At 53.9% G+C, this 132,693-nt stretch overlaps 8 protein-coding genes and 5 non-coding genes across 19 annotated transcripts; 9 read left to right on the top strand and 4 right to left on the bottom strand.

Annotated features, from left to right (window-relative positions):
• Nucleotides 1–1,773: 1,773 nt before the first annotated feature.
• On the bottom strand, nucleotides 1,774–1,845 carry TRNAC-GCA (transfer RNA cysteine (anticodon GCA)). Its single transcript has one exon. It is a non-coding gene; the product is annotated as a tRNA-Cys (tRNA).
• Nucleotides 1,846–6,421: 4,576 nt separating this feature from the next.
• Nucleotides 6,422–6,493, top strand: TRNAC-GCA (transfer RNA cysteine (anticodon GCA)). Its single transcript has one exon. It is a non-coding gene; the product is annotated as a tRNA-Cys (tRNA).
• Nucleotides 6,494–13,381: 6,888 nt separating this feature from the next.
• On the top strand, nucleotides 13,382–18,269 carry RPL23 (ribosomal protein L23). The gene is made up of 5 exons (XM_056128045.1): nucleotides 13,382–13,442; nucleotides 13,888–13,971; nucleotides 14,223–14,351; nucleotides 17,862–17,975; nucleotides 18,068–18,269. The coding sequence occupies exons 1-5, from the start codon at nucleotides 13,430–13,432 to the stop codon at nucleotides 18,148–18,150; spliced, it is 423 nt and encodes a 140-aa protein (XP_055984020.1). The 5' UTR covers nucleotides 13,382–13,429; the 3' UTR covers nucleotides 18,151–18,269.
• Nucleotides 14,003–14,138, top strand: LOC130036344 (small nucleolar RNA SNORA21). The gene has a single exon (XR_008794380.1). It is a non-coding gene; the product is annotated as a small nucleolar RNA SNORA21 (small nucleolar RNA).
• A 2,319-nt stretch (nucleotides 18,270–20,588) lies between the features above and the next one.
• SPMAP1 (sperm microtubule associated protein 1) lies at nucleotides 20,589–23,489 on the top strand. Its single transcript, XM_056128044.1, has 3 exons — nucleotides 20,589–20,795; nucleotides 21,929–22,028; nucleotides 23,332–23,489. The coding sequence occupies exons 1-3, from the start codon at nucleotides 20,589–20,591 to the stop codon at nucleotides 23,487–23,489; spliced, it is 465 nt and encodes a 154-aa protein (XP_055984019.1).
• Nucleotides 23,490–24,977: 1,488 nt separating this feature from the next.
• Nucleotides 24,978–25,049, top strand: TRNAC-GCA (transfer RNA cysteine (anticodon GCA)). The gene has a single exon. It is a non-coding gene; the product is annotated as a tRNA-Cys (tRNA).
• Nucleotides 25,050–28,743: 3,694 nt separating this feature from the next.
• On the bottom strand, nucleotides 28,744–89,948 carry PSMB3 (proteasome 20S subunit beta 3). Of its 2 annotated transcripts, XM_056128042.1 has the most exons (7): nucleotides 89,809–89,948; nucleotides 89,340–89,524; nucleotides 85,958–86,065; nucleotides 84,968–85,145; nucleotides 83,863–83,957; nucleotides 82,536–82,603; nucleotides 28,744–28,754 (listed from the first exon to the last, which is right to left on the bottom strand). In XM_056128042.1, the coding sequence occupies exons 1-6, from the start codon at nucleotides 89,809–89,811 to the stop codon at nucleotides 82,555–82,557; spliced, it is 618 nt and encodes a 205-aa protein (XP_055984017.1). In that variant the 5' UTR covers nucleotides 89,812–89,948; the 3' UTR covers nucleotides 28,744–28,754; nucleotides 82,536–82,554. The 2 variants fall into 2 exon arrangements, with proteins under 2 accessions (XP_055984017.1, XP_055984016.1); XM_056128041.1 differs by lacking the exon at nucleotides 28,744–28,754 and having other exon boundaries at nucleotides 82,491–82,603.
• On the top strand, nucleotides 31,504–47,118 carry CWC25 (CWC25 spliceosome associated protein homolog). The gene is made up of 10 exons (XM_056128035.1): nucleotides 31,504–31,676; nucleotides 34,216–34,388; nucleotides 35,752–35,988; nucleotides 37,342–37,411; nucleotides 39,156–39,283; nucleotides 39,990–40,053; nucleotides 40,629–40,828; nucleotides 41,705–41,803; nucleotides 45,240–45,401; nucleotides 45,844–47,118. Exons 1-10 carry the CDS (start codon nucleotides 31,659–31,661, stop codon nucleotides 45,956–45,958), a joined length of 1,266 nt encoding a protein of 421 aa, XP_055984010.1. The 5' UTR covers nucleotides 31,504–31,658; the 3' UTR covers nucleotides 45,959–47,118.
• PIP4K2B (phosphatidylinositol-5-phosphate 4-kinase type 2 beta) lies at nucleotides 48,882–77,576 on the top strand. The gene is made up of 10 exons (XM_056128036.1): nucleotides 48,882–49,422; nucleotides 63,618–63,715; nucleotides 66,513–66,609; nucleotides 68,537–68,689; nucleotides 69,256–69,402; nucleotides 69,978–70,016; nucleotides 70,356–70,469; nucleotides 74,304–74,562; nucleotides 74,985–75,088; nucleotides 75,591–77,576. The coding sequence occupies exons 1-10, from the start codon at nucleotides 49,264–49,266 to the stop codon at nucleotides 75,669–75,671; spliced, it is 1,251 nt and encodes a 416-aa protein (XP_055984011.1). The 5' UTR covers nucleotides 48,882–49,263; the 3' UTR covers nucleotides 75,672–77,576.
• Nucleotides 89,949–90,682: 734 nt separating the features above from the next.
• Nucleotides 90,683–90,756, top strand: TRNAN-GUU (transfer RNA asparagine (anticodon GUU)). Its single transcript has one exon. It is a non-coding gene; the product is annotated as a tRNA-Asn (tRNA).
• A 4,358-nt stretch (nucleotides 90,757–95,114) lies between these two features.
• PCGF2 (polycomb group ring finger 2) lies at nucleotides 95,115–103,660 on the top strand. Its single transcript, XM_056127152.1, has 10 exons — nucleotides 95,115–95,378; nucleotides 99,144–99,295; nucleotides 99,685–99,781; nucleotides 100,036–100,091; nucleotides 100,169–100,219; nucleotides 100,375–100,483; nucleotides 100,665–100,719; nucleotides 100,806–100,901; nucleotides 102,519–102,599; nucleotides 103,100–103,660. The coding sequence occupies exons 1-10, from the start codon at nucleotides 95,197–95,199 to the stop codon at nucleotides 103,475–103,477; spliced, it is 1,257 nt and encodes a 418-aa protein (XP_055983127.1). The 5' UTR covers nucleotides 95,115–95,196; the 3' UTR covers nucleotides 103,478–103,660.
• Nucleotides 103,661–104,765: 1,105 nt separating this feature from the next.
• On the bottom strand, nucleotides 104,766–107,725 carry CISD3 (CDGSH iron sulfur domain 3). Its single transcript, XM_056127824.1, has 4 exons — nucleotides 107,599–107,725; nucleotides 107,374–107,409; nucleotides 106,830–106,949; nucleotides 104,766–105,096 (listed from the first exon to the last, which is right to left on the bottom strand). The coding sequence occupies exons 1-4, from the start codon at nucleotides 107,635–107,637 to the stop codon at nucleotides 104,875–104,877; spliced, it is 417 nt and encodes a 138-aa protein (XP_055983799.1). The 5' UTR covers nucleotides 107,638–107,725; the 3' UTR covers nucleotides 104,766–104,874.
• A 2,888-nt stretch (nucleotides 107,726–110,613) lies between these two features.
• On the bottom strand, nucleotides 110,614–132,097 carry MLLT6 (MLLT6, PHD finger containing). 6 transcript variants are annotated; one of them, XM_056126796.1, is made up of 20 exons: nucleotides 131,580–132,096; nucleotides 130,248–130,327; nucleotides 129,775–129,829; nucleotides 129,458–129,567; nucleotides 128,186–128,289; nucleotides 127,858–127,951; nucleotides 125,539–125,685; nucleotides 124,590–124,688; nucleotides 120,801–121,035; nucleotides 119,582–120,196; nucleotides 118,735–118,916; nucleotides 118,415–118,523; nucleotides 116,354–116,420; nucleotides 116,016–116,161; nucleotides 115,074–115,271; nucleotides 114,895–114,983; nucleotides 113,368–113,696; nucleotides 112,933–113,020; nucleotides 112,018–112,377; nucleotides 110,615–111,378 (listed from the first exon to the last, which is right to left on the bottom strand). In XM_056126796.1, the coding sequence occupies exons 1-20, from the start codon at nucleotides 131,686–131,688 to the stop codon at nucleotides 111,337–111,339; spliced, it is 3,258 nt and encodes a 1,085-aa protein (XP_055982771.1). In that variant the 5' UTR covers nucleotides 131,689–132,096; the 3' UTR covers nucleotides 110,615–111,336. The 6 variants fall into 6 exon arrangements, with proteins under 6 accessions (XP_055982773.1, XP_055982771.1, XP_055982772.1 ...); XM_056126797.1 differs by having other exon boundaries at nucleotides 125,539–125,682; XM_056126801.1 differs by lacking the exon at nucleotides 113,368–113,696.
• Between the last annotated feature and the right edge of the window lie 596 nt (nucleotides 132,098–132,693).

Raw genomic sequence — 132,693 nt, 5'->3', positions numbered from 1 at the left:
GTGGCTTTTCTAATTTTCAGCAAAGAAAAATGCCACATTTCTTGGCTCTACGTTTTATACTTTCATAATTTTGTATCAATTTTATATCTTTTATAAATTTTATACATTTACAATCTTGGATTTTAAATTTATATAAGAAAGGAAAAAAAGGGTTTTGTAATCTTTTTCTCAATTCTCTTTACCCTAAGCAGAAAACTTCCAGGTTTGCTTTACACCTTGCAGAAGGAGGAGATGGGTACATTCACAATTAGCTACAAAGAACATGCGCAGCACTGACGGAGGGGAAATTTCTCTCGGGCCTGAGTTGTCAGACAAGCCCAGGCGCCAGGTGCTGGGGACAAGAAGACTACCCCCCCACACAGAAGTTAACAATGCATTTCTGCTGAGGTTGGGGCGGGAGAGGAGGTAATGCACAGACTAGTGCATTAGACTACTCCAAATTCAGTGTTCCTAATTAACAATGACCCCACCTGATTGTGTTCACCCTTCACATTGCCCGTAACACCGGCAGAGTGGGTGAATTTGAGAAACTTAAAATGGCCCACTGCTTACCCATAAGCTCATTTCAATTTACAAAAATAGAGTTACATCCTGATGCAAACTGACAAACGAACTCAGCAGTTCCCAAACTTGGGCATGAGTCAGAATTAGACTTCAAAGGCTTGTTAAAGCACCTGAAGGCCTGGAGTGGGACGCTCAGGGAGAACGCGCGTGCTTTGCTCTTTGTTCTGGGGACACACTGCGGTGGGCCTGGGAGGACACTCTGAGCAAGGTCATGCAGTTTCTCACCCAAAGGTGGGGACTGAGACGCTGCCTGGGTGACCCGCTTCCTGCCGGGTCAGAGCAAAAACACATACGGAAGGAGTAAGTGCGTCCCCTTCTTCTAGGTTTTGCCCAAAAAAAGGAAAAATGAGGGAGAAAGAGCAAAGCATGCTGCCTGGGTCAGAGGGCAGTTGCGATATTTTAAATCCGGAATCTGGCTGTGTCATCCTTGAACCCCCGGGAATACTGCGGCGCATTTTTCCCCACGGTTCACATTACAGTGAAAAACGCCTTGAAGCTGGGCATGGAGATGGAACAGAACTGCTGCCTGGTGCCGAACCCAGAGCCAAGAAACATCCCGTCCCCACTGCCCTCCCCCCTACGCCTCCTATTCCTGGACATCAGTGCAGAGATATAGAAGCTAGAGGTTATCAGGGTTGAGCACAGGAGTGAATAGACCCTCTTTTCACCTTCTAGCTCCTGTCAGTGCTGTGTCCTGTAAAAGTCTGCAATTAAATAAATCCTCAAACTTGGTTTCATTCTAGTAATCTTTCTGGTCAGAAGAAACTAGGGGGAAATAGCATCCTGCTTTTACACCGATGCTTTACACAAAGAGTAAACTACAATCACCATTAGACCTACTGGATCTGGAGCAGATTTAGGGGTGGAAATAATTTGGCATCTTCTACCTAAAGAGAGCACAGGAGTTTTGTTCTGAAGCTGTAAAGCTGAGGAGATCCTGGCCAGGCCAAGGATTTGGGTTTTAATCTTCTCCTAGAGTCCCTGGTGAAATGCTTTGATTTTCTCCCTCCACTCAAAAATAAAAAAAAAAAGAAAGAAATAGAGAGGATTACTTGGCACTGATGAGGGGGAAATACTAGGATCACTTTTCTGGAGCTGACTCTGCAGGTACAGGGAATACGTAAACAGGAAAATAGGATCAAGGACACAATTCAGCCGTTAAATTCAAGAATTTGATATTTGAGCGTCCAGTATAAAACAAGTTCCAGAAGGGGGCACCCGGATTTGAACCGGGGACCTCTTGATCTGCAGTCAAATGCTCTACCACTGAGCTATACCCCCTCTGCTGGTGAGGAGGAGGTAAATTTGTTCAACTTCAACCCCAGGTTTTTTCCCCGTGAAAGTTGCTTGTTAAGAGTGAAATGTTTTTTCTATCCCCAAATGTAACCAAACTCTTAATAAAGAAGTACAAAGTTAAAAGGCCAACTAAGCATCTGATACTTTAGGAATCTGTGAACTTTTGTGCAGGGAGCTACAAAGATAATAGCGCCAGTAGGGCACTAGTCTTACATGGTTCCATCCCCTGTATCTGATACAGTTCCCTGAGCCTGCCAGGAGCGATCCCTGAGCACAGAGCCAGGAGTAAGCCCTGAGCACCGCTGGGTGTGGTCCCAAAGCAAAAAGAACCTGTGAATTCCAGTACCAATCTATCTTTGCCAGTCTCAGCTCTGTAGCCCCAGTGCCAGCCACCTCTTACTCCCACAAGGCACTCACAAGACTGGATAGAGAATCTCTTGCCTTCCCCTTCCCCCTCCACCCCCACCCCCACCCCCACGCCCCCTGCCCCAGATTTCCAAACCCAGGATCTGTTAAAAGAATAGACAAACATAGAGCTATGGGGGAAGCCTTCCCTGGTCATGATGTCAATTTGGCCTCTCAAAGGCTCTCAGTAGAAAGTTACAGAGATTCTCACGCTAAGTTTCAAACGCAGAGGGGACACTCTGGAAACAAAGGCACAAATGTATAAAGAAATGCCCCGAAGTGGCAAGTCAATTAATAAAGGGGAAAAAAATTAAATGGGCCAGGGTTGTACCGGGCAGTTCTTGCAGGTCTGAGAGTCAAGAAAGACCTTTCTGGGCAGTGGACTTAGAGCTAAGACCTGAATAACAGGAAGGAGATGACCATCTAGCCACATGCTGGGGCCCAGGCATTCCAGGCAGAGGAAATGACTAGGGCACTGACCCAAAGGCCAGTGACTGAGAAGGCAGTGGCGGGGAAAGGGTGTGCAGGGCCTGTTAGCCAAGAGCAAGAGGGTGAATTTGATCCCATATACATGGAAAGTGAGTCACTGAAAACAATTTGAAGCAGAGATTTGGAATTATCTTGATTCCTGTGCGGGATAGAGGGAGTTGAGAAAGGACACAGAGAATGTGTGCAGTAGTATATTCAATTCTTAAAGAACAAGAGGGAAGGGGTGTGTGGGAGAGGCCTGTGGGACACTGGTGGATGGAGACAGGCACTCTGGTGATAGGCTGGTGTTGGAATGATGTGTATGAAATGTATGATTAGCAAGCAGTGCTAAAAAATGTTGGGAAAAAGGAAATTGTGCACTATGCAATATGGGTGAACTTTGAGGATGTTACGGCAAGGGAAATGAATGAGGCTAACAGGGAACTGTTGATCAACAAGTGTAAAGTTTCACTGACACAACATGACTAAGTTTGAGAGATTTTTCTGTACAACGTTGTAACTCCAGTTAATATTGTACAGCTAAATCTGGGGGCTGGAGCAATAGCACATCAGGTAGGGCGTTTGCCTTGCACACGGCCAACCCAGTTTCAATTCCCAGCATCCCATATGGTCCCCTGAGCACCGCCAGGGGTGATTCCTGAGTGCAGAGCCAGGAGTAACCTCTGCATCGCCGGGTATGACCCAAAAAGAAAAAAAAAACACAAAAAAAAATAAAAATAAATAAAAGATAAGTCTGGGGGCCAGAGCAATAGTATAGCAGGTAGCTTGTCTTGCATGCGGCCAACCCAGGTTTGATCCCCAGCATTCCATATGGTCCCCCAAGCCCAGCCAGGAATGATTCCTTAGTGCAGAGCCAGGTATAAATCCTGAACAGAACCCCTGAGGGTGCGCCCCCAAAAAAAGAAAAAAAAATAAAATCTACCCCAAATCTGTAAAAGGAGCCAGAGAGACAGTATATGGTTTAATGCATATGCCTTGCATGCATCTGACCCTGGTTCAATCCCATGACCACATGGTTCCGCACCACCACATGGAACCACCATGAATCCCCTGGGAAGGTGTCTCCTGAGAACAACTTGGAGAATTTAAAAAAAAAAAAAGTCTGTTAAGAAGGTACATGGGGGGTTAGAGGGGGGTTGAGGGAGGAGGGTAAAATTCTATCTCCAGCATCTCATGATGCTGCCAAACACAGCCCCAAAGTCAAAATAGATAGATCTCATATTTTATGCTCTTATGAAAAGTCTAAAGAAAGGGAGGGAAGAAGGGCTTGGAGGGGGAGAGAAGCAGAGTGGACAGAGAGAGAGAGACACAGAGAGACACAGAGACAGAGAGACGGAGACAGAGAGGGAAGGGATAAGGTTCAGCAGTACAGAGACGGTGGTGATATCTCACACTACAATGGTGCATTAGTTTTCTGTTGCTGCTGTAAGAAATTACAACTTGGGACCAGAGATAAAGTGCAGTGGGTAGGACACTTGCCTTTCAAACAGCTGAGCTGTGTTTGGTTCCCATCACTACATTTGGAAGAGGAGGAGGAGGAAGAGGAGGAGGAAGAGGAGGAGGAGGAGGAGGAGGAGGAGGAGGAGGAGGAGGAGGAGGAAATAGGGTGTTTGCCTTGTACCTGGGCACTTGGCCAACACAGGTTCGATTCCAAGTACCCCATGTGGTCCCTGAGAACCACCAGGAATAATTTCTGAATGCAAAGCCAAGAGTACCCCCTAAGCACTTTTGGGTGTGGTCCCCAAACCAACAAACAAAAACAACAAAAACCATACAAATGTAAAGGTAAAAGGTAAAGGCCCTCCCGTTGTTGATCGTCGATTTGCTCGAGCGGGCCCAGTAACGTCTCCATTGGAGACTTTGTTGTTACTGTGTTTGGCATATCGAATACTCTCGGTAGCTTGCCGGGCTCTCCGAGAGGGGTGAAGGAATCGAACTTGGGTCGGCCATGTTGGCCGCTTGTAAGGCAAACGCCCTACCCGCTGTGCTATATACAAATGTATATAGATCTAAAAATCACATTCAGTAAGTTCCAGAGTTTTGGCCTCCCTGCAATTCTACTGGAGGATTTAGAGAAGAATTTGTTTCCTTGACTTTGTTTTTGCAGTGCCAGGAATCAATACGCAACCTGTGCTCTACCATTGGGTCACATTCCCAGCTCCAGGTTTCCTTGGCACTGCAGCTTTTAGAGGCCACCTACATTCCTTGGCTCATGGCCACATTCATCCTCAAGGCCCCCACACCCCCACCTTTCAACCCCATCTCTGCTACCATCCACACAGCTTCCCTGTGTGATCAGAGCTTTCTCATCATCCAGGATAATCCCTCCATCTTGTTTTGGTTTTGGGGGCTGTTTTGGTTTGGTTTGGTTTTGGGGTCACCAATGCTCAGGGGTTACTCCTGGCTCTGCACTCAGGAATTACTCATGGTGGTGCTCAATGGACCATATGAAATTCAGGAGGTCGAACTCAGGTTGACCACATGCAAGAAACCTGCTGTACTATCGCTCTGGCCCCTAATCCCCCATCCCCCCATCTTAATATCTTTAACCCCTTACTTTTTTTTTTTTTAATCAAATAGTCACATAGTAATGAGGGGTCTGGGACATGGATACAGTTGGAGGCCTATGAGTGAGTAGTGAGATCATGCTGTATGCTTAAAATGTATACAGTGTTGTATGTCAATTATTTCTTTTTTGTTTGGTTGCTTTTGATTTGGGGGCCACAACCCACAGTGCTCAGGGCTTCCACTTGCCTCTGTGCTCAAGGATCACTGCTAATGGGGCTCAAGGGACTATATGGTGCTAGAGTGCAATCCAAGTTAGGTGTATGTAAGGCAAGTGCCTTACATATCTCTCTAGCTCTACCAATTATTTCTTTTTTTTTCTTTTTGGGTCACACCCGGCGATGCACAGGGGTCGTCACTCCTGGTTCTGCACTCAGGAATTACTCCTGGCGATGCTCAGGGGACCATATGGGATGTTGGGAATTGAACCTGGGTCGGCTGGGAGGAAGGCAAACACCCTACCCGCTGTGCTATCGCTCCAGACCCTCTACCAATTATTTCTTAATAAACTGAGAAGGGAAGAGGGAGAAAATGATAGTGAGAAAAAAGAAACAAACAGGCAGTCACAGCTATACAAGGATTTTTCAACCTGGCAGAAACCTCTTGATGTTTGAAGTAGGCAAGGGAGAGTAAGTGAATGAAGATGCCACAGAGAATGGACTGGGGCAAGCCTGGCTCGGCAGCAGAGACAGGCTTGGGAAAAACACAGGAAGCACTTCCTTTTCTAGGCACAGCCCTGGGTTGAGAGGGTGGGTCTTGACCTTGAATTTCCAGATACATGGAGATAGAAAAGTCTGTGGCTAGGCTAATGAAAGTGAAATCTCCCACCACACACCCGCTTAGGGCCTTCAAGACCTCAGGTCATACAAATACAAATACACGCCCTCAGGACTTTCTGCCCTAGATCAGAATAGACTTCTTTCCCTCCTTCTTCGTGGGCCAGGATGGCTTCTGCCCAACTTCTGGTTTTGTAGAATTCCACCAGGAAGCAGGGAGCAGGAAGCAGTTGAATATAAACACCAAACTGTCACCAAGAGGCAGTATCTGGGCTATAAACACGACAGTCACTACAGTGAAGTTGTACCTCCCATCTACCAGCAGAGGGGGTATAGCTCAGGGGTAGAGCATTTGACTGCAGATCAAGAGGTCCCCGGTTCAAATCCGGGTGCCCCCTTGCTAGTTCACTTTTAAGCCATCGTGTCCAGCTTGTTAAATTCTCTACAAACAATTGTAGGTCACACTATCTCAAGTCTTCCAGACTACTCAGACTGAGAAGACAGACTCTTACACATAAAGATGAAGCACCTACACATTTCCCAAGCTCTCTGTAATTTCAAAGTGATCTCAGACACAATAGGGGTACACCTGAGACCCTTCACAGAGGGAAATTTCCCCACACCCTCTATGATTCCAAAGTGACCTCAGACATCTGAGGCCCTTCATAGAGGACAATTTCTATACTAAGATAATTTCCATTTCAGTCCTATTCCTTTATGTATCACTAGTAGAGCCTTTCAGAGGCTACATGCCTTTCCCACTATCTTCTGTGGAGATGAGAACACAGCACTTATCAAGCCAGATACTACAGAAGGGAGTTTCCAGAATCAATATAGAACAAAGTCACTCTTATTATTTCTATATTTATTTATTTATTTATTTTGAGTCATACCTGGCAGTGTTTTGGGCTTAATTTTGTTTCTGTGCTCCAAAACCACTCCTGGCATGGCTTGAGCAAACATTTAAGCCAGGGATCAAATCCAGCTCTGCTGCATATGCAGATCAGGCAAGGTGAGCTACCCTCTGTACTAACTCTCCAACCCCTCTTATTATTTTTATTAGGAAATTCCTTGGGGACCTCTAGCCCCCAGGTTCCCGCCCCTGAGAGCTGACAGACAATATGAAGTAGAAACAGCGATGGCCTTAAAAACCATCTACTATATTGGGGCTGGAGGGATAGTACAGCTGATCCCTGGCATCCCATATGGTCCCCTAAGCACTGCTAGGAATAATTTATAAGTTCATAGCCAGGAATAAATAACCCCTGAGCATCCCTAGGGGACCCAAAAACAAAACAAAACAAAAACCAACTACTACCAAAAAAGAAAAAAAAATGCCAACAAAACCAAAACAAGACATTTTGGGAAGACATAGCGATATGTATGTATGATATAAACAATGAAATGTTTGCCATGCATATATATGAGGCCCTGGATTATTTTTGTGTTTTTTTTTTCTTTTTGGGTCACACCCAGCAATGCACAGGGGTTACTCCTGGCTCCGCACTCAGGAATTACCCCTGGCAGTGCTCAGGGGACCATATGGGATGATGGGAATCAAACCCGGGTTGACCGCGTGCAAGGCAAACACCCTACCCGCTGTGCTATTGCTCCAGCCCCAAGGCCCTGAATTTGATCCATGGTATAACAGCATAGCCTCCCCCCGCCCCCCCAAAAAAACCCCAAAACTTAACTTGGAAAGGTATCATTCCTCAGTCTTTTTAAGACTACAGACCCCAAGATGGTTGAGAAATAGGATAATATTTTAGTATTTTATTTATTTTCTTTTTTTGCTTTTTGGGTTACACCTGGCGATGCTCAGGGGTTACTCCTGGCTTTGCACTCAGGAATCACTCCTGGCAGTGCTCAGGAGACCATATGGGATTCTGGGAATCGAACCCCAGTCGGCCACGTTCAAGGCAAACGCCCTACCCGCTGTACTATCACTCCAGCCCCAGTATTTTATTTTAGTATTTTATTCATTAAATACTTTCATTTCATCATCCTGTTATTCGTCGATTGCCTCGAGCAGGCCCCAGTAACGTCTCTTTCATCCTAGCCCTGAGATTATATTCAAGGCTCTTTAGGAGAATGAGACCCATCATTGTGACTGGTATTTGGCATATTTGGTACGCCACGGGGAGTTTGCCAGACTCTGCCCTGTGGGCAGGCTACATTTGATAGCCTGCAAGTTTGTCCAAAGTAGGAATGAGATAATAAGATGTCATAAAAAAGATGTCATAGTAAGATGTCGCGCGGCCGCATTTGCGGCCATGTGGTTCCAGGAGCTGGATTTTATAGTCTCTTGAGTATAGAGTATAGAGTAGGCTTGGAGATCTCGGCCCCGGAACCCGTGTGGATTTGTCCCTCTGCCAGTACCTTCATGTGTGCGGAGAGTGGTCTCAGCATGGTGGTGAGAATTAATTAGTTTGTGGTTTGCTCTTCAAGCCTGTGTTCTCCCTTGGACACTTATCTCTCTTGCTTGTCTCTATGTTTTTTTTTTTATATAGTGAAACTCCATGTGGTACAGTTGTTGACCTTACAAATTTCTGTGCTTGGGTTTCAACTTGTCTCTATGTTTCTTTTCTTGCTTCTTTCCACTCTAGAGAAACCTCTCTCTCCTCTCGTCTGTCTGTCCGTCTGTCTGTCTGTCTGTCTGTCTGTCTCTCTCTCTCTCTCTCTCTCTCTCTCTCGATGAGTTTGGGTCACACCAAGACATGCTCAGGGATTACTGCTCAGGGATTACTCCTTGTTCTGCACTCAGGAATCACTGCTGGCTGTGCTCAGGGGACCATATGAGATGTAGAGATTGAACCCAGATAGGCAGTGTGCAAGACAAATGCCCTACCTACTGTACTATCGCTTTGCACCCGACCCCAACTCCGCCTATTCTCTCCTGAACACACACTTTTTTCTTTCTCTCTCCTCACATCTTTCTAAATAAGTCTCAGTAAAAATTTTCGTGGGGCTGGAGTGATAGCACAGCAGGTAAGGCGTTTGCCTTGCGTGTGGCCGACCTGGGTTCGATTCCCAGCATCTCATATGGTCCCCCGAGCACTGCCAGGAGTAATTCCTGAGCCCATGAGCCAGGAGTAACCCCTGGCCATCGCTGGGTGTGACCCCAAAAAATCAAAAATAAATAAATAAATAAGTTGTTTAAAAAATTTTTTTTCGTGCTTCACATTCATGTGTGTATGTGCGCGCGCACACACACACACACATTTCGTTTGTAACCAGTCACTAAGATGTAGCAGCCACAGATGAGGAGAGGAGGATTTAGGGGGATCTGCCAGGAAATTTCTCACTGACTGAAACTGTTTTGAGGACTACAGTTTGAAGAACAGGGGGTCCGTGCATATGCTTTGCAACCCAGTGGTTCGGGTTTAATTCCTGGCACCATGCATCTCCCAAGAACCACCAGAACCAGGCCAGAAAAATTCCAGGGAGTGGCCCCTGAGTGTACCAGGTATGATGCCCCACCCTCCAAAAAAGGGGAACTCTTGGGGTTCTCAATAATTTAAGAATGTAAAGGTGGGGTTGGAACGATAATACAGTAGATAGGGCATTTGCCTTGTGTGCGGCATAACATGTGTAAGGATCGTTCAATCCCCTTCATCGTTGAAAAACAAAAATCTACAAATTGCAATCAGTCCTGCCTCCCTTAAGTCTTTTAATACTTGCTTGCATAGTACCGAACATCATCTGATACAATATAATTATTATTCTACCTATATTTTTTGGTGCCTAACATCCACCTTCAGCACCATTCCGATAGGTCCTAAGCCTCATAAGGGCAAGACTTGATGTCTTTGTTCTCTGATATAGTCTAATGTATGCCCAGGGCATACATCACATAAAGCAGGCTCTCAAATAATAATGCATCGACAGAAGAAACAGGGTGAAAACTGGAGAGGCCGAGCCTGTGTAGAGGTCGGAAGACGTGAATTGACCCTAACCCTAACCCAGGTTCAATCCCTGGAGTCTCATATGGTCCTCTGAGCACTTCCAGGGGTAATTCTTGAGTCAAGAGCCAGGAGTATCCCTGAGTATCACCAGTATGGTTCCCCACCCCACACCCTCCAAAATAATTTAAGAATGTAAAGATGGGAGTGTAGCTCAGCAATTTAACACTTGCCTTGTATATCTGAGGCCCTGGGTTCAAGACCCTCCATCAGGAACAACAAAATCAAAGTGTGCCCAGGCATGTGGTTCAGCACTAAGCGGCTGCCTATTTCGAATGCCTGACATGTGGGAGACCTGGGTTTGTTCTGGCACTGCAGAAAAAAAAAAGAACAGAAAACATTCCATTGAGAATATTTGAGAAGCACTACTCTGAGCAAAAAGGTGGCTGGGGAAGAGAATGCTGGGGTTCTGAGATGGCACACGGGAGACAGGACATGAAGCAGAGTTTGGAAGAATATGAGGTGAGTACAGAGCTAGGAGGAATTTGGGCATCGCCAAGTATGGCCCCTACTCCCCCTCCCAAAAAAGAATAATACATTGTCAGGCCCAGGGAACTATACCCAGGCCAGTCGCATACAAGGTAAACTGCCTACCCACTGTACTGTAGCTCTGGCTCCTCATCCCTGAACTCAGAGCCAGAAGTAAGTCCTGAGCACCACTGGGTGTGGCCCAGAAAACAAAACAAGCATACCTATATGTCCCCCAAACACAAAAAGTGTAAATAATGACCTTATGCAGAGAACTTTATATCATCTTCAAAAATCTAGGTTCAGGGCCAGAGCTATAGTACAGTGGGTAGAGCATTTGCCATACACGTGGCCGACCTGGCTTCGATCCCCGGCATCCTATATGGTCCCCCAAGCACCACCAGGAGTAATTCCTGAGTGCAGAGCCAGGAGTAACCCCTGAGCATCGCTGAGGTGACCCAAAAAGAAAAAAAAATCTGGGTTCATATGCCCAAGTCATCCTAACCCGGTTCACATGAAGAGACCTGGCTTTGACCCCCTGCATCGCACACACACACACACACACACACACACACACACACACACAAAGTGGCATTCTTCCCATCAAAATCTTTTTCTAGCATAGATTTGTCATTTGTCAATGGCAATGCTGTTTTGCCTGTGTGTGTGTGTGTGTGTGTGTGTGCTAAATGTGTTTGTTTTTTTTCTTCTCATGCGAGGGATCAATCCCAGGGAATCATACATGCAAAGTAAGCAATCTACCACTGAGTTAGTTACATCTCTCCCCACTTTTTTTGTGGGGGGGGCAGCATCTAGTGCTGCTCTGGGCTTACTGCTGGCTCTGAGCTCAGGGATCACTCCTAATGAGCTCAGGGAACCCTATGGGGTGGAGGTGGGGGTGGGTCAAACCTGAGTCAGTAGTGTGCAAGGCAAATGCCCTGTACACTATTCTATATTTCCAGCCCCCATCCTGACCCTCTTGCCAATTCTCCTCACGATCACGATCACGACCATCCTGTTATTCGTCGATTGCCTCAAGCAGGCCCCAGTAACGTCTCCTTCGTCCTATCCCTGAGATTTTTTTAAAAAGTGCCATATTTAAGGTTTTTTCAGAGTTAGGAGAATGAGACCCATCACTGTTACTGGTATTTGGCATATTGGGTACGCCACGGGGAGTTTGCCAGACTCTGCCATGTGGGCAGATTACATTCAGTAGCCTGCCAGTTTGTCCAAAGTAGGAATGAAATAATAAGATGTCGTGCGGCCGCCAATGCGGGAGCTAGGTTTTATAGTCTCTGGGTCTTGGCCATTGATGGGATTACACCGCACCAAGGGGCCAGCTGGTGGGTGTGACCCTTGCCTACTGGAATTTGGAGGATCTGTGTGGAAGATGCTCAGCCCCGATCCGAGCAGGCTTGGAGATCTCAGCCCTGGGACCCGCATGCCTTTGTTCCTCTGCTGGTACCTTCATGCGTGTGGAGAGTGGTCTCAGCATGGTGGTGGCTGGTTCTGGATGTCTTCGGCTGCCAGAGCCCTGGTCCAGGTGGGGAGGGAAACTCAACCCGCTCCCCTCCAAGGGGCCCTGGCAAGTACAGCCAGGCGCGGGGGCAGGAGACTTTGCGCTATTCTCTTCCAGGACCCAGAGACTATAAAACCCAGCTCTCCTCACATTCAATTTTTTTGTGTGTGTAGGAGTACTGCTATTTATTCAGCCACTGATTAGCTGATTAAATTGGGCATGAACTCCACACATTCAACTTTTTTTTTTGAAGTAAAACATTTTATTTGGAGGTTTTGAAGGGAAGGAGGAATAGAAAGTGGAGAGTAACATGCTCAATAGAAACCCTGGGCTTCTCCAACGGCAAAGAGAGCCCCTACACACATCCCAGCATCAGACATGAAAGCATGAAAGTACACATCTCAAGAGGGGAGATGCAGGCAACGCATGTGTTCAGGCACCTGTGCTCGGCCACGTGGGTGCAAGCAGCACAAGGGCTTGGGCGGCATACGCGCCACACTCAACTCTTTGCTCTAAGGTCAACTTCATCTCCAGGTCCACACAGTATGGTGCTAGGGATGTGACTCAGTAGTACAGAACTTGCCTTACGTGTGTAAGGATCGTTCGATCCCTTTCATCGCTAAAAAACAAAAATCTACAAATTGCAATCAGTCCTGCCTCCCACTTGTTTTTTTATATTTGCTTGCATAGTACCGAACATCATTTGATACAATATAATTATTATTCTACCTATATTTTTTGGTGCCTAACATCCACCTTCAGCACCATTCCGACAGGTCCTAAGCCTCATAAGGGCAAGACTTGATGTCTTTGTTCTCTGATATAGTCTAATGTATGCCCAGGGCATACATCACATAAAGCAGGCTCTCAAATAATAATGCATCGACCGAAGAAACAGGGTGAAAAAGAGAGAGGCTGAGCCTGTGTAGAGGTCGAAGACGTGATCCGTAGCGCTAACAATGAGGCTTCTCACTTCTAACACATTCCAGTGGAAATTTAGAGTTCGCGCCCTACGCCTGCTCGGGGCCCTGGAAGGATGAGGTGTCTACAACATCTCTAGATTTCCAGTGCTCGGAGCAGTCCCTGGCCCATGCCGAGTGCTCACCAAAGGGCACTGGAGTAAATCGACAAACCACCATTTCCCTGTGCCCAATGCCTTTCAAGCTCGTATAGCGTTTCAACTAGCCCCCGCAGGCTTCAAAAGCCTCCATTGCTCAGCGGTACCACTTCGGCTCCACGTCCTCGGCTTAATACGTCATAAGGGCGCGCCCAGGGCAAGGGGAGTCGGCAAGCCCTAGTCACGTGGCTCCAGGGGCGTGGCCTCCGCATCCATATCCCGGCGTCCTCTGTGTCTACTTCCTTTCTGTCCCTTTCCGGCCTTCAAGATGTCGAAGCGAGGTGAGACTTTCTTTCTGTAGGATCTTTCTCCATCTGTCGCATGGCGGTGGCTAGTCCCGCCGGCTGCGGCCGGCTTCGGCAGCTCGGGCTCTGTGCTGCCCTTCAGGTGGAAGATGGAGCGGAGGGGCGCTGCGAGAGCTCCGGGAGGGTCCCGCGATGGGCGGCAGGGTTGCGGGTGGCTGAGAGCTCGCTGGCCGGCAGGATCCGGACACGCTTCTAGCCTGAACCTCGCGCCTGCCGGTGTAGCGATGGGGTTAAAGGCGTCCGTGGCGTCTCGTGCAGCCTCTCGCCTTGCGGGAGAGACGAGAGCGAGCACGGAGGGAGGGAGGCGTCCGTGGAGTCCGAGCGGCGTAAGGCCTCCAGACGGGCCGCTGAATGCTTTGCTCGGGAGTGTGGCGTGGCCGCGGAGCCCCTAAATCGTGGCTGCTTTCCTCCCTGTGCACAGGACGCGGTGGGTCCTCCGGGGCCAAGTTCCGGATCTCCTTGGGTCTGCCGGTCGGGGCCGTGATCAACTGTGCGGACAACACAGGTGAGGTCTTGGGCAGCCCCTGCCCCATTAAGCCCCTTTAAAAGCACTCACTGGGCCTCTCGCTAGTGACCCACTGAGCCGTCGACAAAGGGCAAAGTAAAAGCATCGTCTTTGGGTGAAGCGGCAGCGTGTCGTGTTGCTCGGCTTCAATCGGCGATGTTACAAGGCTTCCGGGCGTGGGGGGAGTGCCCAGGAGACCCCCGCTCTGGACGTGTGGGGCACACTAAAAACTTGGGTTTCTGCCCTCATAGGAGCTAAAAATCTGTACATCATCTCTGTGAAGGGGATCAAGGGACGGCTGAACAGACTGCCCGCCGCTGGTGTGGGTGACATGGTGATGGCCACGGTCAAGAAAGGCAAACCTGAGCTCAGGAAGAAGGGTGAGTGGCCAGATGCTCCCGTGGGCGGTGGACAGTTCAAGAGCATCTCCCTTCGTTGGGAAATGGAAGGCTTGTATGTTTGGGGTTTGGGCGCTGACTGTGTCCACGGGGGTCGAGAGTTCCCGGTTACTCCTGGGGCAGCTTGGGGTACCAAATGCAGACAAGTGCTTTATCTCCTGTACTAAATTCCTAGTCCTATAATTTTATATTTTAAAAGCCTCTTTCGATTTTTGTAATGGACGTTTTTTCTTGGCGTTTCTCTTGAGGGTATTTTGGGCCAAACCCAGCGATCCTCGGGGGTTCCTCCTGGTTCTGCACTCAAGAATTAATTACCCCTGGCGGTTCTCGGGGGACCATATGGGATGCCAGGGATCCAGGCAGGAAAGGCTCTCTGTGTAGATGATTCAGACCCTGGGTCCTTTTTTCCCACCCTAAAGAGTCTTTGTTCTTTTTTTGTTATTAAATGTATTTATCTTTGCCATCTTTATTCCCTAAATGAATTTGCATCCCTAAAGGAATGTAACCAGCACCTACAAAGCTAATGTATGTATTACAAGTTGGCGTGCATTTTCACCTGCCCCTCCACCTCTGCGCAGGGTCATGGATCGCCTCAGATACCTATAAAAACAAAAGCCCTACTATCTCTATAGTGGAATTTGCAGCCCACCTTCAAGGTGTCCTCCCCAAATTTTCTTTCCAACTTAGGTTCATTTTCTGTATTTTAGAATTTTTATTTTGGTCTTTTGGGGCCACACTTGGTGTTGTTAGGGGATCACTCCTAAGACGTGGGGAAACGTAGGGTGCTGGGGATTGAATTCCTGTCGGCTGAGTGCAAGGCAGAATGCCCTACCCATTGTACTGTCACCAGGCCCCAGATCACAGCTTATTTAACGTTGCCAGGCAAGTTTCCTTTTGTGGAGTCATGGTAGAGATGCTGGGTTTCAGGTGTTGAGTGTTAGCATTTCCCAAACTGGACTCTAACCTCCATCTGGAAAACAGGCAATAAGCCAACCTCTTCATTGTTGGTTATTAAGCACTTTGGAACTAGGTGAGAGATGGTAAACTCCAAGTTCTGTGTGATCCAAGTTTCCTGACAAGTAAAAACAACCATTTGTTGCCATTCCCTTGCAGAGGTATGAGTTAAAGGGGGTGATTTAAATTTGGCTGTAGGACTGCCTGTCTGAATTTGAAGACATGAGTGTCAGCTTTCTGGCCCTGTGCCTGTGTCATGCCCTGGGATATCTTACTCTTTTTGTAAAGTCAGAACCATCCCTCATCTTCCATACAAAAGTAATGGCTTGGGCTGGAGTGATAGCACAGCGGGTAGGGCATTTGCCTTGCACGCGGTCAACCCAGGTTCGATTCCCAGCATCCCATATGGTCCACTGAGCATCGCCGGGTGTGACCCAGAAGGCAAAAAAAAAAAATAATGGCTCATGTTTTGTATCGGTTATGATTTTTGTAGCCTGTGCCTCAGAATGGGAAAAACTTTTAACTTTTCAAAGGCCACTTGAGCAGACCAGAGAGATGGTGCAGAGGGTTGAGTGAGTGCCTGCTGAGGGCCTGGATTCCATCTCATACCAGCCAGTGGGACTCAGCCACCCACCCCCAGTAAGGCCCCTAAACTAAAATAATTAAATGCCACTTCAGGACTCTGGTAAGGACAAAGGGGCATCGGCGTTAAATAGTGACTAAACATGCACAGGTTGGGACCAGCCAGCACTGGCACTGACAGCTTCCCTTCCAGAACACTTGCTGGGTCTGCGTGTGGCCCGGGAAGCTGTCAGGGAGGGGTAGAGCAAACTCCCCTCACTGTGGGGAGGATTGCCACAGGCTGTGGCACCCCCACACTGCAGGGAACATCACTTTATCCACTAGGTTAGACACTTGATCTGAGACCCAGATTCGATCCCCAGTACCACATGCCCCACTGAGCAGTGCTGAGAGTAGCATCCAAGCTCCCTAGGAGTGACCCCTAAATTAATACTAGTAGTTGAAACTTATCGGGCCAGTGAGATAGGATAGTGGGTAAGGAGCTTTTTTTGCTGCTGACCTAGGTTCAGTTCCCAGTACCCCATATGGTCCCCTGAGCACTGCCGGGTATGGCCCCCAAACACACTTGTCAGGTACTTCCCTCCGCGGTAGTCAGTATCCCTGTTGAAAACCAGCTGTGCAGCTCGAGTCTGGTTTTGAATGTAAAATGTTAACTGAGTCCTGTTTGGCATGAGGAAAATTTAAGCTCCCAGTGTCAAGTAACTTAGGGGCTGGAACAGTAGTATATGGGTATGGTGCTTGTGTTGCACACAGCTGACTTGTGTGATCCCTGGCACCCATGTGGGGTCCTATCCAAGATTGAAAAGTTGAAATACCTTCCTTAAGGCTCTCCAAGCTAGTCTTGATCAAGAGCTAAAAGTTAAAGTGCAGTACTTCATGGTGGTGTGTGTTGGCGGGGGGTCGGGTCTGGAGAAATGATCACTTAATTCCTTGAAGGCGGTTGTTGAGCCACCAGTAAGAAGGGTCTGAGAGATTAGGTAGAATACATGGTTGTATCCTGGACATTCTCTGTGTCTTGGGTCACACTCAGTGGTGCTCAGGAGTTGCTCCTGTCTGTCAGCTGAGGGGTCACTCCTGGCAGGGCTCAGTGGACCAAATGAGATGCTGAGGTTCATCCCAACGTCCATGTGCAAGGCAGATGCCTTTCCCTGTGTAGCATTGCTCCAGCCCTAGTAGTTACTGTGAAAACCTATTCATGTTAGATAGTATTATTTGAGCACAATCTGCTGTGGTGGCCGTCTGTGCACATTATTGATTTTAGGGACCACACCCAAGGGTGTTTCACGGGCCTACAGTGCTAGATACCAAACTCAGGTTGACATACTGCACGTGTGATTGCTATTCAGTTTTTTTCTCAGCCCTAAAGTAGCCCTTCCTCCCACCCCATCAATGGACTATATTGACTAGTACATTGGTTATATGTTGAGCAGAATGCAAGAGTATTCCAACCCACCTGTACTCTCCACCACACCTTCCATAGAAGCAGTAAGTTGTTTTTGGTTTTGGGCCAAACTTACTTGGTGTTTAGGGCTTATTCCTAGTTCTATTAGAGAAACTTTCCAGGTGGGACTAGGGATACCATATAGAGTACTAAGAATTGAACCTGGTTCTGCAACTTCCAAGGCAAGTCCAGCTATAGTACATGTCTCCAGCTCTCAAAGGCAGTAATTTTAAAATGAAATAAACAGTTTTCCTTCTGGTATGTTGCTAATAGTCCTCTCCCTCCTACCTACATTCCTTCCTGTCAAGTTTATTATCTTGCTGGCCCCCAAATAGGAAAGGGAAGGTAGGGTCTTGAGTGTTGTTGAGAATTTAAACTTCTAAACAGGATTTTAGTTTAAATAACAAGATGATGAGTTTAGCGCATTCTGTCTAGGTTGACGTGGGGGGCGGGGACGGGACGACAAAGGTGCAGTAGGAGTTGGCAGGTTAACTGTTCCCTTTTTTCCTTCTTAGTACATCCAGCAGTGGTAATACGACAACGAAAGTCATATCGGAGAAAAGATGGCGTCTTTCTTTATTTTGAAGACAATGCGGGGGTCATAGTAAATAATAAAGGCGAAATGAAAGGTAAGAGAAGTCAGGACTTTTGGGATTGGCCTCTTGGGTTCAGGAATATAAGCAAAGGGCCTCTGATGTTATCCTCATTTTTGTATCTGCAGGTTCTGCCATCACCGGACCAGTTGCAAAGGAATGTGCAGATTTGTGGCCCAGGATTGCTTCCAATGCTGGCAGCATTGCATGATTTTTTAGTGTATTTGTTAAAAAGAACCCATTAAAAGTACTTGCTTCCAGGATGGGGGTAAGGGATTGTGACTCAATAGATTCCATCTGTTATAAAAATAAAAAATTGCTCCCAAAGTTTGTGTTTCTTTTCTATGCATCATTTTAACAGTCTATCTCTATAAAGCATAATTCAGTGTGGGAGCTGGAGAGGTAGTACATCTGGTAGAGACGATGTTTGCCTTGCACGTGGGCAACCCGGGTTCAGTCCTTGGCACCCCATATAGTCCTGAGCAACATCCTGTTCTACCCATCCCCCACTGTTGCCAGATACAGCCCTGGTGATCCCTGGTGCTACAGGGCTTAAGCAGCACTGCATCTTGACCAGAAGATTATTGGCCAAGTTTTGCTGAAATATCTAAAACTAAAGCCGATGCTTTTATCTGTCTGACTGAGCTTGTGCTTGGTGCCAGGGATGAAAGCCAAGGCCCAGGTACAGTGCAAAAGGTGAGTGCCACTGAACTATGCCCCTACCCAGCCTGAGGCAGCCTTGGGTTTAGAAGAATTAAGTGCAGACATACCTAAAACAAGACCTGTCTCCTGCCCAACAGAACCTTCAGCCCTGTGATAACAAGGTTCCCACCCCCATCACTTTAAATGAAGTTTATTGGACTGGGGAAATGGTATAAAGGCATGCACAGGGCCCCAGGTTCAATTCCCAGCACCCATATAGCCTCCCTGGCACTGGAGGGTATAACCCTGGTAACCAAAACAAAAATAATCTGGGGCTGGATTGAAAGTATAGTGCAGTGGGTAGGGTGTTGAAATATTTGCCTTGCATGTTGTCGACCTGGGTTCTGTAACCAACATCCCATATGATGCCCCTGTATCCCGCCAGGAGTAACCCCTAAGCATCACCAGGTGTGATGCAAAAAGTTTGGGTATTTGGTTTGGGGCCGCACCCAGTGTTAGGGATCACTCCTGGCAGTCTTGAGGGACCAAATACAATGTAGGGGATTGAACCTGGATTGGTCATGTCAAGGCAAAGGCCCTACCCACTGTACTGTAGCTCCAGCTCCTGGGGAAATAAAGAGCTAAATTTGCATACTTTAGTTTTTATTTTTGGGGGGAGGGGTGGCCTTTGGGCTTACAGCTCCTCTGCTCAGGGATCACTCGTAGCTGTGTTTAAGAGACCATCTGTGGGGTGAGGGAGCAAAACAGAGTTAATTGCATGCCATGGCAAAGCACCTGTACTATCTGCAACCCCAAGAGTGCATACTTTGGCTATGGAAGACCCAGTTTTGATTTCTGGGCATCACATGGTTTCCTCAGCACCACAGAGTGCAGCCCCAACCCCACTCCTACCCCAACCTTGCACCTTGAGCTGAGCACTGCTGGGTATAACAAAAAGACTCCAATTGTGTGATCAGCTGCTCAATTTGCTGTATCAGAAAATAGGTGTGAGGGCTGTACCCATTATCCTGCCCACTCCCATGTCTCATGATAATGCTTCTTCCAGATGGAAAGCCTTAAATATGAACTCAAAACGAGAGCCGTATCAATGGTAGAAGGGTTAAAGAGCTTGCCTTGCACATGGCTGACCTCAGCATCCCTAGCACCACATATGGTCCTCTGAGCTGAACATTGCCAGGAATGACTCTTAAGTGATGCCCCCACCGCCCCCCAAAAAATTGTGGGGCCAGAGTACAGCAAGTTGGGCACTTGCACATGACCTACACACTGAGATTCAATTTCCTGTATCCCATATGGTCCCCAAAGCCTCCTGAGTGCAGAGCCTGAGTGCATACCTCCCCCCAAAAAATATTTGGGGTGAGAGAGGAGAGCCATGCTTTAAATTATTGGAAATCAGGGACTTGAGTCCTGGATCTGACTCTGCCACTAAATGAATGATTTTAGGGAATATTCATAAAATGAGAGGTTGCCCAAATTGAATAGTCTTTGATCTATTCAAGGCGCAGGATTTTCAAAGGAACAAGTTGGGGGAGGTGGAAGCCCATCCTGGTGAGTATGAATGAGAGTGAATGAGTGTAAGTGGCTGAGAGTGAGTGAATAAGTGAGGCAGAGAGAGATTCATTTAGTAGTCATCTGGTAGTGCTCAGATGTGGGAGGTGGGGGGAGGAGAGAGAGAGAGAGAAATTCAGTTCATCTGGTAGTACCCAGATGGACCCAGGTCCCCACATGCAGTGAGTATGCCCCAGCGCTGAGCGCTTCATCCAGGGACCCCCTTTGCCCATAACAATTCCATCTGCTTGCCCCTCATCTCAGGGCCTCACAAGTCGCTGCCTCCTACCGTCCTCCAGGTCTACCTGGTCACTTCCGGCTGGATTAGGTCAACGTGGGCCTGTGTCGCGGGCGAGGCCACGTAACAATGAGTCTGGGCGCCCCTATCCGTGTCCCCGCCCCCGCCCCCCAGAAGGCTCGGCAGCTGGGGGCTCGGCGATGGCGTATCTGTACGAGTGTCCTTTGCGGCTGGAGAAGGGCTTCATCCTGGACGGGGTGGCCCTGAGCAGCATGGCCAGCGCCTACGAGCACCTGCGGCCCAAGCTGTGGTCGGCGATCCCACCCTACAACGCGCAGCAGGACTTCCATGCCCGCGGCTACTTCCGCAGCCGAGTGATCCCGCCCGTGCTACGCAAGACGCGCCAGGTGGGGCCGCTCCGACCCCTTTTCTCCCACAGCCCCTTTTCGCGGAGGGGAGGGTAGGCCATGGACATCCCTGGGGAGTCTGTGGTCTGGTGTGATGTGTGCACTGCAGCTACCCACCTGCCTCAGGGTGAAGTTGTACTTGCTGTCTGTTCAGGAGTGAAGAGGGTGGGCCAGCAGAGGAAAATGGAAATTCTCAGGACATGGGAGTTTTTTTTTAATTTGTTTTTGTTTTTTAGCCTCACCCTCTGTTGCTTAGGCTTACTCCTGGCTCTGCACTCAGGAATTATTCCTGGTGGTGTTTGGGTGTCATAGGGATGCCCAGGATCAGGAAGGGGGTCAAACCCAGGTTGGCCATGTGCAAAGCAAACGCCCTGCCCGCTGTTCTATCGCTCAGACTTTTTGTTTTGTTTTGTTTTATTTTTGTTTTTGAGTCACACTTGGGTGCTCGGAGTTGTTTTTGAGTCACACTTGGTGATGCTCAGAACTCACTCTTGACACTGTGCTCAGAGATTAGTCTTGGCAGGGCTTGGGACAACATGTGGTACTGGAAATTGAATCCCAGTGGCCGCTGCAAAGCAAGTGCCTTCCCTGCTGAACTCTCCAGCCTGCAGAAACTTTTGTTTGTTGGTTTGGTTTGGTTTGGGGGCCACATCTGGCAGTGCTCAGGACTTACTCTTGGCTCTGTGCTCAGAGATCACTTCTAGTGGGCTCCTGGGGGATCATATGGGGTGCTTGGGCTGGCCGAGTGCAAGGCTGACGATGCCCTGCCAGCTGTACTATCTATGGTCTGTGTTAGAAGGATTTGGCTCCACCACCTCTTCCGGCAGGCGGAGTTTTCCTTTAAGAAAAATTAAAGGAGCTTTTGCTGTGTCAGGCCCTTCCTTGAAACTACCTTGGAATCCTACCTGCTACACTGTTTCAGTCTCCTTCCTGACAGGGAGAAGCAGGTACCAGGATGCTGACCTGACCCCAAGGTCTTGCTCAGCTGGTGCTTGGCAGAGTGTCTTGATTTGGAGCCGGAGCTTGGAACTGAGTCACTATGTCAAGTCCATCTGTGTTCCCTTGACAGTCACTGTGTCTCCTCCCGGGGCACTGTGGGGCTGACAGTTTCCTGTGTTCTCTTCTTCACTCAGGACCATGGAGGGACAGGCAGGGACGGCTGGATTGTGGATTATTACCACATCTTCGGGCAAGAGCAGAGATACCTCAACAGGAGGAACTGGGCAGGCGCAGGCAAGTGCCCCTGACCTGCAGCCACTGCAATGACCCTATAGGAAGAGCAGTACATGGTGTGTGGTGTGTGGTGTGTGAAGTGTGCATCCCATTCAGAGAAACTGAGAGGCCCGGAAGGGAAAGAATCCCAGCATGAAGCGAATCCTTTTCCTCCTGTGTAAGCAGCTGGCAGCACAGTGCTACCTGTATTTAGTTACTGAGTACCCACTGACTTTCCCAGTGCTGAAAAGAATACCGGGGCCATAGTGACTCAATGCTTGGAGTAGCTCCTGGTGGTGGATGGGGCACCATCTGGTGGTGGGGGTTGAAACTAGATCTCCTGCTTGCAAAGGAGATTGTGCTATTTCTCCCATTGTGCTATTTCTCCAGCCCTGCCCAAGTACTTTCAACCTTCCCACCATGCTACCCTCAGTTCCAGCCAAAAAAATTGAGGTTTAGAAAATGCTTTGCTAAGGAGGACTGAGATGGGATGGAAAGTCTGTTCTTTCAGTTGGAGACGAGAGATAATATAAGAGGAAAGGCCCCTGACTAGCAAGCAGCTGACCCTGGTTCAAATCCCTGGCAAATTTGTTTTCCCAGTATGGTCAGGGGTTGTTGCTGAGCACAGAGCCAGGAATTGCTCCCGAGCACCTCTGGGCATGGCTCCCCACCCTCTTGCAAAATTCCTCTTTGCAACTCCGAAGACCGCATCCTATACTGCCCCCCTGAGCCGTCTGTATCCCATGCATGGTGCAGCCCAGGGTAACAGCAACAAGAAAGAGAGAGGTGAAGGGTATTTTCCAGGCAGGTAAAATCATTTTCCCATCTCCGACAATGTTGTAGTCACATTGCCCTTTGAGCCATTCAGCCAAATGGAGCTCAGTTGTTTTCTTCAGCGAGGTGGAAGAAGACGATAAATTTTCTTGGTTCTCCTGAGTTCGATTCCTCCGCCCTTTTCAGAGAGCCCAGCAAGCTACCGAAAGTATCTCGCGGGCATGGCAAAGCCTGGCAAGCTATCCATGGTGTATTTGATATGCTAAAAACAGTAATAACAAGTCTCACAATTTGTTGTGAGACGTTAGTGCTGTCCGCTCGAGCAAATCAATGAACAATGGAAGGACAGTGCTACAGTGCTATAATGCTCCTGGGAGGGAGGCAAGTTCAGCGACATCCAGAAATTTCTGGTACAGGTCCCATGCAGCAGCTTCTCCCAGCCTTGGGGCAGCCCTCTTTGTCCCTGACCACACCAAGCTTTAGTGCCTCAAGAGGATACAGAACAGGGCCTGGGGGCAGAGAGAGTGATGGGGCCCTCTCTGCCCCCCAGGGCACTCTCTCCAGCAGGTGACCGGCCATGACTCCTACAATACCAACCTGAAAAAGGTCTATGGGCTCAACGGGCCCTTTGGCTACCGTCGCAATACACCTGCTCTCCGCCGGCACCCTTCCGAGTTTGGCGAGGTCACCCCATTCCCTCTGTACTAGCAGTGTGTCTACCTTTTATAGCATTCAGCCTGGACCTTGAAGACAGCTGTCAATGAACTCAATAAAATTATATTTATATATAGATTTAAAAAAATCCATGCCTCCAAGTGCACTGTTTCTTGGGGGTTTTTTGTTTGTTTTTTGGCCACAGGGGTGCTCGGATTACTCCTGGCTCTGCACTCAGAAATTACTCCTGAAAAAAAAAGAAAGAAATTATTCCTAGCGGTGCTCAGGGGACCATATGGGATGCTGGAAATCAAACCTGGGTGGGCTGCGTGCAAGGCAAACGCCCTACCCGCTGTGCTATCACTCCTGCCCCTGCGCTGTTTCTTTTGCGCTGAAGTTGGAAAGAGGGAGAGGCTGATGTCCCCTTTGGGGAGGTGGCGAAAGGACACAGAACAACTTAGATCTGTGGCCTTAACACACCACCAACCTGTGCCAAGAAGTGGCCCCTGCTCCTGTGATGAGGAGGAACCAAGCCAACTAGCCCTCACCATGTGCTTCTCAGGCCCAATGCTCCAGACTGGCTGTTTCCATCAGGAGGTAAGATGCTTGCCTGGCATGCAGCAGACTCTGGTTTGACTTTGTTGTTGTTGGGGGAGTCAAAGTCAGTGGTGTGCAAGCTTTACTCCTGTCTCTGCACTCAGAAATCACTCCTGGTGGCCTTGGGGGACCATATGGAATGCCAGGAATCGGATTTGTTTCGCAAGCACCTTACCCTCGGTACTCTAACCCTCTGACTTTTTGTTTTGTTTTGTTTTGTTTTAAGGGGGAGGTGGCCTCACCCTGTAGTGCTTGGTCCTTTACTCCTGGCTCTGTGCTCAGGGATCATCGCTCCTGGTGGTGCTCAGGGAATCATACGCAGTACCAGGGGTCAAAGGCAGGTCAGCAGAATGCCAGGCAAGTGCCTTATCCTCCTGTACTATTTCTCCAGCTACCGATCCTAGTTTGAATTCCTAGTACCATATACCCCAAGCACTGCCAGAGATCACACCTGTGCACAGAGCCAGGAATAGCCCCTGAATACTACCAGATGTGACCCATACCCTTTCCTCTGCCGCCCTTCAAAGAGAAAAAATCAGTGTAATCACAGGAACTGCTGACATTGACCCTGAAAAGACTTTCCCAATCTCAATCTGGTGCCCAAACTAACATTTTCCTTTTTTCCACCCAATTAATTGAGAGGCAGAAAGTGAACAAAATGCTCTCTGGACGAACTGTTTAGTCCAAGGTTTTCTGATACTGTAATTCTGAGCTTGCAACACTTTATTAATGCCATGTCAGTGTCCGTTTCCTTTTCAACAGTTTCCAGGATGTCATTTTTCAGCGCCCCCACCCAGTTTACTGGTGGTCAGGAGAAAAGCCAAAGCAGGGATACAAAAGAAGGTGGAGCTTCAGAACACAGAGTCTGTTGGAATCTGGTGTGGGTGGAACCTGATTGTTCTGAGTCACCATAAGTGGACAAGGAAGAGAGGCCCAATAGGGTGTGGGGGTATAGCTCAGGGGTAGAGCATTTGACTGCAGATCAAGAGGTCCCCGGTTCAAATCCGGGTGCCCCCTTCCTCCTTTCTTTTCTCCTTTGATTTAATGGAAGTAAATACCTCCTTACTCCCAGGCACACTCTATAGGATACTCTCAGTTGTCCTGAAATACTAGTAATTCCCACATTCCAACTATCCACCTAACAGAGAACTCCAAGGCTGGAGAGAGAGAATCCAGGGTTATGATGAGATCCCTGGAGAACTCCAGTGACGTCTAGGAGAAAATCTCTAAGGAAATGCTAGAATCTGGATTAGGTCTGAGAGCTGTGGAAAGTTTACTCATGCAGGACAGAGAAAAGATGAAAGCATTCATGCAATATGGTTTTTTGTTTTTGGAGTGTTGGGGATAGCACCCGGGTCCTCATGCATGCATGGCAAGTGCTCTACCACTAATCTACCTCCCCATCTACATACAATATGGGTTTGTTTTTGTTTTCTAATTTTTGGGCTGCACCCAGCAATGCTCAGAGGTTGCTCAAGCTCTGCACTTAGGGATCTGGAGGTGCTCAGGGGACCATATGGGATGCTGAGGATCAAACCTGAGTTGTCCTCTGCAAGGCAAGCACCACACCCACAGTATTATCACTCAGACCCAGTAGATAAGATTTGTTAACAGAAGCTTTTCTACAAATTGAGAGGCTGTTTCTGACTGATCTGAAGAACAGTATAACCTGCTGTTTATGGCTCTGTGAAATCCTTCCTCAGCCCTTCTCAGGTTGATTCAGTATCAGTCACATGGAACAAATACCGGTTTGCCTGTGTGAAGCAAAAAAAGCAAAATTTGGGCTGGAGAGATACTACAGCAGGTAAAGCACTTATACGGATCAGAGGCAGAAATATGCCCTGAGCACTGCTGGGTGTGGTTCTAAAACCAAAGAGATAAAAAAAGAATTAGGTTTTCCAAGTTGGGATGCTGGAGATTTCAGAGTGGAATGCAATAAAAACTTGAGCTAGGATTCAAGGGCAGAGAGAGAGATAGACTCACACTCACACACATACAGAGAGAAAGAAAAAGAGAGAGAGAGACAGAGTGAGCAAAAGAGAGAGCTCAATGGGCTGAGCAATGTTTCATGTAAAGGAGGTCGGAGGTTAGGGTTTGATCCTTGGCACCTCACTGTTTCTCAAGCACTGAGTCAGGAGAGACCCCCAGAACACTGGCTGGTATGACCCAAATAATGGAAAGAAAAAACTGTCTATTACCTGTTTGATAATTTCTTCTCATTTCAGGACTTTTTCTCTCCTACTGTTAGTCATTTGTCTTTTTGTTGTAATTCTACATTTCCTTTTTAGTATTTTTCAATGTTTTAGTTGGCTTTTTAATGTGAATCTCTGATATTTCAAATATTCCTTTGTTACCTCATCCCATTTCTATTTTGTGAATGTTTTTATTCCCTTGTTTTTCTTCTTATTTCTTTTCCTTCTCATTTGTTTCTTAGAATTTCAGTTATTATGTTTTGTTTGTTTTGGGCAACACTTGGCAGTGCTCAGGGGTTGCTCCTGACTCTGCACTCAGGAAATCACTCCTGGAAGTGTTCTGGAGACCATAAGGATACTAGGGATTGAACCCATGCTGGCCACTGAAAGTCAAATGCCCTGTCCACTGTACTATATTTCTGGCCCCTGAGTTACAGTTACCTTTTGTTTTCATTTTGTTTTTGGGTCACACCCGACAGTGCTCAAGTTCCCTGGCTTTGCACTCAATCATAGATCATTCCTGGTGGTGCTCCGGGACCATACGGTGCTGGGATTGATACCAGGTTGGCTGTGTACAAAACTAGTGCCCTATCCCCTATACTTCTCTGTACGGCCCTGAACAGATTTTTTTTTGGGGTCACACTCGGCGATGCACAGGGGTTACTCCTTGTTTTCATGCACTCAGTGCACTCAGGTATTACTCCTGGCAGTGCTCGGGGGACCGTATGCGATGCTGGGAATCGAACCTGGGTTGGTCACGTGCAAGACAAACGCCCTACCCACTGTGCTATCACTCCAGCCCACGAACAGATATTTTCTTAAAAAGGAGATACAGATGGGGGCTTAGGATATGGTTGGAAGGGATCCCTTATGCACTGCTGGGTGTGTGCCCTCTCCCAAATAACTTACTTTTTTTCACTTTTTTAAAAAATGAAGACACAGGCTGGGGAGATAGTACAGTAGGCCTTGCATGTGGCTGACCTGGATTCATTCCTGGAACCCCAATAGCATTCTAAGCTCTGTCAGAAATGATCCCTGAGTGTAGAGACAGGAGTCAGCCCTGAGCACAGCCTGATATGGGCCGAAAACCAATATAAAGAAATAAATAATAAAAAAGATAAAAGGAAGATGCATAAATGCCAATTAGCCCAGGAAAAAAATTCAGCAGCCTGAGTCATGAGCCAAATGTAAGCAGAGTCCTGCTCTGCCTGTGTGCGTCAGATGATAAAAATGAAAGATTGACAACATCAGACACCGACTCTCAATCAAGTTGGTGGGAATGTGAAAGAGTTGACTATTTTGGGAAAAGATCTGGCAGTCTGTTTGAAATATATTCAATGCCCAGCAATTCTATTCCTAGGATTTTACTCAAGATAAATGGAAACATATGCGCACTAAAAAGCCTCTATAGGGATGTTCATCGCAACTTTATTATTTATAATAACCCAAACTAAAAACAGACTGACCACCCACTGTGAGGAGGAAAATGGTTCTAAAAAGTTAGTGTCCAGTTTCCAGTCAGAGGGACAATGCTCAAAGGGATGGAGCACAGGCCTGCCATTGCAGATCCTGGATTCCATCCCCAGCACCATATGGTCCCTCCAGGGAGCATCAAACCCAGAATAATTGAGCAGTGGTGTATGGCCCTCAAACCAAAAGCAAATTTTTTTTTAATGTTGAGGACTTGGGGGCCAGAGCTATAGTACAGCGGTTAGGGCATTTGCCTTGCATGCAGCCGGTCCAGGTTCAATTCCTGGCATCCCATATGGTCCGTCAAGCATCGCCAGGAGTAATTCCTGAGTGCAGAGCCAGAGGTAACCCCTGAGCATCACCAGAGAAGTCAACTGGGAGGGGTAAGTCACTACTAGGGGAGAATGTGTGTGTATGTGTGTGTGTGTGCATGTGTGTGTGCCACACATGATAGTGCTCAGGTCTTACTCCTGGCTCTGTGCTCAGGGAATCATTCCTGGCAGTGTCTGGGAACCATAGGGGATGAGACTGATCAGCTGCATGTAAACAAGAGCCTTATCCCCTATTCTATATTGCTATTCCCCTAAATATCACAAGCTGTACCCAGCCTCAAAATATTCTTATCCAAATGAGTTCTGTTAGAGTGCCTGCCAGCAGCTCCACCGGAAATGCCTCAAGACTAGTTTAGAGTCCTAAGCTGAAAGAGGGATATGATTGGAGATGATAAATTGGAATATATGCTATGTCATCAGCATTTAGTTGGTACTGGGCTGGAGTGATAGCACAGCGGGTAGGGCGTTCGCCTTACAAGCGGCCAACATGGCCGACCCAAGTTCGAATCCTCCGCCCCTCTCGGAGAGCCCGGCAAGCTACCGAGAGTATTCGATATGCCAGACACAGTAACAACAAAGTCTCCAATGGAGACGTTACTGGGCCCGCTCGAGCTCGAGCAATCGATGTCCTGTGACCATATCTGAAGAGACCATATAAGTGGGGTTTTCCCTCCCATCGATCCTAAGGAAGAAGGAAATAAACAAGTTCCGCGGGGAGGGGAAGGAGTCAGCAAAGGTTTTTCCATAAAGGAGAGAGATGTTCCATTCTGGAGGCGCAGCTGGCCCAGATGAAGTGTCACTGGTTGAACTAAGGGTCAAGTGGCGATAGTGCTGCTAGGAGAGCAAGGGGAGAGGCAAGAGATGGTAGGTCTTAGGTTTGATTCCTGGCAACATCGATATGAAGAAAGAGCAGGCTGCTGAGACAGTGAAGCAGGGGATTGCCTTGTATGCTGCTGCCTTGGTTGTAACTCTGGATTGCATCTCCTTGCCTTCGTTGTAACTCTGGTTTGCATCTCTACCACCACTCAGCATCCTCTGAGCACTGTGGCGGTCACTCCTGGGCATTAAGCCAGAAATAGCTTCTGAGCACTGCTGGGTGTGCACCCTGCTCCCTCACACCCCATAAAAGAGCAACACAGAAACTGGGAGAAATGTTTAATTGGGTGAGGGGGGGAACCAAACCTGGTGATGCTCAGGAATTACTCCTGGCTCTGTACTCAGGAACCTTATGGGATCTCAGGGACTGAACCCAGATTGATGGGTGTACCATCTCTCCCATCCCCAAACTTTTCAAAAAAAATTTTTCCCAGCTAGTGCTCAAGGCTACTCTTGGTTTATTGCTAGAATAGGCAAAATTCCCTCTGTATCAGGTGACAGTGCTGCACAGGGGATGGAAAAGGGCCTCCCTCTGGCAAAGCACACATTTCAGACTAGAGCTCTGCCTCTTGGCTCTCCATCTATCCACCTGCTCTTTTTTTGGGGGGGGGGGTCACACCCGGTGATACTCAGGTGTTGCTCTGTGCTCAGGAATTACTTCAGACGGTGCTTGGTGCTCCGGGGACCATACAGGATGCCAGGGATTGAACCCGGGTTGGCTGCATGCAAGGCAAATGCCCTACGCACTATGCTATCGCTCTGACCCCCCCCCCACCTGCTTTTAAAAAATGATCTAAATGCTGATGACAGGCACAGGAGAGATAATATGATGGGTAGGTTTCTTACCATGCATGATGCTGACACTGATTCAATCTCTGGCATTTCATATGTCCCCTGAGCACCACCAGGAGTAATTCCTGAGTGCAGAACCAGGAGTAACCCCTGAGCATCTCCAGGTGTGCCCCCCACACCCCCCCAAATATGCTGATGATAGTACTGAGGGAGAGGACGGACGGTGGAACGGTGGAACTGAGTAATGCCAGATGTGAAGGAAAGACTCCAGAACAGATGACGCTGGCTCGGTTAGTGGGGGATGCCCCTTTCCATAGTAAGCAATAGAAGAGGAACCGAGGGAATCAGCGAAACTGGCAGATGCTGAAGGCTGGTGCGGAAGGGCCAACAGTATTTTGGGTAGACCGTTTCTCTTTATCTCGGTAAGATTCTGGAGTCGGGCGACCGGCCGTGAGCAACGGTTTAAAGGAGGATGCCGGTTTGCAGAGCCAGGCGCAAAAGCCTGGTTCGATATCGCTGCGGCTGCCTAGGCGGCTAGACACCGGGTAGAGCTTCGCTGGGGCGCGCGTTGCCATGGCAACAAGACAGCCGGTCCGGTCCCAGTGTTAAAATGGTGGTGAACAGTAGCTGCATTGAAACATTCGAAGCAGGAAGGGTGACGGCGGGTCTCTGTGTTCGTCCCTGGTTCTCATGAATAATAATGATGCCAAAACGCTAGGGTTGGAAAATAGAACGCTTACTGAAAAGTTGGAGAGGCTGGAGTGATAGTACAGCAAGTAAGGCGTTTGTCTTGCACACAGACTCCCTGTGTTGGAGCCCCGGCATCCCAAATGATCCCTTATGCACATTCCCAGAAGTATTTTCTCGGTGTAGAGTCAGAAGTAACCCTTGAACATCATCTGGTGTGGCCCAAAAAGAAAAAAACAAAACGAGAGAGAAAGAAATTCCCCGACTGGGGACGAGAATGTTAGTATAGTTTGTTTTGTGTTTTTTTTAAAAGAATTATTTGATTTTATGTTTTTTTGGGGCCACACCCGGCAATGCTCAGGGCTTACTCCTGGCTCTGCACTCAGGAATCACTCCTCGCGGCCCTCCGGGGACCATGTGGGATGCCGAGGATCGGCAAGGCATGCTCTACTATCGCTCTGGCACCCTCATTTTGTGTTTTTTGTTTTAAATTTATTTATTTATTTATTTTGTCACACCAGGTGATGCTTCGGGGTTACTCCTGGCTTTGCATTTATGAATTACTCCTGGTGGTGCTTAAGGGACCTTATGGGTGCAGGATTGAACCCAGGACAGTAGCACGCAAGACAAGCTCCCTACCCGCTGTACTATCCCCTGGCTCTGTTTATTTTCGTGTTTTGTTTCTGTATAAGAGGAAACCTGGGGCGCGGTGTTACTTGAGAAGTAACAAGAGTGTTACAGGGAATGTAAGGATGATACAGGGTGGTCTGGTTAGATATTGATGAGCCTAAGGCCGGGGCAGAATCTATGATCTTGGGGGGGATTGTTAACTTCCCATAATCAGAAAGAGCCCAGGTATTCGCAAGAATGTCAAATTGAAAACAAAAAAAAAAGTAGGACGGGCGCAGTCGGAAACGGGTTTTCTCACTGCTGCTGGCAAGGGGAAACTGAGGCTTCTTCTTTACTAGTCGGGAGAGGCGCGGTTTCTTTCAGGCGCAAAGAAAACACAGACGCCAATTCAGCGGGCCCGCCCACCGCGAAGTACACGTCACGTCTCCGCGCCAGCGAGTCTCTAGCGTCATCACCGCGCGACGCTGACGCGCGACGGGACGTCCGCCCGGAAGTGAGCTGCTCTGCTGGCTGCAAAAGTGGCCGCGGCTTGACCGCCGAACCTGTCCGGGGAGACAACGTCTGAACTGTCAGACTCGGTTTCTTCTTCGTCCCTCCCGAGTGTGGAGTGTTGCAGGTCCGCGTAGGGGAGAACCTTCTCCGCCGCCATGGGGGGCGGAGACCTGGTAAGTGCGGGAGGCCGGGGCGGGGGCGGCCCGAGCCGGAGACCGAGTGGGGCCCAGGACTGACACTGGCCGCGGTGGGAAAGGTTCACGCTAGTCTGGGTTATGGGGAAAGGAAACATTCACCCTAGGAAGGTGACGGATCACGCAGGCCACTGAGGGACCGATCAGAGACTTGGGAGATGTGCGAAATGTGTGGCCGGCGGCGTGGTTGGGGTTTGTGGCTTTGTGCCCCGACGATCCCTGCGGCTGGAAACGACCAGAGAGGGGGGAGTTGGAGCACTGCTGGCAGAAGAAGGCGGGTTTGGGGACTGTTCCGTAGGCTTTGTTTTATATCACCGGTTTTAAAACACGTCTCAGTTCAATGAGAAGTTCAGAGCCTTGTCCTGAACTTTGGGCAGGGTGGTTTGTGCCCGTTCTCCTTGCCCTGAGCGGTGTTCTGAAGTCAACTTTAAACCCCAGGGGGTGTTTTTCACGCCCACCTTTGTGCTTTTTGTTTTGTTTTTGATCCGTGATCACTGTGCTCAGGGTTTACTCGTAGCTCAGAGCTCAGGGATCACTCTTGGTGGGCACTAGCTGGGTTTGGGTTGAGCCTCCTGGGGTGCGGGGGTTCAAACCCACGTGCAAGGAAGGCATTACCTTACCCACTGTACCATCTCTATGGCTCCATATTCACCTCTGACTTCTGCTCCTAGGGTGCTGCGTTTTTGACTGCAGTGCTTTTGCTGGATGTCAGTTGCTTGACAGTTTCTTTTAAACTGGAGTTCATTTCCAGAGGACTGAGATTTCAAATAGAGCAAGTGTACCATTAGAGTAAGGTGAAAAATACCAGACTCTTGAAAGTGTAGCTAATAGAATAGTAAATAAATCAGTTCAACCATCTGTCAATAGAGGTATTAAAGTGTGTCAGATATTGTCAAGTAGAATGAGTTCCAAGTTTCCATTCAGGCTGATCTAATTGAGTATTAATTTATTAGGTACCCACATTCAGGGACAAGAGGCCTCGAATCCAGGGTTTCTCAGTCTTTATCCTCTTAAGATTTGGGGCTGTTTAGTTCTATTGTGTGGAGTGAGAATGCGGTGGAGGCATTGTAGGATGTTTAGCAGCTTCCTTGGCCTTGTTCACTAGCTGCTAGTTGTAAGCCCCCCCCCCCCCCCACCTTGCGACAACCAAATATGTCTCCAGACATTGTTAAATATTCCTTGGTGGGGCATCATCATCCATGTGGAAACGAAGAGGACGAGAATAAGGATGGAGGAAGGAAGGAAGGAAGGAAGGATAGATTAGACACTTGACCTGAGGAGGAAAAAGGACAGGGAGGGAGGAAAAAAAGCCTTCATTGATGGACACTTTATACATGCAGTAATTTGGTGGCACTTCTCAGTTAGGAAACTTTCTTTGTGTTAGGGCCACACCTGGCAGTGCTCAGGGCTTACTCCCGATTCTGCACTCAGCAGTCAATCTTGTCAGTGCTTGGGGGTTCCGTGTGGGGTGTCAGGGATCAAACTTGGGCCAGCTGTGTGCAAGGCAAATGTCCTCCCCACTGTACTGTGGCTCCACTCCGGCCCCTGCACGTCAGTCTTGGCCCTTACCAACCTTGACTTGTTCAGCCCATTCTTCACGTAAGCTCCTCCTGCCTCTCACCTGCCAGAGACTGCTTTGCTACCGCTGGCAGCAGAATCAACTCTAGCCCTTTAGCGTGGTTTGTGGGCTCCTTAAACTCTTCCTTAATTGGCTTTATCTTGAGCCACTTGTTCATCAGCTTGCACAGCATCTCAGTCCCCTGTGGAATGATTTGTACTTTCTTGCCACTGGACCTGCAATTAATTATGTGGGCTGTGTTGTGTTTTGAAATCTGCCCCCTTTCCCCAACCTACACCACCGGCTAATTTTTTAATTGTTCTTAGCTATTCCTTCAGGAATGCTGCCCTGATTGGGAAGCTCAACCAAGGCAGTGATTCATGGGGAGGCAGGAGAAGGGGAGATCAGAACCAAGAGGGAGATTCCTTGGAGGGAAAGTTGGGAGAGGTACTCGGCGGGGTTTGTAAGTCAGGCTGGTGCAAGGCAAGTTCAGGTGAAATGATTCTAGGAAAAGCCAGCTGTGCTCAGACAGTGAATGTGCTCTGCCGAAGGCACTTGCTTTTCAGAGTCAGCACCATGCCCCGGACCTCTTGTGTAGTCCTTGCCAACCCTCCCTTTGGCCTCTGCCAGGGGATGTCAGACTCTGGGATGGGCCTTTGCCCTATCCTGAAGCTTTGTAAACTTGAACACAGATGTGTGGACTCTCCCGAATGTCACTAGCTTTGCCATTGTTACAGATATGTTGCCTGGTACGTGCCTGCTCTGGCAGGAATAGGCAAGTCAGGGCCTGTTATCTTTACCAGTCAACCCAGCCCCTGAGTTGTTTCTCTTCGTTGTTTGTTTTGGGGCTATCCCCAGCAGTGCTGGAGGTAGTCCTGAATACAAAGCATGGGGTTCAACCCTTTGAGCCATCTCCCTGGCCCCCCTGACTTGTTTGTTTCCTCCTCTCCTGTGCTGCAGAACCTGAAGAAGAGCTGGCACCCACAGACCCTCCGCAATGTGGAGAAAGTGTGGAAGGCCGAGCAGAAGCATGAGGCTGAGCGGAAGAAGATCGAGGAGCTTCAGCGGGAGCTGCGGGAGGAGCGGGCCCGGGAGGAGATGCAGCGCTATGCTGAGGACGTTGGTGCTGTCAAGTAAGCAGGAGCAGAGGGTGCAGCTGAGAGGGAAGGCTGCAGGTGTCCTGGTACGCTGGTGCCTCAGCAGTCTTGTAACAAATGTGAGATTGACGTGGGGCAGGGACTGGCTTTGTAGGCCTAGGCTCACCATGGGACGGAGGGCAAGTTTGGAAGCCGTGACTGTCTCCATAGAGCCAGGGGAGTGAGAATGCCTAATTCCGGAAGGGTTATTGAGGCTCAAATGAAGTAACGTGTTCTCAGCTGCCGCTGTTATCCATGCTGAGGGGAGAGGTCTGCTGAGGTTGCCACAGCTCTGCCTCTCAGTGGCAAGACCATGACTAGGCCTTGTTTTTATGCTTTTGTTTGTTTTAGGTTACATCTGGCGGTGTGCAGGGCTTACTCCTGTCTCTTCACTCAGGGATCACTCTTGGCAGGGCTTGGGGGACCAAATGGGGTACTGGGGATCAAACTCGAGTCAACTGCATGCAAAGCAAGCGCCCGGCCCGCTGTACTATCACTCTGGCTCCAGCCCAATTTTTCTTTAAAAATTAAAATTACACTGGGGCTGGAGCGATAGCACAGCGGGTAGGGCATTTGCCTTGCATGCGGCCAACCCGGGTTCGATCCTCAGCATCCCATATAGTCTCCCAAGCACCGCCAGGAGTAATTCCTGAGTGCAGAGCCAGGAGTGACCCCAGAGCATTGCTGGGTGTGACCCAAAAAAAGGCAAAAAAATAAAATTACACCAAAAAGTCATACAAAGAAACACTTAGTGTAATGTTATAGAGAAGAGTGTTTTCTGGACTGTTCCATTCTTACAGTATGAGTATAGAAATGGGGCTTCCACACCTGCTCTTGGGAGTCTAGCCTACTGTAATTATGTGTGTCAGTGTTTAGTTTTCTAACTGCTATTCTCTCTGAATCGCAAGGGGATATTTGCTTGGCATAATAATGGGACATAATTTGGTCCCTCTCTTTTGGCTCAAAAGCAAAATTAACTTCCTGAACTATCCTCCTGACTTTTCCTCATTATCCCCTCAAATATAGTAGTATTTTCAGTGCTAGTATGACAGTAAGCACCCAAATATAAAAAAAAACAAAGCTCCATGAGTTATTAGTTGCTTCTGAGTCACCTCTACATGAAAATATAAAATAAAGACTTTGTAAAGAACTATCAAGAATTCCTGGGCAAAGACCCATAGCTCAGATTAAGGGGTATCTTTTTCCCCCAGAAATTGTGTGTATGGAAGCTGCCCTGCAGGGTGCCGAGTCTGGCCCCTGCTCCGTGGCTGTGCTCATCTTTACTGTGTGTTCAGGGCTTGTGTGTAGGCTGCAGGAATCTGGAGTTTCTTTGACTCTGTGCTCTCTATCCTTGAACTAGGAAAAAAGAAGAAAAATTGGACTGGATGTATCAGGGCCCAGGGGGGATGGTGAACCGTGATGAATACTTGCTGGGACGCCCCATCGACAAGTACGTGTTTGAGAAGACAGAGGAGAAGGAGGCGGGCTGCTCCTCCGAGACAGGCCTTCTCCCTGGCTCCATCTTTGCCCCGTCGGGTGCCAATTCTCTTCTTGACATGGCCAGCAAAATCCGGGAGGACCCGCTGTTCATCATTAGGTACGGAGAGGAGCACTGGGGAAGGAGCATTTGTTCCAGGGATGTTACCCAGCCTCTGTGAAGACCCTTGATGCCCTCACCTCCGTGTTTGTTTCCCCTTGGATTTCTGTCCTATGAAAAGATGGGGCTCCTTTTGGGCTTCCTGAGACTTGATTAAAGGACCGGATCTAGGCCATAGGAGAAGAGATTAGCGGAATGTCTAGGCCAGACCCAGTTTATGCACTTAGCATACCTGAGAAGGTAGGAGGTGGAAGGAAGCTGATAAATATGGTAACTTTTTCTTTGTTTCTTTGCTTTTGGGCCACACTAAGCGGCGCTCAGGGCTGACTGCTGGCTCTTAGCTCAGAGATCATTCAGGGTACCGTATGGGGTGCCAGAGATTGAACCCGGGTCAGCCATGTGTAAGACAAGTGCCCTACCCGCTATACTATCACTCCAGCCCCAGAAGTGTTCTTGAGAGGGAACACTGCTGTCTTTCATAGGTGCTTGCTCTGTTGAGTGGGCTGAATGTTGCAGTCCAGGCTGACACTGTTTCCTGGATGGTTGGGAAGCTCTAAGCATGAGGCCTAATGAGAAACAGATCACACTCACTTTCCTGCATAACCAGGAGCCAGTGTTAACCTAACCTTCAGTTCTGTATGAAGGGCTGAGGAAGAATTCTGGCTTTTTTTTTTTTTTTTTGCTACACCTTTATCTTTGGGTGACACCTGGCAGTGGTCAGGGCTCTGTGCTCGAGCTGATCCTTAGCAGCACCTGGGGACCGTCAGTGGTGCTGGGTTTTAATGCATACAAGGCAAGCACCTTACCTCCTGTACTATCTCTCTCGGCCCTCAAACATGGTCTTATTGTATTATGTTTTTGTTTTAGGGCCACACCTGACAGTGCTCAGAGCTTACTAGCTAGGGATTGAACTTGAGTCATCTGCAAGCAAGACAGACATCTTAATTTTTTTTTTTTTCATTTTGGTTTTGGGGGCCCCCTGGCAGTGCTCAGAGCTTACTCCTGGCTCTGTGCTTAGGGATTACTCCTGTCAGGGCTCAGGGGACCATGTAGGATGCTGTTAATTGAACCTGGGCTGGTCGCATATAAGGCAAGCTCCCTGCCCACTGTACTATCATTCCAATCCAGTTATGATTTATTGTTTTTATTTTTGGAAGGGGGCCAGACCCTGCAATGCTCAGGCGTTTGTCCTGGCTCTGTATTCAGAAATTACTCCTGTCAGTGCTTGAGGGATCATGTGGAATGCTGGGGAGTGAACACATGTCAGCGTGTGCAAGTCAAGTGCCCGACCCACTGTACTATCTCTAGCCCCCCAATTATGGTTAGAAAAATTTTTTTTTCCTCTCTCCCTAGAAAGAAAGAGGAAGAGAAAAAAAGAGAGGTATTAAATAATCCTGTGAAAATGAAGAAAATCAAAGAATTGGTAAGTAATGCATCAAATACATACCAGTAATATCTTTTAGCTACTTACCATGAGAACATCTCTCATTCTTTTGTTTGTTTTTCTGGGCCACACCCAGTGATAACTCAGAGCTTACTCCTGGCTCTGTACTCAGGGATCACTCCTCAGGGGCATGGGGGGACAGTATGGGGTGCTGGGGATTGAACCTGGATCTGCCGCATGCAAGGCCAGCACCCTACCTGCGGTATTATCACTCCAGCCCCCTCATTCTTTTTGGTTTTGTTTTGGTATTCTTGCTATTCTTAGAGCCTGTTACTGGCTCTGTTCTCAGGCATCACTGCTGGTGTGCTAAGGGAACTGTATGGGATAGCAGGGATTGAACCTGGGTTGGCTGTGTGCAAGGGAAGCCCCTCCCCATGGTGCTGATGCTCCGGCCTCATTTGTATGAGAGAAATTGGAGGGAGAGTCTTTTAGAGCACTTCTCTGGGGCTTTATACCATCTTTATTCCTCATGCTCAGCTTGATTTCATCTTTCATGTATATTGGTTAGAAAATTGCCATGTGATGTCATTTTTTTCCCAGAAAATGAGGTGTCAGGGGGTCTGATTGTGGAAAGCATGATCAGCCTTTTTTCGTTTGTTTTGGGGTCATACCTGGCCATCCTCAGGGCTTACTCCTGGCTCTATGCTTAGGAATTATTCCTGGTAGTGCTTGGAGTGCTGGGGGTTGAACCCAGCTTGGCCGCATGTGAGGCAAGCACCCTCCCCAGTGTGCTGTCTCTCCTACCCCTCGCATGATCAGTTTCACAGGGTGTATTTAGGCACTAAGGGGTGGGGTCAAGCCTTGAAAGCCCCCTAGTCTTCATGTCACATTAGGTGACTGTTTTCGGATCCATTCAAAGGAGAACTTGAATATGGGTCTCACAGCCTGGAGAGAGTGCAGGGGTGGAGACATTTGCCTAACATGAGACCGACCCTGTTTGGTTTCCACTACTGCATATGGTCCCCTAAATATCCCCAGGGATCATTCCTCAGCACAAAGCCAGGAGTGGCAAGGACAGAAAGATTGATTTTGCAGTCCTATGGAAGTGGAGTTCCTTACAGTGGTGCTGTCTTGTGGCGCTCAGGGCACTGTGTGTCCTAGGGATCAAAAAAGGGTCAGTAGCATACAGAAAAGTGCCTTAATCCTTGTATTCTCTCTATGGGCTAAAACTGGGGTTCTTTTGACATGGGAAGGAAACTCCCAGGGATTTATTATTTTTTTTTCCTAGTTTTTGGACTACACCCCTCAGTGCTCAGGGATTACTCCAGCGGGTGCTCGGGACCGTATAGGATGCCAGGGATTGAATCCGGGTTGACTGCAGGACAGTTGCCCTATCAGCTGTATTGTTGCTCTGGCCTCTCCCAGGGGTATTTAAAGCCACAGATTTCTGGGGCCAGAGAGATAGATGGTCTCTGAGTACCACCAAGGGTCACTACTGAGCACAGCCAGGAGTAGTTCCAGAGCACCACTGTGTGTGGTCCCAGAGCAAACGAAATGCCATAGGGAACTCCCCGGCCTCCAGATTCCTGCCCTCAGATTCTGTTCAGTGGTCTCAGTGCATTTGAGTCCAGCCACAGCCAGCAGTCTCTGAGAACCTGTGAGCATGTCTGGAACCCCCGGAAACTCTGAGGCCTGGGATCAAGTGTGTGACGCCATGGTCCCCTTCTGGAGACTGACGGGGGTCTCACTTGCCTGGTGTGGTCGTTTTCTGGGCATTTTCCAGTTGCAAATGAGTCTGGAAAAGAAAGAGAAGAAGAAGAAGAAGGAGAAGAAGAAGAAGCACAAGAAGCACAAGCACAGAAGCTCCAGCAGCGAGCGCGACAGCAGTGAGGACGAGCGGAGCCGGCGGAGGTGAGGGCGCAGCAGCAGGGCTGCCCTGGCACAGTTACTCTCTCCTTCACCCCCTAGGTCTGTCCCCTGTGTCTGCTCTCTGCCAGGCCTGCCCGCTGTTGAGGGGTCCGTGGGGAAGCTTGGCCACAGGCCCTCTGCCCATAGGCTTGCCAAGGGAAGCCAGCCCTAGAGTTAATTCCTTGGCGAGCTTAGCATGACCCGCGACAGAACTGACCGTGACCTGTGGCAGGGTGTTCAGCCCAGCCCCCTGCGTGCAGCCCTCTGACCTCAGCTGCTTGCTCCAGGGGAGGGGCTTCTAGGCAGGTATTTCTGTTCCCGGAGGCAAGGGCTCCTGTGTGCCCGTCCCAGGCGCCGTCTCTGTGGGAGCAGCCAGTCTTGTTACTGCTGACTCACTCTTAGTCCCAGGAATAAAAGCTCCAGGTGACAGGAGAGTGTGTTTGGTGCTGGGCTCCAAAACCTGGCCCACGGCTTTTCACAGGAAAAATATGACCGGACTGCTGCATCCCCCAGCAGAGACCCTCCCCATAGAGAACCAGGCTCCTAGATCAGAGCGGCAGGAGCGTGAGGGCACGGGGGGGGGGGGGGGGGGGGGGGGGGGGGGAGGGGGAGGAGGCGGGGGGAAGCAGGAGGAGCGCTGAGGCCGCAGAGACTTGCCTTAGACGTGTAGGCATTTTCTTCTTCGGTGAGCATCTGTTTTCATCCTTAGATCTCAAAAGAAGACTGCAAACTCCTTTCCCGTTTTGTCCAAAGTCCCGGGATATGGCTTACAGGTAAGGCTGTGGGTGAGACCAGGGCACGGGTACATGTTGGATGCAGAGCATGGTTTCATTTTAGGGGCTTCTCACTCCATGTGATACTCATTCTGGTGATGTCGGTTTGATGGTGCTGTGTTCAGGGGCCACGGGAGGCCATACTCAGCGGCGTCTGGGAGCCCTGCCACACCGGGGATCTCATTTGGGTTTCATACATGCCAGGCCTGTGCTCTACCCTTGGAGCCATATTCCTGGCCCACGGATAATAACTTCTTTTTGTTTGTTTGTTTTTGACTTATTCCTGGCTTTGTGCTCAGGGATCACTCCTGGAGAGGTACACGGGATCCTGGGGATTGAACCCAGTTTGGCTGTTTTCACGGCCAGGCGCCCTGCCCGCTGTACCATCTCTCTGGCCCCTGTGGGTGCAGCCTTGTAGGCATTCTGAAGACAGCTTTCCTAGGTGGTTTTGTGATGCCCCCGAGGGAGCTCGTCAGCCCCCATGCTCCTCTGTCCATGCAGGTCCTTCCCTGCATTGCTCTGGGGCTGCCGGAGCCCTCTGTGAAGAGCTTGCTTTCCTTTTCTTGGTGCTGTAGCTCAGAGACTCTGACCACAGCCAAGGACTTCGGGGGCCTCTGATGGCTGAGCCGAAGGGAGCACACAGAGGCAAGAGTCACTCCAGGTCCCGAAGTTCCTCGCACTCACCTCCTAGACATGCCAGCAAGAGGAGCACCAGGGAAGCACGGAGATCGAGGTCCCCAGGCCGAAGGTCAAGATCCCCACGGCCAAGCAAACAGTGAGTCTGGGGCTTCGCTGCCAAGTGACAGTTAATGGGGGGGCTGGTTCCCAGCGGGTATTTGCTTTTGGTGCTGTGTGTCCCCCACCTTCTCCAAGAGTTTTTTTGCTTTGTGATTGCCTTTTGTTTGTTTGTTTTCTGGGACACACCCAGTATTGCTCAGGCTCTGTACTCAGGGATCACCCTTGGCAGGCTTGAGGGATCTTGGGGAATGTTGGGGATCAAACTCATCTTGGTTGTGTGCAGGGCAAGTGTCCTACGCTCTGTACTGTGGCTCTGGCCTGCTTTGTTGTTACTCTTTTTTTTTTTGGTGGGGGAGGGGGCCACACCCAACAATGCTCAGGAATTACTCCTGGCAGTGCTGGGGGCCTATGTGGGATGGCAGGGATCGAACCCAGGTCGGTCATATACAAAGCAAATGCCCTACCCACTGTACTATCACTCCATCCCCTGTTGCTGCTTTTATCTAATTATTTTCCCACTTCAGTATCAGACTCAAGCCCTTTAACCTACACGTTTATTATTATGTATGTGTAGAATCTCAAGTAAATTTAATATGTCTTCAGGTCTTTGATTTTTGTTTGTTTGTTTTTGGGTCATATCCAGTTGTGCTCAGGGCTTACGCCTGACTCTGTACTCAGGACTTATTTCTGGAGCACTCAGGGACCATGTGGGGTGCCAGGCTTGAACCCTGGCCAGCCATGTGCAAGGCAAGTTCCCTGACTATTGTAGTACTATTGCACAGGCCCCAGATTCTGGTATTTTTTCTCTTTCTCTTTCAGCTAAATTATAATCTAAGTATTGTAAGACTATTAACTCCTCTATTGCTGAGGGACAAGCTGAACAACCCTGTATTGAAGCCTTCTCTGTTAACAGGCACAACTCCAAGGCAAACAGGAGAGAGAGAGGCCGAACTAAGAGCCCATCTCCTAAAAAAGAGATCTACCAAAGGCGACATGCTCCCGGGTACACCAGGTGAGTCTGGGGCTAGGTGGGTCGCTTCCAGCTGTGCAAACCCCAGGCTTAAGTGGATCACACCGGACTGGAAGATGGACTGTCGAGCCTTCTCACCAAAGCAACTTTCATTTATTTATATGTTTATATTTTGGCTTTGGGGCTGTATGTGGTACTCGGGGGCTGCTCCCAGCTTTGTGCTTGTAGTAGGATAAACCTTTGAGGTTGTTCCTGGTGTAGCCGGTTCAGTCCATCCCGTACTTACTATTTGTCGACTGATTTAGTGGTGCCAGGGACAGAGCCTTGTACCACACACTCTCAAGGCATGAGCTTTGCCACTGCCACTGAGCCATATGTCCTGGCTCTCATTTGGTCAAGAGCTTCCATGGAACACAGGTGGAAAGACAAAGCAAGTAGATATGACTTTATGGACAGATTGGCTCTTCGGTATCTCTCACAGTCTTCAAGCTGGTTAATTCTTAGCATTTCATGAAGCAGCATTTCTGTCAGAGTTTTCTGTTCTTGTTTGGTTTTTGGGCTATAACTGGTGGTGCTCAGGGCTTACTCTGTGCTCAGGGATCACTCCTCTCCTGGCGGTTCTGGCAGGGTCCATTTGTGGTGCTGAGGATTGAATCTGGGTCAGCTACATTCAAGGCAAGTGATTTCCTCTTTCCTACCTCCCTGACCCAAAGTGCAATGCTCTTGAAGTATCAGTTGAAAGGGAAGCAGGGTGGTCTCCTTGGGTGAGACGGCAGTGGACCATGCGTTGGTGTGTGGTGTCAGAGTCCAGTACTGCAGTCCAGGACCAGGGACCTTTTCTGTGCCTCTGAGAAGTGGATTCTAGGGGTGTTGGCTGCTCTAGGTCAGGGTTCAGATGCGGGCGACACCTTTCACGAACCTTTTACTGCTCAGTTTGGCTGCATGCTAGTGTCACGTGTTCATTCCCAGCCCAATTAGCTCAATCTCGGGGGGGGGGGGGGGGGGCTCTGACTTCCATGCTTACACTTATTTAGCTACTACTCATTTTATTTTTTAAAGGGCTGGAGCAATAGCACAGTGGGTAGGTCACTTGCCTTACACTTACTGGTACTGCATATGGTCCCCCAAGTCCCTCTGGGAGTGATCCCTGAGCACAGAGCTAGGAATAAGCCCTGAGCACCACTGGGTGTGGCCCCCAAACAAAACAAAACACACACAAAAAAATACCTCCTATTCTTGGAATCTGAAGCTAGCTCAGTGGGGTGGAATATATGCTTTGCATGCAGAAGGCCTGGGTCCAGTCCCCAGCACTGAGTCAAGAGTAGTCCCTGAGGGACTGGAGCGAAAGCACAGTGGGTAGGGCGTTTGCCTTGCTTGCGGCCGACCCGGGTTTGATTCCCAGCATCCCATATGGTCCCCTGAGCATCGCCAGGAGTAACCCCTGTGATGGCCAGGTGTGACCCAAAAAAAAGAGTAGTAGTCCCTGAGCATCATCAGGTGTGGCCTCCCCAATACAAAAAATATATATGTATACACATATGTAATAATAAAATAAAGCCCTTCTGTTCTCTTTTCTCTGATACAATATCTTTATTGAGTTTTTTTTTTTTTTCCCCTTCTGCTTTTGGGCCACCTCTGTGCTTGGAGATCACACTCCTGGCAATACTCAGGGAAACTATGCAGTGTTAGGGATTGAACTGGGATTGGCTGTGAGCATGGCAACCCAGTACTATCTCTCTGGCCTCATCTCTGTTATTTTTAATTGTAAAAGTTATTTTTTAAATTAATTTTTCGGAGCTGGAGTGATAGCACAGCGGGTGGGGCGTTTGCCTTCCATGCGGCCGACCCGGGTTCGATTCCCAGCATCCCATATGGTCCCCTGAGCACCGCCAGGAGTAATTCCTGAGTGCAGAGCCAGGAGTAACCCCTGTGCATCGCCAGGTATGACCCAAAAAGCAAAAAAAAAAAAATTTAATTTTTCCCCGCAGTGCACAGGGAACTGCAGTAGTACTCAAATTTGAATGGAGTTGACTGTTCAGGGCAAACACCTAAACCATTGTCTCTCTGGCCCTGAATTGTCAAAATGTTTAAGCTTCATGATTTGTCCTCTATTCTCCAACTGCTTTTCCATTTGCTTTGGCATCTATCTTTTCACATTGGATATATTTTCTGAAATGTTTGGGGATACTTCATGGGCTACTCATATTTATGAGTAAGGTACTAAGAAGCTGAAATCACTGTATTGTTTGAATAGCAATTATCTACTGATAAGAGACTGGATTTAAACTGTGGTTTTTATTTTTTTTTTTTAAAGCAAGATAGTTTTTATTGAATGAAACTTATTTAGAAAGATCTGAAGGGATAGAAGGAGAGGAAGTATGTGTTCAGGAGAGTACACAGGCTTCTCTAGAGTGGAAAAAGCAAGCAAAGATACATAGACAGGCAAGCGAGATACTTGTATAAGGGAGAATGCAGGCTTAAGAGCGAAACTAAACTGAATTTGTGTGTGTGTGTGTGTGTGTGTGTGTATGTGTGTGTTTTGCAGTGCTTGGGTTCAAACCCAGGGCTTCATATGTGCAAGATAGGCAGACACTTTACCACCACACTTTACCACATCCTTGTCCCTTTGAACTGTTTTTTTAGTTGGAAATATTCCTATGTCTCTATTGTCTGAGTGGTAGTGCAGCGGGTAAGGCGCTTGTCTTGCATGCGGTTGACCTGGGTTTGGTGCTCGTACCTCATAGTTCTGTGAAGGAGTTCCACCAGGAGTAAGACTTGAACACTGCCTCTTCTCTTTTGCGGGGGTGGGGGGTGGGGTGTGTGATATGGGGACTCACACCCAGTGGTGCTCAGGGAAGGTTACTTCTAGCTCTGTAATCAGGAATTACGCCTAGCATGCTTGGGGGACCATATGGGATGCCAGGGATTCAGCCCTGGTTAGCTGTATGCAAGGCCAGTGCCCTACCTGCTATACTGTCACTCTGGTCCCTGGAGATGGCTTCTTTAGTCAGGACTATTAGATTTCTCCAGATAAACATTCTCTGGTTTTCTGATCAATTATTATCTGTAAGCCCTGAGCACTGGTGGGTGTGTTGCAAATACTGTTGCCAGAAATACACAAATATTGTTGCCAAACAATTGGAATGTATTTATTATAGATTTAGATTCATGACAAGGTCTCTGCTTTTATATATAATGTTGCAAGAATCATCATTTCTAGGATTATTGAGTAACAATATAGAATCCATCACTAAAGACTTCCAACTTTGTAGCGAACCACTTGACCAAGATGTGGGGAGGAAGGAAAAGTCTGCAGGGTATGACTACTGTATGAGCTGGGCATACCTGTGGAGAGCTGGGCTTTGGAGAGCTGGGCTGGGGGCCCAGAGCCCACCCTCCATATTTTCTCCATGGAGTGTTTCTGATTTTTGGCTAGGAGGGAAGTAGGCCCACTAAGAATATTTTTGGTGTTCAACAGAAAACTCTCCTCAGAAGAACTAGAGCGAAAACGACAAGAGATGATGGAAAATGCCAAGTGGCGGGAGGAAGAGAGGCTGAACACCCTCAAGAAGCACGCAAGGGAGGAGGAGCGGGAGCAGAAACTCGAGAAGCTGGACACCCGGGATGGGAAGTTCATCCAGTGAGTGCGCCTTTCCTCTTGCCTAACAGCATCTCCCAGAGGGGTTAAAGGAGGCCGTGTGCAGCCTTCATTCCAGATGCTCCTGGGTGGGTCTGTCTTCAGAGCTATGGGGCTCAGTCTTCATACCACCTTCGTTACCACTCCCAGCTTCTGGACAGCTGGATTCACAAGGAGAAGTGAATCGTATCTTAGTCTCCGGGTTTTTTTATTTGAGGAACTAGTGCTCAGGGCTTGCTCTTGGCATGCTTGGAATATAGAACCGGAGTTGGCTGCATGCACATTGGGCGCCTTAAACACCCCCTCCCCCCATGCTTCCTCTCTGGCCTCAAAGAGCTTGTGTTTCGATAGCTGCTTTATGGTTCACAATCTGTTTCTTCTCTAATTCCCTAATAGTTGACCTACTGACAAACGTTACTGACTCTGGCCTGTCTTCTCTTCCTAGCCGCATGAAGCTAGAGAGCACATCCACCTCCTCCCTGGAGGACCGAGTAAAACGGAATATCTACTCTCTACAGAGAACCTCAGTTGCACTGGAGAAGAACTTTATGAAAAGATGAAAATCATCCTTTGCCAGTTTTCCTGAATTTTCCAGGAAGGCTGTTGATGCCTTAGAAATTCTCTTTATAAGAGTTTGAACACCTTTTTTCACAGATGTCAAAACACCACTGTTTAAAGTGACTCTCCTCCATCACTTCTGGAAACAGTGCTACATCATTTGAGAAAACAGTGTGGCTTGCTTTATGGACTGTCTGAGATCACTGGTACCTTTTGCTGTGGGGAGAGAGCGTTTGAACTGTTTTGCTAAGGTTGGGCACTGGACCATCTAGGGGTGATCACTCATCCTGCTGCGAGCTGATTTTTGGTGGCACCAGGATGGAACCCAGAGCCTCACTTTCCTAAGGCAAGTGCTCTTCCACTGAGCTGCATCCCCGGCCCTCATCTTTCTCTGGAAGCTGCTGCATGTCATCCTTGTACCTGTGTGAACAGCTTATTCCATTGCCTCCTTGTAGACAGAACATTTCCCACGCTTCTCTTTCCAGTCACTCAGATTGTGATTACCTGGGATAAATGAACATTGGCTTGTATCAGAGGATATGTACAGAAAGATGTCAGGTCAGAGTAGCTCCAGAGGGCTGACAACTGGAAAAGAATACAGAAAACCCCTACCTGAACCATCTGAACTATCTATTGAACTGCAATAATGTAGTGTGTATGTGTACAAATGTATACTTTTTTCATGCTTTTTAAAAAAAAAAGTTAGCTTTGTGAAAATATTTTATCAGTGACTTTTACTATATAATAGAGCCATATTGAATCTTATGATACAGTAAGGCAGGACAGCTCTTCTTTTTTATTCTTCTGTAAATCTGACTAGGGGTGCCTGGATTTGATAGGTGAAGGGGAATCTATCCTTTGATGTGGTTTAGATCTTCCTATGGTGGTGAAGTGGGAAAATGAGTTTAGAAGTCAGGACCAAATTGTCAGTATATTCCCTAGCTCTTGGGAGAAAACATAATGGAAGCTATTTATGTCACACTACGTGATAGAAGGATGACTTTTATCATGTAGTATCTCATAATTCTACATTTTTGGGAGTTGTTTACTAATGTTTTTAAGTATTAAAAATCATGGGGAGACCAGAGATAGTACAGCAGGTAGGGTGCATCTCTTACATGTATCCCACCCCAGCACCTCATATGGTTCCCCAATCTCTAACAGGAGTGATCCCTGAGCAGGAGTAGGCCCAGAGCAGAGCTGGGTATGTGCCCCCACCTCCCCCGGGCCAAAAAAAAAAAAAAAACCACAGTAACTCTTGGCTTTAATCTTCTGTGGTTTTTCTTTTTTTAAAAAATTTTTTATTAATCACCATGAGGTACAGTTGTAGACTTACAAACTTTTGTGCTTGCGTTTCAGTTATGCAATGATTGAGTACCCATCCCTCCACCAGTGCCCATTCTCCACCACCAATGATCCCAGTATCCCTCCCCTCAACCCCATCCCCTGCCCCCACCCCCACCCCGCCTCTGGCAGGGCACTCCCTTTTGTTTTCTCTCTCCTTTTGGGTGTTGTGGTTTGCAATAGAGGTATTTAGTGGCCTCGTGTTTGGTCTATAGTTTACTTTAGCACACATCTCCCATCCCGAGGGTCCTCCAAACATCTTTTACTTGGTGTTTGTTCCCTTCTCTATCTGAGCTGCCTTTTCCCCCAGCATGTGCGTCTAGTTTCCAAGCCATGGAACAAACCTCCTGGTACTTATCTCAACTATTCTTGAGTTTCTGTGGTTTTTCTAATCTGTTCACCAGAAGACCTTATTTGACCCACAAACTTCTAGGTTTTTGCGCTTGTGTGCGTGTGTATGTGTGTGTGTGTGTGCGCGTGTGTTTGGCCACATCGAACAATATTCCTGGCTCTGCACTCCTGGCAGTGCTCAGGGAACTATATGAGATGCCAGGGATTAAACCCAGGTCTGGCACCTACAAGGCAAATGCCCTACCTGCTGTACTATCACTCTGACCCTGCTACAGATCTAGACCAGCTAATATGTGGATCATATTAACAGGTCTAGGTCTGTGTTCTGCTGACTTCTAATTCTGATGCTGCTTAAACTGAATCTGAATTTTTATTTTTGAGCATTTATGATTCCGGGCATTGTAATGCACGTCCCTCTTCAGAGAAAAAGTAATATGCAATTGTTATTCATTTGATCATCTTATTCTGTTTCCCTATGATATAACTTTTATTATTTTTTTTGTGTATGTGACACTAGGCTATTGTGTTTACTGCTTGGGCCTGGCTGTGATCAGGGGAATAAGCCGTGAACCTGAACCTCCTCTAGGCAGAGCATGTGCCCTCGCCATACTGTCTTTTCCCTAGCCCAATGTCTTTTCTTATTTTATTACTTGGTAATAAAGTTTACATTTATTTTTGTAACCGTTTAAAGAGCGACCACGTGCAAAGCACCAGATTTACGAGTTCCCATATCCAGAAGGATAGTGACCCCATAATTTGTGCGGAATATACACAGAGACGTCATCCAAAGAGGAGTCAGTGCATCAAAGTGTAAGCAGTTTGTTCAGATTCCCTGAAGTCAAGAAAAAGACTACCGCGACCCTCTGCGGTAGGAGAGGTGTGTTCAGTGGCCGGCGGGATCTCCAGGCGACCCTCAGGCCGGAGCCAGCCGGGCGCAGGTGAGTGGGTGCAGGGCCCATTCATAAAACCCAGGGCTCCCGGCCGGCTCCGCTCATTGGCCCGGAGGGAAGGGGGCGTGCCCCGCGGGAGGCGCGCGCCGAGGACCCGGGGGAGTGGGCCGATCCACGGCGGGTGGAGCGAGGGGGCGTTCCGCCGTCTCGCCGGCAGGACTTCCTTTTCCCGCGGCCGAGTTCCTCCGCGGCCCCCCGGGGCGGGGATGGTACGCGCCAGCCCCCTCGCCTTCGCGCCCCGCCCGCCCTCCGGAGCCGTGGGGCCGCCGCCATCTTGGCGCGTCGGGCGGCGGGAGCGAGCCCGGCCCTGGCGCGGCGGGGCCCGCGCGGGAGGCGCTCCCGCGAGAGACGGCGAGAGCTGCCGGGCGCTGCCTGCTCCCCGCCCCGGCACGCGGCTCGGCGCGCGCGGACGCCGGCGGGGCGCTGTCAGGCCCGGGGAGGAGGGGCGGGAGGGTGGCCGCTGCCTCCCCGGGACGGGCCGTACCACCCGGGCGGGGAGGAGCGGGCCGGGGGCGGGGCGGGGCGGGAGGTAGCGGGCCGGGCGCGACCATGGCGTGCTGAGGCGGCGGGGGTGGGCTCGGTCCGGGGGAGGCCTGGGGCCGCGGGCTTGTGCGCCGTCTCGGCCACCCCCTGTCGCCGCCGCCGCCGCCGCCGCCCCGGGCATGTCGTCCAACTGCACCAGCACCACGGCGGTGGCGGTGGCGCCGCTCAGCGCCAGCAAGACCAAGACCAAGAAGAAGCATTTCGTGTGCCAGAAAGTGAAGCTATTCCGGGCCAGCGAGCCGATCCTCAGCGTCCTGATGTGGGGGGTGAACCACACGGTAACCAGCTCCCCCGCGCGCGCCCCCACGCCCCCCGGGCGGGCCCCCTCCCCCCGGCCTCCTGCGTGTGCTCGGCTCGCGGCGGGCTGCCCCGGGGGCGCGGGCCAGGCCTGGGGGCGGCGGGCTCGCGCCCCCCGGCCTCGCTCCGCGCCCACCCGGCTGCTACCTGGGTCCCGCCGTGGCCTCGCTCGCCGGCCGCCCTCCCCTGACCAGGCGATCGCACCGATCCGCCTCGGTAGTCCCCGATTTCTGTGGTCTGGTGACTGGAGTCGGGCCCCCCCCCGCACGCCCCCACCCGACCTCGTTCCCAGGGGAAGCCCTGCCCGGGTTTGCTTTTTCATTTCTTCTGGAGCAAGATGTATCCACTGGCACGGGCTTCCCTGAATCACACGCGCGCGCGACCTGGGGCTCCCTGGGTGCGGGAGAAGAGAGGATGTGGCCATCGGAGAGGCCCGATGATCAGGACTGTGAAGGGTAGAAATCAGGTGTGTCTCTCTGTCGTCTCCTGAAGTGCTCTGTCAAAGGCCTGGCCCCCTTAGTCCAGAGCTGTGGGTTGTGTGGGGTGGGACTGAACCGGAGTGGGTTGGATGGGGAGAAGGATGAGCCAGAGTGGACTCCTGGGGCCTGGGACTGCTTGGAGATTGGCCTGCAGCCCCTCTTAGGAAATCAGAGCCCAGCGCTGTGTTTGTGCTGGAAAATTTTACATATGACTTGTTTCGGGGCTTCTTCCTCTTCCAGCCACTGATTCTCTGACTTCTTAACCATTTTGTTGGCAATCTTGGTACCAGGAATGAGCAGAGCCTCAGAAACACTAGAAAAACTAACCACCAATAGAATGAGGACGGTGAAGCTAATAGATAGGGCTTCCTGTTGATTTCAGTTATTGTTATTATTATTATTATTTTGGTTTTGGGCCACACCCAGCAGCGCTCAGGGTTTACTCCTGACTCTGCATTCAGGGATCACTCCTGGCAGGCTCAGGGGAATATATGGAATGTGGGAATTGAACCCAGATCAGCCACATGAGAAGCAAGCACCTCGCACACTATTATCTCTCAGGACCCTGGGTTTCAGTTCTTTCGGCTTTGTGACTTTTCTGAGAAGTTTCCTCAAAGACCAAAAAACTGGGCCAAGCACCAGTAAGACTGCTTTGCTTTGATAGAGTCTTTGGCGATTGATGAACTACAGTCTGCGACCCTAGTTTTAGATCTTTACATTGAGACAGAAAAGTAACATGTGTATGTTGAGGTCTTTGTTGATTGATTGGCCTTTAGATCTTTACATTGAGATAGAAAAGTAACATGTGTATGTTGAGGTCTTTGTTGATTGATTGGCCTCCGGAGAGCGTTTCCAGGCCCTTCCTGGAGGTGGGGATTCTGGCTCTGCTTTGGAACATCACCGGTTTCATGACCAGCAGAGTTTGTTCTTCCTGCTTTCTGCTGCCTCAGGGGCTATCTCACAAAGTTACAAGGAACAGTGGGTCATCAAAATGTGAACCCCATATTCCTGCATGGATGGCAGCCTCTTAATTTTGTTCTTCAGCCTGCTTCCTAAAGGAAAGTTCCCTGTCTGATGAGGTGTTGGCATCAGGACTCTTAGCGCTAGCTTGGAGGGACCTGGGTCCCGATTTCCTACTTAAAGCAGAGGAGGTTTAGCTTACCTCTGGGCATAGCAAAAGATGCCACTCAACTGTGAGCACTGAACACTGTGTGCCTGAAGTCAAGAACGGTTGACTCATCCCTGGGCCCCTTCTGTGTTCATGTTATGGACTTAAGTGGAAGGTGTTACTCCTTTTGCTTCTTGTTCCTTGTCGTAGCTCTCCTTCCAGTGCCAGGATCGCCTAGCAGTCAGTTCTTGCTTGAGACTCTGAATGCACACTCGGGGATGTGGGCCTGCGCGTGCCAGTTTTTGGGGGTATGATTGGGCCTCGGCTTCAGCATCTTTCAGCTGTGAGCCTCCAGGGGAAGCTTCTGAATGACAGATGGAGAAGTGTCTGTGACTCCCACTCACTTGGACTAGCAGTCACCTCTTTCTTTGCTAATGTTAAGAACGTTTGTTTGAAGGGTCAGAGTGTTAATACAGTGGGTAAGGCATGTGCCCCTGCACCACATATGGCCCCCCAAGCACCACCAAGAATGACCCCTGAACATAGATGATGATGTGGTCCAAAACCGCTCCCTGCCCAAGTTTGAGGGCTCACTGGCAAGGCACTGGCTTTAAGCCCTGTGCCTCTGATTGTAAGGGGTGGGCGCCTGGGAAAATACAGTGGGTGTGGGTGCTCCTGCCAGGGTCAGGCTGAGCTGTGGAGGCCAGTCAAATCTAGCTGCTTCATCTTGACCTGCAGTAAATTCTCCTACTTAAAAGTCCTCATGTGAGATCTGAAAGCATCTTCCCAAATGAGTATAAAATCCTGTTACTCTCAGGGGTCTTGAGTTTCCTAGAGATCTCCACACTGTCTCAGAGGGTACTTGGCAGAAACCCACGGTCACTGTGTGTTGTAATCTAAGGTTCCAGATTCCCATGCAGCTTCCTTGCTGATGTGAAGCCTTCCCCTTCGCGGCACTTGTTGGTAATTATGTGTATTTGGGAAACTATCAGCCTAGTTTTCAGAGAATCTGTACCGTTTAATGTTTCCACGAGCAATGTATGGGAATGTTAGTTTTACCACTCCTTACAAACTTGTTATCTCTTGTGTGTGTGTGTGTGTGTGTGTGTGTGTGTGTGTGTGTGTGCGCGTGCAGGGGGTGTAGTAAGGGACTACTCCCAACTCAGTGCTCTGGGAGTTCCTTCTAGTGATACTGGTGTGTGTTTGGGGGTGTGGGGGGGCACGCTGTTTGGTGCCTGGGATCAAATCTGGACCTGCTGTGTGCAAAGCCTGCGTTCAGTTCTTCATATTATTGTTCTGGCCCCGTTGTTTTGACTTTTTCTTTAGTTTTATTTTGAGGGGACATACCTGTCAGTGCTGAGATTGGGGGTGCTGCTCCCAGCTCTGTCATTTTGTTCTTTATATTCAACCTATTAAGTGCAAAGTGGTATTTCATTATAATTTTGAGGGGCCAGAGTGACAGTTCAGTGGATAGGGCTGACCCAAATTCAATCTCCGGCACCACAAGTGGTTCCCTGAGCCTGCCAGGAGTGATTCCTGAATGCAGAGCCAGGAGTAAGCCCTAAGCACCGCCAGGTGTGTCCCCAAAACAAAAGCATAATTTTGATTTGCTTTTCTGCTGCCGCTTATGATATTAATAATAAACATCTTTTCACATGGGTATTGGCCATTTGTGTGTATATTTTTGCTTCTCTCCCCCCCCCTTTGTTCTTATTGCTACGATGCTGGGACTTGCACATTTGGTCTTTGAGCTCACACGTGGTTGCAGTAGCTGGTGCTTATGCACGTTTTGGTGTCGCTGAATTGAACTCAGCATGTTGGGTAGCATGAAGAATCAAACTTGGGTCTTTGTGACAGCAAGACATCCACCACTGCCACTGGGCTTGTTAGGAAATTATCTCTTGTCCCCATTTGTATAATTTTATTGGATAAGTATCTTTTAAGATCCTTTGCACATTTTAAAAAGGTTTTCTCTGGGGCCAGAGAGATAGTGATCTAACCTAAGTAGGTTAGATCCCTGGCTTCACATATGGTCCCTAAGCACTACCAGGTGTGGAGCCCAGGGCCTCACACATAGAATGTGCATATTTTACCTCAGAGCTCCATCCCCAGCCCGCCTTACTACTTTAAACATAGCTTGAGTGATAGGAGTGATAGTTCAGGGGGCAGGGCATTTGCCTTGCATGTGGCCAATCCAGGTTCAATCCCTGGTATCTGATACGGTCCCCTGAGCACTGCCAGGAGTGATTCCTGAGTGCAGAGCCAGGAGTAACCCCTGAGCATCGCTGGGTGTGATCCAAAATGCCGAAATAAATAAATAAAATATATATGCAGAGGGCAGAGAGATTGCTTCAGTGACTGCATGCACTTTGTAGGATGAAGACCTGGGTTCAGTCCCTGGCACCATTTGGCACCATTTGGTCTCTGAGCATCACCAGAAGTGACTCCAGAGCAAGGAGCCAGTAGCCTCTGAACTTCACTGGGTGTGGCCCCCAAACAAACAAAAAAACCCAACAGTGATAAACTATAGTCCAGATACACAATAGAATCTGACTCAGCTGTGAGGAAAAGATAAAATCATGCAGTTTGCTGCTGTACGGATAGAACTAGAGGGGATCATGTTGAGTAAAGTCAGCCAGGAGAGGGACAAACAGAATGCTCCCTCAGATGTGGACTATGAAGAAACACAGTAAAGAAATAACAAATGGCCCAAAGCAACAGAGTCTACACTGGTCTTCAGAGCTGAGCTTACCATGGGGGGAGATGGTGTTTGGAGAGGGACCCCGAGACCATGGTGGAGGGAAATACTCTCCTGGGGGGATATGGTATGACAATGTTGTATGCATGAAGCCCTGTTGCAGACAGCGCTGTAAACCACCATGAGTTAAATAAAATTTAAATGTAAATCACGACGAGTTCAATTCAATTGAAAAAAATACAAAAAAGCAACAAAACAAACCCCAAAACTGGTGTATAGGGGGTTGGATGATAGCACAGCAGGTAGGGTGTTTGTCTTGCACACAGCTGACCTAGGTTTGATTCCCAGCATCCCATATGGTCCCCCAAGCACCGCCAGGAGTAATTCCTGAGTGCAGAGCCAGGAGTAACCCCTTAGCATCGCTGGGTGTGACCCAAAAAGCAAAAAAAAAAACAAAACCCTAAACTAAACAACTCATAGGGCAGGTTAGTTTGTGTACTTCACTTGCCCGAGTCCCTGGGTTCAGTTCCTGCCACCCCCACAACTAAAGCCACAAATCCCCAGGAAGTAGTCTCCAAGTGGCACCTTTGAATGAGTTTGTCCTTCACCTATTCACTGAGAACCCTGGAAGAAGGAAAAGCAAATGGTCAAAAGAAAGAACCCAGCCTAACTGGGTTTTGGCGCCTGTGACTCCCTGAGCCTTTTTCCTCTTGGGAGTTTTTCATGGCGCTTGAACCTCTTCAGTCATGGAAACACATTTCCCCAAGCATGTGTTCTGACAGTAGCAGGTAATGTGTGAGTGGTGGCCAGTCCACTGCTGACCGCCCATGGAATCCTGTAGGAAGCCTGCACGCCCGGGAAGGCCTCCTGGAGCACAGTTCCCCTGAGGGTCACATGGGGAAATAGATACTTCTAGATTCTGATGTTCATCATACTAGAACCCGCAGTTGAAGGCTCGTTTCTGGTAGGATCAGCGTAGCATGAACTCTGCTCCTAAGCCTTTCTCACTCAGCCTGTTTAACCTTATTATTTATGCTGATGGCTCAGGGAGTTAATCGTTTGGATAATCCAAAAACCACTTAAATGATGCGAAATGCAGCTAATCCAACATGTTACATTTTACTTGAGAACAAATGAACTTGTGTTCCACAAGTGCACGTCTGTTGACCCAGAAACATGCTAGTTTGTAAAGGAAAGGTACACCTTCTAGAAACATTGCTGTCACCCCACCTTTCAGGCTTTAGAGCTTTCTGTTTTTTGGGGGGGGGGGGTGGGAGTTGTTTTATTTGTGTTTGAACCATACCCAGAGATGCTCACAGCTTACTCCTGGGTCTGTGTTATTCAGGGATCACTGCTGGCAGGGATCAGGAGAACATTGAGGGTGCCAGGAATTGAGCCCAGGTCAGCTGCATGCAAGGCAAGCTCCCTACCCAGGTTTTAGTATTTTCATTTGCTCTCCTTTCTCTCCCTGATAGTTTTTTCCCTAGCATTTCATACTCCGACAGTCTGGTCACAGCCTCATTTCTCATTGTTATCTTGTCAGTCTCCAGACCGTGAACCTCTTAAGCATGGTCACACCAGCTTGCTGTGTGTTATGGCATTAGCCGTTCCTCTTTCTAGCCCCCCTCCCCCCATCCCTCTATCCAGCATTTACTATATCTCCTGGGTATGAGGGATTGTGCCAGGAATACAACACATGGGTAACAGTCTCTTTTCTCCAGGGGACTCACCCCAGAGAAATAACAGATGTAAACTCGTAATTACACAAGTGATTGTGATATTAAGTTAGGTTCTTGAGATGCACAGAATCAGTGCATAATTAATTGAGCCTGGGGAAGAGAGGGCCACACAGAGAGGAAGTATGTAGCCCCACTTTATGTTTCCTATTTTTGTGTATGGGTTGAGGGATTTGGGTCCACACTCGACGCAAGTCAGGGTTTATTCCTGGTGCTGCTTGGCGACCATTTCCAGTGCCAGAGATGGAATTCGTGCAAAAGTGCAAGGCAACCTTGCTGTTGTGATCTATCACTTGTGGAGTTCAGGTCAGACTGTAAATGACTTTGTGGTGCTGTGGGCTTGCTCCTGGCTCTGTGCTCAGGAATCACACCTGATGATGTTTGGGAGATCATATGGGGTCCTGGGGATCAAACCTGGGTTGACCACATTGCAAGGCAAGAGCCTTACCTCCTCCTGTACTATCTCTCCAGCTGCCATAATTACCCTTATCGCCCATCACAGCGGGTAGGGCGTTCGCCTTACAAGCGGCCAACATGGCCGACCCGAGTTCGATTCCTCCGCCCCTCTCGGAGAGCCCGGCAAGCTACCGAGAGTATTCGATATGCCAGGCACAGTAACAACAAAGTCTCCAATGGAGACGTTACTGGGCCCGCTCGAGCAAATCGACGATCAACGGGAGGGCCTTTACCTTACCTTACCTTACCCATCTGATCCTGTGAATTCCAAGGCTTTATTGCCTGCAAAGTGAAGTCCAAATTTATCATATAATATACAGCTCTAAATTGAGATTCACTTGTTTTATTTGTTTTGGAGCCACACCCGACGGTGCTCAGGACTTACTCTGTGCTGAGGGATCACTCCTAGCGGAGCTAGAGGATGAAACTGGGGTCAGGTCAGCTCAGCTGTTGCCCTGTCTGCTGTACTATTTCCCTGGCCCCTCAAATTCAGACTTTTTTTTTTGCCTTTTGGTTCACAGCCAGCGATGCATAGGGGTTACTCCTGGTTCTGCACTCAGGAATTACTCCTGGCAGTGCTCAGGGAACCACATGGGATGCTGAGAATCGAACCCAGGTTGGCCGCGTGCAAGGCAAATGCCCTACCCAATGTGCTATTTCTTCAGCTCCTCAAATTCACACTTTGCTCCTTATTAATAGTATGGTTTTGGACTAGTAATTTTTTTCTAAGCTTTTAAATTTTTATTTTCTGTAAAATAATCATAATACTTACCTTGCAGATTATTGTAGCACTGTCCTCCCGTTGTTCATCGATTTGCTCGAGCGGGCCCAGTAATGTCTCCATTGTGAGACTTTGTTGTTACTGTGTTTGGCATATCGAATACGTCACGGGGAGCTTGCCAGGCTTTGCCGTGTGGGCAAGATAATCTCGGTAGCTTGCCGAGCTCTCGGAGAGGAGCGGAGGAATCGAACTTGGGTCGGCCAGGCCAGCCGCCTGCAAGGCAAATGCCCTACCGCTGTGCTATCGCTCCAGCCCCTGCAAATTATTATGATAGATTAAATAAGTAGAAATTGGATAAATTAGGTAAAAGTAAATAAGAAGTACTCCCTTACTCAGGTATTTATCCAGGACTGGGGAAGATGGCTTAGTGGGCTGGAGCACATACTTGCATAGGAGCCTAGGGTTTAGACTACATGGTCTCCTAAGCACCCATGGGCATATTCCCTGAGTGTGGTGCAAAATACAGAAGAAAGAGATTAAGTTGAGGCTAGAAGGATTGTGCAGGTGTATAGAGCGTTACATACTGCTGACCCAGGTTCATTCTGCATCCTGGGCACCGGTAGAGGTGATCCCAGAACACAGAGCCAGGAGTAAGCCCTGAGTACAGCTGGGCGTGGGCCAGAAATCAAGAGAGAGAGAGAGAGAGAAGAAAACAAAATCCATAATTTGTATACTGCACAGTATAAAGAGCCCAAGTTTGGTCCAAGAAGTGGCTCAATGGGAGTGCGTTTGTCTTATACTCAATGTGAGGCCCTGAGTTTGACCTCCCACCACTCAAAATTAGAAAAACAAAAAATGAACAAACGCCCCAGGTTCTGGCACTATGCAGACGAGATAAATTTTGTTGTTGCAGTGGGGTTAAGCCACACCTGGTGATGCTCAGGGGGTGCTCAGGGGGCCATATGGGATGCCGGGGATCAAACCTGTGTTGACTGCGTGCAAGGCAAGTGCCCTCCCCGCTGTACTGTTTTCTCCAGCCCATCCTGGGACAATAATTTTGTAGGTTTTTTTTTTTTCTTTGAGGTAGGGGTTTAGTCCATGCTCTGAGGTGCTCAGGGACCCACCTGGCATGTGCTCAGAAATCTCTCTGGTAATGCCCAAGATTGATTATATGGTTCAGAGGGTTGAACTGGCTTTGGCTGCTCGCAGGGCATGCACTTACGCACTTTACATTCTGGGTGTGGTGGGTAGGGAGGGGTTGGGCCTCACCCAGAAGTGCCCTCTGGGACTATTCCTGGGTATGTGCTCAGTACTCTTAGGCTTGGGGGACCTGTGTCGTTCTAGTGATCCAACTTGGGATGGTGGCATGCAAAACTAGTCCTTTACAGTACAGGCACTTTAAACCCTGTACTATCTCTCCAGCCTAATATCTAAATTCTGAAATTTTTTTTGGTTTTGGTTTCTGGGCCACACCCCACAATGCTCAGGGGTTACTCTTGGCTCTGAACTCAGGAATCACTCCTAGTGATGCTCAGGGGACCATATGGGTTGCTGGGGATCGAACCCGGGTCGGTTGTTAGCAATGCAAGTGCCATCCCTGCTGTACTATTCTCCCCAACCCCTTAACTCTGAATACTGTCAGTTTACACTGAGCTGGGTACTCTTAACTACTTTTCTTGGCGCAGTGAGATTAATAATGCTTTATGTGAGGCTGGAGAGATAGCACAGCGTAGGGCATTTGCCTTGCACACGGCCAACCCGGGTTCAATTCCCAGCATCCCATATGGTCCCCTGAGCACCGCCAGGAGTAATTCCTGAGTGCAGAGCCAGGAGTAACCCCTGTGCATCGCCAGGTGTGACCCCCACCCACAAAAAAAAGCAAGCAATAATTAAATAAATAAATAAATAATGCTTTATGTGACTTTTCAATATTAGAAGAAAATAGGTGTGGTATAAAAAATACTGGCTGCTGATAGGCAGTCAGTAAATATATGCACCTGTTCATCTTTGTGGGGGGAGGTACACCCAGATGTGTGCTCTTCTGGGGCAGCACGTAGTAGTGTCCGGGATCAAACCTGGGTTGGCTGCGTGTAAGACTTTACACTCTACTCTTTTCAGCCCCAGCATTTGTTAGTTATTAATATTGTTTGACCTGGGCCCCTGTCTTTTCTGTTTTGCCCCTCTGTTCCTTCCAAAAGTAGTCTCGCCTGCTACAATCCAGAATTCCCCCCCACCCCTTGCTGATCCTGCAGCGCTAAGGAGCACAGAGCCAGGAGTAAGCCCTGAATATAGCTGGGTGTAGCCCAGAAACAAACAAAAGCACTGCTCACATTGCTGGGTGTTGCCCAGAAAACAAAACCAACTTCCTGAGCTTGGTAGGAGCCCTGGAAGATTTTTTGTTTAGTTTTGTCTGTTGGTTTTAGGACCACATCCTGTGGTCTCTCTCAGGAAACACGTGGTCCCAGGGACTGAACTGGCCTCCTGCATGCAAGGTGAGGCTGCTCCCAGCCCTCTCTTGAGGCCCTATGGAAGCATTTTTGTTTGTGTGTGTTTTGGATTTTGTTTCTGGGCCTTACCCAGCATTACTCAGGGCTTGTGGTTCTGTGCTCAGGGATCATTCCTGGTGGTTTCTGGGGACCATATGTGTTACCAGGGATTGAACCTGGCTCGGCTACATGCAAGGCAAGTGTCCTACTTTCCATATACTACTGCACCGGCCCACCATAGGGTGTTTTTTTTTTTGCTTTTTGGAATTACACATGCAGAGGGGTTACTCCTGACTCTGCACTCAGGAATTACCCCTGGCAGTGCTCAGGGAACTATATGGGATGCTGGGAATCGAACCCAGGTTGGCCGTGTGCAAGGCAGATGCCCTACCTGCTGTGCTGTTGCTCCAGCCCCATCCACCACTGTTTTTTTTTTTTTTTTTTTTTTTTTTTGCTTTTTGGGTCACACCCGGCGATGCTCAGGAGTTACTCCTGGCTCTGCACTCAGGAATTACTCCTGGCGGCGCTCAGGGGACCATATGGGATGCTGGGAATCGAACTCAGGTCGGCCACATGCAAGGCAAACGCCCTACCCGCTGTTCTATTGCTCCAGCCCCACTGTATTTTTTTTTTAAGGTGGATGTATATGGTCCTGTAAAGGCTCCCAGTGTGATGCTTTTATCAGGATTAGCCAAAGGTCTGATGGATTAGGTCAGAAGTCTGATTCACTAACCATAATGATCTTTTTTTTTTTTAATTTAAGTTTTTGGGGCTCAGGAGATAACTCTATGTTCTGCAGCACATGCTTTGCATGCAAGAGATCCAGATTTAAAAAAAAAATTTTTTTTCTTTTGTTTTTGGGCCACAGCCAGCGATGCTCAGGGGTTACTCCTGGGTCTCTTAGGGAATCACTCCTGGTGAAGCTCCAGGGACCTTGTGGGTGGGATGCAGGGGATCAGACCCCAGTCATCCGCATTCAAAGCAAGCAAGCAGCATCTTACCTGCTGGATTGTCTTTCCAACCCCAGTCCAGGTTTGATTCCTGGTCCCACATGGTTCCTCAAGAATCAAGCTAGGAGTAGCCTCTGAGCACCACTAGATGTGACCCAAAAGCTTAAAAAAAAAAATCTTTATTTTTTCTTAGTTTTGGGGTCACACTCAGTTGTGCTCAGGGCTTACTCCTGGCTTGCTTGGGGAACCATATAAGGATTGAACCCAGGTCGGCTAGGGGCAGGGCAAGCACCTTACCTGCTATACTATTGCTCTAGTCCCACCCACCGCCTCCCACCCACACATTGTTGTGCAGGATGGGGGTGTGCTTAATGCCTGGCTGTGGTGAGTGCACATTTTTAGGGGTTGCACAGAAGGTTGTGCTCACCCACGCGGCTGTGGTGCTTGCCAAGGTCAGTTTTCCGATTGTGGTGCTAGCACACATGCCTGATGGGGTTCACACTCTTAGTTGAGGCACACAGTTATGTTTCTGATGCTTGTTGGGGGGTCGAACCCCATTTTTGCGGTGCTTGTACAGAGCTGGCTGCATGTAGGTGTGATCCCAGAGAGCTGAGCTGATAGGCTCACATAAGTGGTTGGAACATGGGGAGGTGGAGGGGGGGTTGAGTTCGACCATCTGTTTCCCAGGCCCTGCACTCCCTCCAGGCCCTATCTTACTCTCTTCCTTTTGACTTGCAGTCTCACTATGTCTTGGATTTGTCGCCTCTCCCATTTAAGACGCTTCCATGTCTTTGGGGGTGCAGTTTGCTAGTTTTCCTCACTGTGTGTCTCTTCCCCATCTCCCCCCCCCCCCCCCCCCGCTTCGCTTAAAGGAGATGAAGCACGGGACAGTATTTTAATCAAGACTTGCTCAATGGTAAGGGAATAGCACAACAACAAAAAGAATATAGTACAGCTAATCCCTAGCGTGAATCAGCCACGTGGCGCCCAGGGGCTGTCTGCCTGCAGTTCAGGTGCTTGGAGCGTTCACCAGTGTATTCTCTGCTAGAGATCTTGCGGTTGGTGGATAGGGAGTCCAGACCAGGATGAAGTGTGAATCAGAGACTCACCAACTCACACCCATTCAGAAAGTGCTGATCTTGACTTCCGCAGATAATCAATGAGTTGGTAGAGTAATCCATCCTGGCTGACTGACCCAGCTCACACAAGTGTTATGCTTTTTCAAGGTCTTCCATTATCACGCTGTGGCTTTGAGTCTGGATTTTAGATGAGCTGAGAATCCTTTGCAGATACCATAGTCCTGGGTGATGGGCTCGAGTGCCGGAGCAGATGCCTAGCATGTAGAAAGCCCCGAATTCCACCCCTGGTACCAAATCTCAGCCCCCACTCCCATCCCACCGCAGCACCTCGGAGGATGGCTCTTATTTTTAAAAACAGCAAATTCTGTAATGTTTGGGTAAAAACCAGGCTCTGTTCCAGGGGCATGTTCTTCCTAGCATGGAAGTTCAAGTTAGAGAAGGCAGAATTGCATAAGAGCTGTCAGCTATGCGCTTCCTTGACTCTCAGAGTCAGGCTTATTATGCCTAGGAAAAAGGAAGTGGAATGGCTCCAGTGCATTGTTTCTGTTGGCAGAAAAACAAGGAAGTGGAATGGTTTCCGGTAGGTGAGCGTTGAACAATCAGGTTCTCTTGGGAGTGCTCTCTGGAGTGGGAACTGGTGTGGCTTGTGTGCAAGTGACCAGTTAGCCAGTGGTGCACACCGCAGATCAGGATGCTATGAGTTTTTAGGCATATAGTTTGAGTAGGTTTAGCAGATGTATGTGTATACCATATTATCGCCACCTGGAGTCACGGGTAAGTCGTGCCTGTCTTTGTAGAACCAGCCCTTCCCGGTCTTTACAGGCAGCATCTTACTGGATTTCTTTCACAGTGGATTCCTGTTCTAGAATTTTCTGTAAGTGCAACCATGCGCATACACCACTCTGTCTGTGCCAAGCGTTCTGGCCAATAGTTCCTGCCCCATTGCCCGCTTGTAACACTACCGCTGCCTCTGTGTATATGTATATTTCATGCCATCCTTAATTGCCCCATGAGTAAATTGGGTTTTTCACCATCTGTAGAAAGATGTGGTCCCTCGGTCTGGTTTACTGCATTAACTTGAAACTCGCCTATCTTCTGACATTTCTTAAAAAAAGGTTTGGGACATAAAAGGGGCAGCAAATTAAAAGCCGTTTCCCCCCATTTGTGCTCCTGGAGGAGTCCTAATGACTCTGGGTTATTCCCTCCCTGCCTCATGGGGCCTCATTGAGATAATAGGATTTGCAATGAAAGTTTGTCTCCCCCCCACCCCCCATCCATTAAGTCAGGACTAAGGTTTCCTCTGTAAATCCTGAATGCATTAGTGGCAGCTGGGTTGAGGGTCAAATGTCAGATTGCTGTGTTGGGAGAGGAGATCTGTGGCTAATTAGACCACTAATTGGCTAAGCTGGGGATGAGAAAAGGCGCAATGCATCCTCACAGGCGGGTTCCAGTGGGATGCCAGGGCCCTACTCAGCCTGTGCTTCCTGCAGTGAAGGATGGAGTGAGAGGCTGGTAGTGGTGTAGAGGCACCCTGCCCTATCTCCCGCAGGGCAGGCTAAGTCACGACATAGATCTGGAAAACTGGCCCTGGTGTAGTCAGGAGAAGAAGATGCAGCCAGTGGCCAGATGTCTGCATCTCAGTTTAAATGCAGTGCTTTGCTTTGGAGAGAAATTCCATTCCCACACACTCACACCCGGCTGATTTTCTTCCTCAAGCACATTCCTTGAGTGAACCCCAGTTTGGAGGAAGAGATTCAGAGGGCTGTTAACCCCTGTATAGGTTGAGTGACATGTATTCAGTGTCTCAGTTACCTTTTTTTTTTTTTGGTGGGCGGACATCTGGTGATGCTTAAGGGTTACTCCTTTACTCCTGGCAGGCTCAGGGGACCTTATGGGGGTGCCAGAGATTGAACTCAGGTCTGCTGCATGCAAGGCAGTGCCCTCCCACTGTACCTACTATTGCTCCTGCCCGCATTTGACAAAGACTATTTCGTGTCTGCCATATGCAAATTCTGGTGCCAGAGTTGAGCAGTGGTTTTCAACTGACACCATGCCTGTGGAAAAAGTTGCAAACTGCTGAGCTAGATGCTATTTGCTTAGAAAGGAAATATGTTCTTGCCTTGCTTTCAGTAGAGCCGGCTTGGAAGGTTTGTAGACACTAATGATGTACACTATGAGAGATGAGAGCTGGTGGATCTGAGAGGTGGCAGAAAGGTGCAAACAAACAGTGCTTCAGGAATTCCACAAACCGGAAGGAAAGACTTATGGTCTAGATTGGGCCCCCTTGTGGGGGAAGTGCCTTTGGAGCTGGGTCCTGTAGGAAGGGATGAGCCTGGGAACGTGTCTGAAGAGCGGAGAGAGTGCAGAGACCAGGACGAATCCCAGGGCTTGTTTCCAGTGTTCACATGGTCAGTGCCTTGCTCTGGCAAGAGGCTCACACTCCTGTGCTCCCTTGCTTTGCAGATCAACGAACTGAGCAATGTCCCCGTCCCAGTCATGTTGATGCCGGATGACTTCAAAGCATACAGCAAGATCAAGGTGGACAATCATCTCTTCAACAAGTAAGCTGCCCCATGAGTGAGTCCCTGTCCTTCCCATCGTGGCGGGGAGCTCGGAACCCTCCAGCAGCTGGTGGGCTGTGACAGGGATGCCTTGACTCATGGAGCTGAAAGCCTGGCAGGGAACACCTGCAGTGTCTCCCTTGCTCCTGGGTCTGCCCGCCACCGCTCTCCCCGGGGGTCTGGGCTCGGCCAGGCTGGTTTGGGTAGAAGAGAACTGCCCGGAGGGAGCAGCAGCGTCCAGCGAAAGGCCTTCTGACAGCAGTGGCTCTACCTTGATCTTAGTCTAAATAAGAAGCTGCCGGGCGTGTTCCCGGCCTGGGAGACAGCCAGTCTCTGTCCAACTGGTGTGAGCAGGCTGAGCATGGTGCTTTGAGGGCACTGTCCCGGGCAGCTCTTCCCCTTTTTGGTTCTGCTTCTGTGGTTGGCACTGGTGTCTGCAGGTTCTCGGACTTGGTTGGCACAGCTGTCCCTTCCACCTGGCATAGCCTGCCACGCTGTGAAGCCATGGGAGGCTTGACTTTTTCACCCCGCAGTGGGGTGCCCCGGGATTATTTACTGTTCACATTCTCTTCCCTTTTTTCACCCACATCCTGGTTCCACTCTCCATTGTCTCCCAGTCTTCACCACCTCACCATCTGGGCTCTGTCACCCACCATTCCCAGACTGTTAACCTGGAGAAGTTTGATTTGAAAATGTCCGTTAGTGGGCCGGAGCGATGGTACAGTGGGGAGGGTGTTTGCCTTGTACGTGGCTGACCTGGGTTCGATCCCCGGTATCCTAGGTGGTCCCATAGCTGGCTATGATACCTGAGTGCAGAGCCAGGAGTGACCCCTAAGCATTGTCAGGTGTGACCCCAAAAGTGAAAAAAAAAAAAGAAAATGTCTGTTAGTGACCTCTCTCTGCCATAGTAAGTGATAACAGCATCTTATTCTATAAGTCGTTTGTTCTTGGTGTCAGAGAGACAATAAAGCAGGTAGGGTGCTTGCCTTGCATGCAGCCAACCTGGATCCAGTTCTTATCTTACATATGATCCTCTGAGCACCACTGGGTATTGCCCAAAACCCCAAATAAACAAACAAACAGAAAGTTGTCTTCCTAGCTGCTGCTTGCTAACCGGCCATATAGACGAGGGAAAGCTGCCTGGGTTTCCCTTCTAGCCCATGCTCGCTGGACTTGTCTGTGCGTGCTGTATGGGTTTCCCACACAACAGGCCATCCACACCAGCCGGCGCTCTGCCCTTCTATTTGGTCAGCGCACACCGCCTGGGGCTGAAACTCGGTCCCTGGTCCTCTCCCTCCCCACAGGGCAGTCATAAGTCCAGGTTTCATCGAGCCCCTGCACCCACAACCCCCAGGTTTGATTCATTTGCTCCAGAATTTGCAGAGATAGTTCACTTCTGAAATCATGAGCTTACTACCAAAGGCCTCCACTCAGGATTAGCCCAGTGAAGCGATGCAAGGGATGAGGGTGTGGAAGGGTGTGGAGCTGCCCTTCTGGGCGTGGGCCCTTCCACACATGAGAGTGTCTCAGCCTGGCAGCCCTGGGTCCTTGGCGGGTTGGTAGGCAGCTTCCTATGGGCATCAGCGAGGGGCTTGTCCTCAAACCCTCTCATCCTGGTTGGTTTCCTTGGCAACCAGCCTCATCCTTTCAGAAGTCACTTCCTACCTTTCAGCCTGTCCCAGGGGTCAGGGCTGTGGAAGTGGGTCTTGTGCTCCTGCCCATTTCAGGGCCCGTGGCCTTTTGTGAAGTTCCATTGCATTGTCATAGAGCAGAACATCCAGTTTTATTTTCTTATGTCTCTCCTCTTTTGTGTTTTTTCAACCACCGTTTATATATAGTTGTTAGACCTCAGCCTTGTTTACAAGAGGAATGGGGGTATGTGAGCACAGGCCCTGCTTCAGAAGTGATGGTGATTTTTTTTTCTTACTTGAAGACTGTCAGTCTGTAGGGTCCAGAGGCACCTGACTAGAATGCTCCCGTACTGGGAACCACGAGGGTCATTGTAGAGGGCCTGACTGCCAGAGAGCTACTTTCTCCTGGGAGTCTGGGCATGATGAGGATGGGAAGGGTGGGGATGGGTGTCAGCCTCAAACAGACCTGACTCCAGGAAGGATGGGACCTCAGTTCCTGGGGCCTCTTCCGCCTGCGCCACCCTTTTCCCTCCCACTACCAGCCAAGGTTTATCATTTCCTGCTCAGAACCTCCTCCTGGGCGTTTTGATAGTAACATACCCGGAGGAGAAGAGTCTGGTGGCCACTGGCCTCACTGAGGGCCTACTCTGTCGGCCATTCACCTCAGGAGGCCCCACTCCGCCTACAGCTCACCTCAGGGGGGCTCATTCTGATGGCCACTGGCTCACTTGGGGGCTCACGTACAGCCTCTCACGCAGCAGACATGAGGCTGGGAGTGGGACCACTAGGCAGGCTCACTCCGCACCGGGGAGATGAAACACACTGAGAAAACTAGCCAGATTCTTCGGATGCAGTTAGATTCATCAAACTAATCCTGGCTTGGTGCAGGGGATGGAACCCGGGCCTCCTGCCGATGAAGCGCGCACTCAGTCCTTTGAGCTCTCTTCCTCACCCGGGGGTTCTAAGGTTTCTGAACTTTGCCGCGGTCAGATTACCTGGCGTGTTTGTTCACAATGCACATTTCCAGACTCGCCTCCAGGATTCCTGGGGCCAGGCCCCGCTGTTGGGAGCAATGCAGATTTGTGTGGCCACACCTGAGAGGTGCCAGTGAAGAAGTCAGCCGAGCAAGGAGAAGTTCACAAAGATGTGTCTCTGCTTTTCCCTAGGGAGAATCTCCCCAGCCGCTTTAAGTTTAAGGAGTACTGCCCCATGGTGTTCAGAAACCTCCGGGAGAGGTTTGGGATTGATGATCAGGATTACCAGGTACGAGGCCTCTGCAGAATTGGAGGGATTGGGGGGGGGCAGGGAGCCCCAGGACAAGCAGAGAAAGGAAACATCTCCCTCCTGCCGAGTCTTCCTGCCACGTCGCCCGTGCTCCTGAGGGCTGAGGCCAGCCGTGGGCTGCCCAGGCTGCCGTGGACTCACCCCTCCTTGGGAGGGGGAGCAGGGGGCGGCTCGGGACGGCGGGAGCTGCTTCATGCTAGCCTGACATCCCCAGTCTAGGCCGAAGATCCCTGCTCCTTCGTAGTTTGGCTTAAGAGAGCGAGAGTTGTGGCCAGCGAGAGAGGAAGCCTGTAAAAGCAGATAAGACAGATTAGCAAAGGAAGACTTCAAGGGTAGTGTCTCCAGGTATGCGCACCGGCTCCTGGGGGCGGTGGAGAGGCGTGGCTGGACACGGCCCCCTTGAGGGGATGAGAGGGTCTATGGGGTGGAATCAGTCCCCATCAAGGGACGTTATAGTTCTGACACAGAGTTGGCGGTTTCTGTGCCTTTCCCACCTGGCACCTTCCCTGGCTCTCCTTCCCTTGGCAGACTCTGGGGGCCAGCGGGCGGCACTTGCCCCCTCATGTTACAGCAGTAAGAAAAACAGATGATGATTTTTGCGCACACAACTGTGGGGACGAAAAGAGCGTACAGTTAGTGAAACGCCCAGCTCTTTGAAACTCCTGTACCAGGCCTTTTCTGGGTAGTTCCAGGAGAGCCAAGCGGGCTCCTTCCCATCTCCCTCCTGCACGCAGGGAGGGGAGTGTCAGGGGCCCCGAGGAGATGCCAGGCCCTGAAGCTGAAGGCGGGCTCGCAGCCTGGGTGTTCTGGCAGCCCTCAGCCCCTCCCACCCCTCCTCCCAGGGTGTCCAGGCGCATCCTCCCAGCGTCCGCCCTGGCTGGGCTCAGGACTGAAAGAGGGTCCGGGTGGCTGGGGCTCGGGAAGATGTTCGGGGTTCGGCTTGGACTCGCAAAAAGGGAAGTGAGGCGGGGGGTGACCCTCCTGTGCACTGGGCTTGCCCCCGGGAGGCTGGGAGCAAGCCCCGTCAGCAAGCAGCCTGCTCGGCACCTCTAGCTGAGACACCCTGTCTAGGAGTACTTTCTTAGTTCTCACCCCTCACCACTCCAGCTTCCCCCATAAAGGTAGTGCTCCCTACTCTCTCAGTGTCTCCCAGAGGCATTTGGAAAGAGCCAGGGAAGGGCTTGGAATATGAGTCCGTGGGGTGTCCTCCGTCACCTTGCTCTGTCTCGCCCCTGACAGTGGCCCCAACTGCTCCCCATCCTAATGGGAATGGGGCCTTGTGGGGGAGCAAGGGCAGAATCAGAGAAACTCCCCAGGACCTTGTCACAAAATGGCCCAGAAGGTTCTGCAGGGCAGTGTGGGCCGGTCCCTGCCAAGCACTCAGCCTGTCCTGCCCAGCTGCTAGACTCAGCCTCACCCCTGAGAGCTCAGAGTTAGGGAATGAGTGGCTCATAGAGGATCCTGGTCCTCTGAGAATAGCTGGGAAAGACCCTGGCGGGTCCTGAGCACCACTGGTGTGGCCTGGTGGTCCTCGGCACTGCAGGGACTCTTGCATTCTTGGCCCTCATGAGCCCCAGGCCCACTTGGCTGAGCACTGCCTGGCCCCTGAGCACTCTTTGGGAGGTCCCCAATTAATAGATACATAAAGAGCTAGAGCTCATCTCCGGCCATGTTTGAGGATCAGAATGACGGGATGCGTGCCCTGCAGCCTCCCGTGCTGGGGTGGGGGCGGGGACAGATGGATTTTAGGGAGGACTACTGGGGGGCTCTGGGCTGCCATGAAAAGGAGCAGGTCAGGACACCCCTCAGTCTTGGGGTTGCGGCCTATGGAGAGCACACGGGGATGCGGGGAGCCAGAGCTCTTGTTCTCCCTCCCAGGACAGCCTGCTTTTGTCTTGTCTGTCAGAATTCGGTGACACGCAGTGCCCCAATCAACAGCGACAGCCAGGGCCGGTGTGGCACGCGCTTCCTCACCACCTATGACCGGCGCTTTGTCATCAAGACTGTGTCCAGCGAGGATGTGGCCGAGATGCACAACATCTTAAAGAAATACCACCAGGTACGGTGAGTCCCGGCCTGGTGGAACTTCCTGGGAAATGGGTCCTGCCTGGTGCCCCCGGTCAGCCGGACTGTGGCCCTCCCTGGACCCAGCTTCTGTGAGGCGAGGAGAGTGAGGGGGCTGCTGCGTGTTTCGGCTGGGAGGGCTCACACGGGCACCTGTTTCATCCCTCCTGAAAGGGCTCGTGTGCTCAGCACAGCTGCTGTGTTACACAGCTCCACTCACCCATGTCCTGAGAAACGGGACTGTGGTGGCCGCTGGCGAGCCCGGGGCCTGGCAGAGCTGTGCTGTGGGCCTGAATGGCCAGGGCAGGCCCTTGGACTGGTAGAGCATTGCAGGGCTGAGGGCAGGGATTTTCTCGTGATGAGACTGATCCCTGTAACTGGAAACCAGGTGCGCTTGCCTGCTGCAGCCTCTCCTTTGGCCATGCCAGTTGGGGGCGGGGGGGGGCTGTTGCCTGCGAAACCCTCACATGTTCACAGAAGCCCCTGGAGGGTATCTGGTGCCTGGGTAGAATCCAGGAGTGTTACTCAGTCGGCGATCCGGCTCTCCCTCTCCTTGGTCAGTTCATCGTCGAGTGCCACGGCAGCACGCTCTTGCCGCAGTTCCTGGGCATGTACCGCCTGACCGTGGATGGCGTGGAGACCTACATGGTGGTCACCAGGAACGTGTTCAGCCACCGGCTCACCGTCCACCGCAAGTATGACCTCAAGGTAAAGGCCCTGAGCTGCCCAGTGTTGGGGCTACCTCTCCCCAGGCCTGCTGGAGGCGTGGTGTCTTCATGGCATGAAAGGCTTCGATGAGTGGGACACGCCTGGGCACTGTTCCAGTCACAGGCCCAATCCTGTGGGCCAGAACACGAGGGTGTGTGCCAACAGGCCGTTCTGACGTCATGGAGCGTGCTCTTCCCGCTCCTCGGATCTTCTCCCTTGCAGCCCTGGCTCCTCTTCCTGACCTTTCCCCCACCTCTCCCTCTCCCTCCTCAGTCCCCTCTGATCTCAGCTCAGGTCCAGACAGCAGGCCTGGCCCTCTGCATCCCCCTCACCCGGGCCCTGCCCCCATGCTGCCCATGGGCTCAGAATGGCCCTTCTCCTCCTCAGTGTCCTTGACTGCTGCCCATTGTCGGGCTTTCCGGGAGCAGAAGGTGCCCTGAAGGCAGAGTCTCAGCCCTTTTGTACCCTTTGACCTGCATCTTGCCCCCCCCCCCCCCCACCGAGGGAGCACATTGCTCCAGAGTGCTGCAGGTGTTGACACTGAGGGCTCTTCCTCATGGCTTTTATCCTTTCAGGGGTCCACGGTTGCCCGAGAAGCCAGCGACAAGGAGAAGGTATGCTGGGACCTGCCTGGCCCAGTGACGGGATACCTGGTGTCCAGAGCCCCTTCTGTTAGCCACCCTCCTCCTCCTTCCCCACTGTCACCCAAGCCCCATTGTCCCCAGCACAGTGTCAGTGTGCGGTGCTCTGGGCCACACAGCACCTGCCTGTCCTCGGCTGCTTGTTGGCCCTTGCCGGCTTCCCAAGGGCCTGGCAGTTACCTGCTCAGGGGAGCCTGATCCCTGAGTGGTTCCCCGGGAGCACTTGCTTCGGTCTGGCTGGCTCACCTTCCCCTCCCCATCGCGCCGCCCTCAGCAGAGCACCCCAGCCTGAGTGTGCTATTGTCCTCCCAGGCCAAGGACTTGCCGACATTCAAAGACAACGACTTCCTCAACGAAGGGCAGAAACTGCATGTGGGAGAGGAGAGTAAAAAGAACTTCCTGGAAAAACTGAAACGGGATGTTGAGGTACTTACCCTCATTTTCCGCTGGGTTGAGCACCAGAGACCCACCCCCCCGTCTCCAGGCAGGAGGCATCTTTTTAAGCTTTAGAGACCGTGGATTTACTGCTTCAGAAGAGGCCAGAGAAAGTTAACTGTACATGTAACATGAGAGCAGGTGAACATGCCAGAGCACAGTGTGCAATAGGGCATCTCTGTAACACACTTGGGAAGGTTCTTCCTCTCAGCTCTTTGCTCATCCCTTCTAGCACTTTCCTTTCTGTGGGCCTGATGGTGGTGGGGTACGGGGTGGGGAGGGGGAAACAGCCTGGCAAGTAGAGGGCCAGGAAATAGCTCTGAAGATCTACCCAGTTCCTTCTCCTGGTGAGTCTCCAGTGACCCTGCAGCCTTTTGTTGGGAATGGAGCTTCCTGGGTTGAAATTCCTCCAGGGTATACGGTCAACCCTAGTTTCATCCCATCAGGCACCCATATGGTTCCCCAAGCCCCTCCAGGATTTGATCCCTGAGTGCAGAGCCAGGAGTAAACCTTGGGCGTTTTTTGATGTTGCCCCCCCCCCCAATAAAGAGCATAAATAATAATAATAAATAATAAATAATAATAAATAATTCTTCAAGAGCAGGTTCTAAATAGTATTGTCTGGGACCAGAGAGATGGTACAACATGTCATTCATTTGCCTTGCATGTGGCCCATCTGGGTTTGATCCTCGGCACCCCATATAATGTCCCCCCGTTTGCCAGGAGCAATTCCTGACCACAGCCAGGAGTAAGCTAAGCACAGCTGGTGGCTCTGAACCCAAAAACAATAAAAATAATAAAAAAAAAGAAATTGGAACCTGCTTATGAAAACCAAGCCCTATAACCCTTTAAAAAAAAACAAACACTTTTTTTTATTGTAGTAAAATTAATGTAATATTTATCATTGTCACTAGTCTGAAGGGTCCAGCTCAGTGGCATTAAGCCCATTCACACTGTAAAGCAGCCTTCACTTCACCGCCCCTGTCTCACCTTTCCCATGAGTTCCATCTCCCCTTCCCAGTGGGCCCTTCCGCCGCCCTGTCACTCCCAGAGCATGGTGCACGGTCGTGAATGAAAACACGAAGGAACAAGTACGTGGAAGAAAGCACGAGGCAACAAAGAAATCCCGAAGCCTCGGGATGGCCTGGTGGTGGCCAGCCCACTCTCTGGATAGTTGCTTTTCTTTTTCTCTTTTCTTCTGGCATTGTCTGAAATCAAACACAGGTTTAATGCCTGCCGGGCGTGTGCCCTGCCGCTTTGCCACATTCCGGCCCTGGGTCCTTTGGCTCCAGGTTCTTTGAGTGGCACTGACTCCTCCTGGCACTCACCTAAGTGACCCAAACCATCAGGGGCTTCTTTACTGCCTCCAGAGGGCTCTGAGCCAGGATGGGGGCTGAGACTGGCGACAAGCCAATAGACTAAAGGGCTCAGACCCTCTGCTGCTGGCCAGAAGGGGCTCTATAGAAAACGGGAGCAGGGAGGCACAGTTTAGGAATGGGGTCAGAATCAACAATGAAACCCACCCTTAGACTGGTCCACTGAGCACGCTCAGTCTTTCTGCAAACCTGAACAAAAGGCTAAACTGAGGACAGACTGTTCTTTAGTTTTGGGGCCAAGGACAGTTGTCCTTGATCTCTGGCCCCTTTTCAGGACCATCATGTCATTGAGGCTCCGAGTTGTAGTCCGGTTAGGGATTTCCTTCCTTTTTAAGACTTCCTAAAATTCCATTGTCAGTATCTTCCACATTTCCTTTATGTCTCTCCGTTGGTGGTCACTTGACATGTTAGAAGACTGCCCAGAGAAATGAACTCGGCTGTAGGTAGAAGACAGTTGGATGGTCAGGGAGTTGGCCCACGTGATCATGGATGCCCAGAAGTTCCAAGACCTGCAGCTGGCAAGCGAGCGGATGTTTCCTTCCACTACTGACAGCAGGACACAGCTGCTGTCCGGGCGGGCAGGGCTCCTGGGTCAGCCCCGGCTTTTTTCCTTTATCCCTTAACTGACTGGACAAGGGAAGGCTGTCTGCCTTCCTCAGGTGGCTCAAGTGCTAACTCCAGCCATAAACCCAGGCACACCCTGAATCTGGCCAAATCTCGGGGTGCAGTAATGCACGTGAGCTGGGTGCTGCTGCATGTGCCTCTCCGGCCTTGGCTTTCCCGCCTCACCCCTGCCATGTCAGTGTTTTCTTCCGCCTGTGTCTCCCGATGTCTGGGTTGGCCTAGCCTTCTCCTCACCCTACCCCGCATCTAAGAGTCCCATTCATTTGTGTTCGCTTGCCTGCGATTTCATCACTTCGCAGGTGGGTAAAGGGGGAGGACTCTAGCCCCTGTTCTTCCTTCAGGGCCCGTGTTGACCAGGGAAATGGCTCAAAGGGAATGATAGCGCCTTGGGTTTGGCCTGCCCAGCTCTTGCAGGAGCAGACTGCCATGGATAGCCCCTGGGCACTGTTGAGCGTGGACCCTCCCTCTTGTCCCCCTACAAAAATGTCATGCCCAGGGACTGGCTATGACACTCGGTGAGGACGGCAACACTGGCAAGCAGCAGCCCAACTGTGTGTGAGCCCCCCACTTAAACGTGGCGAGGGAGGGGGCTGGGAGATAGGCCCGCAGGGTGGGCCCTGTGGGGGTGCTGCCCATTACTATGCCCAGGAGGTGCCCTGCCGCCTGCTCTTGTGTTGTTTTCTGGGCCAGTGTCAAGGGCTACTCCGATCCTCTGCGGCTCCTCATCACAGCGGCCGTCCAGACAGTCCCCGGGCTACGGCCTTGCCCTGCCACTGGCTACCGCCTGACTCAGAACCAGGACTGGGACATGCCTCCCTCCAGACTGGCTAAGCTGGAATGTGGACTGGAAATTCCCGTCCTGGGTCATTCCCACGCTGTTACCTGCCACCTGGTGGAGTCAGACTCAAAGACCCCGACCCCATTCTGCCTGTCGCTCTGCGGGTGAGAGATTGAAGTGGGGCAGAGGGAGCTGCTGGCTGGCAGTCGACCACAGTGGACAGAAGAGCCGCCTCGCCGCTCCCCTCATTCAATGCAGAGAGAGCAATGCTGGCAGCGCTCTTGCTTTTTGGGGTCAGGGCCCCTCACGGTCACAGCCAGCTGTGCAGGGATCACAATCAGGACTGGCGCAGGAAAGGCTGGTGTGCTCTGCCATTTGAGCCCGGCCCACGCTTGCTGGTTGAGCTGCTTGCCAGGGGTCATGCACTTTCTAGGGCCGGTGCAGGCACACGCCTGGCTGGACTGCATGCAGGTATCCCCCAGACCTGCCTGCCGGGCTGCTGCCCCCTGCTAGCTCAGTGCGGTGCTGTGCGCCGGTCTGTCTCTCTGCGTTTATCCTGATTGCGCCAAATCCAGATTGCAGAGCTTGTTGGACTTGGTGATCCTTAACTGGAAGTACGTCTTCCCCTGCCCCTTAACACCTCCACCTACCCCGCTGCAACGCTGAGGGGCCCTACCCATGCTTCACACTCCGCAGCCTGAGCTTTTCTCTCCTGAGTGGTATTTCATAGTAAAACAGTGACAGTTACCACTGCCAGTCCCTGCCTGCTGAGCTGCATTTAGTTCCCACAGTGGGTGGCACTGTGCCCTTCGAGGACAGGGGTGGCCCCCAGGCCAGACCGTGTGGGCTCACTCTCCCTCTGGCTAGGGGTTGGGGGGTGCATCTTTCTCCTACTGCCTTTGGTCCCAGGGGAGCAGCTGGGGGCAGAGCCCTGAGGCCTTGACTATCCTTCAGAACTGGAGGATGGAGGTGAACCTTCTGCCTTTTCTCCCCTCTGCAGAGGCCACTGGGCTGTCCCGTGTGACCTCTTCCTTGCGTCCCCCCTAGTTCCTGGCGCAGCTGAAGATCATGGACTACAGCCTGCTGGTGGGCATCCACGACGTGGACCGGGCCGAGCAGGAGGAGATGGAGGTGGAGGAGCGGGCGGAGGAGGAGGAGAGCGAGAACGACGGCGTGGGCGGGAACCTGCTCTGCTCCTACGGCACTCCTCCCGACAGCCCAGGCAACCTCCTCAGCTTCCCCCGCTTCTTTGGGCCTGGGGAATTTGACCCTTCTGTCGACGTCTACGCCATGAAAAGCCACGAAAGTAAGCAGGAACTTGGGCCCGTCTTCCCCACTGCAGGCCTTGTCCAGCTGGTCCCTGACGTCTGCCTCAGTAATTGCTAATTTGGGCCTCAAGCTGTGCTGGGCTCCAACATGGGTTAGCACTAGTGACCACCCTCACTGGCAGGCCGGTCCTGCAGCCAGGGAAGGGCTTAGCCATCGTGCCCTCACTGTGAATGTGTCAGATCCCCGGCAACATAAAACACACAATCTGTGTCCGGGCAGGGTCTGCTCTGGGTTGTGGAATGGAGGAACCCTCCCAGATACCATCACGTCTGCCCTGGTGGCGGCGAGGAACAAGTGAGCTCAGCGCCGTGGCAGCTTCTTGGGGAGCTCCTCTTGCCGTGCTGCACCTGCGGCCTTCTGCTCTTCACCCTGTCACCTCTTCTCCCCTCTTCCCCGCAGGGGCCCCCAAGAAGGAGGTCTACTTCATGGCCATCATTGACATCCTCACACCATACGACGCGAAGAAGAAAGCCGCTCATGCAGCCAAGACAGTGAAACACGGGGTAAGTGCCCCCTGCCCTGTGCGGGAACTGGAGCTCACCTGGTGCAGGTGGCACTGTGACACTTGTGACAGCTTTGCTCCATGCTCAGGCTCTTCTCCAGTGCCCACGGCTGTCGGCGGCAGTGCCCCGAACAGGGGTCCCCACCAGTGAGCTGGAGCTCCCCAGTTAAAGAGGCACACAGTGGTGCCCAAGCAATAGTACAGCGGGTAGGACATTTGCTTTGCACACGGCCGACCCGGGTTTAATTCCATGTGGTCTCCCAAGCACCGCCAGGAATAATTCTGAGTGTAGGGCCAGCAGTAACCCCCAAGTATCACCACATGTGACCTAAAAAGACCAAAAAAAAAGGGTACCCAGTGATCCAGCCTGGGGTGCTCTCAGAGCACCTCCTGACTTTGCGTTCCTGGGTATCACTCGAGGGTGCTGGAACTTTGCTTATGGCCTGCCCAGCGTGGGGAGTTTCAGCCAGAACACTGAGTGGGGGAACCTCTATGTCTTACAGGCGGGGGCCGAGATCTCAACAGTGAACCCCGAGCAGTACTCCAAACGCTTCAACGAGTTCATGTCCAACATCCTGACGTAGTTACCTGCGGCTTCAGCCAGAGCCAGAGACCTGGCCGTGGAGTCCGGGCCTGCGGAGGGGGAGGGTGTGCTGGGGCCGGCCGGGAGGGCGGGGAGCAGCAGGGTCCTCACAGTGTCCCTGCGCCAACAGGGTGTGGCATCGACTTCTGCTTTCCCGGGACTTTGTTCCCCCTTTGACCCAGGTTCAAAAGGGGTTTCCTGTGTGATCTTGTAACCTTTCACGAACCCTTGGGGCTAGAGATGATGATTTTATGGGTTTATTGGGTTTTGTTTCTGGACTCTCATTGCTCCAGGTTTGCTATTTATAATGATGTATGTCATCACCCTCTCCACCTCCCATCCCTGCCCTGCTGTCAGCTCCCTCAGTTAAAGAGGCACCCCAGGGACCCCACCCAGGGTCCTCTCAGAACAAAGCGCTGACACCAGTGAGGAGATAGATGCCTCCGCCTGTGTTTCGGCCTTGGCATCACCCCCTCCCGCTTCAGCCAAGTGCCCCGTCAGAGACCTGGGCTGCCTCCCCATGCTTTTCTCCCAAAGGATCACTCCAGACCATCGCTGCATCTCGGAGCAGAGTGCAGAGGGAGTCCGTCCTCATGGGATGGCAGGAACGGCCATGGAGCGCCCGCGATGGTCACCAAACTGCACACTCAGTGTCCTTCCACAAACCTGCACTCCGTGGGGCCCAGGAACTAAAGCCCTTGGCTGTAACAGGACCCGGGACTGGAGTTTCTTGTGCCTCCATTTACTTCTGACCTGCTCCCGGACACCCTCACTGGTAGATGACCTTTTTGTGGGGCAGATCTCCATAACTTGGGGTGCTCCTCGCAGAGATACCTCTTGAAGTCCAGAGCTCCATGTGGATACTCCGGCTCCCTGTGCCTGTGGACATTTACCGGGATGGTCATGGCCAGCTGGGAATAGTGCTCGCGCCTTGGGGTTGCTCTGTCCCCTGAGGATGTGCTCCAAGGGGTCCCCATTAGAAGCTCCCCAGGTGGTCCTGCCTGGCTTTGAGCAGATGTTCTCCCCAGACCACCCCAGGAGAGGCCTCTGGAGCGCCCTGCTGTGTCCACCCCTTTCTGAGCCTTCCCTTAAGCCTGGGAATGGAGCAGACCCTGCGGGGTGGCTGCAGAGCTGTCTGGTCCAGCTGGGTGCTCGCAACCCACTTGTTCTGCTTCTCCAGGAACTGCCACCTGGGGGAAACAAGCTGACACTTGGGGAGAAAGTGAATGGATCTCTCTGAACAAACAGTTTGCTTTCCCCGGGCTCCGGCCAGCTTCCAGAGCAGGAGTGCCCACTGCCTGTTACCCCTCGGGGAACTGGAGAGTGTTCTGGGGCTGTCTGCGCCCTCCTGGAAGCAGCGGCCACCCTGCTCCCTGCCTAGGCAGGAGCCACCGGCATCTGAGCGTCAGTAGCAAAACCACCCAGCAATCTGGAGAAAGAACTTAGGTCCAGTGGTCCCAGCGAGAACAGGAACTTCAGAAAGGGGTCGTAGGACGTTTGGACTTGGTTTCCCCACCTGCTAATCAAGAACAAACATTTGGACTTGCTGGAGCCTGGCGCCCCCCAGGCCTGGGCTCCCCCGCTTGCGAATCATGTTGCCATATTGTACGAAATGAAACAATCAGTGAACCAGTAGCAGAGGGGCTACCTACCAGCTCTCTGACTTCATTAACATTGAGTTTTTGTTTCCTGGTCGGTTGGTTTTAGTATATTGTTTACATTCTGTGAGGTAGCATCGTCTCAAACGCTCCCTTCCCCCCCTAACAGTATTGTTGTTTGGGCGGAAACATTTGAGCTGTGATTTGGTGGATTCAGATTTTTTTTTAAAGGTCATTCATTTCTTCAAAACCATGGGTTTGCCTCTACTTCCTTAAGCATTCTAATGTTTAAAGGCTATTTATCTTGATTTGTATAAGTTTTCTCTCCTTTTTTTTTTTGTAATGGTGAAGATGCTGTATTGGGTTTGCAGTTGAGTGTAGAGAAAGTGAGCTGGCCCGTTTGTTCCCCTTTTCTTCTTCTGCCTCGGCAGGGGAAGTGGCAATCCTCAACCTCTTTGGAGCCAAGAAGAAACGTTAAAGAGCACCCCGGGATCATTCCGGGTGTCCCAAGAACAAAGGTATTGGAACGGAAGATGGAACAGAAGATGGCCGAGCAGGGAGGGTGGGAGGCTGAGGGGCAGATTCCTCTGCCCCCAGCCCTGCCCTTTCACCTGGCAGCTGCTCCTGTGCCTCCTCGGACAGCCCTGCAGACTCCTCCAGGCCACTGATGAGCCACTGAGTCAGTTTCCCCTCCTGCCTTCCTAGGGGCCCCAGGGACCAGGAGCGCCTTCTTCTCTTGCTCAGGGGTTATGGCCTGTGGCTTGCACCACGAGTTGCCCCCGGGGCTGTTCTCAGTGGCATTAAGTTCCCACACACAAGCAGTTCTTCACCTCCCTTGTCTTCCCCTTCCTCTTGCCTGTGCTTTAGGCCTCAAACAGGTCCCCTGACTGTGCTCACCACACCGGGGCCCGCCCAAGACTCTTCTCAGTAGCAGTCACACCCCCTTCCCCACCTTGTCTTTTTACCAGTTCTTGGTGGAAGAGGGAAAAAAAGCGATTCCCAAAAGTGATTCTCAAGTGTGGAGTCCTCATCTTTTCCTGGCAGAGATGGGGGAGAGGTCCGGCGTGAGCACAGGAATCAAAGGGAGAATACACTCAACTGCCCCCCCCCATCTACCAGCCATCTGCAGGTGGGGGTGAGGATGCCACATGCCTATAGCCTTCTGAGATGCGCTACTGTTCCCAGGGGCTTGTCCTAAAGAGCCTCAGGAGGCTGGGGAAGGAAGCTTCTAGAAGCCCACCTTCCCTTGCTCAGAGCCACGACTTGAGGCGCTGGGAATTTTAGGGGGAGGCCCGGTGCTGCTCAGCGCCCCCAAGCATCGGGGCAGATCATTGCAGTAAACAATGAATGAATTGAGTCAACTTTTTTTTTGGAGGAGGGGAAGGCAGGATAAACGATCACCCCATTCGTGTGCGACTTCTTGATCTCCCGCTGCAGTTTCCATTTTTTAAAATAGGAATTTTCAACCCCCTGTGCTTGTCTAATGTCTGCTCGAACTGTCCAAGATCCCGTTCCTGTTTTAAAATGCATGCATGTTAAGATGACTCTCGACCTGAGGGAAAGAATAAAACTCAAAAAGCTTTGTGTACACATCTGTTTCGTGAGTCCTTTGAAAGGTTGGGCCTCCCGCTCCTGCTTCCCGCACCCCCCAAGCCCTCTGAGAATGAAAAGGGCTGGATCCAGTTTTGTTGGTTGCCTGTGGCCAGGCTGTCAAACTAAGGAAAGGCTCCGTCTCTGCCTCCCACCCTCCTGCTGTGTAGAAAGGCAACATGGCCCAGGAACACACCCAGTACCCCTCTTCCCCCCCCTCGACAAGCTGTGGCATGTCACCTACATGACCCAGGTTCAATCCCCAGCATCCTATATGGTCCCTAAGCATCACCAGGAGTAACCCAAGAGCATCGCTGGGCCTGATCCAAAAAAGAAAAGATGATTGTTGGCTGGAGCCATAGCACGGGGTAGGGCATTTGCCTTGCACGCAGTTGACCCAGGTTCGATTCCCAGCATCCCATATAGTTCCCTGAACACTGCCAGGAGTAATTCTTGAGTGCATGAGGCAGGAGTAACCTCTAAGCATCGCCAGGTATGACCCAAGAAGCAAAAAAAAAAAAAGATAATTGTCTTAAATCTTGGTTTGGTTGTTGTCTGATGGGTATATATATCCTCTGACAGCACTGTAAGAGGGAGAATTTTTTTTTTAATTTTTTTATTTTTGGGTCACACCTGGCAATGCTCAGGGGTTACTCCTGGCTCTGCACTCAGGAATTACCCCTGGTGGTGCTCAGGGGACTATATGGGATGCTGGGAATCAAACCCAGGTTAGCAAACGCCCTATCCGGTGTGCTATCGTCCCAGCCCCCAAGAGGGAGACTTTTGACCTAACCAAGTTCATACAAGATTTTTTTAGCAATCTATACTTGACTCATAGTACGTGCTCAGTAAGAAAAGATAAAACCCCTCGTTTTTCCAAAGGACTTTTCCTAGCTTGACTATTATACCTTATAACTTTTCTCCTCTATGTGAATGGGCACAGTTTGTCCATAACTCCTCTTTTGTTCTCGACCCCTTGTGGATTGTTCTGTGTATAGAGCAGTCTCTGACAGGAGACAGAGAATCAGGCAGAAGTAAGAGAGTTTCAGACTTTGAGCTCACAGAGCAGGTCTCCTTAGGTCCCAGTCGAGAAGGAAGTCCTTGACTGCAGTGAGGGCTGTTCCTCTTTTCTGACCAGTCCTCAGTCTTTCTCACTTTTATTAAGGTTTCATTGAAGGTAGGAGTAGCCCCAGGCCCTCGAGCTTTGCCTTTTGTTTGGGCAGAGGGAGGGCATGGGGAGGACAGGGCCCACACCCAGCTTACTCCTGATGCTGTGCTCAGGGGTTCCGGGGATAGAACCTGGGTTGGCGGCATGCAAGACAAGCACCCTGCCCATCGTACTCTCACTCTGGCCCTACCTGCTCTACTTATAACTGATGTCCCATTTATGTTTAAAATAAAACCAAAAAAAGCCCAACTTTTCTGAGGGGTGGCCCACACTCAGTGGTGCTCAGTGGTTACTCCAAGCTCTTCACTCCTGGCAGTGAACCTTACAGGATGACGGGGATTGAACCTGTCAGTCACATGCAAAGCAAGTGTCCTACCCACTGCACTACTGCTCCAGCTCTAAATTAAAAAAAAATATATATATGTGTGTGTGTGTGTATATATATATATATATATAGAGAGAGAGAGAGAGAGAGAGAGAGAAGAGAGAGAGAGGGTTGAAGGTAAAGACCCTTGTGTGGCACACTGCCAGCCAACCTTGGTTCAAATTACAGGTATTACATATGGTCCCAACACTACCAGAGGTCACTCCTGAGCAAAGAAAACAAAATCTGGGTAAAACAAAACAATCTAGTTCTGTGTGGTCTTGGACCAGCAGCAGAGGGAATCACGAATGTGCATTTTCAAGGCTTCCCACGGTTTTAAATGAGCTTCCAGGTGATCCTCACAGGCTGGAGTCTGGGAAAATTCCCACTTGCTTATTAAGGCTCTTTCCTACAGGGGGCAAACTGGAGTCACTTGCAGAGTGTTTAGAAGACAAGGGCCCGGACTCCTTTAAAAGGCCAATTAAGGGCAAGGGAGAGTGGTCTTCAACCACCCCTCTAGGGGAAAAAAGGTCGAAGAACCCTGCCTGGAGGGCTAGAGCACATGTTTTGCCCATGGGAGCTCCAGGTTCAACCCCTGTACAGTACGGTCCCCAAACCATACATGTGACTCAGAAAAACAAGAGGCCAATCATTTGGTTCATGAGTAGAATGTGCCTCACTCTGGTTTGATCCCTGGAACTATAGAAAATAAAAGGCCAACTAAATCAGAATTTCAATGGATGGGATCAAAAATTGGTATTTTGTTTGGTTTTCAGGCCACAACTCGGAGTGCTCAGGAATGACTCCTGACTGTGTTCAAGGGATACCCAGCGGGGCTCAGAAAACTTCATGGGGTGCTATAGATTGAACCCGGATCAGCTGTATGCAAGATAAGCGCCCTACTCACTGTACTATCTCTGTGGCCCCCAAAATTTGTTTTAGAAGTACTCCAGGTGAGGCAGGAGAGACAGTTCAGTGGGTAAGATGGTTGCCTTGAATCTGGCAGAATTAGTTCAATCCCCAGCATCCCATCTGGTCATGTGAGCACCACCAGGAGTGATTCCTGAGTGCAGAGCCTGGAGAAACCCTTGAACACCACTGGGTGTGGCCCCAAAACAAAACCAAAACGAAGATAAAAAGGCCCCAGGTGATAAATGTGCAGCTAAAGGAAGTACACGCTCAGGGGCAGAGCACTTCCCTATATGTGCGAAGCCCTTGAGTTGCACTCCCAGCACAGACCACATGGTTCCCTGAATAGCACTAGGAGACCCTGAACCACCACCAGGTGTGGCCACACAATAAACACTGGCTGAGAGAGATACTGCCTGTGGTTATCTGATTAAATTTCTAACTGAAACAAGATGAAAGGGTTTCCCAGGAACGTTGAATGGCAAAGGCTTTAGAGTTGAATGGACCTTAGGTTTACCCCTTTGCTCCACTTGTGCAAGTGACCCTGGGGGAACAGTATGAGGAGTAGAGCACCTGCCCTAAGAGAATGGTCACGGGTTCGGATCCTGTGACCCAAACATGCTCAGTGTGAGGCTGGCCGTTGCTGTTTGCGAGCACCGTGAGGGGTGACTGGTGAGCACTGGTGAGCACACCAGGGCCAGCAACCACGACCACAAGTAAGCGTGCAGGCTGCAACTAAAGCAGGGCTGAGCTCAGGGAGCACACAGCTAGCAACAGTACGGTGACAGGACGAAGGGCAGTGGAGAGCAGACAGAACCAACAGTGTTTATAAGAGGAAAGTGCTGGGGACCGGAGCAACAGCACAGCAGGCGCGGTACTTGCCCTGCACGCACACAGCTGACCCAGGTTTGATCTCTGGCATCCCTATGGTCCCCCAAGCCCCATCAGGAGTGAGCCCTGAGTGCTGCTGGCTATGACCCCCAAGCCGACAGCCCTGCCCCTTCCCAAAAAAGACCCCCAACAACCCCCATCTGGAACATGTCAAGCAGCCGTGCAGAGAGCAGCACAGGGAAGGGTCTAAGTAAGGGCTTAACCCCACTGGTGTCATGGAGCCCGGGCTTCACCCAACAGCCATCCGGAGCTGCTACTGTACTGGAGACGGAGACCGATGGGCAAAGAAAGCAGAGGGAGTGAAAGGGAAACTTTTATTAGAAAAAAAAAACAAGGAAAAGGAGAGGTCTCCGGGAAGAGCAGGTTAGTCCATCCGGGCCTTCAGTGTCCTGGTGGTGATTTTGTCCTTCTCACTGCAGAGGGAGAGAGTCACAAATGTCTCCACCCACCCAGGCTGAGACAAGGGGCTGGTCTGCTAAGCACAGTCATCAACCCCCACCCCGCCGCCCGCCTTGGGGAGAAGCAGTGAACTGAGGGGGGACCATCAAGAGTCCATCAAGATCCTTCAGGGCTGGCACTGAAGCCCTCCAAGGAAAGGGCTCAGAGAACAAGTCAGAGGAACCCAGCATGCAGCCTTCACCCCAGGGAACAGGACCGAGCCGTGGGGAGAGGATTCTGCAAGGCCATAAAAATTAATACTGTTGTAAATATACAGCTTAAACTAGAATGAAACAGAATCCTGGGGCCGAGGCAAAGCAACAGGGGCTTAAGGAGTCGGCCTTGCTTGTGAGGGAACAGAAGTTCAATCCCAGCCCTGCATTTGGTTCCCAAGACCACTAGGGGTCACTCCTGAGTCTACAGCCAGGAGTAGCTCCCCGCCCCCCCTCCCCCAATCCCACTAGGGCTCTCCAACACTCCTCACCCCACAAATTGCAAAATTTAAAAAAAAAAGAGGGGCTGGAGCGATAGCACCACGGGTAGGGTGTTTGCCTTGCACACGGCCAACCCAGGTTCGATTCCCAGCACCCCATATGGTCCCCCAAGCACCGCCAGGAGTAATTCCTGAGTGCATAGCCCAAGAGACAGTTCAGTGGGCTGGAGGCTTCGCATGCAGGAGGTGCAGGTTTGATCTCTAACACCCCAGGAGCAGCCCCAAGCATAGAGCTGGGGGTAGCTGTGAGTGGCCCCCAAACCAACCTTTCCCTGTCTCAGCCCCAGTGTATTTTCAGGGTGACTGAAGCTGGCTCTCCCTGTGCTTCTCCTGGGAGGAGATACTTCCTACTTCATCCTACCATGCCCCTTGCTGGTGCTAAGCCCAAATCAAAGAGGAACACAAAGGAGGTTTGTGTTGGGGACCTGCCCTGTTCCCAGGGCTCAGAACAACACAGTAGAGGGTTCGGGAAGGAGGTATGAGGGTCAGGGTGCAGCCCAGGATTCTAGCACCACCAAAAGCTCTGTGTCTCCCAGCCCCCGAGACTCTGGGGGACACTCCGGGAAGAAAAGAGCGCCTACTGTGCACAGGTGGGGCGGGGACTTGGGTGAGAGGGTCTCCTGGGTGGCTCCCTGCCCCTCAGTTTCTGCCTCCACTGCAGGCACTGCTCCCCAATCCCATGTGACCAGGGCGCTGGGGGGCGGGGGGCCATAAAACACCAGAATCCCCCAGCTCACTCACATGATATGGACGATGACCCCCATGCCCGACACGGCGTCCCGGTCCACGGCATTCAGCATGGCTTGTGAGATGGTCTCGAACAGGTGCTCTGGGTCCTGCGACAGAGAAGACACCATCAACTCCCAGCCTGGGCCCCAAATCCTGCCGGGCTCTTCGCCCACGTCTGGGCTCAGCCCAGCGTCCACTGCTTTGGCCACCCCGGACAACAGTGCCACTTCCCCGAGTGCCCTCGGGACTGGAAGCAGGGTACACAGGACAGTGAGCCAGAACTAGGCCCCAGCCCCCACCAGTAACGGCCCTCAGCCCAGCCTCTGTTCCCCTTTGGAAGGCCGCAGTTAGGCTGGGCTCTCCATCAGCTGTGGAGGTGCTGCCCTCTGGGGGTCCTACTAGTACCTCAACATGCGACCTGTGCACCCCCACCCCCAGGCCTGCTCAGCCCGAAGGTGCCCCAGCCCTACCTCTCTCACACCAGGTTTGAACCCCAGGTCTCACATAAGGCCCCCAGACCACGAATCAGACCCCCATTCCCAACTCACCCCCAACCACTCCCCGGCCCCTCCCACCCAACACGGCATTTGCTCACAACCCCACCCCGCCTGCAGGTGACAGCAGCAGCCTGCCTGCCAGGCCAAAGGAAAAAGTGCCCCCAGCTGGGTATGGCGTTCCAGGCCATTCCACACCTTGGGCCAGTCTCTGCTGGTCATCACCGCCACTCCTGTGTGCACTCCCCGGAGTACAGGCCAGTCCGGCCCTTTCTGTCCTCTCCCTGCCAGGCTGCCTCCAGGGAGCTCCAACACAGGCGCTCTCGTGCCCCCAGTCTCCTCACTAAGCCGCTCTACAGCAGGTCCCCCCGAGCTCCCCACAAGGAAACAGGCCCAGAGAAGCTCGGTTCCCCCGCAGATCACGTGGTGCGGGCCGCTCTGAGCAGCTACCTCTGTCCCTACACGAAGGGACGGGGAGAGGGGGATCTTCTCCCCAGGAGCCAGCCTGGTGCACCAAGATCCCAGCACATGGGGTTGCCCGGCACTGTCCCAGGTTGGGCAGTGGGGGCCTTTCCAGTCCCTGCCAACCATGGGATCCGGCCCACGCCGGGCCACCAACTCACCATGTCCGGCTCCCAGAGCGACTCACACATCCCGTACATTTGTTCGGAACAGGTACCACTGACCACGAAGTCGTCCGTCACCATGGGGCAGCCAATGAGGTCAAGAGAGCAGATGAAGGGCTGAAAGGTCTTCGGGTCCAGTCCAGCGATGACAGGCTCCGTGTAGTAGGGACCGAACCTGTGGGCGCCAGAAGCAGGGGAAGGGCCGGATCTCAGGGACACGCACCGTCCTGGTCATGATGACAGAGAGGCCCCACACAGATCTGGGGGCACCTGGAGAACTGGCCTGGGAAGACTCCCCGCACGCCCACCCCACCCCAACTTTTCTTTTGGGTGCCAGGGATCAAACCACAGGTCTCAGCCTGCAAAGAAAGAACTGGAACTCTTGGTACTAGATGCAGCCTCGAAGGGCTTAATCCTGAACTACAGCTTCGTAAAAACAAATGATCCTGGGAAGGAGAGATTGCATAGTGGGTTTCAAGAGTTCCCCAAAACAGGGGCCCAAGAGATAGTACAGTGGGCAGGGTGCCTCATAAATATCCCCCAGAACATAAATAACTTAAAGACTAAAATAACATAAAGACTGAAAAAAAAGGGGAAAAAAAGGGTCAGAGCAATGGTATAGCGGGTGGAGCACCTGCCTTACATGCAGCAGACCTGGGTTCGATTCTCAGCACCACGTATGGTCCCTCCCAAGCCTGCCTGAATTGATCCCTGAGCAGAGTCAGGAGTAAGCCCTGAGCACCCTCTGATGCAGACCAAAAAAAAAAAATTTTTTTTAAAATTTTATAAAATAAAAAAGAATCTTCCAACTCAACAGGCCCAGCATAGGCTTTGTAGGCAGGAGGCCCACATCAGACCTGGCACCTGGCAGAGAGAATGGACAGAAACGAACAGACCCCATTCCTAAGCTCTAGGTAATTCCATGACATCTCTGGCCAAGCAAAGGTTCCGGCCGCCACAGGCTGCATCCCGGCACCCGGCACTCACCGCTTCTCGTACAGGAGGTTGGCCACCATGCTCATGAGGGTGTAGGGCTTGATCTGCCGCCCTTCCTTCAGCTCATACAGGTTCAATCGGAACTTGAGGCGCTGAGCGCTGTGGTGGGAGAAAAGCACAGGAGCAAGTCATCACTCAATGTGCCCAGGAGGAAGTGGGAGACCCCAGCCCAGCCTCTGCCCACATGCCTCAGGGCCTTTCCCAGGAGCCTGGGCTGACCAGTACGGATCACGACCAAACAAGCCTTGGCTTACTCTCAACCCACACTTTTCCTTAAGGGGAGGAAAATGAAGTTAAAGCAGTGAATTCTTGGGGACTGGAGCAATAGCATAGCGGGTAGGGCGTTTGCCTTGCACGTGACCAATCTGGGTTCGGTTCCCAACATCCCATATGGTCCCCCGCCAGGAGTCATTCCTGAGTGCAGAGCCAGGAGTAAATCCCTGTGCATCACCGGGTGTGACCCAAAAAGGAAAAAAAAAAAAGAAGTGAATTCTTCATCTCCTTTTTGGGGGGGTGGGTTGGGGTGGGGGAGTCACACCTGGAGAAGCTCCTGGGACCATATGGGATGCCGAGGATCAAACCAGGGTCAATCACGTGCAAAGCAAACACCCTACCTGCCGATATCTCTACAGCCTCTCTGCCTCTTTTTTTTTTTTTTCCTTTTTTGGGTCACACCCGGTGATGCCCAGAGGTTACTCTTGGCTCTGCACTCAGGAATTACTCCTGGTGGTGTTCGGGGGACCATATGAGATGCTGGGAATCGAACCCGGTCGGTCGCGTGCAAGGCAAACACCCTATCCACTGTACTATAGTTCCAGCCCCTCTGGCTCTTTTTTGAGGAGTGAAATACACACTCAGGGCCAAGGAACAAGTCAGGGAGGGATTCAGGCACTGGCTTATCATACAGCTAGCCCCCAACACCACTTGCTCCCCCAAGCATTCCCAGGAGCTACTACTGAGCATTACTGATGTGGCTCCAAAGCCCACCCCACAAAAAAATTACTCATGCATAGCTCTAGGCTAAGACATGGCTCAAAGGATTAGAGTGCAAGTCTGGCCTGAGGTGGCCCTGGGTTTGATTCCTGGCACTATGTGGGAGACCTGCGCCCCCCAGGTCTGCACAGCCCCGTCTGGATCTTGTGGGGCCTATCTGCAGAAACACACATCTGCAGCTCACAGCTGGGAGTGCAGCGAACTGTGAGCTGGGCTGGGCTTGGCTTCTTCCTCCCACTGAATTTTTCCACCTGTTCACCGGGGACAAACTCAGTCACCTGGCGATGAGATAGCGTCTAGGTCTGTGGGAAGGCGCTTGGAAATCTGCAACTGTCTCCTGTGTGCTAATAAGTAGCAGCAGCTTCACTAATGGGCTGGCAGGTGCCTAAGAAACAGGCCACACCTCCTGCCCTGCCCTTTCCAGAGCCCGGGGGCCAGTCTCTGCAGGGAGCAGAGCAATGCCAGCCCTGGCAGAGGCATAGCCAGCCACAGGCCACCAGCACCGAAAGCCTCAGACACTACATTAGCTTCATCACTCAGGTGAGGAAACGAAGGCAAAGTGAGCAATGGCGGCTCTCAAGCAAATGAACCCAGTGAGCAACGGGTCCCTGAAGGACAGGGACGGCCTGGGTGCTGGCAAGTCTTCTGCGACCCGCTCCTGATTCCACCAGCAGTGCCCACGGGGCTGCTGGGGCCTGGGAGGAATTTCAACCTGCTCTGTTTTGGAGACTGAGGATCTTAAAGGAAACAGAATGTTGATCCGCTTCCAGGCACATTAGCAAACTCGTTTCTCACGCTTTTCAGGAAGAAGCCCAGGCCCTGCTGCTCCCCAGGCCACCAGCATCCCACTGGCCCTGCTACCTGGGACCGTTTCTCCCACCTGGTAAAAGGCCAGCCCCAGTCTCTCCCTCTTCTCTGGCCTCCATTCCTCCCCCACTGGACACCCAGTTCAGCTCCTAGATGCCCTCTCTTCTCAGTGAGTAAGAATGGACTTATTCTTTCTCTCCAGAACACTGCCAGGCTTTACCAGGCCTAAGACATAATTCCAAGACCCCAGTGACTCACATGATGTTTCTACCTGGCATGTCTTGTCTCCTCAAACTAGTGTCAAAAGTCAACATCACAAGATTTCCCCTAGAACTAATCTCAGGGCACAGGTTTGAGATGCCTGGCACCAAAACGAAATAAAACTCCTCCTCCAAGTCCTTTTAAAAATTTGTTTTGGGGAGGCGGGGTTGCAGGGAGTCATTTGGGCCACATCTGTTGGTGTGCCAGGGTCTCACCCAGCAGGGGACCATGCTGTGTTGGGGCTCAAACGCCCAGGCCTTCAGCATGTAAGGCGTCTGCCCCAATCCTGTTGAACTCTCTGGTGATCCCTAATTCCTACGTTGTGCTCAATATCCTCAAATCAGAAATAACCTTGAGCCAGAGAGATAGTACAGTGGGAAGGGTGTTTGCCTTGCAGGCAACTGACCTAGATTTGGATTCCTCGCACCCCATATAGTCTCAGGTTCACCAGGAATAATCCCTGAGCACCACTGCATGTGGCCCCAAAACAGAAACCCAGAAATCCTTAAAATATCTCAAACTGAGAAGCCAGCTAAAAGGGCTGTAACAGCAAGACCTGCATGAGCCCCACATTTGACCCTGGTACTTGCATGGTGCCCCCTAAGCACACTAGGCGTTGCTCAAAAGCCAAAAGCAAAGAAACAAAAACCATTTCTGAATCACCTACATGCCTTGCACTACCTATGAGGAACAGTTCAAAGGATGCAGAGCCAGACCAGTAACCAGCAAGGTTACCAGCTTCCCAATATCCAGGTAGCCACAAGAACCCTCAGAAAATGGCCCTGTCATCCCCTTCCTCCACTGTGCCCCCACTACTGGGGGCCACCACCACAGCTCTCTAGTTAATCTCTCAGAAGCCCTCTTTCCTAGTGGACAAACAGGTGCCAGGTCATCATGGGTTAAGTCCGTCTTTCCAGTGCTTGTTTCCCAAGCAGTTCAGCCATGCTTAGGGACTGAACATCGGCTAGGGCCCTGGAGACACCTGTGCCCGGATTCTGGCTGGTTCCACCAGTGGCCTGGGCAATGGGTTCCTGGCACCTTCAAGCTTCCTCATTTGCAAAATGGGACATCAACCTGGCACTGTCCGGGAAAGAATGGAACTCACCGGAGAAGCTGGCACCAAGCAAACGAAGGTAAAAGGTGGTTAGGATACAGCTCTGTTTCACTTTGGGGGTTCCCAGCCACGTCAGCCTCACTGGGGCTGATTCTAACACAGGATCGGGGCAATCTCTGACTGCCCAGGTCACTCCAGTACTAGGCAACGATGGTCCAAGAAAAGGTCGGGATGTGGGCGGGGACCCTCCCAACTTACACGGTCTGGACGTCGGTGGCAAGCCCGGCCAGGCCGATGTAAAGCCGGTCGCCCATGGGAAAGATCTTCTGGAAGTCCGTAGTCACCATCTGGGCCTGGATCCCGAAGCGCCTGTCGGCAGCGATGGCCACACAGTTCTTGCCCTTCATGGCCATGACGGCCCCTCCGTTATAGGACATAATAGACTGGGCAGACAGAGTGGAGGGGAGCTCAGCGTCAAGGGCCAAACTCGGCCGGAGCCCCCCGCCCAGCCCCTCATGGATCTGCACGCATCCTCCTCCACTCCGGAGGGCGCCTGGATGCTAAAACTCCGGTCCGGGAAGTGCCCCAGTGCCAGTCCACCCCCGTCCTCACGGCGGTCCGCTCCCCTTCAACCAGGCGCTCTCCGCCTGCCAAGCTTCCACGACTCCCCGCACCCCGTTCCTCAATCCCTCCCTGGTGTCGCAGCTTCTCGAATCTCCCAACTCACCATGCTTGCGGTGTATTATAGGGACCCACGATCGCCGCAATTACTACCAAGCGGCTCAGATCCGCACTTGCACAACCGCTCTCGCTGCTCGCTCTCCTTAGGCAGAGAGGCTAGCCCTTCCGGTATATTGTGGCTTTTTATTGGCTGTGCGGCCCCGTCAATCAACAGCAGCAGAGGTTTGGTTGAGAAGGCAAAACCCTAAGTGGGAAAGTGAAAAGTCACCGTGAGTGCGGAAGCGCCCGGCGGCGCGGTGCACGCCGGGACGTCGGAGGACTGGATCTCGGGCCCGCGGGGATGGGAGGCGGGGCCTACACGCACGTGGGCAGGTGAAGCTGCCGGCGCTGGGCTCTGCCCCCAGCTGTGCTTGTCTACCGTATTCCTCACATTAGCTTGTTTTGATTTTTTTTTTTCCAATCCAGAAATCCTTACATTAGTCGCGTGTCGGGCAAGATGAGAGTCTCCGGTCATTCCCTGCCTAGGACGATGTGTGATGTTTAGGAGGTGCCCTTAAAGGGCTTATTTAACAATACGGAGCGAGGAGCGGGAATCGGGAGGGCGTGCGGATGTGCTCCGTCTGCAGGGGTTCAGCTGAGAGGGGTAGGTTTGCAGGCCGAGGCTGATTCTGTTTTGGGGGGACTTCCAGCAATTCCACTTCACGAATACCCGTCTCAGATCACCTTCAAGAAGGGACATACCGGGCTCCCACCGGCCCGGCTAAGATTCCGGGCGCGGCCCCCACCCCTCCTGGATCCTGTCAGAACGGCGTGTGGGATTCTTCCCTGCCCGCGGCGGCGCCCGCTGCTACCCTGCGCTGTGCACCGCAGTGGACTCGCTCCCATTGACTCAGCTCACCGCCGCACAAGCACTCGCCATCGTCTCTGTGGCGCAATCGGTTAGCGCGTTCGGCTGTTAACCGAAAGGTTGGTGGTTCGAGCCCACCCAGGGACGGAAGTTTTTCTACCCCCCCACCCCTACTTAAAAGGGAGAGAAAGGGAATCCTCTAAACCTTAATCTCCCACGTCCAGCAGCTAAACATCCGAATTTTGTGTTGAAATCGCAGAGAGAACACTTTTTCTCCTTAGCAAATCAGAGAGTCATTGTGATGAAAACAGGTTGAATTTCGATCCATGATGGGTTGATTTCAGTTCAATCCACCAGCCGGTCCCTCTTCCATCACACCCACCTCCCCCTCAAGCCCGCCCAAACTGGGTTGCTGGAAAGGTAGAGGTTTTTGTCTTATAGTGCAATTCCTTTCAGGTTGCTTTCCTCTCCTCTGCCCACCCCCCACCCCCACCCCCGGCCCTTTTATGGGTTTGAGAATAAATTTAGAGCGGAGTTTGAACAGTTCCCCATTGTCTGCCTGAAACGTTGTTAAGAACATAGTTGCAATCACGAAATGTATTTGTTGCAGAAGAAAGTAGATAGAGACTAAGGTGGAGCTAAAGCTAAACCCGAATAAAGAAGGTTAGAAAGGAGACTACAGCTCTGTGACAGACAGATAGAAAGGGAAGGGGTCAGACCTCGGTGAGTGAGGGGCAAGCAAGACCCTGAGAAAATGGGGAGCCTCAAGACAGAATGACCAACTGAAACGCTCCCAGATACACACATGCGGAAGCTGGCAGGAAGATGAGGAATATGGAGACTGACCAAGCACATGGTTTAGGAGAAGAAAGGACCCCGCAGGAACACAGACATTTCATGATCATTCCCCCCACTGCCATATACCAGTGGGTCCTATCCTCCATGGAGAGCTCATGTCCCAGGACTCTGTGTAGGAAGGAGTTAATGACCTCAATGTTGGGGCATCTTTCCTTCCTGGGGCTTCTAGTCCGATGGGCATCTAAGGAGGTATGTACCTAGGCACTGTGAGCACGGGAACCTCTTTCTTCTGTTGGTGAAGTCTGCCAACTTATCATATCATGCAATATGATATCATGCAATATCATCTCTCAGGTAATTCCCTCAGTGACTGGTCTCTCCTCCAGATGGGACTCAAGAGACCTCTACCCAAACGTATTTTCATCACAAAATCACAGAAGCCTCTTCCCCAACGCTTCCCAGTGCTCACCTACCCTCACCTGGCATCATGGTGCCATAGGATCTCAGAGAACAGAGCCCCTTGGGCAAAAGCCAGCCTTAATTGCAGGGCATAGAGTCAGGGTATGGCAGGAGTGGACACCTAGAATAGGTATGATTGCAAGGAAGTTTTAGAGGGGCGTTGGGGGTCTTCAACGAGGCGTCTTTATCTGTGGTTTGCATTTCCTAAATTGAAGAATGAATGGAGGGGTCCCCACACTCACCCAAGACTTTGGGAGACACTCCAGGATTAAAGGGCCACCACCACGGGGTCTCAAAGGAATGTTCACCCTCTTCCCTCACCCCCTTTCAGCCCCCAGGTCCCATGTGGATTGCGTTTGAGACCAGATCTTCCAGAAGCCCCTCCAGGTTCCTCTTGCTTCGGGACCTCAGGTGAGTGAGCGGCAGGCCAGGAGATCGGGCTGTTCTCTGAGGCAGGGTCAGAGGCAGATGCCCGTGTCCACGGCACAGGAAACCCACGTGCCCTAGGGTCAGTGGGCGTGCCCACTCCAAGAATGTGAGGGGGGGGAGCGATCTCCGGGTCTCGGGCATCCAGAAACAGGCCAGCAGGTGACCGGATCCCGCTCGGCCTTTCTGCAGCCGGTTCTCCAAACCCCCCTCTGAGCGGAAATCTCTCCCGCCCTTCCTCTTCCTCCCTACGTCCCGCTCGGCCCGTGCGGGCTGAAAGGCTGGAGCTGGGCTCCCTCGGGCCGCTGGCCAAAGGCTGAAAAGGTCCAGCCCCTGGTCCCCAGCCTCGGGTGGGCCGGGGCTGGGCAGGAGGCGGCGGCCGGGAGCGCGAGTCTGGGTCGGCTACAGTCCTAAATGGAACCACCCACCGCACTTAAAGGCGCTTCTGGCCGGATAATCGGGCCCTCTGGGGAGACCGACCCAGTGCCCATTCCCAATACCGAATCGCGAATCGGCGAATCGACCGCCCTAATAGGCAGGCTCTCCCGGCCGCGCTGTAACGCGGGATCGATCTGCTTGGCCGGCGCCAGCCTGGCGGGAGGCTCGGGGGGCGCGGGGTGGAGCCGGCGCGCACCGGCCGGTTTCCGCGGGCACCCAGTGCGGGCAGCGGTCCAGGCCGGCCCGGGCAGGGGGCGCGCGCTCCGGGCCCGCCGCCTCCGATTCACCCGTGGCTTCCCCATTGTGTGGGGCTGGCGGCATCCGAGGGGCGCGCGGGACCCCCGCCGCGCCGTGGTGGGGAGCGGGCCGGGAGCGTGGCCAGGCTCGCCGGACCTGCAGCCGCTCACGTTCCGGGAGCGTGGGCGAGAGTGAATGAAAATACCCCGGACGCGTGGCCGCAGGCGCGCTACCCGCTCGCCCCCACCCCCCCGGGGTCTTGGGGTCGCGGCCCCGAGCCACAGTCCAGCCCCGTCCGCGTTCCGGCGTCCGGCGGGTGCCCCGCCGAGGGGCCGCGGTGGTGGCCGGGGTGGGGGGCGCGCACAGAGCGGGGAGGAGCCCGTGTAGGAGAGCGCCGGCCCGGCGAGGACTCATCGTCCGGGGTCATCCGGGAAGGGTGAGAGGCCCCCGTCCTAGTCGCTGGATTTTTCAGGGGGGGGGGAGAGCGACGTAGGGTGGGGGAACCGCCGCGTCCGCTGCGCCCCCTTTCCTCTCCCCTCTCGGCAAACACCCCGAAGGAATGAGGTCACGTGGGTGAGGAGTGGGCGGGCCTACTCTAGTCTGGAGGAAAAAAGCCATTTTGTGCCCCCCCCCCGCGCGCGGCCCCTCCCCGCCCCGCCCCCTCCCACCCGCGCCGCTCGCACAAACTCCTTTCTTACCGCAGGTCGCTCCCCTCCCGCCGCCGGGGCGAGCCGCGCGGCTGCCGGCCCCCTCCCCTCCCTTCCCTCCCTCCCTCCCGCCCCCCCTCCCCGGGCCCCACCGGACCCCGAACCCAGGTAAGCGGGCGCGGGCTCCCCTCTCCCCGGCCCCCCGCGCCCCGGAGCCGCCGGGGCCCCGCGCTGGCCGCCCGCCGGCCGCCCCTGACCCCCGCGGCGCGCGGCCCCGGCCCGGCTCGCCCCGGCCGCCTTTCTGTCTCCCTTTTTCTCTCCCCTTTTCCCTTTCCTGCCTTCCAAGATGGCCGAAGTGGATTCCCCCCTAGAATGATTCGGCGTCTCCCGCGACCACCTCCTCTTTGTGCCGCAGCCCCTCAGAGCGTCGAGGGGGAGGGTCTCAGGGACTCGGCGCTGGGGTAGGGCTCTGCCCCCCCCCACTACCTAGTCCAGCCCTTCCCAGGAGACAGAGCAAGCCCCTGGCTCTGCCCGATCGCCCCGCTGGGGTCTTGGGGAGGGGTCGCGCTCTCCCGCTCCGGACCCCTGGGGGGGCTGCAGGCGGCGCGCCGCGCGGGGCACTCCGGGCTGGGAGACTCCGGGGGCCGGACGGGGGCGCCCTTTCCTGCCTGGCCCCTGCTCCTCGGCCACCTCCCCCCACCATCCCGGTTCCGGGCGGCCGGCCCCCACCCCCCACCTCGGCAGAGCCTCCCCCCCGGCGCACCCCTCCATGGGCCCCGCCGAAAGTTTGGCTCTCGGGAAGGTAGGAGCCGCCGCCGCTCTCGGTGCCCTTGATGCTCGGATTCCGGAGGGGGAGCGAGCTGGGAGATTAATGGAGCTTTTGCCCCCGTGGGAAGGCTGGGGCGGCCCGTTACCAGCACTGTCCAGTTAACCCACCTCCCCACGGCCTCCTGCTGCTACTTCCCAGGGTGAAACCTCGACCAATCTGACACCCCCTTCCGTCCAGCCTCCCCCCCCCATCCCGAGGGTCCCCATCAGCCCAGATTTGCTCCTGATGGCTGGAGGTGGTGGGGAGGGGGGCCTGCGGGTGGGGAAGTGGACTGTAAAAATGGGAGGGGGGGCTTGCTGCATCCCCCTGCTCTTTGTCTCCCAGAGAATCCCCCACCTCCGCTGCCCCAGTCTCTCCAGGGGTCCCTGACTCAGGGTGTGTGTGCCGGGAGGGGGCAGCTGGGCCTCCTCCTGGGGGCCTTCTTGCACTTTCTGCCTCTTCCTGAAACTCTCCTAATCCTCCCTCCGCTCTCCACTCTCCAGGGTGTCAGGACTTGGATACTGAGCAAAAAGCCAGTTCTGTTCCAGGTTTTTTTCTTTTTTTGGTGGGGAGATTTTCCCTGGGGTTCCCCTCTTTGGTGTGGGGCAGGTGGTGGGGTGGAAGCCTGAGAACTGGTTTTGGAATGAGGCAGGAAACAGACCCCTAGCCCCCGTGTGGTGTGTGTGTGGCTAGAAGGGCTTCAAGTTGAAGTCTTGGGGGAAGGATGGGCTGACAGGGAAGGCTCTCTGATGCCCCTGGGCTTGCCCCCTGGAGATGGTGGGTGATGGAGCTGTTGCCATGGGAACGGAGAGCTGCCTGAGCAGGAAGAGGTCAGATGCCCGGCCCACTCCTCCAGCCCCTGGCCCCCAGAGTGGAGGTTGCCCGCCGCCGCACTGCCTTTGTTGCTGGAAGACGTATGTTCTCATGTGCCCTGGTGGACCAGGGATGCACAAAAGGTTAGTGTGTGTGCCACGGTGGCTGCAGGCAGGGCTGTGGGGCTGCCCCGGAGCAGGCGGGCAGCCTGTGCATCTGGCAAGGGGGCCTGGCACGGGGCCGGCTGTCAGCGTGACGGGTTGTGTCTGGCCAGGGCGTCTGTGTGTGTCTCTGGCCAAGTGTCTGTGTGTGTGTGTGTGTGTGTGTGTGTGTGTGTGTGTGTGGTGGGAGAGAGGTGGAAGGGGTGTGTCTCAGCGTGCACGTGGCGGCTGTGAAGCTGTGTGTGTTTTGGGGGTCTTGTCTTTGATCAGAACTGGGAGAGGTGGAGCAGGGCAGGATGATGGACTGTCAGGAAACGAGAAGACCCTAGGATCACATTCTTAACTCAGAGTCAGGGAGCAAGGTAGGGGTACCCAGGATGACCTCAGTGCCCCTCACCTCCCCCCCAACACAACACAACTGGGGGGCGTGGCCTCTCAGAACAGTGCCCTCTGGCTCACTACCTCCATGGAGCCTCAGTTCCCCTCTTGTGTACTGGAGCCGCTGCCTCCTCTTCTGTCTTCAGGGGGAGGTAGTGTGCTATTGGCGGGCATCCTCCCCTACCTGCAGCCTGCCTCAACCAGCTCTTGGGGGTCCTTTGATGGGGAGACAGCTTGTCTGGGTGGCAAGGTGAGGAGCATGGGATGGGAGTCAGCAGCTTCTGTCTCTGGGTGACGAGGTGAGGAGCACTGCGGTGGGGGTCAGTGGGGAGCAGGTGCGGCTTCTATCTGTTGTCATACGGCCTCTTAGACAAGTCACTCCTTTTGGTGTTTGTTTTGGTTTTTGTCTTGGGGCACACTTGGCATTGCTTAGGGTTTACACCTGGCTCTGCACTCAGGTGCTCAGGGGTACCTTATGGGATGTCAGGGATTGAACCCAGGTCAGGTTCGTGCAAGGCAAGTGCCCTCCCTGCTGTACTGTCGGTCTGGCCAAGTCACTTCCTCCTGGGCTCCTTTCACCCAGCTTGCAAGACTTGGACGAGATGCTTTTGAAGACTGCTTTACCTCCGCGGTTTCGAGATGTGCATGTGACCTTCCCCGAGCCCTTGAGTGCCTTTCCCCAAGACTTGGGGGTGTTCTAGAGAGGCAGGTGGGCTGTGTCCCCTGGGGCTGGAGGGGGCCGCAGAGACCGCATTCCCCGGTGGACCCTGCAGGGGAAAGTGAAGAAAGATTTCTCTTCCAGGAGAGGAGATTCAGGGTGGTCCCTCTCAGTGGGGGACTTGGAGGGGGGGGTGAAGCTGCCAGGCTTGAATGGCAGGAGGAGTTGGAATGGGCACTGTGCCCAGCAGGCCCTGGGCGGCCTGCAGCAGAGACCCAGCTTGCAGACCGTAGTTGGCACATGCACACAGGCCCCTTGGAAGAAAGAGTCAGGATGAAAGAAGACGGCTCACAGGCCCAGGGGTGCTGTAGTTGGGACTGACCCTTTATGGTACCCAGAGCTCCACTTCCCACTGGTTCTTCTACCATGATGAGCCTTCGTCACCTCGCTTCCCTCTTCTGCCGCCCAAAACAGCTGCCAGTTGCAGCTGGGGAGGAAGGAATTGGGTGTCTGGTATGCGGGCCTTCGTGGGTGGGGGAGGGGGAGGGGAGCAGTGGTGGGGTACAGAGCTTCTGTTTACAGTTTTTCTTGGCACCTGCCTGCAGGTAACCATGGTAACCAGGTGAGAGCCAATCAGTGCAGCCCCAGAGGTACTGGCTTGGCCCCTGGAGATGCTGGGGGGAGCTGAGAATGTTGCAAGGGGCTTCTTTGTTTGTTTGTTTGTGGGGAGGGGCACTGGTGATGCTCAGGGGTTATTCTTTCCGCTGTACTCAAGATTCATTCCTGACGGTGCTGGGGGGCAGGGTGGGAGGGCAGATAGGATCAAACCCAGGGTCAGCACATGTGAGGCAAGTGCCCTACCTGTTGTGCTAGCTCTCCAGCCCCAGGGGCTTCTTCGGGGGTAAGAGGAGGACTTTGGGGGAGGGCTGTCTCCTCAGCAGTCTCGGGGGCTCCTTGTGGGGCAGGGATCGAACGATTGAACTCAGGGCCTCCAAATGCCAGCATATACCCCAGCCCTCTCTGAGGGGGCTGCCTCCGCCCAGGCCTAGAGAGCTTGGAGGACTGATTGATTCCAGATGGGTGCGCGGTGAGCGGCCCTCCGCTGCTCCTGCACGTCGGGCCACCCCTGCCTGGACCTGAATCGAGTGCTTCTTTGTTTGGTGGCCACACCCGCGACGGTGCTCAGAGCTCACTCCTGGCTCTGTGCTCAGGGGGTCACTCACTCCTGGCAGTGTTCAGGGGACCGTCTGGCACCAGGGCTTGGGCCCGGGTCGGCTGCATGCAAGGCCAGTGCCTTAATCCTTGTCCTATTCTCTGGGGCCTATTTGGAAACAGCCAGTGTGGAAAGTGGATGAGGCCAAGAGAAGCCTCAGCGAGCGTGTCACAAGACACGTGTGTGAGGGAGAGGCTGGGGGGCCGGCACTTCGGGGCCCTGATCCCTGCCCCATCAGGCACATGGGCTTGGTTTCCAGCTGTGCCTGCCCCTCAGACCTCTCTTGTACACGGGCAGGCACAGGGGGTACGAGGTGACATCAAGCACGCGCGTGTGCGCACACACACACACACACACGGTGTGTCAGCCGGACACTGCACGCAGGCAAGACAGCCACTGGGATGTGTTTGCTCCTCAGGGTGGTTGTAGTGAAATCTGGGCCTCTTGCCAGGGGTAGGTTGCCATGGAAACAGCCAAACAGTGGAGTAACCCACAAGCGTTCTGCGTAATTGTGAAGGGGGGACCCCGGCAGGGAGGGGTGGTGAGGCCGCCGTTTGGGGGGACAGGACCCCCCCCTTCTTTCCTCTGGCTGGGTCTGCGCACTCTGTCTGTCTGGCCCTTGTGTGGCTCCATCTCCCAGTCTCTGGCCGGGCTCCAGCCAGACTCATCCCAGGGTCTCTATAGAAACTGCTGATCCCGGCGGTGAATTTCTGGTCCTAGAAAACCCAATGTGGCAGCTTTAGAAATCTTTCTGGCGCAGGGAGGAGGGTGGGTGTTGTAAAGGCGCCTTCCAAGTCCCAGCCCTCAGGCAGGCCCTTGGGAAAGAGGGGGGGTTCAGGGGAGCTGGGCCTGGCAGGGATGGGTGGGGCTGGGGGCGCAGCTCCATGAGCAGGTCCCAGAGTCTGCAGTGTGACTGCCCGGGCACAGGTCACAGCGGCGTCCCCAGGTAGGTGATGGTGGGCGGTGGGCGGTGGCCGAGCCCCTGGAGAAAATTGGTGAGAGGGCCCTAGAACATGCTGGGGGCAGTCCCTCTGCTGGCTCCCAGCCACGAGCATGGGGGACTTGTGGGCTCCCCGCTCTGGGTTCCCCACGGGACCCCGCTGTATCTCACCTGAGCAGCAGGCCTGGAGACCGCCTGGTCAGCACCCAGTGGGTTTGCAAGAGTCGCTTCACATGCAGAGTGTCCAAATGGGGTCCCCCTTTCCCAAAAGGTGGCCATACCCCCGACAGAGAGAGAAGCTTTATGACAGGCTCTTGGTCCCAAGCTCAAACCTGTTTCTCTTCCCTTCCCTGCCTCTGTGTGTCCTCTGAGCTTTGGGTGGGGGGGTGGGGACTTTCTCTGGTCTCCTCTCTGACCTCTGCCTTTCTCCTGCCCAGAGCCCGGCCTAGGGCTCTAGGGTGGGTAGGCCCAGGGAAGGGCCTTGGGTTTTGGGAGAGAGTATCTTGGGGGGTCCGGCTCCAGGTTCCTGGGTTTCTGATTTCTGCTTTCATTTCCCAGGGTGACGCTCCCCAGCCCCCCGCCCCCCCACCCCGGCATCATGCATCGGACCACACGGATCAAAATCACGGAGCTGAACCCCCATCTCATGTGTGCCCTCTGTGGGGGCTACTTCATTGACGCCACCACCATCGTGGAGTGTTTGCATTCCTGTGAGTGGGAGTGGGGGCAGGGGGTCCCAGCAAGCAGCCTGGGAGGGCCAGCCAGAGGTGGTCACGCTGAAGTTGCTTCGGGGATTCAGGGCTGAAACTGCGTCATCATCCCCCTACCCCAGAATCTCTGTAACTAAAGGGCCTCTCTGCCGCCCCCCCATGTTTGGGGGACCTTGTTGGCAGAGGGCCGGGGGCCTGGGAGGGGTCTAGGAAGGGGCCGGGACTCGGGGCTCCCCATGGGCCCGACATCTTGACCCGAGGTGCATCTGTACTCGCAGTCATAGGTCGTCCTTCCCCCAGCAGGGCCCAGTGGCACCTACCCCCCCGGGTGTGGAGGGTTGGGGTTCTCCTAGTCATGGGGGGCCCTTGATCTTCCACCTCCCCCACAGTCTGCAAGACCTGCATCGTGCGCTACCTGGAGACCAACAAGTACTGCCCCATGTGCGACGTGCAGGTGCACAAGACGCGGCCGCTGCTGAGCATCAGGTGGGCGAGCGCAGCCCCCCTGGCCAGCTGTCCTGCTGCCTTCCTGGCCCCGTATCCCTCTCCCTTGCCCCCAGCCCCTGCCCCCCGTCCCTCTCCCTGCTGTCCCTGCCCCACTGCCCTTCTCCCCTGCTATCCCTTGACCCCTGTTGCTCTCTGAGCCATGGGATGCAGGAGGGAGGTGGGAGGTGGGCCCCAGGTGGGTCAGAGTTGGGGGTCGGGGGGAGCTGCTGACAGACCCCCATTTTGTTTTCCAGGTCTGACAAAACTCTCCAAGACATCGTCTACAAGCTGGTCCCCGGGCTTTTCAAAGGTGCCCCCCTCTCCTCCCACCCCAGCCCCCCACACCCCAGCCCCTCGCCCCTTCCTCACCCTGCTTCACTCCTACAGATGAGATGAAGCGGCGACGGGACTTCTACGCGGCTTATCCGCTGACGGAAGGTGGGCGTGTGCGCGGGGAGGGGGCGGTAGGGGGGGCACCCCTCCACACACTGCGAAGCCGCACATCTGGGTCTGTGTGTCTGTGTCTGTGTGTGTGGTAGCTGCCCCCCCACGTGCCACGAGGCCAGCGCCCCAGCCCCGTTCCTCTCCCGCAGTCCCCAACGGCTCCAATGAGGACCGCGGTGAGGTCCTGGAGCAGGAGAAGGGGGCCCTGAGCGATGACGAGATCGTCAGCCTCTCCATTGAGTTCTACGAAGGTGCCAGGCAAGTCGGACCCTGCCCAGCCTTCCGGGGTCCCAGTCGGGTGGCCTCCTTGCACCTCTCGCCTGGTCCCACTCCCCTGGCAGGAGATGGTCTGAGGGTGGCACTTCCGGATGTGGGGGGAGATTCCCACTGCGGAGGGGGGAGGGAAGCTCCCTCACTTTGTCCTTTTCCTCTCCTGCAGGGACCGGGAGGAGAAGAAGGGCCCCCTGGAGAATGGCGACGGGGACAAGGAGAAGGTGGGGCAGGGCTGGTCGAGGAGTGGGGATGAGGTGGGAGAGAGCGCCAGGACAAACCCCAGTCCTTGGGTGCCTGTCCCCTGCAGACAGGGGTGCGCTTCCTGCGGTGCCCGGCAGCCATGACCGTCATGCATCTTGCCAAGTTCCTGCGCAACAAGATGGACGTGCCCAGCAAGTACAAGGTTGGTCCTGGCCTCCCAACACCCCCACATGTCGCTGCCCAGGGTCCATATGCTTCCCATGGAGCCAGGGGAAAGAGTCCCTGGGACCAGCAAGGGGTGCAGCCAAGGCCCAGACCTGGCTCTGCTGAAGAGACACTGTCCTGACCGTCCCGCTGGAGCAATAGCACAGTGGGTAGGGCATTTTGCCTTGCACGCAGCTGACCCCAGTTCGATTCCCAGCATCCCATATGATCCCCTGAGCACCGCCAGGAGTAATTCCTGAGTGCATGAGCCAGGAGTAACTGTGCATCGCCGGGTGTAACACAAAAAGAAAGAAAGAAAGTGCACAGGAGTGTCAGGATGTCGTTTCTCAGACATTACCGCCTCTGGGATCCTTAGAGGCCTCACTAGAATGTAGATTAATCTCACCGATAGACCATTTCTAGCACTCGCCACACTCCAAGGACCGGGGCTCTAGCATCGAGGGTCTCCAGCTCTGCCACATCAGAGTCATATGGGGACCGGGGGGTAGGCAGGGGTGCAGAGAGAGCACCGTTCAAATCTCTTGGCACCACATATGGTCCCCTAATCGCTGCCAGGGGTTACTCCTGAGCACTGCTGGATGTGACCCAAACCTTCCCTGCCCCTGCAAAAAAACAAAAGTCTATTCATGAGGATGAGTCGCTTGGTACTGACCTTGCATTACGAGGCCCTGCCTGCTACAAACAACTCACATTATAACTCAGTCACAGCAGTCCAATCTGAATCTGTGATCCACGCATTGTTTTTTGACCAATTTTTTTGTTCTTTTTGGGTCACAGCCAGTGATGCACAGGGGTTACTCCTGGTGGTGCTTGGGGGACCATATGGGATGCTGGGAATCGAACCTGGGTCAGCTGCGTGCAAGGCAAATGCCCTACCTGCTGTGCTATTGCTCCAGTCCCGACCAATTTTTTTTTTAAGTTGAATGATTCTGGGCCAGAGAGATAGTCCAGCAGGTAGGGCACTTGGTTGCTTTGGACATACATGATTACCTTGCACATGGCTGACTGGGGTTCAATTCCCCAGCACCTCAAGGCATTCAGGAATAAGCCCAAAGCATTGCTGGGTGTAGCCCCCAAAACCATAATAAACAAAAATTGGGTGAATCTACCCTGCACCAGGTGAGACTCAGAACTTCCAGATCCTTCTCACCTGAGCCTTCTGCCCATTAGCTCCCAGGGAGGCCTGTCAGTGCCAGCAGGGGGCACAGGCATTAAAGATACGGGCATTGCCTCAGAGTCACTTCCCACTGGGTGGTCAGTATTCCACTGGGACCACTAACAGGGCAAGTGTAATCTACCATGAAACCCCAGAATAGGGGCTGGAGACAGTGCAATGGGGAGGGCGCTTGCCTTGCACACAGCTCACCTGGGTTCGATTCCCAGCATCCCATTTGGTTCCCTGACCACTAGATGGAGTGATCCCTGAGTAGGCCCTGAGCATCACCAGGTATGGCCCCCCCAATATTTTTAAATTAAAAATATTTAAAAACCCAGAATAAGGAGAGACCCCAAAGTGCCCTCTCACCCCTGAACTCAGGGAGGATTGCGGCCTGTGTCTGGCTCCAGTCACGGTGTCGATGCTTTCCTGCCCCAGGTGGAGGTCCTGTATGAGGACGAGCCGCTGAAGGAGTACTACACGCTCATGGACATCGCCTACATCTACCCCTGGCGGCGGGTGAGGAGTGGGGGGGCACCCCTGCTCTAACCACAGTGCATCTCTGCACTGAGCTCAGCCTGTCCCAGTCTCTCCATGGAGACCTTCCACCCTCAGAGAAAAGGGCTCTTCGGAGAGGCCTGAGGGGCTGGAGCATGTGCTTGGCATGCGGGAGCCCTGGTTCTGATCCCTAGTACCCATGAGAGTGACTCCCTAGTACTGAGCCAGAAATAGGCCTCCCCCATTCCCTAAACACCCCTCCCCCAAAACAGGAAAGAAAAAGGATTCTCTGGCAGATTGCAAGTACCAGTTTGGGGACGGGAAAGGGGATCCCCCTGACTCTGGGTCTCTTCCCCAATCTCTGGCCTCCCAGAGTCTCGCCCTTGGGCCCCGTGTACCCAGCATCTCTAGGGGCCTATCTTGCCATGCTGAGCTAGCACCCCCCTTTCTCCCTGATGGGAACAGGGCAGTGAGGCTAGGGGCTTCCTCCTCAGCCTCTCTCTCCTCCCCGCTCCCTGCAGAACGGACCTCTCCCCCTCAAGTACCGCGTCCAGCCGGCCTGCAAGAGACTCTCCCTGCCCACTGCGCCCACAGCCTCCGAGGGCACCAACACCAGTGGGGCATCCGAGTGTGAGTCGGTCAGCGACAAGGCTCCCAGCCCCGCCACCCTGCCGGCCACCTCCTCCTCCCTGCCCAGCCCCGCCACCCCCTCCCATGGCTCTCCCAGCTCTCACGGCCCCCCGGCCACCCACCCTACCTCCCCCACTCCCACTTCCACTGCCAGTGGGGCCTCCACAGCCACTAATGGGGGCACCTCAAACTGCCTGCAGACACCATCCTCTACCAGCAGGGGGCGCAAGATGACTGTCAACGGAGCTCCTGTGCCCCCCTTAACTTGAAAGGGACTCTTTTTCTTCCCAGCCATGCCCCTTCACCCCTCCACTTTTTTCTGGGCCCCCTTTTCCACCTCTTCTATTTTCCCCAGCTCCTCCCACCTTAGGGGTGGGGGGTGGGTTTTATAAATAAATCTATATATATATGTACATAGGAAAAACCAAATATACATACTTATTTTCTATGGACCAGTCAGATTAATTTAAATGCCACAGGAAACAATATATGTGTGTGTGTATGTGTGGGGAACGGGGTGTTCAGTTTTAGGGGATCATGTATCAGGGGCTCTGCTCTCTTTTGGGGTCTGCCTGGCGAGGGGACTGGAGGGGTTCTGCGCTGTTTTCCCAGTTCCCAAGGCAGATGGGAGGCTGGGGGGCTTCAGAGCTCCCGGGTTACCACTCCAACTGGCTCTAGGTGCCATGAGGTCTTCCCTGTTCTCTCCCCATCCTGGTCACAGCCCTGCGGTGACCAGCGTGTCCCCTGGCCCCCATTGTTGAATGTCCCGAGTGTCACTCAGACAGTGCCTTCTGCAGAGGCAGTTCCCCCCTTGGGTCTGAGGGACAGCGGGCACCGGGGCTGCCGCCTCTGCTACCTCCCAGGCAGTGGGAACCTTGTACGGAGCAGATCATCCTGCCTTTGTGCGTGGCCTCTGTATCGTGCATCTCATGGAGGCCTTAGCCCTTGGCATTTCAGTGTCGTTTTAGGATTTGAACTATTTGCTTTGCCCCTTCCCAGTAACCCTCTGTCGCAGGGCTGGTGGGGAAATGTCACATGGAAACCGGCGGGGAGAGGCAGTGTGGGGTTTAATCCAAGACTGACACCGTCTCCAGGTTTTGCCAGAAGTATCACCTTCCCCCAGCCCCCTCCACCTCTAGCTGCTGTGGCCGAGACAGGAGGGCAGAGGCATCGTGGAAAGCACAAGAACCCGCCGGGCTGAGGTCACAGGAGTATCCCCTGTGGCCAGCCCCCACCCACCTGTCTCCTCCAGTGCACACAGCTCACCTCACGAGGAGGGGCAGAGTGTTTGGGGTGGGAACACCCCACGGCTTCCTAGGTCTTCACACCTTGTGCTATGTCTAAGGGTGCTGGGATTGAACTCCCTCCTGGCTTTGTAATAAACCCTGCGCACTCTCCCGCTTGGAGTTCTTCTTGGGAAAGGGTGGGGCAGGGATGGACTCCCGGCAGGGGCAGGAGGATGGCAGCTGTGGGAGAACCACTGGAATGAACCCGAGTTGGCTGCAGGGGCAGACCTAGATCAGTGCCAGGTGCCAAGGATCACAGGACTGCTCTGGGTGGGGGCAGGCACGTCTGTTTAATGCCAGGGGGTTACAGGCAGAAGGGTCCGGGGATGGCGGGCCACGTCTGGGGCTCCAGGCCCAGCTTCCTTCTCAGAAGGCAGCTGCTAAGGCCTCGGGGGCCCAGCCACAGGCCCCTCGTCATCCTCATAGAGTGGGGAGCCCACTGGGGTCTTCTGCACCCTCTCACTCCTGTGGGTGCCATCGCAGTAGGGCGGCTTCTGGGTGGCCTTGCAGGTGCAGAGGGCCACAGTGCGCGTCTCCTGGGCCTTGAACTTGAGTGGGAAGAGGCCCGTGTGTTGGAAGAAATGGGAACCGTCACAGAAAGGCTGATGAGGGAAGGAGACGGTGTGTCAGACCCCAGCCCACCTGCTGGGGGAGATGGGGGTTCAGAGCACCCCATAAAATACCCCTGCAGCATGATGGCACATGATGCACATCCCAGGCGGCTATTGTGCATCCTGAACACAAGTGCCCAGTGAGGGCCTTCACGGAGATGCCGCTGGGACCCACACCAGCACTCCAGAACTTTCTTTTGTTTGGGGGCCACGCCCAATGATGCTGAGGGTGGTGCTTGGGGGATCTGACAGAATGATGGGGATCGGACCCAGGTTGGTCATGTTTAAAGGCAGGTGCCCTCTGCACGGTACTATCTCTCCAGCCCCACCAAGAACTTGCGAGGCAAGATGAGCTCTTAGGTATCAGCAGTGTTGAGATGAGTGTTTCCCAGAGGGTGACTCGCCCCTGCAGGGGCACTGCGCCAAGAAGCCAGGGGTGTCTCCACGCAAAGAAGGTAAGTTACCAAGCACACAGAGAAATTCTTTCCTTTTATCCTTTTTTTTTTTTTTTTTTTTTTTTTACTGAAAATGGGGCAGTAGGTCAGATAAATTTGAGAAACTCTGGTTTAGACCAATCAAGTTTAGGTTGATTTTTTTTTTTTTTTGGTTTTTGGTTTTTTGGGCCATATCTGGCTGGGCTCAGGGTTTACTCCTAACTCTGTACTCAGGGACACACTTGGCGGGCCTGGAGGACTATATGGGATGCTGAGGAATGAACCTGTGCAAGATAAGTGCTCTGTACTATCTCTCCAGCGGCTGTTTTTGACTTCAGTGGCTCTGAGTTTCTACCGGCTCCTGACTCTGTTCCCTTTTTGGCTCATGTTCTCCAGAGTGGGTTGGAGAGCCCAACAGGGTGATGGACAGGCTCGCCCGAGAGAGGCCCGGGTTGATGCTCTGAGCATCATGCAGAAACCAAACATTTCTCAGGGTGGAGAGAGGACGGTATCCTCATGGTGCTTTCACACTGGGCTGTCCCTCTGCTTTAGTTCTGAGACACAACTGGGCTGGTTCTAGCGCGCGGCTCTGAGCAGCAGGCTGCCCGCTGTCCCCGCAGTGGTTCAGGCAGACTGGGTCACACACAAAGGGAAGCCCACAAAGGTGGCCTGGCTTGCTCATCCTGAGAGCAGGGGCCACTGGGCCACGGCCATCTGAGTGTAGGCTTGGGGCAGGCAGACGGGAGGCGTGCCCGCACTGCAGAGGGCGCAATGCAGAGCGACACTGTGCCCATGGTGCTTGCCCACACTTGGCTGGGTTCCCATGGCTCTGCCCATCCTCAGAAGGACCAGGTCAAAGTCCAGTTTGAGCGGGGGGCTGGAGATAGGGGACCCAGCTAGTAAGAATGTAGCAACACCGTTGCCTGATGGGAACTCCACTCAGGGAGGCCCTGGCCAGCTGCCTGCAGCCAGGAAAGTTCCAGACTGAGACAGGCAAGGAAAAGGGAGCCTGGGAACAGGAGTCCTGGGCCCACTGCCTGGTTGTGACTCAGTTCCTCTCTGGTCTCCTCTCCCAGGCTCCAGGGAGGTGCTGGCCTATGAATAGTATGTGGGTTTTTTTTTTTTTTTTTTTTTTTTGCAGTACCAGGACCACAAGGTAAGTGCTCTATCCCTGAGCTTGGGCCACCGGGGACGGTCCTTCACCCTCAGCCTCCCCTCCATGGGGAATGAAGAGACATCCGGCCAGGGGGCAGACCTGGGAAGGGGTGGGAAGGGGGCGGGGTCTCTCACCTGCTTCTTGCTGCGCCCACACACACACCACCTGTACGTCTTCCCAGCCACTAGCTCCACTTTGATGGGTGTTTTCAGGGCCACTACAGACTTGGCTGGGGTTTTGGGGAACCATCGGGCCTGTGGAGGGGAAGACAAGAGGCCGAAGGTCAACGCACACCCTGGAAACTTTCCTGCTGATGGCCTTGTCCAGCTGACCACTGGCCGTGGCTTACAGCAGGTTTCCTCGGGGCATCTCCCCAGGGCTGGAGTCCCAGATGGCACCGGGCTGCAGACTCTTCCTTCACAGCCCAGGGCCAGCGCTGTGCCCTGGCGTCCATCTCTCTCTCTCTCCCAATCTTGTCCCTAAGGAGGCTGGGAAGCCCGGCCTGGCCCTTTCCGGCTTGGGGACCACACCCAGGATCCGTGAGTGCGTGGGGACCACTCCTGGCAGGGAGCACTCTCCGGCCTGTGCTTTTCCGCTGGCTTTCGGCTTTTGGGTCCCGGTCTAACTGAGGCTGGGGGGAACTTGTGCAGAAAGAGGGGGAGAGCGGGGGCGACTTACCAGCCAGGAGAAAATGCCCCTCGTCTGGCTCAGCTCCTGCAAGGTCCCGCAGGCCCCGCGAGACCGCGGTTTGGAAAGAGAAAAACAAAATCAGTGGAACGCGGGGGGACTTCCAGGGCGGAGGCCTCGGGAGGGGACAGGGCGGGGGAGGAAAACCAGGGTAAGGAGCGGGGTGGGTCGGGTCATGAGAAGGGCACGGAGGGGGCTCGGGGGTGGGCCGCTCACCCAAGCCGCGGGCCGCAGGAGCGCCCCCACGCCGCGCATGCCGCCCCCTCGCCGCGCCGCGCCGCGCCGGCTCCGCCCCGCGCGCGGTCACCTTCGCGCGCCGCAGGCCCCGCCCCGCCCCGGCCCGGAAGCCGCAGTCCGGCCCGGCCCGGCCCGGCCCGGCGCGGGTGTGGCCGGACCCGGCGATGCGGCCCATCGCGTGCCCGCCTGGCCTTCCGTGGGCCTCCCCGCGCGGCGCGACTGGAAAATGTGAGAGGCCGCGGTCCCACCCCCAGCCCCGCGCCACCTCCCGCTCCCCTCAGTGCAGCCAGACAAAGCAGGATCTCTTTGGATTCTTTTTTTTGTTTGTTTTTTGTAAAACATTCTTTTATTAAAAGAACAAGTGCTGTTTACGAACTGCCCTTCGTACAAATGACATCCGTTATACAAAGATACAAGATCCGGGTTTATGCACAATCCGAGGCTTGGAGGCGGCGGGAGTGGGCATTGCCTTGGGGGCTGAGGATTTCAAAGTTTTTAGAAAGAACGGAGAAGCCCCCCACCCCACCCCACCCCCCCCTGCGCCCGGGAGTGGCCGGCCGCACCCCACCACCTCCCGTGCCCCCGTGCTACATGGAGACCTGGAGACCCGCGGCGGGGTGGCAGGGGATAGGGCAGGGCCCTCGGAGCTGAGGGCAGGGATTGCATCTCCAGGCCCTCCTCCGAGGTCCGGGTTGTTGGGACGAAGAAGTGGTCCAAGAGCAACCGAGGACCCACTTCCCTTCAGTCCCCAACTTTTCAGTAGATCAAGTCAAAGTGGCCTGGGACAGGCACACTTTGCGTCTGGGTTGATGTGACGAGTGGAAGTGACCGTAACCCAGGGGGTCACCTCTCCCCAGGAAAGTAAGTTAGGGTCCCGAAGAATCTGGGGACGCTGCCTCCCTTCTATGCCTGGCCTGCAAGCGGCACCCAAGGAAGGTGCTGGAAGCTGGCAGACGAGCCGGTGCCTGCCTTCGTTTCCAGTTTGGGACAAGAAGTGTGAAGTCACCCTTCCTCAGGGCTGACCCCCCAGGGGCTTCCCTTCCCACCCTGTCTCGGAACACTCCCCTAGAACTCAGCACAGGAGCGGGCGGGGTGCACCAGGGCACCCGGGAACCTGAGGGGGGAAATTCACACACAGAGAGGAAAGAAACCAACCAAACAGAAAGGCCACCTTTAAAGTGTCATTGTCAGGGGAGGGTGGGTCAGCTCGGAGCTGTGGCAGCTGTGCCCAGGCACCTGCCTGCCCCGGACACAGTTCTGCCCTCACATGCTGGGACACACGTGGACACACACGTGGACACACACAGGGATACCTGGCTGGTGGCTTGGAGCGAGGAGCAGGCTCAGACCGCCCCTGAAAGCTTGCCCCCCACCCCCAACCCTGCAGGCAGCCGCTCGAGGGGAGGGGAGGGTGCACCAGGCACCCAGGCCTTGTCACACCCCATGTCTTGCCCTGCAAACCACATCCTTCCCCTCCCCTAGACAGAGCTGCAAATCTGTGTCACTTCCCACGGTTTCCCCGCACTACTCCCCCCAAAGCTATGGTGCAGAGAGGGGGCTCAGTTTTGTCCCCCCCCCCAATGAAGGGGGCCTGCTCCCTCCTGGGGGGGAGATAGCAATCTTCCTCCCAGAGGCAATACCACTACCTCCCTTGTGCCCCCAGCCCCGGGGGAGGGACAGCACCAATCTAAACCAGCCTGGGCCCCTTCAAATCTCCCCTCACTACCTGCCACTGCACCCTGAGCCTGGGCAAAGCAGAACTCAGATTCTGGGAGATGAGAAGGGGGGGTGCGGGGAGGGGCAGCGTAGGGCTCGGTTCCAGTGCATGAAATCATTTGGAGCCCTCATCCTCTCCCCCTGATCCCACCCTTGGGGTGGGGGGCAGGGCACCCTCACCATCCAGAGCAGGAGCTGACTTTGGTTCTAAGTGGGCGGCCCTGGGCAAGGAGCAGCTCTTCTAAGCATGGAGGAAGGAAAGCTCCTTCGCAGTGGTTGCGGGTGGGGGCAGGGAGTTAGAGAGCGTTGAGAAGAAGATGCATAAAATGCTGCTGAAGTCTATCCTTTCTTCCTAACTGAGATTTTAGCATTAATAAAAAGTATGTCTGAGGTCATCACAACTGCCCCCCTCCCCCCACAGCCCTTGCGCGTGCCTAAGAAATTGCTTCTGCAGGAACCCCCCTCCCCCCGGCACAATCAGCTCCCTACTGTCTTACAAAGTCTTATCAACAGGAATATTAATATTATTTTCAGTATCAGAAAAAAACCAGTTGAGCAGCACAGGCAAAAATATATCTGCACTACGTTTCTGTCGTTGCCAAAAATAGACACATCTTCTTTTCTTTATTTAAAAAAAAAAGTAAGAAAACAAAAACCCACAACAAAAACCCAAACAGAAACACATGCGCGCGCGCACACACACACACACACACACACACACACACACACACACACAGGAAACCCACACATGCAGAGACAAACAAGACAAGAGCATCAGGGGAAGCCGGAAAAGCACCCGCCTGCCCACCCAGGCCCACTGCGGTGCCCGGTGCCTCCCAGACACAGGGCATCTGCCCATGCCCCACCCCGAAGCCTTTGTCACCAATGACTGTGGCCAGGTGGCAACTCAGGTGTGAGTTTGGGGGAGGGGGTGTTATTCCTGGTGGGAGAAGGGACAGCCAGGTGAAGCTTCTCTCTTCCCTGGTGAGCGAGGGTGAAGGTGGGATGTGGGAGGAAGGTTTACGCTAGAGAAAGTGGCACTTTACCCCCGACCTCCACCCAGTCCCCCAACCTCTGGAGCTCCCTGGTGCCAGGGAAACCACTCCCAGTGTGAGGAAGGAAGGACAGCCCAACCGAGGGGGCGCAGCAGGTGACCCAGTAGTGGAGGGGAGGCAGATACCCTGATTGGAAGCCCCCAGCCCTGTTTCTTCCACACTGGGGGCCTGCTCTGGTTTCCCTTGACCAGTCGTACCCCGGGAGGGGACCAGAGTTCAGTGAGGTGGGGAGAGGGTGAACAAGAGCTGAGGGCTCCCCACCTCGGCCGCTGCCGGGTCTGGGCTCGGCTCCCATCCCTGCGGCCCTCGATCCAGGGACACACAGACATACACGGACATGGACACACAGACGCACACGCTTGCTGAGTCAGGCAGCTTCATCTCTCCACCCTCTCGGCACTCCTAAACCCAATAGTGCAAACAAGGGGCAGCGCACGAGGGGGCTGGGCCTCCTCCCAGGGCCAACCTGCCCCTTCCTCAGGACCCTCACGGGAGGGTTTCCCACAAGCTCAGCTTGTGACCCTGGTTGGAGGGCGGGGGGTGGCGGGCCCTGCTGCTCTCGGCCCAGGCTGGGGAGGAACGGCCGTGAAGGAGGGCCCCATCTCCCCGGCTTGCCGGCCCCCCACTCCTTCCCATGCAAGTGCTGATCCATTTTGTGCGGCGGGTCCGACCAACCCCCCCACTTACGCCTTGGCCCACTTCTCTCTGGGGACCTCGAAACATTTTTGAGCACGGGTGCTCCTGGGGTGGGCTTGCGGCCTGTCCTCCCTCTGAGCCCCTCACGGAAGGGCCAGCAGGGGCAGGAGCTCTCCTCTCCGTCTGTCCTCAGGACTAGGAGCGCCCCATGTGCCCCAGGCTCTCCAGTGTCTGGGTGCGGGCCTGCTCTGGGCTGGGCCACCTCAGGCCAGGACGCGTCTCCTCCGTCGGGGAGTCAGGAGGTGAGGGCTTAGCCTTTCTCCTGGTTGGCTGACACTCCTTTGTCAGCGGTCTGCAAAGAGAGGAAGGCAGGCTGGGATCCCCTGTGCTGCAGGCCACATAAGAAACCCCACAGGGGGGACCATATGGGATGCCCCCCCACGGTCCCCTCGCCTGGCTTCTGGTGGGTGCAGACTGGGGTGAAGTGGGGAAAAGTCATCCAGAGCAGAGGGCCTGACTAGGTGGGCATCTTCCTGTTCTTTTTTTCTTTGGTTTTTGAGCCCAGGCAGTGCTCAGGGCTCACCCTTGGCAGGACTTGGGGGCCCCAAGGCGTTCTGGGTATAGAGCCCGGGTTGGCTGCCTGCAAGCAAGACCTTTACCCACTGTTCTATCTCTCGGAGCCCAGAGTGGGAATTTTCAAACCAGGCAGGCCTCGGGGATCCAGTATTAATCTCTAGCCCTGAGAGGGGGCATGCGACTGTGCAGACAGAGGCACCATGGCTAGTGGCTGCACCTGGGGAGGGAGAGCCGCCACCAGCATGGGTCTTCATGGAGGCAGGTGCCTTCTAACCTGGGGCCTTGACCCTGAGACCTCCTCAGCGCACATCTTTCTCAGCCTGGCAGGCTGGCCTCAGGGCCACTTGTGACCCTACCATCTGCTTGTGCGCTCTGCCCAGAGAAAAGGGGGACGGCTCGGCCTGATCTTACTCACCCCTCCTTTGGGGCCACTGCCACTGCCGTCCGCCCCCGACAGGCTGAGGAAGGGATTGGTCTGGGCAGTGAGGACCGGAGGTCCGCCCGCGGCTGCCACTGCTGCAGCCGCAGCTGCAGCGGCCATGAGACTTGTGTTGTTGCTGAGCGAAGGGGCCACCAGCGCCCCGGCGGGCAGCAGGGGTGGGGCCGATGCTGTGGGCAGCAGGCCAGGGGTGCCCGCAGACAGCAGCGGGGTGGAGCTTCCGGCCAGCAGGCTGGCCATGGGCAGCTGGGAGCCCCCGGCCATCTGCAGTCGCTGCAGCTCCCGCTTCTGCTGCTGGATCTGCTGGATCATCTGGTAGACAACGGTCTGGTGTTCCTGCAAGGACCCAGAGTCAGGGCTGGGGTCCCAGAGGTGGGGGCCTAGGCAGACACCCGCCCTCCCCCAGACATATCCAGCTTCGTGTTTTGGCTTTGTTCTGGAGCCACAGCGGCAGTGCTCAGGGATCACTCCTGACTCTGCACTAAGGGATCGCACCTGGCAGGCTCGGGGGACCATAAGGGATGCCAGGGATCAAACCGGGGTGAGCTGCATGCAAGGCGAGTGCCCAACCCGCTGCACTATTGCTCCGGCCCCTGGGGCATGTCCGTCCACCTTCGGCCTCTACCTTCCCTCTGTGCCTCAGCCTGGCCAGGAAAGTGGTACCCTGGCGGGTGTCCACTCCCCGGGTGCCCTACCTGGCCCCACCCCACCCCCAGCTGTTTTGGCAGTCACAAAAGTAGCCCCAGGCGTTGTCACCCCAAGCTGAGAAGCACAAAAGCCATTTCCAGCTCCCCTCTTTCTGTCCTTTGCGCCCCCAGGCTCCATCTGGGGGGCCCTGGTCCTGCTGTGGGCCCAGGGGCAGGGCTGAGGAGGGCAGCGGGCGCGCGTTACCGGGGTGAGCTGCGGCGAGGCGAGGAGCTGCTGCAGCTGCTGGAGCTGCTCGTGCTGCTGCAGGAGCTGTCTCTGCTGCTCGCTGAGGCTGCGGCGGGGACAGAGCCCACACATGGGAAGGGGCCTGGCCGCACGGCCCCCTGCCACCCCGGGAAAAGCCCCCCGACTCCCTCAGAGGGCCCGAGACCTGGGCGGGAGGGACGCGAGAGGGAAGAGCCTGGCCAGAAGAGGTGGGGGAGACGCACAGAGATCAACTGTTTGGCCCCGCAGCTCTCCCCGCCCCGGAGGGCACTTGCCAGCCGACATCTAGGGACGCCCCCTGGATGGAGACCCCATGAGCCGGGTTGGGGGCATCTTCCTTGGGGACCACAGGTGTCGGGGGTCCCTCCCAGAGCCAGCCCCCCTGCCCCTTCCCAGGGCTGAGCTCTCCCTCACCTGTTGAGACAGCCTGGCAGCTGCAGCGCGGGGGCCCCGCCAGCCTGGCTCAAGCCTGCGGGGTTGGGGGCAGCGGCCCCGTTCAACCCCCCCAGAAGCCCATTGAGGGGCAGGGCCCCGCTGCCCGCCAGCCCCCCCAACAGCCCCTCAGCCATGGGCAGCGCCCCCAGCCCCGCGGCCCCAGGTGCCCGGCCGGGTGCCCGGCCCAACCCATTCTGTGACGGGAGCGGGGCCCCGGGCAGGCTCTGCTGGAGCAGGGGCAGCGGTGGGGGCGTGCTGTGGAAGGACAGCGACGAGCTGCTGCGGCTCGGGCAGCCTGAGTGCGGGTCCTGGGGAGGGAGGGGGAAGGGGGGGGGTCAGAGGGGCAGAGGGCCAGCGGCAGCTGTCTGGCCCCCTGGCCCAACGCCCATAACATTCCCTGCCCCCCTCGCACCCAGGCACAGCCCCCCAGGACTAAGAAGCAAGGCCCAGGGAGACAGGTTCACTCAATCCCCAAATCATCTTCACTAGCCACTGCAACTGGCCACTTCTGGGGGGGTGGCAGTGCCCCTCCTCATCTTGGTTCATAATAATGCAAGGATGGTTGACCATCAGGGAGCGGACCATGGGGCCAACGCTCCACCTGTACAAGCTTCTCAGCCCCGTTCTAGGGGGAAGCCATTGATTATAGTATCTTATTTTTGGGTGGTGCGAGGGACTGAACCCAGTGCCTCACCATGCAAGGCAGGTGCCTGAGCTACGTCCAGGGCCTTGATTCTTAAAGCTTAGAAACTCTGAAGGCAAGAGGACAGCAGCGGGAGGGAAAGGCTCGGGGCAAGGCCCGTGCCTGGGGCTCGGTGGCTGGGGCAGCTGCGCGCTCAGCTCCCCCGTCACCTGTGGCGTAATAGCGGCACCCATGTCAGGCTACTGTTCACACTCAGTAAACCAGCGCTGGGAAACCTTCAGCACAGAGGGCATGGCCAAGGGCAAGTGCAATTAATGCGAGCTGTTATTATGATCATTACTGCCCAAGTCCCACAGCATAGTCAGCGGCAGGGAGAACCAAAACCCACTTTGACTTCAGTAATAACCACAATATAACAATAGCGTGGGCTACCCCCCCCACCACCACCAATTACACAGGGATTATTTCGTGTGAGGCACTGTAATAAACCCTTCACTGACACTTCTCAGAGAAGCCTTCTCCAACCACCTTCACATCATCGACAGCAGAATTGCGCCCCCGCCCGCCGTTCCTCACCCCCTCCAGTTCTTCAGAGCCTGGCCCCCATCCTGGTTTGTAATTATGGACTGTCTTCTCTGATTTAGCCTAGCTCCTGAAGCAGGACTGTGGCTCCGACTGCTAAGCCAAGCACGAAGTGGGTCCCTCCTAATTGCTTCGCATTTAAGGCATGAACCCCCGCACTGGCGGATCAGTTAACTAGTGCACGGCCTGTGCCTTCACTGCTGTGAAGCGAGATGGGCCCAGAGACCCCTGCTACCTCTTCCCTCCCTCGTACCCACCCCCTCTCTCCCTGCAACGCCCACCTCGGAAGACGTGGACAGCGAGTTGTCCAGGCCAAGGCTGTTCTTCCCTGGGGGGCTCTTGCTGGTGCTCACGGAATCGCTGCTGCCGGCTGGGGGAGGGAATGAGGGGCGACGAAGGCGCGGGGCTGAGCGTTGGCCCAGCAGAGACCCCGTCCTCCGCGGCGGGGTGGGTCCCTCACCTTGGGGAGGCAGGCCATAGGGTGCAGGGACGGGGCCGTTGGTGGCAGGAATGGCGGCAGGCAGGGCGGGAAAGGGCACCGAGAGCTGCACGTTGAGAATCTGCAGTCGTTCCTTCTTGGCCGTCAGACTCAGAATCTGCTCCTGGAGCCGCTGGTTTTCCTTCTGCAGCGCGTGCAGCGCCTTCAACATCTCCACGACTGCAGAGAGAGGGCGGGGCGCGCTGAGCCCCGCGGGGCTGGGGCGGGGCCGGAGGGCGGGGCGGGGCCAGGGGCGGGGCCTGGAGGAATGCGGTCCCAGTTCTAGACTGAGCCGAGCAAACCTGGGGATGGGTGGGGGCGGGGGGGACGCACAGAGGCTGGGGTAGAGGCGCTGAGATTGCTAAAGACTGCCCAGGATGGTGAGCAGTGGGGCGGCAAGAAGCGAGTGCCTGCCGCGGATGAGTTGGGGAAGGGAAAAAATAAATCCTAAGAAAAGATGGACAGATGTAAGGCCTGGGTCAGAAGAAGCACCAGGGGACTGGAGTGATAGCACAGCGGGTAGTGATAGCACTGCGTGCCTTGCACGCAGCCGACCCGGGTTCGATTCCCAGCATCCCATATGGCCCCCTGAGCACTGCCAGGAGTAATTCCTGAGTGCATGAGCCAGGAATAACCCCTGTGCATCGCTGGGTGTGACCCAAAAAGAAAAAAAAAAAAGAAGCACCAGCTGGCAGAGGGGTGCGGAGCAACTATGTATGAGGAAAGGTCGCTCGGTGCTAGCAGGAGTAAAGGGTTACGCCCAGCGATGCTCAGGCTGGGGAGCCAACGCAGGCCCTGGAGTGGTCCAGCTTTCCAGCCATCTCCCCAACACTGGGGGTTTAGTTTAAAGGTATTTGGGGGCCTTGGGAGCACTGGGGGCGGGTCTGGGGCCAGGTCTCCCAGCCCGCTGCCACCCCTCCTCACTGTTGACACCGGCCTCGCCGTCACCCTGCTTTTCCAGGAGCTGCTCCATGTTTGTGGTTCCGGGGGCCGTGGGGTCCAGCTGGCCGGCCCCACATGGGGCAGAAGCTGTCTGGTCGAAGAGCGCTGGGAGGCTGCTGATGGGGGACCTGGGCTCGGAAGGGAAGACTGGGCTCAGGCTTCCCTTGCGTCCCCACACTTTCCCAGCTCCCCCACTCCCCCTTCAGGGGTTCTGGAGGGGTCCCTCCCCTGGGTCCCACCCCAACCGCCCCCTCCCCAGTGGACTGTGGTTCCAGCCCCACTCCCAGGGCCTCCCCCACACCGCCACCCCCCTCCCTCACATGGAAGACAGACTCTCCTGGGGGGAGGTCCCCCGACACCGGAAGCTGCAGTCCTCGAGATCTGGCTCTTGGAAGGAGAAGGGGGACGGGAATCAGTGGAGAAGGGGCCTCCAGATCCCGGATGATCTCTTGCCAGTGAAGTAAGGATGGGATCTGAGACTTTATGGTAGGTCCCCTTCCCAGGGATCTCCCGCCCCCAGACTGTGGTGAGAGCTCTGGAAGGCACTGGGAACCCTTGGGAGGCTAAGAAAAGTGATAGATCTTGTCCCTTTCTCTCTTTCTTTCTTTCCTTTCTCCTCTCTCTCTCACTTTTGTTTGTTTGGTTTTTGGGGCCACAACTAGCTGTGTTTAGAGCTGACTCCTGACTCTCAACTTAGGGATCACTCCTGGCAGGCTATGGGATCATCTGTGGTGCCCAGGATAAGATCCAGGTCAGCCACGGGCAAGGCAAGCCCCTCCCCACTGTACTACCGCTCCAGCCCCTACACCCTGCTCTAGAATCTGGCTGGAAAGCTCCATGCCTGAGCGCCTATAGGTCCAATTCCCAGTTTTTTTCTTTTCTTTTTCCTGGTGCCAGGAATCAAACACTGGGTCTCACCAAGGCCTCAGTGAGCATCTCTAGCCCTCCCTCACCACCCATCTTATTTTTAAGCTACAGAATCGAATAGTGGGCTGGAGCAATAGTACAGCACTTGCATTGCACGCAGAACAGGAGTTTAAGTCCTGGTACCACATAGGGTCCACGATCCCTGCCAGGACAGATCCCTGAGTGCTGAGCCAGCAGTAAGCCAGCACATGTGACCCAAAATCTGGGTGGCGGGTGGTGGGGAGCTAAAGTCATATAGAGTTGGAGTCAAGCCAGATCTACCTAGATTGAAGTGGCACCCGATATGTGCTGTGTGGCCTTGGGCATGAAACTAACCTCTCTGTGGTGATTGTTATGAGGAGTATAATAAAGTAATAGGTGCTAAGGGTTTTAGCTGGCATGCAGTAAACTAGTAGTTATCACAGATAACTTTGCCAGACTTTTTAAAAATTCACAGTCAGGAGGCAAAATTGGGCCAGTTATCCTGCAACCCGCGGTGTTGGGATGAAGGGAATCCAACTCAGGGATTTCCTCACACATGCTAGGCAAGTGTTCTACTGAAACCACCTGGAAAGCGGCCTCCTGGGGGTGGGGCCGGCCTTGATCCTGGAGTGAGTAGGCCCCTTTAAGCAGGCTACCTGAACTGCAGGCGTGGGCATTAGCCCCGCCCCCCTAGCGGGCCAGAAGGTGCCTCTACACCAATCAGCTTGTTAGGGTTGGGTTGTACCACTTGCTAGCCGCTCCCTTAACGCCTAAGTGTCTGGAGGGCGGGTTGCCCCGCTGCCAGGACCACAGCAAGAGCTGGTCCCAAAGGACTCCTAAGAGGCAGTGAGCAACTCTGGTGCAAGGATAAGAAAGCCTGCCCTCCACTCTGCTCTCCCTACTTACTTTAGCTGCTGTGAGCTTCGGGGAGATGCAGCAGTGATTCTGTCTGGCTCTCACCCATTTGGGCTTTTTTTGTTTGTTTTAGGGCAACACCTGGGCTGTACTCAGGGATGACTCCTGGCAGGGCTCAGGGACCACATATGGTGTCAGGGTGGGCTCAGTGCAAGATGAGAACCCTACCGATTGCACTACTATCCTGCAAACCCCACTCACCCACCCAGTTTTAAGGTTAAAATGAAAGTTGGTTGTCTTGGAAAAAAGAAAACTGCTTTTTCTGTTCTGTTTTGTTGTTTGGGCCACACCGGCAGTATTCAGTGGTTACTCCTGCTTCTGCACTCAGGGATTACTCCTGGTGGGCTTGGGGAACCACATGGGACTCCAGGGATTAAACCTGGTTTGGTTGCATGCAAGGCAAGTGCCCTACCAACTGTACTATCTATCTCTTGGGCCCCCATAACACCCTCCCCTCAGGTTGGGCAATGGCCAGAGGGAGGAGGCAGCCAGAAAACCCTCCCATCCTTTCTAGGGGTAACATGCAGGGGGAGGGGCTGGTCCCTGAGGCCTTTGGGAAGGGGAATCGGGTCACATACCTGTGTGGCTGCTCTCGGTTTGGGTGAGGAGGGGGTTAATGGCACCCACTGGGGTTCCAAAGATGTGGGTAGAAGGGAGGCTAAAGGTGGAGCCAGCCAGAGAAAACACCTAAGGGAAGGAGGCAGAGTCTCACTGGTGGTTATTCTGGGATCTAGGGCGCAACAGTGTAGACTGGGGTGGCGGGGACCAGGCAGGCTACGAGGGAAGCACTAGCATTCGCTCCTGTGGGGATCAGTCGGACCTCTCCGGGTCCATGAGGGCTGGGGTCCTGTGCAGCATGTCCCCCATCCGCCCCAGAGAAGGAGGAGGAAGACCTCACCTGAGTGGTGGAAATAGAAGCAGAGGAGGAGGGGAGGGTGCTGGTGAACGGGGAGCGGCTGAGGCAGGGCAGAGCCGAGGTCCCTGGGGGGCCCAGCAGGCTGGAGGAGAGGGGGGTGCTGCAGACAGCCCGAAGCATGGCGCCACCGTGGGAGATCGGGTCCTTATTACTGGTGTAGATGCCTGTGGGTGCGTGGACACAGGGAACGCAGAGGTCACTGCTCACAGAGCCCACGGTTAAGTGTGTCGGGGGCTCCAAGCCCTCCTCAGGCTGGATCTGGCCACACACACCCCCACCTTCACTGCCAGTCTAATCCTCCAGTGCCTAGATGCCACTTCTGCCTGGATGTCAGACACGCCCGCCTCAGAGACTGCCCTGCATAGGCTTGGGAGTAGCATTTTTTTGGGGGGTGGCAGCGGTTGGGGTTAGGGCCATACCAACAGTGCTCAGGGCTTACTCCTGGCTCTGCGCTCAGGGATCACTCCTGGCAGGGTTGGGCAACCGTCTGGGGTGCCAGAAGCTGAAATCGGATGGGCTGTGTGCCAGGCAAGCGCCGTCCCTACCCCAGGCCTGGGAGTTTCAAGCTTTTCTTGCTTCTCCCACAAAACCCGGGAGTCTCAGCCTAATCAATGGCTGAATAAATAGCAATACTCCTACACTAAAAAAAAAAAACACACAGGAGTCCTACCGGCAACCTGCCATGTTCCCCCCCCCCCCCCGCCATCACCCCTCAGAGGGCTGGAGGTGACCATGGGCTCCATCCTTATCTGTCTGAGTCACTCCCTGGAGTAGTTTCTACCAGAGTTCCTTCTGGGCCCCCTCATAACCCCCCCAGGTGCTCACTCACCTGCCCCCAGCAGAGGGGACTCCAGGCTCAGGCTGGGCAGGCTCCCAGCAGGCCCAAAGGTGCGGGAGGCCAGACCACCCAGGCCGGAGCTGACCAGGGACCCTCCGGAGAAGGGGGAGGCAGCTGTGGCAGTGAAGCCTGCCAGCTGGGCTGCAGGCAGTGAGGGGGCCACTGTGGCCCCCGCACCCTCCTTGTTCCGGCTGCCCTTGGGGCGGCCTGGCCCGTGTCTGCTCCTCTTGCTGGCTTTGTGCTTCTTCTCCTTCAGGCCTGTTTCGGGGGGCTCCTCGGTAGGCACAGAGGCAGCACTCAGGGTGGGCATCCGCTTATGGGTGCCTGCGGAGGCCCCGGACCCCGAGACGTGGGGAGATTTATAGTCCCCAGGGGAGGGGGCCCGGGCCCGGGTCGAGCCAGAGGGGGTGGTGGAGAAGCGCATGATGGGCCCAAAGCCAGAGAAGACCACCTTCTGCTCAAAGAGGTCAGCCTTGTGGGGCTCGGGGGCGGGGGGTGAGGGGGGGCCTGGCGGGGAGGGGGCTGCGGGCTTGGAGTACTTGTCTTCCTCCGGCTGCTCCAGCTTGGGGAGTGCAGAGAAGTCGGGGGAGCTCTGCAGGGACGATCCTACACAAAGGGAAAGGCAGTTTGTGGGCCAGACCCCCGACCCGCCTGCTACCCCCTCACTCTGGCTTGCCTGGGGTCCTGATCCAGCCCCCCGCTATGCCAGTGTCCTGGAATGAGTGTGCCCCTTCAGCTTGCCCACCGGCAGCAACCCCTGATGGCTGGCTGGCCTCAGGACCTCATGGGAATGGGAGGGAGGGCCGGTACTTTGTTTTGGGGGTCACATCCGGCAATGCTCAGGAGTTACTCCCAACTCTGCACGCAGGAACTACTCAGGTGGGGTTCGGGGGACCATATAGGGTGGTGGGGATCGAACCCGAGCCAGCTGCGTGCAAGGCAAGTGCCCTACCTGCTGTCCTATCACTCCAGCCACACTGCTGTTTTTAAAAACGGCACCTTGGGCACCTCACAGCTGGAGCTGGGGAGATCCCTAAGGATCTGGAGAGGTGGGCCCTGGGAGTGGAGGAGTGTGTGGAGGGGGGCCCCCATCTCTAAGGGGCTCAGATGAAGAGCAGACGGAAGGCAGAGGGTAAGTAGAGGCCGCTGCTGGAGAAGCACCAGCTCACGGGCAGGCCAAGCATGCAGTTTCCTGGAGCCCCCTACTCACCTGCAGGCTGAAAGGGTCCCCCAGAAGAAGAGGAGGAGGAGGAGGAGGAGGAGGAGGAAGAGGAAGAGGAAGAGGATGCGGAAGTGAACCCGCTGGCGCCTTTCCCGCTGCTCAGTTTCTTGCCCTTGTGGCTCAGGCCGTGGCTGGAAGACTTTTTCCCCTTGGGGTCCCGGCTGTTCTCCGAGGTGTCCTGAGTGCTGGCTTCGTGATGGGAGGAAGCAGAAGCCGAGGGGACCTGAGGGAGGGAGGGAGGCGGGGGAGAGCGGCAGGTTCAAGGCCAGCTGCCGGGTACGGGCTCATCTGGACTTGGCTGTGGAGCTGGACTCGCATGTCCTTCCTGGTTAGCTCCAGGAAGTCCAGACCAGGGAGACTGGGGGGACAGGAAGCCCCTAGAGCCAGGAGATGGGGAGACAACTGTGGACCTTGGAGAGGACAGTGCTCTACACCCAAAGTGCTGTCTGCCCCTCATGCAGGGAAGAGGGCGGGGAGAGATGCATCAGCCTCATGTCTGTCCATTTTTCCATTTTCTTCGATCCTTCATTTAAGAAACACTTGGGGAGAGCCAGAGGTGATGGTACAGCGGGAAAGGCTCTTGCCTTGCATGTGGTCAACCTGGGTTTAATTCCCGGCATCCCATAGGGTCCCCTGAGCATTGCCAGGAGTGGTTCCTGTGTGCAGAGCCAGGAGTAACCCCTGAGCCTTGCTGGGGGTGGCCCAGAAACAGAAAGAAAAGATACATCCATGGAGGACCAGGGCAATAGTACAGCAGGTAGGGCACTTGCCGTGCATGCAACTGACTCAGATTTGATCCCTCATATGGTTCCCTGAGCCCACCAGGAGTGATTCCTGAGCACAGATACAGGAGCTAGCTGAGTACGGCCCAAAAACAAAAACAAGAGAGAAAGAAAGGAGGGAAGAAAGAGAAGGAAAGAAAGAAGAAAGAAAGAAAGAAAGAAAGATAGAATACCCAGAAAGAGAGAGAGAATGAGAGAGAAAGAGAGAGAGAGAGAGAGAGAGAGAGAGAGAGAGAGAGAGAGAGAGAGGATACCCAGAGAAGGGGAGAGGATACCCAGATACCCACAGAGAGGGGCCAGAGAGAATACAGGAGAAGGTGCTTGCCTTGTTTGCCCAGTAACGATGCCTGGCACCGCAGGGAATGATCCCTGAGTGCAGAGCCAAGAGTAAGCCCTGCACACAGCACAGTGTGCCCCCCCCAAAAAATTATGATAAATTGAAAAGTTAAAAAAAAAAGGAATATCTAGGAAGGCTTAAGAGGACCCCACCTGAGGGCTCCAGGGCCCATCCTCAGCCCCCCTCCCCCACCCCACCGAGTTCACCAGAGCTGCAGCCACCACAGTGAGCAGCTCCTGACTCTACAGGAAGTGGGCTGGAGGCAGGCTCAATGGGCTGGGGGCAGGCTATGCATGTGGAAGGCCATGGTCGACACCCGCTTCTGACCCCAGCAGCTCCGCCTGGTCCCCAGTACCGAGCCAGGAATAGGTCCTGAGCACCAATGGGTGTGGCCCTCCCCAAACCCAAAACAACAAAAAAGTTCAGCTTGGAGTGGGGGGTTGGGGGGGTCGGACCTGGCTCTTGCCCAAAAGTGCAAACATGAGGTACTTAGTGTGATCCCCAAAGCCACCCAGCTGTGCTGGGCCTGGTCCCAGCCACTCTGCTCGGCCAGCGCCACTGAAAGAGACAAACGATGGGACCAGAGAGACGGGACAGGGTTAAGGTGCTTGCCCTGCATGTGGCCAATCTAGGTTTGGTGCCCAGCACCACCACATACGCTTCCCCGAGCACCATCAGGAGTGATTCCTGAGGAGGATCGGGAGTAGGCCCTGGGCACCACCAGGTGTGGCCCCAAACAAATAAAAAATGAAAAGTCCCATGAGCCCTGTGGCCTGGGCAGCACCCCACTAAAGTGTGGTGTACAGCCCCAGTCACTGCAACAACAGCAAAAAACGGAAGGGGGGACATTCCGGCTCGGAAGTCCCTCTCCCAAGATGCATCCCTCTGTCCCCCGATTTCCAGGCCCTGCCAGGTCAGGGGGTTGGGCCTCACGCTCACCCCTCAGTGTGCCTACTTACTGCCCATCAAGGCACAATGGCAGGCACAGAGTGAGCAGTCACTGATGACAAACCTGGTGACCTTGGCTAACAAGCCACAGAGTTTCATGGATAGAAACCTCTTGGGGGGGCAGGAAAGGGGAGAGTTGGGCCACAGCTGGTGAAGTTCAAGGGTGACTCCTGGCTCTGTTCTCAGGGGTCACTCCCGACAGTGTTCAGACCACTATGTGGTGCTGGGGATGGAACGCAGATCTCCCACCTCCAAGGTGTGGGCTCCAGTCCACTGACCTCTCTCTCTGTTTCATGGGCACAAATTTTTTTGGGGGGAGGGGTTGGAGCGCACAGTGCTCAGTGCTTACTCCTCCCTCTGTGCTCATGGAACCATATATGGGTACTGGGGATTGAACTGGGGCTAGCTGCAAGCAACATACAGAACACCTTATCCCTTATCCAGGAGCCTTATCCACACCTCCTACCATCCCTCTGTCCCTGGGGTATGAACCTTGACTCCTTCCCTTAGTAGCTCTGAGGCAAATTCAACTTCTCTTGGCCCCAGCATCTTCATTTATTATTAAAATAGCTACTTCACGGGATTATTTAGAGGATTATACAACTAATCCCCGAATGCCCTGACTGTCCCTGTTCTAGAAGACAGCGTGGATGTGGATGAGGAGTGGGGCTCCCTGGCACTCCAGGGGGCTCTCCTCCTCCTGGCAGGGACTCGGTCCTGGAGGAAGGAGTGCCCGAGAGGCTGGCCGGGAAGGACCCAGTGCTGCCCCTCCCTGGGTGGGGCCTGGTCTCTGTCTCCTCTTTGTTCTTTTCCACAGCTGGAGTTCTGAAGGGAGCCAGATGTGGTTCTGAGCCAGAGAGGAGAGGGGCGAGGGGGAGGGGAGCTGACACACTGGGACGGGCAGAGGGGCGGGGGCTGAGGACTCCACCATGTCCAGGGGGATACCCAGGCCCCTGGGGAGCACTCAGGAAGGCTGGGAGAGAGGGCAGAGGGCACAGGAAAGAGTGTCCCCAGGTGAGCCTTGGGAAACAGGGAGGGGACAGGGTTACTGGGACAGTGACATCACCCTGGAAACCTGATACCTGGCCATGGAAGATGCCCAGGGCTCTGCCAACCTCCTGAGGTGGATGGAGGGGAGAGGGTTGATCATGACACCCTGCAGAAAGGCATTTTTGCAACCCCCCCCCCACCTTTCTGGGGTTAGGGCGCAGGCAGCATGAACCACCCCCTGCCCAAGGGCAGGGCCTGCACGGGCTCAGGAAGCTGGTGGCTGTTTCTGAGCCAGGCCCCACATACCAGGCTCTGACTGGGCAGGGTGGGGTGAGTCAGGAGCCAGCCCCCCTTGCTCACTGTGTTTACACCCTCTGCCCCTGAGCAGTGTCTTGACAGGCCAGAGTGGGGATACATTCCCTGACTTCTCTGGGACACCAGATCCTAAGAACTGGGACAGCAAGCCTGAGGACAGGGTCCACAGCCCAGAGCCCAGAACTGAGGCCGGATCTGGACAGAAGCAGACAGGGACATCTGGCAGCCAGCAGGGAGGGTAGTACCCCCAGACCCTGCTGGATGTCCAGTAATGGGTGGAGCTGAGGACACAGCTCCCTGCTAGGCTGGAAGCTGGAGTTAATAAACTGGGAGCAGCCCGGTCCCCCATTCACTGGACCCCTCACAGATGCCCCCTTCCCGCTGCTGGGTGGGGTGCGGCCCTACCTTGTCAGCAGTGGGGACCACAGGTGGGGTGAGGGTGCTAGGGGGTGACTCAGGCCGCTTCTTGTGCTTCTGTTTAAGGCGTTCTTTGTCCTTTCGACTCTGGGAAGAGAAGTGAGCAGTGTGGGGTGGGGAACAATCAAGGGATGCAACGGGCAAAAGTGGGGCCTGGCACCCTCTCAGAGGCAGGCTCTCTAGGGCGTGCCCCCCCCAACACACTACAGTGAGTAGAGGGTCAGGGCCTCACAAAACCAGCCACCCCTCCCCCACCGGAACTGCCTGCTAAAAATAGCCCATCCCATTATCACATGGGTGCTACCATGCCACACACATGAGCATGCCCTGCTCATGCGCATTTGTGTGTGTACACACACCCAATTGTGAGCACGTGTGTGTGCATCTGTGAGCACGTGTGTGCATCTGCGAATGCGTGCATGTGCGTGCATCTGTGTGTGAGCACACGAATGAACATGTATGTGTATGCATCTGTGTGTGTGCATCTGTGTGAGTGCATGTGCATGCCTGTGTGTGTGAGCGCATGTGTGTGTACATGCATCTGTGTGTGGGCACATGTGAGTGTGCCTGTGTGTATGCATCTGTGTGTGAGTGCATGTGCGTGTGTATGCATCTGTATGTGTATGCATCTATGTGAATGCGTGTGAGTGCACGTGTGTGTAAGCACATGAGTGCATGAGTGTATGCGTCTGTGTGAACATGCATCTGCACATGTGCATGCATGCGGAGTACAAAGGCGAGGAAGGGGGAAAATTTATATTTGGCTTTTTGGGTCACACCCAGTGGTGTTCAGGGGTTACTCCTGGCTCTGCACTCAGGAATCACTCCTGAAGGGACCATATGGGATGCTGGGGACAGAACCGGAGACAGCCACATGCAAGGCAAATGCCTGCCCTGCTGTACTAGCACTCCAGCCCAGAAGGAGGAAAATGTTTACCTTCTTCTGGCCCCTCTCATGGTGGGAAAGGTGCTTCTCCTGCTGGGTAGACGGAGAAGCTGAGCGGCTTCTCCGGCCAGCAATGAAGCCACTGCCGCCACCGCCGCCACCGCCGCCGCCGCCACTGCTGGAGTGCCGGGATGTCTTCTGAGGAGAAAACGCAGAGGTCTGCAGCCCTCTGACCAGCTCACGGGAGAGCCCTGGGGTCTGGTACCTGGGGTGAGTCCCTCCTACCCTGCTGGTCACACAGAGCACCCCTGTCCTCTCCGATGCTCTGCTCAGCGGATGGCAGAACCCCCAGCACAGTCCCACTTAGCCTAGACAGTCAGCCAGGATGCAACTGGAGTTCCAGACCTCGCCACCTCCTTCTGCGGTGCTCCCGGCCCACAGCCATTGTGGACCCCTTTCTCACAGCCTGTGTGTGTCTCCCATCTCCCTCAAACTGGAGACTGGACGAGCACCCCGGTAAATGCCACTCCCCAGCATGTCCTGCTCTGCCCTCCAGCCACTCGCCTTCTGTCACTGACCACCCCCTCTACCAGCAGATCCTTTTCTCCCCAAAGACAGGCGCCCTTAAGAAGAGGAAGAAACAGCCAACACCCCAGCACCACAGTAGCCTTTAAGCTGCCCCCATGCTTGCCACTGCTGCCTCTCAGGTCCCCCGTGATTTCCCGAACACCAAGTTAGGAGGAATGTTGGCCTTTGTTCCAATAAACTGCTATCCAGACCTGGGGGTCCCAAAGCCACCTGGCCGAGGGGCTGGGAGACAGCTCAAAGGGCAAGAGTGCAGGCCTCGAATGCCAGAGTCTGGTTCAGTGCCTGGCAACACAGAGTCCCTTGGTCTTCTCTGACCAGAAGCCACCTCTGAGCATGGGAAGCAGATCTCTCCCAACCCTGTCCCCAGCATTGCCAGGTCTGGCCCCAAAACCGTATAGGGGGAGTTGGAGAGTACGGAGTCAAAGCACTTGCCTGTGTGTGGCCAGCCCAGGTTTGATCCCCAGCACCACACATGGACCTCATTTGGTGCCCTGAGCCCCACCAGGAATGATCCCTGAGCACGGAGCCAAAAGGAAGCCCTGCGCACATGCGCACGTATGCACGCACACACATACACACAACCTTCAGAGTTCTAGACTCTCTCCTTCAAGAGAAAGTTTTAGACGTTTCCTTTACACCTTGACCCCTGGCCCAGGTGGGCACTGAGGGATTCCAGACCCAGCCTTAAATACCCAGAGCCATTATGCAACAATCACCTGACCACGACCACTCAGTACCATCTAGAAACCAAACTCAGTTTCCCTCCCTTGTCCTAAGTGTCCTGTTATCAAACACCGGAAACCAAGGTGCTCATGGATGGCTCACCGGGACCCACCTGGACAGAACATTTCCGAGAATAAGAGGGGGTAGTACAGGCACATCCAACCAACAGCTGCTGCATACGCTGGTCACAGCACCCCAAGAGCTCAAGCTCTATCTGCCCAGAGTCAAGAGCCTGGACCCCACGGGCCACCCCCAAGTTCTGCTGCTCAGCCAGCCCCATGTATGGCCAGTCTACCTGGACAAAGTCTGAGAATCCCAACTCACCCACAGCCTTCTCCCCACTGTCTCCAGCCACCAGCCAAAGTCCCAGAACCCCAGCTGAGCCTGCCAAGGTCATCCTTCCAGGAAGCCATTCCCATCAGTTCAGCCTCTGCTGCAGAACTCACAACCCTAACGCAAAGACCCACACAGACTCCCCCCCACACACACCCAGACCTACAAAGATCTACACACACGCAGACACAGACACACACACACACACACACACACACACACACACACACACACACACACACACAGAGGATTTGTCAATCCCTCTTTTCAATCAGGCCAATTCCCCCTTGGAACCATGTGCAAGTTTCAGAGCCTCAGCAGGTTCTGGCTTACTCGCCTCTCACATTGGGAAATACAGCACACCTACTCCGCAGGGCTGCTGGGAAGATCCCACAAAACAACACAGGCATGAACTTCGTGCAGGGGCTGAGCCACGGTCCTCCCCATGGAGCAGGCACTGCTCTTGCCGCCTCCACTCCGCTTGCCCTTTCACTCTGCCCAAACTGACCGGCAGGGGCAGAACTGGAGGCCAGGTCCTGCCAACCCCCTCCAACCCCCCCAACGCCTGAACTTCAAATCAGTCTTCAGCCGACCGAGCGCCAAGGGCAGGGACTGGGCTCTCTCTAGCTCTGTCCTCCCGCCACCAGGCGTCCTCCTGGCCCAGGGCCCACGCCCGCTAACCCCTGGCTGGCCGGCCCACACGCACTTCCGGCACACTGGACTCACCATCTTGCTGAAGTGGTATTTGCAGTAGCCGCAGTACTTGACGTTGTCCACCTCCAGCACTTCTTCCTCACACAGCAGGCCTGCCATTTGGGCACTGACCGAGAGGTGTCAGTCTCAGATGGACAGAGCCACGCAGGAGACCAGCCACTCCCTCCCATCCTCCTGGACCCCTGCGAGCAATGCTATGGCCACCCATGAAAGCACAGTCCTTGTCTCCCGCCAAAGCCAGTCACCTGAGGCAAACTTTGAAAGGGGCTGGTCCAGCTGGCCTGGGATCCCAGACAACTGGGGAAGGTGGGGGACACACGGGGACATTCAGGGGTCTCACCAGGTGACATGGAAAGCTTGCCGACATCCATGGCGGTTACAGGTCATGCAGGCTCCTGAGGCGGCCTTGCTCTCCCGGCCCTGCTCCTCACAGATGTAACATGTCTGCAGGACACAGGACAATCGTCCCCTCCTCCCTCTCCTGGGTGTCCTGGGGCCTCCCCGTCCCATCCCATCCCCTCAGTGCTAGGGCAGGGCTTCCTGACAGAAGGTGGATGGTGATGGAAATGTTCTAAGCTACTCTGACCAACCACGCAGGCTGGTGAGTGCTTCAGATGTGGCTAGTGTGACAGAGGAATGGCTTTGAAATGCTATTTAGCTGTGATTGGTTTATACAGCCACCCATGGTCTGCGGCTACTGCATTCAGGAGCAGACACCTTGATGGTGAGTCTGTCTGTCTTACTCTTTGGCCAGCCTCCTCCTGCTTCCAGACCTTTGCACAGGCTCTTTCTGTTGCCTGGGACCTGGCACCCCCAACCCCCAGCCCACCTCCTGCAGGCTGGCTCTATCTCATCCCCCAGCACCCAGGCAAAAAATGTCCTCAGGAGGTATTTTCTTTTTAGTTTGTTAATTTTGCAGCTACACCTGGCATTACTCAGGGAGGCCTCCTAGCTCTGGGTTCAAAGATCACTCATGTCAGGGCTCAAGGGACCATATGTGATGCTGGGGATTGAAACTGGGTCAGCCAATGCAAGGCAAGTGCCCTACCTACTGAGCTATCTCTCTGGCTCTTCGTGAGATATTCTTAATCGGGTACCTGGTTTGCTTTCTTCACAGCACTAACACTCACTGTATTCACCTAGTTACTGATATGGACAGTGCTCTCTCTCTCTCTCTCTCTCTCTCTCTCTCTCTCTCTCTCTCTCTCTGCTCTCTCTCTCTCTCACACACACACACACACACACACACACAAACACACACGAGTGTGAACCCTATGGGGCAGGGGGCCCACCTGTCTTCATTACTCCTGAACCCTGTGTCTGGTGCCTCACCAGGATGGGCACACTGTGTACTTCAAATGAAGGAAGGGGCAAGCAGTTTGGGGTTCTGGTGGCCATGAGATAGCCCAGTACTAGGCAGTTCCAGAGCAGACGCATAAACCCTGGCCCATCAGTGGAAGGGGCCTCCCTGCCTCCTGAGTTCCCTGAAAATGTCAGCTGGACAAAATCAAATCACACTGGCTACAGAGAGAGCTGGAGGACCCCGGGAGGAGGGGTGGCCAGGAGATGGGCAGGGGAGGGGTTGGTACTGAGCATGGCGGGGGGCGCTGACCTTGTTGAAGCGATCATGAGGCACGTACTGCAGCACGATGGGTTCCATGGTGAGCACGTTGGCAAACTGCACCTCGGGGATGTAGAGGGCACACACCACGTGGGCCCAGCCTGGGGCAGTGTGGGGCCAGCCTCAGCAGTGATGGGGAGTCCCCCACACCGGTCCCACAGCCCCCACACTGCACACAGGCCCCTAGTCCCGGGACTGCCGGGGAGGGAGAAGCCGGCCTCCACCCTGCCCCCGTCTGTTCCTGCCTTCCCGACCCTGTTCCGGGGCCCTTGCTGACCTCCACAAGTAGGGCTAAGGGACCCCCTCACCTCCATTGTCAGTCCTCTTCAATGCCCCGTCTTTGTGTGGGCACAGCTCACACCTCTGGCAATGCAAGGGAGGGGGGCACAGGGATTGAGGGGAAGGTCTGTGGAGCTGGGTCCTCCCTGAACATATCCAAGGGCCCCAGGATGAACCGATATTGGGGGAGAGGGGGTTCAGAGGAAGCAGAAGGGCCCGGAGTGGACCCCTGTGGGGCGCTGAAGTCCACAGCCTTCTACTTTCTGACAGGTTGTCAACGCTCCACCATAAAAGTTCACACACACACACACAAATGAAAGGCTGGAGGCTGAAGTGAGGGACAGTGAGGTGGGGCTGAGGGCAATGGGTGTGCAGACAGGTGTGTAGGAAACAGGAAGTCCTGTGACACAGCTAAGTCCCACCCTAGCCTGAGTTCCCCTAGCTACCCCCCCCCAACACAGAGGCTCAGGGGAGGGGCTAGGGAGGGTGGCCACCAACTTACCACCCTGGCCGCACGCTCCTGAGATTCACATTTCCTGCAGAACCAGGGTCCCGTGGGCACCTGGACGATGCCATAGCAAGCTGGGAGGGGGGAGGAGAGTCAAGGAGCAACCCCGTCAGCCAGTGGCTCTGCCCAGTGAAAGTGGGGGAAAGGGTGGCCTCGAAAGCGCATGCCAGCAGGGGGGGCTGCTCCCGTGTCTGGGGGTCCCTCGTGATCCAGGTCAGCACCAGCTGTACCCCAACACCCCTTGACCAGCCGGCAAGCACACATCCCAGACTCCAAACAGTGGTAGGAAGTCAAACCCTTGACCTTAAACTTCTGAAAGATCTGCCCCCCTAATCCTCCCCCCACCCCACACCCCCCAAGCCCTTACCCTGATCTTTCTAGCCCAGTTTTTCAGCCTAGGCTGGGGGTCCATTCCTCCACTCGGGGAATTATACAAAACCAGCCCACACAACTTTCTAGGTAGTCAAACACGTTTTGTTGTTATGGGGGGGAGGGGGACATTTCTTAAAGGGCCAGTGAGGTAAGAGGCAGGGGAAGTCGGGGGTCCAGGGACCTCAACTCCGGCCTCATCTCGGAGGGCAGCAGGTACAGAGCTCAAGGCGAGGCCGGAGGCAGGTGCAGGGCAGGGATGGAGTGCAGCGGGAAGCCTCGCAGCCTGCCGGCAGGGCTGTCCCAGGAAGTGGGGGCCCAGCTGGCTGTGCCAGACAGGCGGGAGATGCCAGCCTGCGCCCTCGGCAAGATTCCTCAAGGAGTTAACTCCCGAACCATGTGCTGCCGGGGGAAACTCCAAACCCCGCTCCTCCACGCCGCCGGGCCCCTCACCACCTCTCCGAGCTCAGCCCTCCCGGAGGACTCGAGGCGTCCCTCTCCCAGGGGACCCTTCCCTCCCTTCCCGATTCCGCTCCTCCCAGCCTCCGGAAGCAGAAGGGGGGGGATGACCCCCCTTGACCTCTCCCTCCCGAGCCGAGACCAAAATAACCGGGCAGGAGGGGACACCTCGCAGGTAAACATTGCCCGGCGGCAGCGACACCGGCGCGGCGGGCGCGGAGAGTGCACGCCTGGCCCCCTTCGACTGTCCCCAAACTCCCTCAACTTGGGGTGGGGGGCGCGGGGCTGGAACAATAGGCAAGAAAACAATGCCTGACCCGGTCCGCCAGGACCCGGCGGGGGGAGCCCCCCCACGCCTCCCTTCCCTTCAGGTGGGGTGGGGGAAGGGCGCGCGAGCCCCGGGAGGTCTCCGGAGGGCGCGGCTGGGGGCGCCCCGCGCGCGCCAGCCCCGGGGTCCCGTCGCGCCCCCCGCCCCGTCCCCGAGGGCCACCCCCGTACCTTGGTGGACAGCCACGCTGCACGCGTGCCCATCGCAGTAGACCAGCGGGTTCTCGGCCCAGCCCCTCTCGTCCGAACATACGCAGCAGCCTCCTACCATCTCCTTCATACTCCCATGAGCTCCCTCCGGGGCTGGGGCGGGGGGCCGGCCGGCGGGGGTCGGGGGTCAGGGGGAGGGAGGGAGCGGGGGGCCGCGCGCCTCCTCGCTCCCTCCTCCGCCGCCGCCGCCGCTTCTTTTCTTTGCCTCCTCCTTCCTCCTCCTCCTCCTCCTCCTCGGCGTCCTCCTCCTCCTCCTCCTCCTCCTCCTGCTCGCTCGCTCGCTCTGGCCGCCCCCCCCGCGGTGCTCTCGCCCTCATGCCCCGACGGCCCCCCCCCAACAATGAGCCCCGCGCGCGCCGGGCTGGCCCCCTCGGCGCCGCCGCGCGCCCCGCTACCAGCGCCGCCCGGCCGCCGCGCAGCCCGGGCCCGGCGGGGGAGGCGCCGAGTGGCACATCGCGGGCGCCCGCCCGCCCCGCGCCCGCCCCGCGCCCGCTCACGCGCCGCCCCCCCCGGCCCCCCTGCCCGGCCGCGGCAGCCATGGCCGCGCGCCTCCGCTCGCTCCCGGCCCGCCCGCCCGCCGCCGGGTAAAGTCTTCGGTTCAGGGAACAAAGCCCGGCTGGGTAGGGAGCGTTTGGCGCTCCGCTTTTCTTCCTGCGACTCGGGCTGGGCACCGCCGGGCCCTCCGCGGCCGGCCCGGGGCCCGGCCCCCCGCAGCCCCCGCCCGCCAGCTCGCGGGCTCGGGGTCTGCCAGTCACCCCCCGCCGGGAAACTCGGGGGGCGGGGAGCAGGCCAAGAGGGCACTGGCTGGAGCCGCGCGAGCCGCTCCACCCCCTGCGTCCCGGGAGAGGTGCTTGGGGTTGGGGTGTTTGGGCTTCATGTATCCATTTATTTACTTCGGGGAGGGGGAGGCGAGGGTGGAGTTTCTTCTTTTTCTTTTTGGATTTGGAGCCCCACCTGGAGATGCTCGGGGATCGCTCCCGGCTCCGGGTGGTGCTGGGGTGGGGCGGGGCTGGCTGGCGGTGTCGGGGATCGAACCCGCGGCTCCCGCGGGCGGAGCGCTCGCTCCCGCCCCTTG

This window comes from Sorex fumeus, unplaced genomic scaffold (genome assembly GCF_029834395.1).
Source record: "Sorex fumeus unplaced genomic scaffold, SorFum_2.1 ptg000063l, whole genome shotgun sequence".
Taxonomy (NCBI): domain Eukaryota; kingdom Metazoa; phylum Chordata; class Mammalia; order Eulipotyphla; family Soricidae; genus Sorex; species Sorex fumeus.
Note: the sequence above shows the minus strand (reverse complement) of the source record. Positions and strands in the feature narration are given on the sequence as shown.

Coding starts and splice junctions, on each gene's coding strand:
- RPL23 (XM_056128045.1), top strand. Junction 13,972..14,222: donor CAACTGTGCGGACAACACAG/GTGAGGTCTTGG, acceptor CTGCCCTCATAG/GAGCTAAAAATCTGTACATC. Junction 17,976..18,067: donor TAATAAAGGCGAAATGAAAG/GTAAGAGAAGTC, acceptor TTGTATCTGCAG/GTTCTGCCATCACCGGACCA.
- SPMAP1 (XM_056128044.1), top strand. CDS start 20,589: ATGGCGTATCTGTACGAGTGTCCTTTGCGGCTGGAGAAGGGCTTCATC. Junction 20,796..21,928: donor TGCTACGCAAGACGCGCCAG/GTGGGGCCGCTC, acceptor TTCTTCACTCAG/GACCATGGAGGGACAGGCAG. Junction 22,029..23,331: donor GAGGAACTGGGCAGGCGCAG/GCAAGTGCCCCT, acceptor TCTGCCCCCCAG/GGCACTCTCTCCAGCAGGTG.
- CWC25 (XM_056128035.1), top strand. Junction 40,054..40,628: donor TCCCGGGATATGGCTTACAG/GTAAGGCTGTGG, acceptor TTGGTGCTGTAG/CTCAGAGACTCTGACCACAG. Junction 40,829..41,704: donor TCCCCACGGCCAAGCAAACA/GTGAGTCTGGGG, acceptor CTCTGTTAACAG/GCACAACTCCAAGGCAAACA.
- PIP4K2B (XM_056128036.1), top strand. CDS start 49,264: ATGTCGTCCAACTGCACCAGCACCACGGCGGTGGCGGTGGCGCCGCTC. Junction 63,716..66,512: donor GACAATCATCTCTTCAACAA/GTAAGCTGCCCC, acceptor GCTTTTCCCTAG/GGAGAATCTCCCCAGCCGCT. Junction 70,470..74,303: donor AACTGAAACGGGATGTTGAG/GTACTTACCCTC, acceptor CGTCCCCCCTAG/TTCCTGGCGCAGCTGAAGAT.
- PSMB3 (XM_056128042.1), bottom strand. Junction 85,146..85,957: donor AACCTCCTGTACGAGAAGCG/GTGAGTGCCGGG, acceptor TGGCGCCCACAG/GTTCGGTCCCTACTACACGG. Junction 82,604..83,862: donor GGGGTCATCGTCCATATCAT/GTGAGTGAGCTG, acceptor CTCCCTCTGCAG/TGAGAAGGACAAAATCACCA.
- PCGF2 (XM_056127152.1), top strand. CDS start 95,197: ATGGTGGGTGATGGAGCTGTTGCCATGGGAACGGAGAGCTGCCTGAGC. Junction 99,296..99,684: donor CGTGGAGTGTTTGCATTCCT/GTGAGTGGGAGT, acceptor CCTCCCCCACAG/TCTGCAAGACCTGCATCGTG. Junction 102,600..103,099: donor ACATCTACCCCTGGCGGCGG/GTGAGGAGTGGG, acceptor CGCTCCCTGCAG/AACGGACCTCTCCCCCTCAA.
- CISD3 (XM_056127824.1), bottom strand. CDS start 107,637: ATGCGCGGCGTGGGGGCGCTCCTGCGGCCCGCGGCTTGG. Junction 106,950..107,373: donor GGGGCATTTTCTCCTGGCTG/GTAAGTCGCCCC, acceptor TCCCCTCCACAG/GCCCGATGGTTCCCCAAAAC. Junction 105,097..106,829: donor GTGGGCGCAGCAAGAAGCAG/GTGAGAGACCCC, acceptor TTCCCTCATCAG/CCTTTCTGTGACGGTTCCCA.
- MLLT6 (XM_056126796.1), bottom strand. CDS start 131,688: ATGAAGGAGATGGTAGGAGGCTGCTGCGTATGTTCGGACGAGAGGGGC. Junction 125,686..127,857: donor AATACCACTTCAGCAAGATG/GTGAGTCCAGTG, acceptor TTTTCTCCTCAG/AAGACATCCCGGCACTCCAG. Junction 113,021..113,367: donor CTGCCAGGCTGTCTCAACAG/GTGAGGGAGAGC, acceptor TCCCCGCCGCAG/CCTCAGCGAGCAGCAGAGAC.